Source organism: Prosopis cineraria, unplaced genomic scaffold (assembly GCF_029017545.1).
Source record: "Prosopis cineraria cultivar Desert tree isolate PC_DT_omini unplaced genomic scaffold, ASM2901754v1 PC2, whole genome shotgun sequence".
NCBI classification, from domain to species: domain Eukaryota; kingdom Viridiplantae; phylum Streptophyta; class Magnoliopsida; order Fabales; family Fabaceae; genus Prosopis; species Prosopis cineraria.
The window spans coordinates 29939267-30083445 of record NW_026555333.1 but is presented as its reverse complement, the minus strand read 5'-3'; the positions used below and the strand labels follow the sequence as shown (position 1 = coordinate 30083445).

Below are 144179 nucleotides of genomic sequence, written 5' to 3'. Positions count from 1 at the left end.
GTATAAAAAGGAGAGGGTGTGTGCATTAGGAAGCATGAGAGGCTAAGATGCAATTTAGAGGAAATTGCAACTTTTGGCCCAAAGGTTTGAATAATTAAATTCGAACCTATAGTTTTTTTTAATATAATTTTGGGACTCACAATCCCATTTTTATATTATTTTTCTCTCTTCCTCTCACGTTGCTCGGCTTTTTCTCGTAAGGGGAGATTATTTTTTTTTTCTTCAGGTATGTTCTAACTTTCCTATTTAGATTAGCATTTAAAAATTTATTTAATTACAAAATTAATTTTATAGTTATTTTCTAAATAATATTAGCTTTCTAGTGATATGATTATTTTGTAGGATAGAGTAAATATTTTGATTAGGATTTTTTTATAAGATAGTTAATCTGATGATATGATGGATTAAAAATATAGGTTAAAACTCTTAGGGATATAATAAATATTATAGAATATTTTCTTGAGGTTGAAACTCATGTTTAAGAATTTTTGAGTTAAAATCTAGATCTATATGGTTGAATTTATGTGGAATATGAGATGTAGGGATAAACCTATAATTATTAAATATTTATTTAAGTATGAATAGGTATTTTTGAGGTTATAGAAAGGTGATTTGAGGCTTCAGGATAATTTTAAAATTTAATTTATTTTTGGACGAATTTTTAGAATATAGAAAGATGAAATTGTGATACTAGAAGTGATTTGAGGATAAAAAAAATAGTTTATTAGGGTACGAGAATTTTAGAAAAGAATTTGGGAAGTTAAATGAGGCATAAATCTTAAATTAGTGTTAATATGAATTATAGATATAAGACTTTCTAACTATTTAAATTAGAGTTATTTATTTTAATGTAAAATTAATATATAGTATTGTGAAATAATTATGTAGATTATATTGACAAAGATAGTGGTGAAAAAGGAGTTGTGAAGGGGAACTTGTTATTCAAGACACAAGGTAACCATTATTAATGTGTTGTGATGGGTGTGTTTGTGAATGGTTATGTGTTGTTTTGTTGTTTGGAAAAATTATGAATTATTGAAAATAAATACTGTTATATACTTCTGTGAAATCATTGCCAAGTGGGTTAAAAATTTATTTTTGTTTATCATGATGAGATATTATTATTTGGATATATTTCTGTTTGGATATTTGAATGATGCATGACTTGTCAGGGTATTTTAATGTATGGTGTTAATGGGAATTTCTGTTCGGTTAATTATTACCACGTGGTAAGCCCTCATTGGACCCAATGAGTGGCGTGTCGCTTGGTCCAACTCACCTTTGGCCGGGTGATTTGGCGTCCGAGTATGGTGAAAGGAGGATATAAGGTGTAGTCATACGATTAAATACTTGTTCAGTTTGTTTAAAAATATTGTTCGGTTAAATGTTTTGTGTGCCCACTTAGCAATCGCATGATTAGTTACATCCGCATGCATCATTACATATTAATTTTTGGTTACTGGGACTTTTAAGTCTCATTCCCCGTGGTTAATATTTTTACAGGAGCGAGTCCGGCTGAGAAAGCACCAGAGGTGTAACTATGGTGTATGAGACACCATCTTTTACGTTGCCTCTTATTTTGGATTATACAATGTATCTTGTGCCAACTTAGGACATATCTTCTTTGTGAAGCATATAAACTCTAATCCTTTTTATTAAAAGTATTTATATGACCAAGAGGATTATATCTGTCCCTCTTGATTCATGACCTGATTTAAATATCATGCCATGAGGATCCTGTCTGTCCCTCATGGTTCTAATTTTTTTTTTGAGATATTTTAAGACCTGTGGTATATTGTCTTGGATGTATCATGGTAGAAATTTTTCTACCATGATAAGGGTTCAATGAAAAAAAAAAGTAAGAAAAAAAAAGATTTGCTGAATTAATAACTTGCGAAAAATCGGTCTGTAAATTTGAGGGTGTTACACATTCATTGTTGGCAAAGCAGGTGGAAACTTTATTGCATGGCCTAGGGTTTGCTTCTATATAGAAGACGAAGCACAAAATCAAGCACAAGTATGCTAATTACCTGTTTATGTATACATTACTTATATTGATCTCTAAAAATATAATTGGTGTGCAGTCTAAGGGGAAAGACATCACCAGACAATCAGGCTAATTATCCAAGCTTAAGACAGCCGTGTCAGATTAATTGCCAAAAACCTACCAGAGTGTGCTTGAGGCATATGCAAAATTATTTGCTGATTCTACGATGCTTATCAATTTTGACCAAAGAATGTATGATAGAAAACAACACAATATGATTAGGGTTGAAATTTTCAATGAAGTCTTTAAGTGCATTTCAATTAGCCAAAACCTGGTCCACTTTTATATGAGGTACATATTATATGCATGACCTTTTATTATATTTAAGTTTAAGATAATAATTTATTTTTTTTATTTAGGTGCCTATATGAAAATTTTATCTTCCCTGGTGATCTTGCATCAAAGTTTGTCATTATCTGTCCTCATGATATCTCTGCTCATCACAACATCACTACTAAGGTACGGCACGACCAAGCTCAAGCATTAGCAAATTACTTTGAGGCAAAGAACTCTACTACGGGGACATTATTTCTGGACCTTATGTGCAAGGATGAGTTTAGAGATATCCTAATTAATTTAATTTGTCTTTTCATTTTAAATTTCACGACATGTGCTTTCAAATTGTTTTATAAGCCACTGGATGTTGATTGGCATTATGTTGGCTGATGTTAAAATTGTAAAGTTTTACTATCTAGATTCTATTAGTGGGTAGCCAAATAATAGACCTGACATGATAGAATTATTTAATATGTAAGCCTATATTTTAATTAACTTTTGTATATTTTTTATCATTTTGAATTTCTAATTTTAACTTATTTTCTTTCTTTATCAAGGCTATGGTGCTTTATAGCACCCAAAAGGACCTTTCTATATTATTAAGATACAAGTCATACAATCTGGCCTACCCTAATTGAAAAATAATAAAGGTACTTGTTGCTACTAATTTTAACAATCAATACTAATTCTCTAATTAATTGAATAACATGCTTATTGGTTTTTCTATGCAGTGCCTGCGACAAATAGCATATAGCGAGGATTGTGGATATTGCATGATGAGGTTTCTCAAAGATGTCATCACTCATGGAACAACACTAATTCCCACTATTGTATGTATGTTATTCAAATTCAATTATAGAAGGTTATGAATTTTAATTTCCTTAAGTAATTGATTAACATTGTTGTCATATTGCATTATTGCAATATTATCCCGATTTGTATTGTAAAGAATTCAGGGACCATCACATCAATGAAGTCATTGAGGAATGGTGTGAGTACATTTTTCAACTACGGGCCAAAAATAAGTGAGCTGGATCTTGTTTATTTTAGTTAATTTGGAATAGCTTGTTTTTTCCTTAATATTATAATGAGCAATTGTATAGCAAACATATTTGTTTTTTTAATAAAATCATTAATTTTTTATAATTTCTTTTAATTTGGTATAAGTTTGGATTGGACTAGATTAGATTGGACATTTTATTTGCATTGTACTATTGCAGGGGGCTACAAGAAAAGCCGTCTCCCTACTATAAAAAAACAGTTGAATATATTGGATAGTTATTGACAAGAACTATCCAATATAAGCAATTTATTGGATAGTTATAATCATAATCGTCTAATATTATGCTATATATTGGAAGATTATGACCATAACCGTCTAGTATATTGCAGAATATTGGATGGTTCTAAAGTTAACCATCCAATATTTCCTTCCCAATTCCCACTCCTTTTAACAATATAGTAGACGTTTCTTTAGTAATATTGGATGGCTGTAATAACTGTTCAATATTTGTCTTACTAATATATGACAGTGTCATATTGAATGGTTCATAACTGTCTAGTATAGGCAAAAAAAACCGTTCAATATTACTTTTTTTGTAGTAGTGAGGTTTGTCTACAGCTAGATGAACTCAGGACATGTTGGAATCATTGTGGTGAGTTGTGTCTGCGGGCAAAGACATTCTTCATAAGCTTGTCCTTGGTTAGACGAATCTTTTTTGGCCTATTTCCTTGATCCTTGACCCCAAGTTTTGCATTTTAAGGCCTTTTTCATTTTATTTTATCTTTTCTTTCTTGAAAATACACAAAAATTTCCTAGTGAGGTATTTTATTTAATTTTATTTTTAATTCACATATTAACTAGTGAAAATTAAAGTATAAATTATGTATAAATCTACGTAAAATATCCCTTTATCAGGTATTAAATGATAATATTGGGAACGATTGATATTTTCAACAGACACAAGTAGACTCAGTTAAATTAGTTCGTAACTTAAACCATGGTTTGTTTCATTTAATTGCTTATTTCTCTTGTACATGCATTGGCTAGAGTCCAAGAGTAAATCTAAGTCTTTTTTTCTGTCAAATTACCCACCGTAAAAAATGGAACCCTTTGCAGGTTGAAAATAAATTGTGGAAAAGAAAGAAAGCCACCGTACTTGCTGGCATTCAAGAGACTAGACTTTGATTGTGTTCCCATATTTTGTTTTTAAAATAAAAAAAAAATTTTAAAAACAGAAATTAAGAATCTGTTTAGTTTCTGTTTTCATTTTCTATTTTTAAAAATTATTTTATAATACAGTTTTTAAAATTATTCTTAAAATAAAATAAAAAGAAACTCATTTAGTTATGTCAATTGAAAAACAGTTTTAAAATTAAAAAATAAACTGATAGTAATGATTATAAGCAGCTAATGGTGGTGATTAATAATAAAAATTGGTCAATGTAATTACAATTTTCAATAATCAAATATAGTGTATTTTAAAAAAAATAAAATAAAAATAACTTAAAATTATTATTTTCTTTATTTTTAAACTATAAAATAAAAATAGTTTTAGAAACAACTATATGAAAAGTACTTATCTAAATAAATTTTAAATTTTTTTATTTTAAAAAATAAAAAAATTTTAAAAATAGAAACCATACAGATCTTAAATGTCTTAGATGTCCACTTGAGTCTCAACTTGCTCTCGAAGCTTGCCTCCCTCCACTATAATTGTAAAAATCAAATGCAATCTCCCCCTGCCTTGCTAACTCATCACATTTGTTTATATTACGAGAAAATGACATTTAGGACCCAAAACTTTGAATTAATAATAGTTATATTTTTGGTAATTTTTTTTTAAATGAGTTCTAATGTCAATTCAAAAGATGCAAATTCAAAATTTTCAATTACAATTAAAATACTTAAGCTTCAAGCGTAGCTCCTAAATTATATATCCTCCATACAAATGTCTAAATTGGTATTTATAATTCATTTTTCTTTTTAAATTTTGTCAAGGACATTAATTTAGTATTCTAAAACCTATCATTCTCCCATATTATTTTCTTTCTTTTTTCCCTTACAAGTGTTCTATTAGAGATGATCTTATTTGAAATATCATTTGACACTAAATGTTGATACCTTTCTTAAAACATATTTAAATATTAATTTATCATGTTGTAAAGGATAACTTCTTTTATCATACTCAACACCCATTGATTTATATTTTTATTTTTATTACAAAATTGGGTTGGTTTTGTCATTGGAGGCCCAATATTACTCTCGTACCCATTACTTTTGCTTTCTTTGATTCTGACGTCGGCCAAGCATAGCTTCTATTTGTCGCCGTGTGGATCTTTTTCTTTTATCACATGAATATGAATATTGTGACTTGTGAGGGAGAGACTGAGAGGAGTGCATGGTCTCTGAAACAGCAGACCTGGTGATAGAGAAAGGTCACCCTTCATCCTCATTTTCTTTTGTTTTCTATGAGTTTTGATGTTAATTAGTGAGTTTTGTGCGTCAAAGTGGGTATCCCTTTCGTATTTCCAGTAGCCTGTTTCTTTTGTGTGCGTGATTTTTGTTGTCAAATCTCTCCGTACTGAATAGAAATCAGCCTCCATCTTCAGATAGCGGGAAGTGCACTTAGTTTGTGCACCAGTAATTATTTCTATCGATAATAGGGGAAGTTTTATATATATACATATTTTTATGTCCTCTTGATTTCAAATTAAGGGTAAATATGTATTTTTTTATTATTATTTGTAGGTAATCGTGGTGAGACATTAAATTTTTAATTAAAATATAAACATTAATTTATTAAGTTGTGATGTGCTACCTAGCCTTTTTTACTAGATCCCTAGCCAATGGCATGAAAGATCTTACATAAGTGAAAGGCTGCACGTTTGATCTTGACGGTATTGTAGTTATTCAATAAGCTATTTTACATCTAACTTTGTTTTTTAAAAAAAAATGCCTGGGCCCCTAATGTCAATTCAAGAATTTGTGGGACAATGACGATTGAATCCCTAAATCATAAGTTCTGTATATCTTGTGAGTATTATTATGTTTTTTTTAATTATCTTGCTTAGTGTCAGAAAATAGTTTTGCCAAATATATGTCAATTAGTTCTTATGGATTTTGAAGTAATTATTACATTTGGTGATAATATTTATCATTTGCTAAGGGATTTCCTCGTATTTTTCTAAAAAAAAATTATCTTCGTTTTTAAATTTATACTACATGAGGGCTTTACTGATATTTTTCTCTATTTTAGAAAGAATCCAAAGTGGATTCGGCCGACAGGCATGAAAAGTTTTGCAGATTCCTTATCTCATTGAGATTCTAAAATACATCACCAGGGCATCAACGAAACTAATGAGCACGTTTGTTTGATTTGCCAGCAAAATAAAGTAAAATAAAGTCCAGATTCATGCGCTCTGCCAAATGCATTGAATGGCGGCTTGTTTGTCGTCTTCCACGAAACAACCAAAATCCTAAATTCCTCATCTTTTTTGCCAAGTTATTTTGACCGACAATTTTCTTTTTCTTTTTCTTTTTCTATCTTTCTATCTTGTTTTTTATTTTTCTCCTGTTGATAATATGCATACGCAAAATCCATGCATGTGTATTGCTTCATTTATTTTTATATATACCAGGCATCAATTCACCTATTCCTTCATTTATTTTAAATTTTTAATAAGAAAAAATATATTTTTAATTTTATACTAAATTTTCAGACAAAGAAAAGCAGAATTTATACTTAATTTCAATCTGGACATTTAATTTGTATTGTTTTTTTTCCTGATCGATAATTTGTATGGCTTTAAACTGAAAAATATAATGGTTGGAAAAACATTATGCTCTTGTTAAATGATGTGATTAAAATTGGTTCATGTACAATTTCATTTTATATAAATAATTTTTTAATTAATTTAAAAAGAGAGGGAAATTTTAATATATTTTCAAAGTTAAGAAATTATAAAAAATTTAATAAAATCAAAAGAAAAAAATTAAAGAAAAGAAAAGGAAGAAAAATTACAATGTATCATATATAGTTATACCAAATATGAATAAGTCACACATTTTATCAACAATAAAGATTTTATAATTTTCAAAAATTAAATTCACATGCAGCTCTGTTTTGTATCTTCGTGTTCAGAAAATTGACAAATTGTCTTCTTCCATGACAACATATTGACCAATCTTTCTCTATAAGCCGCTCATTCACAAAAATGCCAGTATTTTGATTTCTGTACTAACATAATTTCAGTCACATACCTTTTTTTCGAATGAAATTGATATTTTTTATATATTAAAAGGGTTCAAATAAGTGAGAATAAAATATGAAATACATATTTTATTTTTATATTCTAAACTCTAAAGGATGTGATTTATTTATATTTTAATATTAAATCTTTTAAATTTCACTATATAGTGGTCTAAACAAAACAATTATAAAAAGCCATGGTTCCATCCACGATCACACATAACTGAAGTTTTTTTTTTTAATGTTTAATTAGTTTGATATCTGAAATTCATGTTAAAGTAGAAAAGTCTTAAAATTTTTTTTTTGGTCCAACCTTAAATGAATATTTAATTTACACATTGCTTATTAACACAATTTTAACATCAATCCTCAAACTCAAACATTTATTATTGTATAATATCAATTGTTTAGAATAACCAGCGTATCTACCATTGTTTCAAATACTGATATATGAGGAAATTATGCGGAAGGATCTACAACTATCATTATTTTTTATAAAGGACCATAAAATTTTTTATTATGTTGAAGGACCAAAATATAACTGAAAAACCAGTTATGTCCTTGTGTAGAAGATATGGCCAAGTGGCTGCATTACGTCCGTCTACATTTTGTGTCCGTCTTTCTTTTCATCCATTTTAAGTCGCGCATAACTCACCATGAGGCTCGGTAAAGTTAATATATATAAGAAAAAATAATCATTTAATTTCAATAATTTTGATTTAATTATAATTTAATTCCTAAATTTTAACTCGCTGTAATTTAATCTTCATAGTTTTAATTTGACTGTAACTCAATTTATAAAAAATTTGGTGCAACTTAGTTACTATAGTGTTAATCATTTAAAATATTGATCCTTATATTTTTAAAAATAAAATTATAAAGGTTAACATTGTTTTAAAGTTTATGGACTAATATGAGAAATTATTAAAACTTTTAACCTTTGTAAAATGATAAGGATTAAAATTTAAAAAAATTTAATATTTATAATTTTATTTTCTAAAATATAAAGATTAACATTTTAAATTAATAAGACTATAAAAATTGGATTGTATTGAGTCAAAGTTAGAAAATTAAGTTACAATGAAGTTAAAATTATAAAGACTTAATTATAATAAGTGAAAGTTTAAAAAGTGAGTTATAACTGAATTAAAATTATAAGAATTAAATAATAAATTTTTAATATATATATATATACATATATGAGACTATACAAAAGAAACAGCCATAAAAGGAACGTGAAAAACGGAAAAAAGACATGATTATTTAGTCATGGAACAGACATAAATAGGGTAAAAACCAGAAACTAAAACAGTGTGTTCATTAATCATTGCTTGCTGCTTTGCGCATTATCCTTCTCAAATTATAAAGCATTTTTAAAAAATATTAGATATATCAATAAAATTTATAAAATATATTTTATAATTTTATTTTTTTAAAACAAATTATAAATTTTAAAAAATATTCTTAATTAATACTTCATTTATAAAATGATATTAAAAAGAGAATAGATTAAGAATGATAATATTAAAAAAGTGATATTATTATATCCATAATTTTATCAAACTATTTTATATTTTGAGATATTAAATCTGTTGAAAAATATCTTATAGTTTGAAACATAATAAATACTAATAAACCATTAGCCTTTCAACATCTCTTATTCTGTTATTATTGTTTTTTTTTTTCAGCGCCTTTAAAAATCAAAAAGTGAAAAATTTACTGAATTACCGCCATTTTTACCTCCGACAGAATTGTTTTTCTTTTTTCATTTTTTTGGGCCGAACCTTCGACGGAATTGTTAAATACATCAGTCAGGGGATCTCTCCGATCAAAAAAGAGGTTTGTCTTATTCTTTGCTCTTTGGGACTTCGCTTCGGCCATTTACTTCCTTCTACAGCCTCTTACTCTGCATCGGCTTAGATTCGACCCTTTTTATTGAGTTCATAACCTTCGAGGATATATTGAGGTAAGCAAAATCTTTGAAAGCAGGAGAATTATGTAGGAAACTAAAATCTTGGTCGAACTGAAAATACTGGCATCTGAATTAAAGACATGTGACTCATCTCCCTCTGATTTCCCTTGATTTTTGCTTTGGAAGGTCCAGAAATAGAACCCGCGACTTTAGAATCTGCAGAAAAGTTGAACCTATTCGAGTATCAGAATCCTTAGTCAAGGTATATTCTTCAATTCCTATCACTAATGAACAACCCTTCCTGAGGCTCTAATTCTTCTTGTTCTTCTTCAAATTAACGAATTGAAGAAGTTGGAAAAAACCCCATAATTTTAAATGGTAGTATGAAATATTTTTTTAAAAAAAACAATTGTTGGTGTGATTTGGGCTATGCAGGGGATTCTAAATGGAGAATAAGTATGGCGGCAGTCATGGTATAGTTAAGCACCGCAGTGGGATATGGACATTCCTGAGAGATGGAGACTTTGAGGAAGAAGAAGTGTGGGATGTTATGAAAGACAGAAATGATCATCATGGGATTTCCAAGTCCAAGGTTGTAACATCATCATCGCCTTCTCCAATTGCTGTCCCCAGACCCCTCCCAACAGCAGCAAAAATGATTCCAATAATGGCTGCTGCTAGCAGCAATAACAATAACAGTAGTATCAGTACCAGTTCCTCTCATAAAACGCAGGTGGTTCTACACCAATCTGCACCTGTCAGCATTCCTGACTGGTCAAAAATTTACAGGACAAACAAAAAGACCAAGACTGCCAATGAGGATTATGTTTCCAGGTGTGATGATGATCATGGTTTAGACCATTATTGTCACAATGATGACGACGACGACGACGATGATGAAGAAGATGTTGAAAATGATGATGAATTTGATGCAAGGCTACCTCCACATGAATTTATTGCTAGAAGGCTTGCAAGGAGTCAGATATCATCATTTTCTGTACTTGAAGGAGTGGGAAGAACACTCAAAGGTAGGGATCTCAGCGAAGTGAGGAATGCTGTTCTCACAAAGACTGGTTTCCTTGAATCTCTTTGAAGAAGCAAAGTATTCTCACAACGTAAGAGAGGAATATTCAAGCTGTAGTAGTAATATTTGTACTGTAAATGCTGGTGGTGGTTGTTCTTTAGTGTCTAAAATCCACACAATTTAGTGTATTCTTAATTAAGCTGTGGAGGGGTTTGGTGTTGGTGTTGGCTTGAGTTCGTGCAATGCAAGAATGTCGCATTATTTCTTCAAATTTCTTGTAAATGTGTGATTTCCAGGTTGAGCTTTGGCTCTTGGTTCTCTACTTGGTCTGCGATGCTTCGTTCTGTTTTTTTTTTTTTTTTAACATGCTTTTCGTTCAGTATTTTTGTGTGTGCCCAACTTGCCTGTTGTATATAAAAATAAGTTCCAAAGTAAAATAAGGGAAAATATAATAATAGGTTCTCGTACTTGGATTGTACATTACTTTTAATCCTTATAGTTTTATTTTATTATTCTCAGTCCCTTAAGTTTGATTTGTATACAATATTAGTCCCTATAGATTTAAAAATGCATACAAGGACCACGAGCTGACATCAATGAAGTTAATTTTATTGAAATGTATTTAATTTTGTTAACCCCTTTGCTTATCTGTACTTAATCTTACCTTTATCTCTCACATTTTGTTTTAGCCAAATTTAAAAAAGTTTTTTTTCCCTAGTTACCTTTACTATTTAATCATATCTAGTCAATTATTTTCCATGTCATCGGTGTAACCTCCTCTTATATCCACATAATATAAGAGAAGATTACGAAGTTACCATTGCCTTACATCAATTACAATAATCAAATTTCATTTCAAAAGCTTCAGCCAAAGACTTATTTTATTAAATTAATCAATTTACAATATAATTAGAAAAATATATAGCAGAAGTAGATCTTACATTCCTCTAATACATAATGGATATAGCCTACCAATATTCCTATTTCAATGGCATGCATTACATCACAAAAAAAAATTGAGATTTGGTTCGTGTGCCGCAACATGTGGCATAAAGCCACACGCTCACCTTTTTTGTACTGTGTGCCATGGCATGTGTCACCATGCATTGCGATGCACCTATCTGGATTTTTGCTGTCATTTTGACAACAAAAATAACAAACTTTTGGTGTATTCCGTTTTCACATACAACATCCGATCAAAGTCATTCAAGAGCCCACACGAAGCTTAATTCGTATACTAACTAGTGAGATAGGTTTGGACATGATCTAAAGGTCTAATTAAAATTTGAACACCTGGGTGTAAAAAGTCACTTTTTCTAAAAAAATTTGCGCAACCATGCGCTCAAATCAATCTCTTACTCTCATTAGACCACACTAGGCCTTGAATTAAATCCAAAAGGATTTAATACACCTAATTGACCATAATTAATCACAATCATATTCATATATCAAAATTTGACCCCTCTACGGCCAATTTTCACAATTTACTAACTTTACACTCTTTACTATTTCTTGGCATAACTTAGCTCACTTGACTATTTTTCAACCCATATATACAATCATATTCACAATACAATCTTAGCCCTCAAATTACTCATTTCATCATAATTTGTCTCTTAACTTAAGATTCACTAACACAAAATCATTTCAATGCAATACACTCAAATTATAGCCTTTTTATTTCAAATAACACATATACACATATTCAAGCTTGATTTCATAAAATCTCAATTCAAAACATGCATGCAACCCTCTCGCAACTTAATTATACTACTATAAACAATCTCAGTTTAGTTCATTACACAAACTCAGAGTACACGGCTTTACAATTCAAGTCAATCTATACTCTCTTTCCCTGCCTTGATCACTTCTCGATCCTATAAACATGTAACCATGGGGGTAAAATAAAAATCTCAGTAACAGAATAACTCACTCCTTTTGACTATCACATACAACAATATAAAAATAAATATTGTATATCATTAAAACCTCATAAAGTAGCATTTATGTCACATATCTCATTTCCTTTCTCAACTTTTCATCAATCACAAAGGATTCCATGTTATTTCGACATATTTCATCATATTACATAACATACTAGCATGATTTCTACTAACCGAACCTCCAAACCACCCCAACATGAAACCATAGGCTCATCTTAGACTAATGTACACTCTCATTAGTCTTCAGCTCACTTGCAGTGGTAGAATCACCCAACCAAAGATGTTCTAATGCATAATACGGACTATGGTTTTCCCCAATACACACAATAGAGTGTCATTAACTCCAACACACTTTGCAAAGATACTAAACACTATACCTCAATAGGCACTAAGAAGATCTTCTTTAATACCACACCTTTCAAGACACTAAGGAGAATTGTTTCCAACACTACACCCTAACGGGTACTAAGAAAATCTTACCATATGGTCTTTATCATCTACTACACTCGGGTGAACTCCCACCCCTATGATCATGCCTTCCCGAACCATTTAAGGTTTCCATTTACCATTTCACACTTTCTCTCACACAATATATACATGTAATACTCTTCATTAGAAATCACAAATTTCAATGCTTTATTTCAACCAAAATCCATTTCACACAATAATCACTCAATGCTATAAAACATACTTAGTTTAAAACCGTTTCATGCACTACATAGCATACTAACATACAGTTACAATAAACAGTCAAACACAAGAAGTTATTCAGTTACCTTAACCCTTCTATCACTAGAAAGGTTACCTGTAACATCCAAAAACTTTAAATATGGAAAAATTGACTAACTAAGGAATAAATTAGTTAAAAAGATGTTTAATTAATTTAATTATATTTTTAGGTTGCTAATTAGCTTTTTGGGTCATATTTTGCTTTAAATTGAGTTAAGATGGAAGTCAGATCAAGTTGGGTGGCATCAAGGGGTGCAAAATTGACATTTTGCTTACTGAGTCATGAGTTGTGGCAGCGCACGCCACAGTATAGATAGCATAAAAAATGAAAATCATCAGAAAAAGTCAGTTTTGTGGTGAAAAGACCTAAGAATCAAAGGAAGAAGATTTGGGCATTACTAAGGTGTCATTTTGGGAGAATTTTGAAGATAAATTAGGATTTTAAACTCTTGAGTAAGTTTCCTATAACCTCCTTTTATATTCACTCAATATAAAAGAAGACTACAGTGTTACCACTGCCTTGCATCAATCACAATAATAAAATCTCATTTCAAAAGCTTCGGTTGAAGACTTATTTTGTAAAATTGATCAATTCACAACATAATTAGAGAAAAACACAGCAGAAGAAAATCATACATTCCTTAATTACATAGTAGACATAATCCACCAGCATTCTTATCCCAATTGCATACATTTCAATAGAAAAATAAAAATAAAATTTGGTACGTATTCCATGGCAGGAGGTCAGTGCATCGCAGTATGTGGCATAGAGCCACAAGCTTGCCCTTGCTGTGCAGTGCATCGCGGCATGTGTCACCATGTGCTTTGGTGTGCCTATTTGTATTTTTGCTATCATTTTGACAGCAAAAATGATAAACTTTCAGTGCATGCTGTTTTCACATATGACATCCAATTAGAGTGATTCAAGCACCTACATGAAGCTTAGCTTGTATACTAACTAATGAGATTGGTTTAGATATGATTTAACTGTTCGATTAAAATTGGAGGAAATGATGATAATTTTGGGTAATGAAAAAAGATAGTTGATTAATATTTGAAAGTGAGAATTTTAAAACTATCTTTCTTCTCCATACACACTTAATTTTAATGAGGGGGACTGAGTTTAGAATGCTGGTTGCTAACGACAGTTCCGTTAGTCCTTGGCACACCATAGTACACCTAGCTAGCAAGGTGTTTATGGGAGGTGCAAGCCCTGTGCGAAGGCCAACGCATGCGGATCAGAGGGATGGTAATTTGTGAGCATTGTACTCATGCTTGTTTTTGTGGGTATCATTCCTGTGCTTGATCCATGGCTCTTGCAGCACTGTTTTATGGCTTTTAGCCACGCTTGATTGGTTACTTACCCTCGTGGACTGTGTGTCCATGCTTGTTATTCATTCTAATAAAGCCCTCCCAAATTAAGTAAAATGTACCATTTTTATATCGTTTGTCTAAAAGCATTCTACCTAATTATACTATTGCTTGAAATGTTTATGTTTTATGAGCAGTACAAAGTTTGATAAGGTTACATTGTTTTGTTAGCATTATTTAATTTCATGATTGTATTATTGAAAAAAAAAACTTGTTCTTTATTATTGGTTTAAATATATGCTTCATTTTTCCATTTAATCATTGTAAACTAAAAGTATTAGTTACTATCTTCATAATATTTTTTTAAATTTAAATTTTGATTGGAATGCTACTCACTAAAAATTTTTGGTCTCAGCTATTATAACTAACCTTGCACCTTCTATAGATCTTTGAGAGGTCCTATTATTTCTTCTTGGAAGGAGGAAGCACACTGTAATTATCTCTTTTAGTGATAATATGTATTATTATATGATTGTAATTTAATGCTCCATGTACACCATAATTAGGTCCTAGTTTTTTTTTATTGGTATGCAATTTCCTAGATTGGTTGATAGATTTTTGTATTGTAGAAATTTCAGGGGGTTTAACTTACAGTGGGAATTATGCCAAAACTTCTACAAAATGTTTAAAAATTTACAAAATTCATTATTATATATAACTTAAATATGAATATTTTAGCTTAATCCCTAGCTGATCAAGGCTTATGAAATATGAGATCATTTCATATTTCATGCCAGTCATACCTTTAATATCGGGGTGTGATATGAAGATTAAGTCCATATGGCACTGCTGGCACCTCGAGATGTCAGGTGCAGCATTTACTCTCCTTAGTGCCCCATAAAGTGGGTGCAGTATTGGAGACTTACTCTCCCTAGTACCTAAAAGGGTGCAGAGTTGGAGAATATGCTCCTTAGCATCCGTAGTATGTAGTGTTAGAGTAATAACACCCCAATTACTTGTAATAAGGGGAACTAGTAGTCCAGAAGTGGTTTAGGACACCTTAGTTAGATAGTCCTATCATGAATGGTGAGTTTGGGGACCATACATGTGGTTTGGTTTTATAAAATAGCCTACCGGTTCAGTCAGGAGTATTAAAGGACTGGATGGTTAGGGATCATGTATATGACTTGTGGTGATTTTGTATGTTGTGCTCATTTTTACTTGATTTAAGCTTGTCTATAACTTGGCATGTTAATTAATAATATAGGTTATCTTAGTTACTGAAATTTTATCTCACCCCATGGTTATCATTTTACAGGTTCTAAAACTAAGACTAAGCGAGGGAAGGAATTAGACAAGGATTAGTAGATTTGCTACATTGAATAGTAATGCCCGATTTTAGTTTGAATGGTGTACATAAACTTATTATATGATATTATATGTTACCAACTAGGAATACATATCATTTTGATTGGTTGCACTTGATACTATGTTGTTTTGTGTTTTAGCCCAATATTGTATATGATGTGAATATGTGGCAGTTTTTATGGTGATAGGCTAAAATGCTATTACAAGTGTAAGGAATGTTTTATCTATGTGGTGACAATGTATATGTAGTATATTATGTGGCAATAGAGGCCAAATAGCGCTTGTGGTATTGATTTTGTATTTTGGCCATATTAGATGAAATGGTCATTGAGTGGTCAAATTTTGTGTTTGGTATGTTTTTGTGTGTTTGAATGCTCACTCAAGTGTATTTTGCTCTATTGGACTTGGTTCAAGCCTCACAATGGATTAATGGTATAAGTTATGAGTTTTGGGTACTTGGATGGTTGAAAATTTCTTTAAAAACTGACTTTTACATCTGAGTGTTTAAAATTCTCACACGGTGTCAGATCGTAACTAAACTTGTACCATTAGTTAGCTTATTGAATAATTTTTATGTGGGCGCTTGAATCACTCCAATCGAACATTGAATACGAAAATGGCATGCGTTTGAAGTTCGTCTAGAAAAGCTATCATGACAGCATTGCTATCATGGACACATACGCTATGGCGCATTTTGTGCAAGCTATGGCACACGATACAGCAAGAAAACTTAGCTTTCTATGCCACATGTCGTGGTACATGGACGACGAGCTGTGGCGCATGGACCAAAACACTTAAAAATGACATTTTTGGCCCTGTTTTGAAGTGTTTTGCTTCTTAAAACCTTTCCATGCTTCCAATACCTATATAAATCATTAAGTTTGAGCTTAAAATATCAATTTGAAGGGTTTTTATGGGATCCTAAATATTCCATAATTATTTTTAAAAGATTATTAGTTTTAACCTTTATATATATAATGTGAGCTTAAGAGCAATCCTTGCTCCTAATTATGATTGTTTGTTGTGATTGTGTGGTGAATTTTGGTAAAGTCAAGGTGGACATTACATTTCATGTTTTATGAAATGATAAAGAAGCATTTTTATGAAAAGTAGTAGATGTGTGTGTAAGTAAAGATGCTTGACATGTTTGTGATGGTACATGTGCATTTGCATCCATAAGTATACTCTAAACTGGGGTCAGGGTCGTGGCCCTACCATGTATAAGGTTAGGAAGTCTTGAAAGTCCAAGGCGTTGTTATTGATATGCTAGTGAGGACTCAAGAATGCATCCACAAGTATACCCTAAACTAGGGTTAGGGGTCATGGCTTTACTCTATGTAAGGCTAAGAAGTCCTAGTAGTCTGAGCTTTGATTTTAATTTGCTAGGGGGACATTAGAGGCATATAACCATGCATTCATGATACCTTAGTTTGAGGAATTAGTTAGTGATCCTTGCTTCATATAAGGCTAGGAAGTCTTAGGTCGAGCATTGAGTATTGTCTACTAATAAGACCTAAGAGTGCATATTCATAATAGTTTACTGGACATTGCATCACGTTTATATTATATATTGATTTTATTGAAAATAGTGTTGCTCTATCACTTGTTCTTAATTTTATTTGGTAATCAATATTTGGAATTTATCCATATTAGTGAAATATATATCTCACTCCATTACTTATGTATAGGTGAAGAGAGTTTCAAGGGGTTAGGAAAGGAAGCATAGAAGGAGTAGCTCCATTTCTGGTAGTGGTATAACTACTTTAAAGTGTAATGAATGTATATTTGTATTAAGTATTATAGTTGCCAACTAGGATGCACACATATATTTGTATTATTTTAGTGACTTGCTTGTGTAACTTTTATTGCATCTCATCGTGGGTATCATAATAGTGAATATATGGGCAGGCTTAGATGCTATTCAAATAAGTTTGTAAATATATTTTGTTTAACTTGTTCCACTATTGGTATATCACACTTTTGAGTGATAAATGTGTAAAATCCTACTCTACTAAACATCATTAACTAATAAAACTCATGGTAATTAAAAGATTATCCCATATAGGTGATTACTAAGTTTTAATTCAAAATTTGGGATCCTAAGTTTTCATAATCAAAATGAGTTTAAAATAATCATATATTTGTATATCATAGTAAAAATAAGTTATGGAAGCATGAGATACCTCAAAGGAGTGAAAAAGAATGAAAACAATTAACAACTCTTTTGTTGTGAAACAGGGCAATGCGCCGTAACTCGTGCATGCTACATCGTGGCATATTGATCTTTATGCCAGGAGTTGTGGCTTAGGCACTATGCACCGCGGCGTGTTGCACAAAAATATCAGTAGATTCTTCTGTCATTTGATAGTAGAATTGGGGAGCTTCTAATGTGTCCCGATTCTTCATCCAACATCCGAATGATGTGATCTAGGTGTTAATGGAAAGCTCCTTTCATAAACTAGCTAATAGCATGGGTTTTACTTCCAAAACATAACATACTAGGAAGTTAGATACCCAAACACATTTTTACCACTTTTTACAACTTTCCCATGAAAAGGGTATCCAAAACCCACAAAAGTGCTAAAAGCCTTTCCTAATACTTGAAACATATCAAATGGACCTAGGACTATCAGTATAACACATCATTCTCACTCAATTAACAATATAACACAAAATTACTCCTCAACCCCTTTTCACTAAAAACAGAAGGGGGAGGTAATTTGCTTTGTATTACATTAAACCAATCAAATCATGTTCAAAACATCAATTTTACACTTGCACTAGTATTTTAACCCTATCAATATATATGTATATATCATCATATACAAATACTCAGGGCCTAAAATACAACTCAGACATTAGCAATAATAAAATAGTGCAAGTGCAATAGTATGTAACCTAAAATTGGCAATCATATTCTATTACACAAAATAATTAGATATAAGAGGCATACTAAAGGAATACATAAATTTCTAGGCCTTAATAGCTTTGTCCCTCTCAACACCAGAGTTAGAGCTTGAAAAGTGTTAAAGAAGAAGGGTGAGTCTAGTCCCTCAATAACTAAGGAAAAACCTACCTTATGTAATTATATATCAATTGTAAATAAAACACATGCATATGAAGCAAGTATTTAAAACATGCTTTATCACATATCATAACATATTAATCCAGTGAACACATTTTCATCTCACACATGCTAGGTACATAATTACAAGATACTTAGACCTGTGATCATAACCTGCCATGACACACGACTGGCCATAATTCAAAACATGTGACATGTCATACACTTATATAGGTAATGATTAACTAACCTTATACCCTCCTTATTTTCTCAAACTAAAATTATAGGCTATAATATTGAATAGGGCTCCGTCCGTGTGACTAGATTACCCAAGCTCACCAAGTGTGAGGTTTGATCTGACCAAAGATCATATGACTCACTCTTGGACCATAGCTTTCCCTATTCTCGAATCTCTAGGGTGTCTTATACCCTAGGCTATTCTTCTCATTGAACTTATGGAAAAAGTTAGGTTCTAGTTCCTCATCAAATTATAGGACAATTCTTTGACAAACTTTGGGACAAGGCTATACCCTCGTGTACTGGTGGGCAAACTAAATGCTATATGAATTTTTCTCTACTCCCAATCCTTAGGCAAACTCCTGCCTACTGATGATGCAATAAACAATGCTAACTCATTTTCACAATTTCATTTACTATTCATCACAATCACATGTTGGGTTCACGATCATATGTTACCCAATTGAGCATTCAATAACATTTTACAATATCATCTCACTCATCACACTAATCCATTCTTTATTAACACACATTTACCTTAATATAATATCACATTCATCTTCCCAAAACATATACACATTCATAGTTTGAAAACCATCCTGATTTCACATCTTACATCTTCAAGCCAAATATGACATTATGCAAAATCATGTTTTCAAACATTGGAAATCAATTCATACATGTAGTGTTTGCAAATTTATAATAAACAATCAATTAACAAATAACTACCCAAAGCAGGATTCCCTTAGTTACCTCAAACCTTTGATTAGTCAAAGGTTTACCCCTCAATGTTATGGCTTTCAAGCTTGAATTCCTAAGACAAATAGGTGTTTAAGAGTTTAATCTACAATTTACCAAGTTAATTTTCATTAATATTACTAATCTCACACATTTCATCTCTAATCTTCCCTTTTTAGATTACCTAATGCCCACATTGCTTCCACTTGGACCTATCTATTAGGTTTATTAACTATTGTTAACATAATATAGCTTTATTGAATATCCACATTGCTATTAATACCTTAACAATTATAATAATGATAGATTTATTGTCCATTTTCAGACATTAATGGGACTCATCATCTAACAACCACCAAAATTATTAATACTAGGTTTATATACTCTAATCAACTCCCATTAGCTCCATTTGAGTCAATAGGTTCTGACTCATAACCTATATAGACCGAAATCATCATCCTTTTTTAAACCATAACTTAAATCCTTAATAAAATGGAAGAGAAAAGGAGAAAAAGGGTTCGAGAATCTTACCTTAGATGATTTATGTAACATCTCGAAATTTTAAGACTCGGATTTATAAAAATAAAATAAAATAAAATATCTATAATTAAATTAAAATTTAGAATAATTTGATAGAGGTCCAAAGTTTGAATTTTACTAAGCAAAAGTTTAGTTTTATTTGATTTTTAACTATGGGAAAAATTACCAAAGTTGACCCGAGCTTTTGTGTAATAATAAAAAATGTTGGGTCCTTTCTTGTAATTTGCCCCAAAATTTTTTAGCATTAGTTTTAAAGAGCAAAACAGACTAGAAACGCAGAGAAAATGAGCAAGGAAAGAAACGCACAAACGGGAGAGAGAGAGAGAGGAAGAAGAGAAGAGAAAGGGAGGGAGTTAGGCTTGGATCTAGGAGTCTTTGTGACCGTTGCGAGCTCGGCTACACGATAGGTAAACTCCCTACTTCAATCCTCTTCCCTTTCTCTTGATTTTCTTCAATTTTTGGAAGAGGAGATTTTTGGATTTTGATCCTAAAGGCTTTATTCTTGTAAGCTTTTGTTTCTTTGGATCCTAGAGAGCATGTTTTGAGTTTCTATATAGTGATCTAAAGTTTTGAGTGAATAATTGGATGAAAAGAGGTGTTTTAGGCACAAAATAAACCCTAAGAAATTGGGTTTTTGCTCCTCAATGGTTTAAGCCTATTGATTTAGTTATAATTTTGCTATTTGAGCCCAATAAGATTTAAATTAAGGTTTGGTTTTCATTGTAAGGGCTAATGGTGAAAGTTGGTGGCACTAAGTAAAGGTTTTTAATTAATTAAAAAATTATATAAATTGAAAATTAGCCTAATGATGGCTAATAAATGGTTTTGGTGGTTAAGTGATACTATGTAAATGGTTGATTTAATATATGGACCATTGGGATGGATTATGGCTCATAGACCCAAGTTGTGTGGTATGAGTTATAGTCTTCATTAATGCTATTTGTCATGATAAGTGATGTGGATCACTTATATGTTGTAGAAAATTGTTGGTGGAACTTATTGAGAAGTAAGGAACAAGCCGAGCCCTATTTTGTACAAGGAGAACCCTTTTGGAACCAAAGGGTTGAGGTAACAGGGGAATTTATATTTCTTATTACTTTATTTTAGCTATTTTTGAATAAATATTACTAGTTATCATGCATTACATGTTTTAAAAGATTAAATGTGCTTTATAAGGGGTTATGGGGTACTACTTTGATTATAGTGCAAATATGTTTTCTAATTATTTAATAACAATGTTTTTATGGAAATGAGATTTATAAATATTATACTACTTTAGAGTGTTGAATGGTCAATACTCAGGAAAGGTAGACAAGAGTAAAAGGCATGATCTCGGTAGGAGTTCACTAATGAGAAGGTGTGGATTTTTGATATTCTATGGCACACTGTCAGTACTCAGTGTTGTCTTACGTATTGTAAGCTTAGTGCACTAAAGTGGTTAGTGTATTGAGTGTTTGACACCTCTCAGTGGGGGAGGGAATCTGACATATGAAGTGTGAGGTTGAGTGCCTAGGCCAAGGTAGCCCTCACATGGAGAGTAAGTCGGGCTGGCTCTGGGAGGGAGTTAGCTTTGACTGCTCAGGATTCACGTTGAAGGGGCATAGGCGGTTCGGTGGATTAGATCATGCCTTAGATTATGTTTTGTGCCTGTGGAGGTACAAGTAGGTATAAAGTTTACCTGCGAGTTAAAGAGTGCCAGGGGGCATTCTGTTGGTCATGAAAGGCCATACCGGCCTAGATCATGCATTCATGCATTTTAAATGGCTAAATTATATACTATGTTGAATTTATTATTCGTTTATTTGATTATGGCTTACTTTGTAATAATCAATGTAGATTTCACTGTTACTGAGACTATGGTTGTCTCACCCCTTTCTCTTCAATATTCTAGGTCCAGGCGAAGGATCCAGTGGTGGACGGGGAAAGGAGTAAAGCTAGGGGTTTGCTTGTGATTTGTAAAGAACTGCAACTCCTTTCTTTTGAGCAAATATATTGTAATGTATTTAAGATTAGGGTGCCAGTAGGATATGATTATGTGTGTGTGTGTGAATATGTGTGGATTGTGTGCTTGTGTATGAATTTTTATCTGTTTGCAGACTTGTGGCTAGGAAACTTGGTTATAGTGTGTGGTTTTAATGGATTTGCTTAGTAGACCAAGTTTCTATTACAAACAGATATTTATTTTGATATATATGTGATTTTATAAGCAAATGCAAAGTGGTTGCATTGCAAATGATGTGCTATGGGCAAACATACACCTTGGATAGAGAGAGTGGGTGCGTAGGCCCCACAAGGAGCTCTAAGCCAAGTGAAAATATTTAGCATATGTATTTATATAAATACATGGTATTTAGATTGATTTGTGACCACTCTTGTATGATTTGTGCATTTTGGGGGTTTATGGTCCATTTTGAGAAATGGCACCCGGGTGGTCAAATTTTGATGTATGGGGGTTTTCCATCATTTGAATGTTCTATCAGGTGTTTTTAGTCTTATTTGACGTGTCCAAAGTGTTCCCACAGGTTTGTGACCATTAGGATGAGATTTGGATAATTTTGAAAATGGTTTTTACTAAAAAGCTGCACTTTTGCATCCGGGAGTCCAAATCTTAATCTGACCGTTGGATTTCTCTAAAATTTGGGTCAGAAGTAAAACCTTTTATAAGCTTCGTGTGGGACTTGGAATCATGTCGATTGGATATCGGATGGAGAAACGGCGCACTCCAGAATTTGGTCTGGAGGTGCTGTCATGATAGCAATAAAATGCTGTCATGACAGCTACAGTAGTTATATTGTAACCTGCACAAAATTCAATCCGACCGTTGGATCTTTTAAAAATTTAGTATGCTAATAGTATTCTTAAAAAGTAACATGTGGGCTTTAGAATCATTCCGATCGGCGGTCGGATGATGAAATGGTGCACTCTGAAAGTTATTCCGGAAGTGCTGTCATGACAGCTTTTTAGCTGTCATGACAGCTTTTAACAGCAAAATTGACCAAATTTATAACATGTTTAATTTTTAATCCGACCGTTGGATCTTTTTAAAATTTGGTACACTTATAGTACCCTTTGAATGTGATATGTGAGCTTTAAAATTTCTTCGATCGGAGGTCGGAAGATTGAACGGTGCCGCCCTGAAGTTGACTCAGGAGGGCTATCATAACAGCAATTTAATGCTGTCATGATAGCATCTTTTTATTTCACTTTCATCTAGCTTACTTCCGCGTGCTATAGGTAGAACCTATAAATTTTTTTTAAAGGCTTTAAATGTTTACTTTGCAATTGTGTATTTGTTTAGTAATTTAAATGGTTTGTTTCCTAAGTTGGTTTTAAGATTAATTCCTTAACCACACTTAGTTTATTTGAATTGTGTGATTTTTGGATAACACTCGGGGCAAGTGTTACAATTTAAAGCTGTAAACCTTCTCAAATCCTCCCCTAGATCATGCTTTACTAGAGAAAATGTGAGTTTTCTCCATTTTCCTTTTCTTCTGTTTTGTTTTTCATATCAGTTTGTGATTTATTTCTGTTCAATTCACACAATATAGCGCGGTGCCTATCCCCATGCATCGTGGCATATGGTACAAAGAAGATAGTGGCTCTGTGCGTCGCAGTGCAATGACGTATAGCACAAAGGCTTTTCAACTTGTCTTTCTTCACTTTTTGATTTTAAAGTGACCAATTTCACTTTGGACCTAAATTATACCTAAAATTCCAACTAAAAATACTTATTATTCTCCTCTAACCACACACCACGTCAACTTACTTAATTATCCTAATTAAGCTTAGTAAACCAAGGAATTAAAAACTGAGATGTTATAACTCTCCCCTCTTTTTAAGAATTTTGTCCCCAAAACTCACTTAGATATAGCAAAGCTAGTAAATCATACCTTATTAAAACAAGTGAGGAAACTGTTGCTTCATCTTCCCCTCAGTTTCCCACGTAATATCACCAGGAGTCATTCCTTTTCATGTGACCTTCACAAATTGAATTGTCTTGTTCCTCAATTGTTTCTCATTTACATATGCAATTTTCTTTAACTTAGCCCAATATGTTAGATTTTCACATAACTCTACATCTTTGGGCTCAATCACATATGAGGGCTCGGGGTGGTATTTCTTCAGTTGAGACACATGGAATATATCATGCATACCTAATAAGTAAGGAGGTAAGGCAATTCAATATACCAAAGGCCTAATTCTTTCAAGGATTTCAAGTGTTCTATTGAACCTAGGAGTCAACTTCTTTGCACAAATAGACCTTCCAATCCTAGTTATAGGTGTGACCTTCAAAAATATGTGGTCACCTACCAAAACTCTAACGATCTCCTCCTCTTATCTGTATAACTCTTTTGTTGCCTTTGAGGAGCCAACAACTGTTGTCATATAGTCTCAATCTTCTCAGTGGTCTGATCCACCAAATCAAGACCCATTATGATTTTCTTACTAGACTCGATCCAACAAAGAGGTGATCTATACTTCCTGTTATACAAGGCCTCATATGGAGCCATTTGAATGCTCACATGGAAACTATTGTTATAAGAAAATTCCACGAAAGGTAGGTTCTTATCCCAACTACCATTCTAGTTGATTGAACAAGAACGTAGCATATCCTTTAGAGTCTAGATGGTCCTTTCAGTTTGACTATCGGTCTGGGGGTGATAGGTTGTACTAAACTTTAATTTTATACCCATGACCTCGTGTAATGCTTTTTAAAAGTTCGATGTGAACCTCGAATAGCAATCTGACACAATCTCTTTTAGCACCCTATGTAATCTCACAATCTCTTGTATATAAACCTCTACAAGCTTCTCTAGAGTATAATCAGCTCTAACAACTAGGAAATGACTAGACTTGCTCTATTCGTCTACCATTACCTAAATAGCATCATGATTTACTTAGGTACATGGCAATCCTATAACAAAATCCATGGAAACACAGTCCCATTTTCATATAGGAACCTTTAATAATTATAGCAACCCTAGGGGTCTCTAATATTCAATCTTACCTTTTGACAAGTTAGACATTGAAAAATGTACTTTTTCACATCTCTTTTCATACTAGGCCACCACCACCTATTATTCATGTCTTGATACATTTTGGTTGCTCTCAAATAAATGGTGAACTTATTCCAATTAGTTGTGGATAGAATAGTCTAATGAACCCCTTTATCCTTGGGTACGCACACTTAGTCTTTGTATACTACTAACTCGTCATCATTAAACCAAAAGTCCTTGGTCTTGTTTGCCTCAATCTTATTTCTAATCCCCAACAAATACTTGTCTTCAAGTTAAGGTCTTTCTTAAATCTCTCTAGAACTCATTGGTGATCACTGTCATATTCAAGTTATACACGATAAAATCTGGACTATTCACTAAAGAAATCTTCCAATAGTTTATACTCATGGATCATCAGCTATGCCACATAGATGGTCTTGTGATTTAAGGCATTGGCCATTGCATTGGCCTTTCCCGGATGGTACTTCAACTCGAAGTTGTAATCTTTTAAAAATTCATCTATCTTCGCTATCACATTTTCAACTCTTTCTGGTCAATTAAGTACTTGAGCTCTTATAGTCACTAAACACCTTGAATTATGAACCATAGAGATAATGTCTCTATATTTTCAAGGCAAAAACCACTGCTATTAACTCAAGATCATGAGTTAAATAACTCTCCTCATATGGTCTCAACTATCTAGATGCATAAGCCATAACTTTATCATCTTGCATTAGCACACAATCTAGTCCCTCAAGTGATGCATCAGTGTAAACCACATATGGCCATTTAGGATCTAGAATAGTCAGTACTGGTACTATAGTTAACTTTTCCTTTAGAATTTAGAATCCCTCATCATACTTCTTTGTCCAAACAAATGGTTGATCCTTTTTTATTAACTTAGTCAAAGCATAAGCAATTTGAGAGAACCCTTGGGTGAATCTCCGGTATAGCCAACTAAACCCAAGAAACTTCTGATCTCAACTACCGAAGCTGGTATCTCCTACTGTAGTAATGCGTCAACCTTATGTGGATCCACTGCTATGCCATCAGCAAAAACGTGACCTAAAAATTTTACTTCCTATAGCTAAAACTCACACTTGCTCAGTTGCTTTTTCAACACTTACAGTACTATTTTCAGGTGTCTTGCATGTTTGTCCTTATCTCTAGAATATATCATGATACCATCAATCTAAACCACTACAAATTTTTCTAAGTAGGGTTTGAAGATCTCGTTCATATAGTCCATGAAGATTGCAGAAGCATTCATCAAACCAAAGAGTATTATTAAGAATTCATAATGCCCATATCTTGTCCTGAATGCAGTCTTAGGCACATCACTTGCCTTAACTTTCAACCAATGATATCCAGACCTTAGGTTGGTTTTAGAGAAAAAGAAAATCATCAATCCGTGGCAACGGATATTTGTTCTTAATTGTTAGTTTGTTAAGTTGCCTATAGTCGATACACAACCACATACTCTGATAGAAAACATTTGTTACCCACTTTTATTTATCAATTATGACTCTTTTATTGATGATTTATCACCTTTAAGTGCACACACTGTATTAGATTTAAAATTTTGCCTAAGCTTGTAGGTTTAATGCACACTAAGAGCATTTTGGTCCAAAAATTTTTTTTTGAAAAAATATACAAAAAAATTGACAAAGTGCATTTTATGTCCATTTGATGAGTGGTGAAATTAGATTTTCAAAATTCATCTTAGTTTAGGAATAATTAAATAAAAATTCAACACTTTCTTAAGTGTCTTAGTTTGACCTATATTCAATTTGCTTTTGTGAAAATTTTTATATAATTTTGTACAGCCTAGAAATTAGTTAATTTTATAAATTCTCCCTTCTAATTATGAATTTAATTTTAGAAATTAATTATATTTTATTATATCACATACTATTTAATTGAATTATGTGATTTATATGATATAGGTGGCATGTGACTTGTGCATCAATTGGACAATTGAGGTCAACACTCCTTGAGGTTAATGGCTAAGAATTTGTATGTGAATTCTTATTATTTTGAAGGATTAAATTAGCTGAAGTGATGTGGATGACACATGAGAAATTAGGCACACAATGGAATCATCTACCAACTAATAAGAGAGTGCCACCTTGCAAGTATGACAAGGCTCCCATTTCCATCTTAATTTCTTTTCCTATTTTTTAATTAAGATTCACTTAATCTAAAATAGAATAATCATATCATTCAGCTTAGGATTCAAATTCAATCATCATCTTATTCATCTTCCATAATTTCTCTCTTTTGTTCTTCATTTTCTTTATTTTTCTCTCTTGTGTTCTTCACTTTCCAGCACATATGCAGCACCATTTCTCCATCAAATTCATTCAACTCTTCCACCTTTCTTCTTCTCTCTCAAGGCTGACCCTACCCAAAACACTTGGAAGAAGATTGAAGCACAATTCATCAAGTTTACAAAGCAACTTATTTGGCCACTTGGTGTTCTTAATGGAAGCAAGATTTTATTGATGTTTTCTACCTAGAATCTTCATAGAATCCTAGGGAAAGTTGATGGAAGAGGAGACTTAAAGTCTTCACTTGGCTAAGTTTAACTATTTCTTCATCTTGTTTCAATTTCATTAGAATATTATGATTATTCTTGATTGTGGTTCAATTTGACTTTAGTTTCATAGTTATTTTAATTTGTAATGTTGAAACAAGATTATTTAGTTGAATTTCAAGTTCTTAATGCTACTAGAATTTCAACCTCTTAGTGTTTAGTTGAATTAGTAAAGCTAGGATACTTGATATAATTGTCTAAAGTAAATACAGTTTTAGCCAAAGGAGAGTTAAGTAAGCTACCATAATTAATTATAGGGCTGGAAATCTTCCATTAGCAACACCCTAGGGTTTCTACTTAAATTAGGAAGTCACTTCTTTCATAATTAGGTTTAGTTTGCTAGTTTAATTCACTAGATAATTAGGTTAGCAATTAGTTAATCAACTTCAAATTTTGAGAGATTTATTCCACTAGATAACTTTAAATGAGATGTAAAATCATTCCTTAGGAGATAACCTAAGATTGGCCTTATATTATATTTGGGTTAACTTTAGTTTAATTTTAAAGGAAAGCGACTAATTCTTATCAAACCCATCTTTCTTCCTTACAAACATTATAGGTGATCCCCATGGTGATACACTAGGCTAGATGAATCCCTTCTTAAGCAACTCTTCTAATTGCTTGTTTAGTTCTTCTAGTTCTGTAGGAGCTATGACATATAGAGCATTAGAGATTGGCTTAATACCTAGTAATAAATCGAACGAGAATTTAATCTCTCTTTCTAGTGGCAATCCTGACATTCTATCATCAAAAGCCTCAGGAAACTTATTGACTACACCAATTTTATCAATTCTACCATCATACACCTCGTTTGTGGAATAATAGATCATGAATGCCTAAAAACCCTCTTTCACTAACTTCTCTACTTGTAGGGTTGATAAGAACTTAGGAGTCTCATAGTCCACCATTGACACTGACTTGACAAGTTTAGGATTAATAGCAATGGCTTTATAAACTAGTAGGAAAATTGTCTTTGTATTACAGTCAAGTATCGTAATATTAGCAGACAACCAATCCATCCTTACTATCACATAAATGCCACTCAAAGGTAAGCAGATTAAGTCAATAACATTGACTCTATCACTAAACTTCAACTCTAGTTTCAAACAAATTTGACTGGTCCTCACAGATGTATTAGCCAATGCAGACACATTTATGGAAAGTGGCATTTCAAGAACATGCAATTTCAATCTCTTTGCACAATCATCAATTATAAAAGAATGTGTGGTACCAAAATCAAACAAAGCTTCTATCTGGTGATCATAGAGTGAGATTATACCTCTAATCAACTTTGGTGAAGCCTCAGCCTCTTCTCTAGTCATAGTAAAGACTCACTTTGGGATAGCGAATCTCTGATCAGGAGTAGGTATGTTCTTTGAGTAATACTTGGCTATGTGCCCTACCTTCTTATGTCAAAAGCAAACCTAATCCTACCCTTGATTATGCTTTTTGCATTTGTGGCACTATAGAGCTATAGCTAGCATTGTAATAGATGGAGTTGTAGATCCCCATTGAAATATCTAATTTCTGAGCCAGCCCACCCTTCTTAGGACATTGCTCCTCTAGTTGAATCCTTAGATTTGGACCCCTTTTGAAAGCTCTTCTTCTTGCTTGCTCTAGTATTATACCTCCCAGACATACTCAGGTTAAAACTTAACTTCTTACTCACTCCACCTATAAGGCTTATGTAGAAAGAGAGTCTCCCTGGACCATCTCTCTTCTTCTTTTCTACTCCTCTACTTCCTCTAGCTATAGCTCTAAACGTGTTGTACATAACCTTAAAGGAAGTAATGTCAAAGGTAGTGAACTGTTGGCCAAACTCAGGCCTCATTTTATCTAAAAACTATTTGGCCTTCCAGTACTCATCATCATGGTGACTCATATAGGTGGAGTACTTAGACAGCTTATTAAACTTCATTATGACCTCCTCCTCATTTATATTCCCTTATTAAGTCTATAGAATTCTGCCTCTTTCTCCACTCTGAATGAGGTTGGGAAATAATGGGTGAAGAACTACCTTTTGAATTCTCTCCAAGTCAACTGTAAGCCTTCTACTAGCCTTACACTCTCCCACCATTGCTTCGCTGCATCCTCAAGCATGAAAGTGGCTAAGAAAACCCTCTACTTAGTGGTACAGGTCATGACTGAGAAGATGGTCTCAAGCATGTCAATCCACTTCTCAGCTATTTAATCCTTTATAGAACCCTTAAAAGAAGGAGGATTCAATCTTACGAATTACTTTAAAGCCATATTGATGGAGCCTTCTGACTCACTCATCCTAAGCCGCACCAGATGTACCAGCCTCTTAGGAATACTTTCCTCATGGTATTCTCCCCTTTCATGTCCATGCACCTCAGCGTGCACATCATTCCAGGCTTCCTCATAGTCAACCCTAACTCTATCAACTATCTTGCTGCTCTCCCCAGGTCAATTCCTAAGTATTGCATTATAACCATCTATTCTTCTTTGGATGTCTCTCATCATATGCTTTAGTTCATCCAGGACATTTTGTTTGTTACCCCATTGAGGTTTTGGTTGTTGCTCTTAGTTTACCAATCCTTGTTCTGGTCTTTGCAGATTCTCTAGTGCATTTATGATGTTTATAACTCTTGTTTACACCATTTTCTCCCCTCTTAAGGATGGAAGCAATTGAATAAGGAAAAATGGAGTTAGCACTAGCTTGGTAAGGGAAATCAATAAGTGTAATCGGATATTACCAATTTTCTATATGTAATACACAATAAATCTCAATCACAATTTATAAAAACCATAAAATAGTTTTTAGAACTAAAGAAACTAATACCAAGTTATAAAATCCCACTCTACTAAACATCATTAACCAATAAAACTTATGGTAATCAAAAGATTAACCCATTCAGGCGATTACCAAGTTTTACTTCAAAATGAAGGGATATTAAATTTTCATAGTCAAAATGAGTTTAAAATAATAATATACTTATATATCAGAGTAAAAACAAGTTACAAAAGTATAGGATACCTCAGAGGAGTGAAAAAGAATGAAAACAATTGAAAAACAACTCTTTTATTGTGAAACAGGGCAATGCACTGTAGCTCTTGCATGCTGCATCATGGCATATTGATCTTTGTGCCAAGTTCTATGGCTCAGGCACCATGCGCCGCAGCATGTTGCACAAAAATATCAACAAATTCAGTTGTCATTTGACAACAAAATCAAGGAACTTCCAACGTGTCCCAATTCTTCATCCGACGTCCGAATGACATGATCTAAGTGTCTACAAAAACCTCTTTTCATAAACTAGATAATAGCATGATTTTTACTTAAAAATATGACATATTAGGAAGTTGGACATCCAAACACATTTTTACCACTTTTTACAACTTTCACACAAAAAGGGTGTCCAAAACCCACAACAAGTGCCAAAAGCCTTTCTTAATACCTGGACTATGTCCACTAGACCTAGAACTATCAGTACAACACGTCATTCTCACTCAATTAATAATATAACATAAAATCACTCCTTAACCCCTTTTCACCAAAAATTGAAAGGGGAGGTAATTTTCTTTACATTATATCAAACCAATCAAATCATGTTCAAAATATCAATTTTATACTTATACTATTATTTTTTTCCCTATCAACATATATATATATATATATATATCATCACACACAAATACTCGAGCCTAAAATATAGCTTAGATGTTTGCAATAATAAAATAGTGCAAGTGTGATAGTATGCAACCTAGAATTGGCAATCATATTCTATTACACAAAATAATTAGATACATAAGGCATACTAAAGGAATACATAAATTCCTAGGCCTCAATAGCTTTGTCTCTTTTAGTACCAGAGCTAGAGTCTAAAAAGTATTAAAAGAAGAGAAGTGAGTCTATCTGCTCAGTAACTACAAAAAAACCTATTCTATGCAATTGTATATCAATTGTAAATCAAATACATGCATATGAACTAAGTACTTAAAACATGCTTTATCACATATCATAACTTATTAATCCAGTGAACACATTTTCATCTCACACATGTTAGGTACATAATCACAAGACACTTAGACTTGTGATCATAATCTGCTACAACACATGACTTTTCGCAATTCAAAACATGTGACACATCATACACTTACATAGGCAATGATCAACCAACCTTATACCCTCCTTATTTCCTCAAATCGAAACTGTGGGCTATAATACTAAATAGAGCCCCGTCTATGTGACTGGACTACCCAAGCTTAGTAATCGTGAGGTGTGATCTGGCCAAAGATCACAAGAGTCGCTCTCAGACTACAGCTTCTCCTAATCTTGAATATCTAAGGTGTCTTACACCCTAAGCTATTCTCCTTGTTGAACTGGTGGAGAAAGTTAGGTTCCAGTCCCTTAATAAATTATAGGATAGTCCTTTAACAAACTGTGAAATAAGACTATACCCCCGTGTATTGAAGGGTAGCTTAAATACCATAAGCATTTTTTTCTACTCCCAATCCCTCGGAAAACTCTTGCCCACTAATCATGCCATAAATGATGCTTACTCATTTTCACATTTTCATTTATTGTCCATCACAATCACACATTAAGTTCACGATCATACGCTACCCAAGTAAGTATCCAATAACATTTCACAACATTATCCTCACTTATCACACTAATCCATTTCTTTATTAACATGCATTTATCTCAACACAATATCACATTCATCTTCTCAAAATATATACACATTCATAGTTCAATAACCATCTTGATTTCACATCTTCCTTTTTCAACCCAAATATAACATTATGCACAATCATGTTTTCAAACATTGGAAATCAATTCATGCATATACTGTTCACAACTTTACAATAAATAATCAATTAACAGATAACTATCCAAAGTAGTGTTCCTTTGATTATCTCAAACCTTTAACATGTCAAAGGTTTACCCCTTAATGTTATGGCTTTCAAGCTTGAATTCCCAAGCCAAATAAGTGACCAAGAGCTTAATCTACAACTTACCAAGTTAACTTTCATTAACATTGCCAATCTCACACATTTCAACTCTAATTCTAGATTACCTAATGCTCACATTACTTACACTTGGGCCTTCCTATTAGGTTTATTGACTATCTTTAGCATAATATAGCTTCATTGAATATCCACATTGCCATTAATATCTCAACAACTATAATAATGAGAAATTTAATGTCCATTTTTGGACATTAATGGGACTCACCATCCAACAACCACCAAAATTATTAATACTTAGTTTAAATACTCTAACAAATTCCTATGAACTCCATTTGAATCAATGGGTTCAAACCCATAACCTACATAAACTGAAATCATCATCCTCTTTCAAATCAACTCAAATCCTTAATAAAATGGAAGAGAAAAAGAGAAAAATAGTTTAGGACTCTTACCTTGGATAATTTCAAGCTTTAAACTTTCTTAAATCCTCACTTAGATTGTGCCCTAGTAGAGCAAATGTGAGTTTCCTCTGTTTCCCTTTTCTTCTCTTCTATTTTTCATATTAGTTCACAATTTATTTTTGTACAATTCACACCATGTACCGCAACACTTGTCCCCACACACCACAACATGTGGTACAGAGAAGATAGCTCTCACTTTGTGGCCCTGTGTGTCATAGCGCACTGTGCACGCGTTGCAGAATGGGGTACAGAGGCTTTTTAACTTGTTTTTCTCCACTTTTTGATCCCAAGTGACTCAATTTTACTTTGGACTTAAATTATACCTGAAATTTTAACTAAAAACACTTATTATTCTCTTCTAATCACATACCACATCAACTTACTTAATTATCCTAGTTAAGCTTAGTAAATTATGGAATTAAAAATTGAAATGTTACAAAATGTATTTGTATATGGAACTTGACTAAATGGTGAGGCTTAGCCCTATTTGTGTAAGTCAATTATGCTTACGAATCCTGACTATGTAATGAGGTGTAGACCCATATGTGGAAATAAAATGTGTGAAAGTGGAATAAGTGTGATAATATCTATATGATTGTGCACAATGCCTCATATAAGACCACAAGTACGTAAAGTAGCATTAAGAGGTCAAATTATGTATGAGATGCATTATATGTGATTTTTATATGCCAATCAAATGTACTTGGTCCTTTTAGACTTAGTTCAAAGCTCAAAATAATCTAATGAGGCAAGATGTTGGATTTGTACACTTAGGGTGCCTATTTTTGAAAGAAAAATGACTTTTTGCAGCAAGGTATCTAAATTAAAATCAAGCTATCAGATTGTTCCCAAACCTATCTTATTAGATAGCTTATCTTATAAACTTCCTGTAGATGCTTGAATCACTCCAATCCGATATTGTATGAGGAAATGGAGTGCGATGAAAGTTTATATCTTAAAAGCTGTTTTAATAATAAATTTTGATACATGCGTTGTGGCACATAATGGCAAGCCACGACACATGGCATTAAGCTAAGCTGCATAGCTTTGTACCATATGCCATTGCTCATTTGGTACATGCTACGATACATGGTACTTTTTTGAGAAAAATAATTAGTTGTTCTTCTTATGCATGGTTGTGGTGTTTATGCTTTTATAAGCCCTTTTTATTGAACTTCAAATGCATGTTTGATATGTTTTCAAATAAAGTCAAGATCTTGCATTTTAAAAGACAAATTAAGGGCCTGTATATGTATTCGTATTGTATTTAGTTTGTGGTATGTGGTTAGTATAAGTAAAGTACAAGATGAATTTGTGAAACTTTACAGTGACCATGATCCAAAAGTAGGTTTAGGGCTATAGTTATTTGTTTAAGTTGAGTTGTCACCCATGATTTTTAACTCATCATCAGGGGGATCCACAACTATAATTTTAGATTAAAGTTGAACCATGTTGATCTTCTTTAGAGTCTGTGCCTTATATTGAGACTCCAATTGAAACAACTGAGTTTGTATCTTCTTGGTCAGAATAGACATGATCAAAGACATCTTTTTATATATAAGCAATGGCTCTTAAGGGATTTGGATTTGTAATCCCTTAGAGTTTATTAGTAGAAGAAGGTGGTCTTTTTTTTAGTGGTTAACAAAGGTTGTCACTGCCTTTGCAAAATAATACTAAATTACACTAGTATAGTGATAGTATGAACTTAGGTCATTCTTCTATGAGTAGGTTCGAGGTGTGCTACAAGTTAAAATTGATTTGGGTAGATTTAACCTCAAAATTAAATGAGCTAATTAACCCAATTATAAAGGGAATGAAGCAAGTATGTGTAAATCTATTTGAAGTAAGAACTCCTATATAGATTTGGTCACCAATCCTTGTTTGATTATAATCTAGCTAGTATGGTCTCCTCTCTCTTCTCTTTGGTTCAAGTCACTTACTTATATTCATTAAGACTTAGCTAATCTCTTGATTGGTCCTAATCTAAGATTATGATCTTAGAGTGTGCCAAAACCTAACTAGCATTAACCATAACCAAAATGTTATAAATATGAGTCAATTAGGTCAAGCACATAGAAGGAATCAACATGCTCAAGATTGCAATTCATGAAGATATTCACATGCATTCAAGTTGGCAAGATTATGACAAGTAAGAAAACATATTAAACTCAACAAGTTAAATGAAGATTATGGTTCAACTTAAAGAGGCTGAATTATAGTGCTCAAAGTAACAAAAGTCAAGTTGCAACAAGCTTCTTTCAATCAAATGAATCATCACTTGAGATTACAACATCAAAGAGCCATACAAATTTGCAATTCTAGAGAGAGAACGTAGAGAGAAAATTTAAAAATAGCTAGAAAATAATACAAACTCAAGATTTTCTTCTCATCAGCTCCTTCAAGAATCTAGCCTTGCGTCTTTGAGTGATGAATAAGATGAAGCTTCAATTCTATAATTGAAAGCCTAAAACTTCTCCCCGAAATCACCTAAGGAAGCTTAACTTAGATGCTTGAAAAAGCTATTAGGTTATGTAAAGGAAGAAGAAAAGAAGAGAATGATATGAATTTTATGGAATTTGGATGATTAGGTTGAGAGGTATAGAGGAAAGATAGTGGAATTGTAAAGAGAAAACTAAGAAAATTTGAAGAATTTGAGGATGAAAATATGAATGAGTGATCTAAAAATTCAATCCTAAGCCCTCTCTAAATGTGTTTTGGATGAAATTGGAGTGGTCACCAACTAAACAAGTTGTGACAAAGTTTAAAACAAGATTAGGCCAAGTAAGATTAAGGGTAGACTAGGTTGCAAGTCAACTTAGATGATAATTTCAATGTTATTCTTTTAATCTCATATGTGCATGGACATGTTAAGCTCTTGTGTTTCCCTTAAACACATTAGAATTCAAGCCCAAACCATGCTCAAATTAGATCTAGTATTGTCTTTTAAGCTTCTCAAATACATTGCAATTATCTTACACTTTGACAAGTCAACTTGATCCCTTGTGCACACATTAACCTTGATAATCCTGCCATTTTAAAGCCTATTCAGGTCTGAAATTTCGTGCTCTTTACTTCCCTATATGCCAAGCCAAGTCTTGAACTGAGTCTCTTCCATGCAAAGTGTCACCTAAGACAACAACATGAAATTTGACTAAGTTATTTTGCAAATGTGATGAATATGAAAATATTCAAACCCTAATATCTTTTTCCATGTATTTTCAAAATTCATTCAAAACTTCACAAACAAATATGAGAAATATAAGGTGGCTATACATGCATCCAAATTAAGCCAAATTGTTAAATTGAGAAGTCAACAAAAAATGTTGACTTTTGTACACTAGGTCCAAATGTGACTTTTAAGACCCAATATTTCAAATCTAATAGACCTTATATAAATGTACACATCAAATTCCAAATTTGCCCTTGAATTCCCAACAAAGTGCATCATGATGAAAATATCCTTAATATGCACACTTTCTCTTTAGGGCTTAAAACCCTAATTTAATACCAAGAATTGACATTATAGTTTTTCTTACCATGAAATGTGGTTATAAATTCCTAAGAAAAGTGTATAACGATTATGACCTATCAGTAGTGAAGGAGGGAGTGTTTTAATTGTCAAAGGCTTTTCAGTTGGCTTGGTAAAGGATAGTGAGGCTTGGTAATATTGTGGCTTAATATGGGGAGGTTTCAAGTTCAAGGGTGGATTTTCTAGGAGATAGGGAGGTGTTTTAGGTTTTAGGGCTAGCTTTTTTTAAGCTTTCCTAAGAATAGGGTAAGACATCTTGAAACCCTTATTATAGTTGCTCTCAATAGGATTAGTTAGGTGTGTGAACATATAAGAGGGAAATTGTTTAGACATGGTGAGGTAGGTAGAATAGATCTAGATTGGTATTGAGCTAAATCTACCTCTATGTGCTGTAGTTGCCTTCTTACTCCATAATTTTCTTTTTCTTTTCTGAAGAAATTAGGTCTAGCATACCTTTCATCAATATATTTGCAAAGTTTTGCACCCTGATGTTGTTCTTGTCTATAGAGTCTATCATAAAGATTCTTAACTCAGTCAAGCTTAAAGTCAATCCTATTTAGAACTCTTTTTTTGGTTAATAGCATTCTGAGATTGCTAATTCAAAACTTCTTCTATTGGTGTGATAGGCTTAACAGTTCCCTAAGAAGTTACTTTTGTTTGTGGAAAAAAGGTCTACTAGTTACCTTTTCTCTATCATCAATTTTGCATTCAAGGGGAGGAAATTCTTCCTTATATAGTGTAATGTCCACAATAACATTACTAGAATATAGTACATGAGCAAAAAACACCATTATGATAATCAAAATTAATTAATTCCTTATATAAGGTTATCATAAAAAAAGGGTTTAAAATTACTTTTAAAAGATTGGGATCTCAAGAAAAACCCTTTCAATAAGACATTTGAGCTCAAATAATAGTTTAAAATAAACTAAACAAGGCAAAAATAAAAGAACAAGAATCATATCATACGATAAATTAGGATAGGGCAATTTGGACACCTTCCAAATTGCTCCATCTACTATAGTGGATGGCATAGAGAGGAAAGCCCCTTGCTATGCATTACATCGTGACGTATCCCTGCTATCATGAAAGCAACCTGAGACCAACTTTCAAAGAGTGCCATTTTGCCATCCGACAATTGTTTTGAAAAATTCAAGTGTCCACACATTGCTTATTGAGCTCTCTAGCTATTGGTGTCAGTTTCACAACCAAACACTTAACCATTCAAAAGTTAGACACCCAGACACCATTTGGTCCATTTTCCTTTCAAAGCACACATAAGGATGTCCAAACCTACCAACCTAGTTCAAACAACCTTAGAACCACTTGAACTAACTCAAATAAACCACACATAACCTAATAGACTAATCATATGTCAAAAATTACATTCCACACATATACTAGCCATCAAAACTCCATTTTTCACAATAGTTCAAAGGAAAGATAATATAATTTCACATAACAATCTCTGGCTAGCCACACTTATAAGACATCACAAAAACATCACTTACACTAGTATCTCAACCTCTAACAATAATTTCATTATAATCTACTATATCGTTAGTTGAGATACCCACAATTCATATATATTAATGTAAGTGACCCCAAAACATACATATGATCTTATGTTGGCATAAGTTTCATAAAATATTCATTACAAAACTAAAAGGAAGGTGAAGAGCTATATAAACACAAGCTCTTCAAATCCTAGATGAGTCTTCCTTCCCTTTGCCCCTATTGGGGCCTTCTTTTGTAAAATATAACCATTAGTACAAAAGGGAATATCTGCACAAGTTAAAATTAGGTATCTATACTGGTTGTACAATTGTTGTAGATATTGATCATGTCTACACTAATTAGTTAAACTGGCGTTGATATGCACATATCTACACTAGTTGCAACCTTAACCGGTATTGATATAGAGATATCTACACTAGTTGTGATCCATAACTAGTGTAGATATGTGACATTTAAAAAAAAATAAGGGCATTTTTTCTAGATAGGGGTGACACAGCTTATATAAAAAATGCCTATATTTAAACAACAATACATTTAAATTACTTACCATTCAAAAAATTCATTTTACATAAATACCAAATCAAAATATCTAAAGGACAGAGAGTTCAAATTATATTTTTTTAAAGAAGAGAGGCATGAGTTCAAATTATGAACATTAGCAACATTTATGGAGATGATACTTGTAGGAGTATAGCATAACCCTATATATGCAAATGAGGAATTATAATTTATCTCAAAAATAAAACTTAGTTAAAAGGATATCAGAAAAAAAAAATTAAAAGTATGAATAAAAAAGGGGAAGAAAATCAACACAACTTTGAACAAGTTAATAACAAAGTGCACAGTCACTATCACTGGAGGAAACATTAATTAGACAAGATTATGAAATTAGTAGGGTTGATATGGAAATCATGCAAATAACATAAAGCCCTTCTATTAAAAAAGTAAACCAATAGATTAGAGATAAGGTCTTGCTAGGCACCACATTCTAATTATTCGCAACTGCTTCGTCCTCATCTCACATGTCTGACTTTTATTTCTTATCAATTATCTCTTTAAGCTATTTGAACTTGTTTGAACAAAAGAAAAAAAAATTATAACATCACAGTTTTAAGAAAATTAAATAAAGAGAACAAAAGTGTTCACTAACAATAATCCCCCTCTTTATCGCTCTCATTCCCTTGACTACTAAACAAGAAAAATATTAAAATAGGTAAAATATTGTTAGGTGTTCCTAAAGATGGCAGTACTATTATTGAGGCAACCAAGCAATTATAGGAAAGTAGGAAACAAAAGAGTCTAAGAATAACGATCCTCCAATTACAATATTAAACTAATAAACTAGAAAGCCTAGTTTATACAATGTGCACCAAATAATCTTGAAATTATATTCAAAATAATCTTAACAAACAATTTTATCTCACAAATACCAAATGGATCTCTTGATATCAGTTTTGTCTTTTGACTAAAACCTTTAAAATGTGTGAAACAGGTCTAGGAGAAGTAGGGAGGATAACAATCACATGAATAGGAAGTAAAGAACTCAATGCACATCACAATATGGCAACATTATCCATATAAAGTGAATTTGTCTGCTAATTTGCACAAGCGTTGTATCATATCAACTATAACCATAGGCTCATAATGGTGTTTTAGAAGCAGACTTCACAAGACTATTAATGTTCCTCTGATTTTTGAGACCCTCGACTTCTCTTTTCCTCAATAATAGATTGAGAAAATCTATTTCGAAGAACCTCCAAAACATCTTCCACTTTCTCTTTTCCTTAATACCAAATATTTGACATAACTGATCTGCCTCCTCTCTGTCAATATAAGTAATAGTTATAATTTAAAGATATAAGTTCTTTGTGTTTGATCAGCATGTTGTTTTCAAGAAATTACAATTTACAAGAAAAATAAGTTGAGTTTAAAGAAAATCATTGTACAAAAGTAATTCCACAATGTGGCTAGAAGGATTTTTGCATTAACAAAATAACATGCTTTCAATTATGTTATTGAATTTTAAAGCACAGTAAACTATGGTCAAGCATTAATCGCTTTATCCACAAAGGCTTTCCAATTCATGTATAATTAATTAAAAAATAATCCACAAGATGACAAATTCAGAACCTCAAGAGACTATTGTTGACCGTGACTAATCCAATAGTGAAGAATACATAGCACTGAACCAAACAGCTTGTGAGTTCAAAAACACAGCTAAAGCCATCACTTGAAGCTTCCCATTTTGGCGTTAGTATTGCTCTGGGGCACTTACCCCTAACTAAATCCAACCTTAAATTCAATTTATACTTTCAATGGCTGATTAGCTATACTTTCATTTGGTTACTATCAATTATGTTCATGCAAAAGCTCCTTGAGAACACTGGAGGTGGTAGTAGAGGAGCCAAGACATTATGAGGATCCTAGACCTTGATAGAGGGGCATGTCAGTGTTCCTAAGGAAGAAAGCTATGAGGATAAGTTAATATAGATTCACAGCACGATAGCATCTCTAGTTCTTGCTCTAACACTTACTACAACAAATGATTATCCAATTCCAATCTATCTCTCTCGCCATTAATGTTCCTCTCACCATCGTCTTCTTCCTCTTCCTCATCAAGGAGAATCAGACCAAGATTACTAAAGCCAGCAATTAGTAACAAGAAGAGAGTTTTGAGAGGAAAGGCTGAATGGCTAAGTATGGAAATTAGAACAAAAGGTTATAGTTTTCCCCTTATCTACACCAATTATAGGTGTAGATATATTAAAAACAATTTTTTAAAAAATTTAAATATATAACTACACCAATTATACATAATAACCGGTGTAGATATATTAAAAATTAATTTTTAAAAAATTAAAATATATTATCTACATTGATCATATATTATAATTAGTGTAGATATTGATATCTACACGGGTTCAAGAACTGGTGTATATATTATTACAGTTATCTATATATTTATAAAAGTTCCACTGCCTCTTATTCTTTACACCGTTTGTACGTGAACCAATGTAGATATAGGGGTGTAAAAAAGCTATTTTATATTAGTAAACCACAAGATCAGATAAACATCTCAATAACAGAATAACTCACAACTATCAATTGATATGCACAACTATAAATAAGTAAAACTTACATATAAAAAGATGCATTACACATTCAAACAAAAGCATTTCAATATCCATAAATCATTTTCATACTTTTACATGATCATTCTATCATTTGAGTCTCCATATCACCCCTAACTAAAACCAAAGGCTCTATTAGACTAGACGCTCACACATGTTAGCCCTGAGTGTACCTTTTGTAGTTGAATCACCCCACTAAAGGCATTTTATCCTACTCTTGGACTATGGTTTTCCCCTACCACCCATGATCAGGGTATCATTACTCCAACACTGTATCACACTAATGCTAAGGGGCATAAATATACCACACCATATCCCACAAGGGCACTAAGGAGAGGGATCTCTAACACTATACTTTTACAAGCACTAAGGAGAGCAATTCTCCAACACCGTACTGCATCAGATACTAAGAAGAATATGCACCATATGGACTTCCACAACTTCTTTTAATAAATAAACTCCTATCCTCTAACATGATCATGTTCATACTTTCTCATACAAACCGCATGCTTGTATCCAAACTACATTTTACTCATATACAAATGCTTTCATAATTTATTGTTTTGAAAACCATTTTCCATGCATAATAAAATCATTTCACAATATGCCATATTTATAAAGCAAAGTTACATATTTACTCACAAATAGTTAGGAAATTAATCAAATAGGATAAACTATTTAGTTACCTCAACCCTTTTATCACACAAAAAGCATTACCATGGTTAAATAATAGTTCTACAACTGTCCACCCACTTAGCAACACTCTATCAATACTTAATCTACATGGTTAAGCACTAATCATCAATTATCATTCTACTTAAAACCCCTATATCACTCAATTTTAGGTACCCCCTATACCTAAAATCCTACTTTAACAACATCAACACTCCGAACACACTATAATTTCCCAGACACTTAAATAATGTCATTGCTTCATCCACATAGTTCCCAATTGCTTCAGATTTCACATAAGGTTTATCCCAAGCCTAACCAAAAGCCTTAAATCACTACAAGAACCTTAAACCTAGGTTTAGAGGCTTGATTTAACTCCCCAAACCTTAACTCAACTAATAGGTTAGGTCAACACCTAAAGAAAATGAAATCAAGCCTGACATTACTTAAAACCATAAATTTTTCACATAAAAGAGAAGGGAGAAGGAGATAAAACTTACCAATCAAGATTCTCAATTCAAATGCCTCTAAAGTACTCCCAAGATAAAGCCCTAGCACCCATGAGCTATATCTCTCTCATTTCTCTTCTCTTCTTCTTTTGAAGTCAAATGCAACTAACATCTGATTTATTTTAAAAATGGGCCGTGCACCATGGTGCAAGATGCACATGTCACAGCACATGGCACAATAAAAGAAATATGCCATTTTGTCCACCCTCTTGAGCTCGATTGAGCCAAACTATCCTAGCTCATTTCTAAAGCTGTCTAAAGTTCTAAAAACCTTATTGCTCATCTAAAAACACCATAAATTCATAAATCACTTATTTTGATCAATTTACCCTTTTTAAATGCTTGAAATTTCAAAGTTGAAAACTTAAGTTGTTACATAAGGTCTTATCATAGCAATACAAGGCAAAGCCTATACTTGTGCAAGTAGAAGTGTAAGAATTACAGGTTTCAACTTCTCTAGTGGAAGAAGTTCTTCATGACCAAGTTCTTTAAGGAGCTCAAAGAGAGTGCTCCTTTTAATGGGAGGATTTGAGAGTCCTACCTATATTCTTTTAGTTGTTTGGTTCAAGGCATGATCATTACTATCATCATCTTTAGGAGGATGTTTATGCTTACAAGGATATCTAGGTCACTTAGGCTTCCTAAAAATATTTCAAGAACCAAACCATCCTTCATCTTCATCAGACCTATTCCAAAGATGATAATCACAATGGGGTCACACATTTCTAAGGCATAGTCCTAGATAAAGTGATTGTTGAAGTAGGAAACAAATATTAGCTTAGCTTTTAATGTAAACCACTCAATTAGAGGATCTTTTTTATGTTTAATGAAGGCCGGTGCTATAGACAATATCCTTCTAAAAATATGGTTTAGATTTTGAGTTCTAGATCTCCTGATTATTAATTTGATAGTACCATCTTGAAACCTGTAAAGTTTAGGAGATTCTATAGTATGAACATCCTTTTGAACACTATGAAATTATCTTTCATGGTTGTTGATCTATATTAGTTGCATCATTTGTGTAAGTACTTTTGTAGGAAGATGTCTCAAGATTTGAACGATTGATAAGTTAACGATATATCTACTACCATGTATATAGCGCCCTTCGTAGAGTTAGGGAAGTTAAAATCAAATGAATGATCTTAAAGCATGAAGATCATTAGGTGGTGAAGGGCAGCCATATAATGACTTATGACTATTTTTTAGCTCTATAGATCTAGATCTAAACCTTTAGTCTTGTAGGAAGAGAAGGATTTATAAAGTTGATGTTGAAATTAAGGGCTATAGTGAGAACCATACATCTTTAGCTAAGGGTAGTCAGCATGGCACCAATCAAAGAATTTTCAAATGATTTGTAGGTGGAATTGAGTAGGGCTACCTAGCTATTACCACCATACCATTTCTTCCATAGAGAGTTAGAACCAAATGAATAGCTCCAATATACAGATGTGTGTATCCTTCATTGATCTAGGTATTTATTAATGACTCAGCAATCTCATGGGTAATATACTATTAGCTATAGTTGCTAGAATACCATACTAATAAGGAATAGAGGTTTAGATAACCTCTTTTAGTTGAGGACAGTTAACGTGAATTAGATATTTGATTCTTAAAGTGAAATATTTTCCTCTATGGTAGAGCTTGTAAGGGTTAAGGAAAGGAAGCTCTGTATATAAGACACAAGCATTTTCAAGATGGTAGAGTATTTTACAAGGTTTCATATCTTATTAAAAAGGGTTCTTTTTGTAAAGGAGGGAAGGCAATCACAGGAAAAAGCTAAAGATAAATAGGTTTAAGACTTATAGTAGAGCTTTTTTGGAAATTCACTCACATTTTATGGGTTCTCCATATTCACTTTTCATCTATTATATACTACTTTGGTCAATAAGATCTCTAGCTCTAATACCATAATTTATTATTAAATTTGGAAGGATGCCTTGTAACGTTAACATAGTAGGGTCTAACAGGTTGTTTTACCATACTTAAGACATACCTTATTCAAGATTAGTATTTTCTCTCTATTTCTTTTTTTCTTTTGCTTTCTTTTTTTTTTGGTGTTTCAAACTTCAATGAAACCATAGTGTCTTATTCTCTATGTTCAGTAGCCTTTGAGTTTCTGGTTATGATGTCCCTTCTTAATTATTTTTACTTGTAGGCGTCATGAGATAGGTTTGTTATTGTGATTTTCCAAGTACAATTTCCCTATTAATCATATCAAAAGTGATATATATGAATATTAATGAAAAATGTATGTGTGCTTATGTCATTGATATACTAATCTACAAGGACCAATCTTAAAAAAAGGTATGTCTTTATCTCAAACATGTTGCTGTTACAAGGCATCCTTCCAAATTTGATTAAGCTATATAATTTCCCTATCATATAGTCCTAATCTATGTAAAACTATATGAAAAAGTACAATATTAAAGATGGTGCTTTTGTGTTCTTATTCTTGCGTATCATATTTTATGGGCCCTATGTGAACATTTGATTATAAAATAGATGGGATGAGAAGATCACTGGAATACAAATGATAACAATTGGTAGACACATATTGATATAAGCTAGCAGTGTACTTGGTGGAAGCAAAAGTATAACACCTATTTTTGCATAAGTATTTTGAACCTAATAAAGGTAAAGATAAAGAAGGCTTTCATATGTACAAAGGCAAATGGAGGTAAATAATCAAGATATGAGGGAAAATTTATAGCCCTTATATCTAAGAGCAAGGCGATAGAGACTTTACTGACGTCCCTAGGTCTTTGTCTATTTCTTTATATCTACCTCTATCAACTCAATCAAAAGAAAAGTTATAACTTGTATTCACTATATTTAGTTCCATATTTTATTACTACCATTGATTTTCATATCTCTCAATCATTTGAAATGACATAGGAGAAATACTGCTAATTCAATTCTTTGCTCTTACACAAATATGGCCATAGGTCTAAAGATTGAACATCAATTGAGAGTATCTACTGAAGTTGTTATAATTTGAAGGAGAGAAAATCATACACTTAGTAAAAGAATTGGTCAAAGCAAGAAATGAACAACATTGACTCAGATGGGTATTATCCTTATAGTTATGTGATTCTTGCTACAGTAACAACTGTTAGCATGTAGGCATCTATCAAATGAAAGCAAGTTAGGGGTTGAAGAAGCTAGAGGCACTTGGTGTGTATTGGATACTTGGTGTTCAATACTTGACATGATATCTTAAAGAGAGCTTAACTAAGATGACATCATCTTAGACATTAGATCTGTAATGGAAATTGTATTCAACAAGCACATAATAGTTTTGTTATTGAAGTTCTTCATTATTAGAATTTATATTAGATAAATTCTTTCATTGATGGCTAGCAATATTATAAGTTCTAATAAAAAAATAAAAGAAGAAAGGAAGACTTTTACCATATATTGATTTTTTGGCGGGGTATGATTAAGAACAATAGAGTGGATTTTATGTGAGAGACTCAAAAGTAAAAATAAGGAAAAATAGATTTAAAAAATGGGGAGGGATAAATAGAGTATACAATAGGTTGATAGAGAGCGCATAAATACATGGTTGGTATGACAACTGTTATAATCCCAAGAAAAATATATAATTACAAACATCAATACTAAATCATTCTATTATGATATAATGAAAACATAAGTTGTTCTAATTTTATTATTGATTATAGGATTAATAAGCAAATAAGATCTTGAACTCTTGCTCGAAAATTGCCTTAGACCCTAAACTTTTAAAATATGCAAAATAAACCTTAAATTTTTAAATTCATAGTAAAATAAACCTTGACAACTAACTTTTTAACAATGTTACTATCCACATAAGTACTGTTCAGGATTTATTTTCTTATGAATTTGACCTTGACTGTTACAGTACCTCCATGGACAGTAATGGTGTTAAAAAGGTTAGTAATCAGGGTTTATTTTGCTATAAATTTAAAAGTTTAGGATTTATTTTACATATCTTAAAAGTTTAGGGTCCAAGGCAATTTTCAAGCAAGAGTTGAGGGTCCTATTCACTCATTAACCCTTAATTATAATATCCTTGTAATTGCATTGGATAATAAAAATATGATTTTAAACAATTGTTATCTTGTAAGTTTATACAAGTATTAACATCATTTTTTCAAATCTCATAGGATGCAAAAAAAAAAATCTTACTAGCAATATTACAGGTTAGTATGTACATGGTTATTGTTATGCTCATTTTCTATGCTAATGCCTTTTACAACTTATTTGTTCTTTTTATGCAGACAATTTTGATTTCATTGTCTTTTAAAATCTTTCTTTCATATAACTTTTATTAAGAATGATTTTTTTATAATTTAATAATTCTCTTTGGAAATACATAGGCCAATCATAGTTTTTTATATAATTTATGTGGAAGATGACAAAACAAGCAAATCCTACAATCAATAGATTATTATAAGAATTATTACTACACTTGATCAACATTTATGTATAATCTTTCCGTGCATGCACAGGAAATAAAAGTATGGTAAGTGGCATTCTCAAAGGTAAGAAGGATGGATGAATTTCAGAATTTGTTACATGATCATGAAAATACAGGTATAAGAACAACTAAAATGTTATATAAAGGGAGCTCTTTAGAAACTCGGACTCATAAAATGTTATGTATCTATTTTGATTGTCGTTCATTTTATGCTTGATTTTATGATGTTGTAGCAATGGATTAATATTTTCTCTGTTGGTAATGGAGATTTGCAAATAGATGAAATGGAATTTATTTGTGTTTAGAATACGTTATGTTACGTGATGAAGTAATGATATCCGAACTAATATAATATCAATAAAAATAAATATAAAATGTAGTGTTCAATTTGATATAGTTTTTATTTCTTCTAAAAGGAAATGCCACCAAAGGGTTTTTAGTATTTTAATTGACAAACAATTAGGTGGCATTTCCCAAAGAAGAAATGCCACCTAAGGACTTTCCAGTATTGAATTATTACATTATATTAATAGTGATTATTTATTAATTGATTTAGTTATATTAAAAATATTTATAAGATGATAAAAAATAATACTAATAATAATTATTATATTCCTTCACTTTTAATCAGAAAAATAAATTAATTTAATATAATTCAAATTTTTTTCATTAACAATCATCACTTTAATTAATTAAAAAAATAATCAAAATCAATATAATAATAATAAATAATAATAATGATCAACACCATAAAAAAATATCTTTATTATTATATCTATAATTAAAATATTTATCATTATATATTAAAGGATAATAATTAAAAATTTTAATATTTAATTTTTAAGAATAAGATTTTTAAAATTTAAAAATTAAAAAACTTTCTAGTAATGTTTAATATCTTAAAAAAAAATAAACTAATTTAATAACAAAGCAGAGAAGTAGCATTCCCTCTTAATTATCAAATAATAAAATATATTAATTATTAATACTATTTAAACAATTATAACAAAATATTAATTTAATTTGACACAATAAAATACTAATTTAGTACAAAAGCATAGAAATTTTAATTTTTGCCATTGAATTATACATAAAAGTTCACAAATGATTTTGAACTCAATTATAGCTCATTTATATCCCCAAACTTTAAAGATTTTTTGTTTTATCATCCTGCCATTTCTATTGTCAATTTTTCTGTCGGAGGCGCCCACTTTTTAATTTTTTTTTAAAATTTTTTATTATAAAATATTACATAATAGGCCCTATATTACTTTTTTTTATATTTTCTATCCTCTCCTCTCTCTGTCTTCTCCCCTCTCCTCTTCCTTCTCCCTCTCCCACATCTAACTAAAGCATTATATTCCACCAATATTGCCTTTCTCCTTCTTTTGTTTATTCTTCATGTCTGCGTGCCCTTCTTTCACCCACTTTTTCATTCTTCATTAAAACAAAATAGAGCAAGCTAGTGGATCATGAAGTGATGAAGCCAGTAGATCATGCTCTATTCTATAGTCACAAAATAGAGCAAGCTCACCTAACTCAATCTCCATCTATCCATCTTGCTTCATCGATGGGTATTTTCAATATTCTTCCATCACTATCAATAAACCCCTCATCATTTCTCTTTAGTTCTCATCAAATGGAGCCTCTATCTTCTACTTCCTCTCATCTTTCTCGCACAGATATGCCTTCTTGAGAACTTATTTTGAGATGAGCCACCATCGAGAACTTGTTAGACCATTCATTTCATTTTTCACTCTTTCAAACATGCTAGTTCAATGTAGCAACTGGTGTCTAAGTCCATGCCATAAGGTCATCTTTGCCATGGAATATCAAGAATAAACAACTCTTTAAAAATTAACGGTATAGCACTAAACATGAGAATGAATATCCATATATAATTGAATTCTATAAATGTAGATAAAGTTGGATTCATTTGATCTGAAGGTCTCAAAAAATAAGCTTTGGAAATTATAGAGACAATGATGCAATGATACCACTAGTAAGAATCCTAAACCTTTGCATGGCGATAATGATGACAATGAAAGCACCACATGTTGTCTTATGGGAATACACTGACATGATGGTGGCGGAGAGAGGATAGTTACTAACAGTGTTGCAGTTGAGCCAAAACTAGAAGAAGCAAAGAGTGGCCATGACAACTTTAGCTACTTCTCATAGCAAAATAGAGGAGAAAGAGTGGAGGCCAAGATGGTCACTGAAAATGCCTTCACCTTCAACCTCTCTCAAGAGCTTCCTCTACATGGTAGCCATGAGAATGAAAATGCACAAATAGCCATCATGTAAGGACTTCAGAGAGAGAGAGAATAAAGGAAAGAGAAGAGAGGGGAAAGAAGAGAGAGAAGGAGAGGATAAAAATAAAAAAGTAATGTGGGCCCCATTATGTAATATTTTATAATAAAAATATTTAAAAATTAAAAAGTAGGTCCCACAAACAAAAAAATTGACTGTAGAAATGGCAGGATGATAAAACAAAATAATTTTTAGATTGGAGATATCAATGATCCATAGTTGAGTTTAAGGTAATTCAGGGGCAAAAATTACCCTTAATCCATTATTAAATAATAAAATATATCAATTATTAATACTAATTCACCAATTATAATAAAATATTAATTTAATTTGATAAAATAAAAATACTAATTTAATAAAAAAGCATAGAAGTAGAATTTCCAACCTTAGGAAACACCACCTCTTTGGTTTTGATTATTAACAAAATACTAACTTAATAAAAAAGAAGAGATGTGGTGTTTCTCTACTCTTAAAATACTATCTCTCTTATTTTAATTATTAACTAAGAGAGATGGCATTTCTCTTACATATTAATTGCCATCTCTCTTATATTTATTATTAATACTAATTAAGTAAACATGATAAAATAATTATATAATATAATAAAACAAAATACTTAATTAATGATAAATTATATAGGTGGCATTTTATTATTGAAATTCCACTTAATTGTTGATTAACAAGAAGCTGTGGCATTTCATTTAAAAAATGTCACCTCTTTGTTTTGGCTTTAATATTAGGTTAATGAGCAAATAGGACCCTGAACTCTTGCTCGAAAATTGCCCTAGACCCTAAGCTCTTAAAATATACAAAATAAACCTTAAACTTTTAAATTTATAGCAAAATAAACCCTAATCATTAATTTTTTAACACCATTACTATCCACACAGATACTATTCAAGGTTTATTTTCCTATAAATTTAACCCTGACAGTTACAATACTTATGTGGATAGTAACGGTGTTAGAAAAGTTAACAACTAGTGTTTATTTTGCTATGAATTTAAAATTTTAGTATTTATTTTGCATATTTTAATATTTGTGGCTTTTTATTTTTATTATTACAAAATGCATGCTACTAAATCCCATTTATGTAATAGTGTAATTAGTAATACATTAATATGAATGTTTAATTGAGATTTAGGAATCTGTGAAGTAAGATGTATTTTAAAGAATGCTTTCATGACAAAAACCTACATGTGTGTGTGGGTATGTGTGGGTGTGAGAGTGCGAGAGAGAGAGAGAGAGAGAGAGAGAGAGAGAGAGATTGATTAGAAATTGGAAATGCTAGTGATTGATCTTGAACTAGTTATGATGTGATGTAACTATACCTGTTGTGACACATTATATGAGCACAATTATTGTGAAAAGGTAGGAGTTCATCATAAGGAGTACTGTTGTATGAAATCCATATGATACTTACTAGCATTCTGGTGGCCCTAATGTCCAGTCATTCTTGTTTGGAAGTACTAGCATTACCCTTATAGTAGATTGGGCATATGACACCTCGAGTATTCATGAAGGCAGAATCTATGGTCTAAAAATGGGTGAAGGCACCCTATATATAATTGATGAATCTTAAGCCAGTCTAGTTGCATATATTTAGGCCTATTGGGTTGTAAGTCCATAAATTTAGTCAAAGGTAATAAAGAGGATATAAGGGGAATTGCCCATTTTTCTTGTGTGGTCTTCTTGCTTGTTTCTCGATTATCATGCTTCCATGACTTCTTAAATGATACTTTGAACTTATGTTTGAACTCACTCTTTTAAAAAGGGTTTACTAGGATCCCAAATTTCTAAGCTAATTTCTTGTTCAATTTAAATCTTATATATTATAATAACTTAATACAAGAGTTTTTTTAAATCCTAGTTATCATGACATTGTTGTATGCGGTATTTTGATAATGTCAAGGCAGACACTACAAACTCCACTCATTGAGTCATCTCAAGTGGTATGATTCACATGTCTATTGGGCCCCACTCACCACTCAGTATATTTTTCCTTCTTTTTATTAATGTTTTATTATATTATCATTTTAATTAATTTCACAGTTAACCCAGTTAGTTGACTAGATCTCGCGCGCGCGCGCGCACACACATTCATTTCACACATTCTTGATGTCATTTTCTTTGTTTTTGTTTTTTGTGCTGGCCTTCATTTTCCTGAAAAATCTTATTTTCTACATACCCAAGTTTTGGTTTTGTTATATTTTTTTAGAGTTTTTGCATGCATAAGATATTGGCCAACATACAGACACACAAAAATAACACATATACTACACACTAGAGATATATATACAACATATATAAACCCAAGAAATAACATAATAAGTTTCATCACACAAAAATTATTTTGGAAAATGGTACAGAGGCAAAAAAAGAAAAAAGGGCATGCACAATAATGAAAAGAATAACAATATAGATTTGCATGGAATATGATTAAGCAAATAATATATATTCAACCACAAACAAAGCCCAAAATAAACATATGCTCTGATACCAATGTAAGAATATGGAGTTTGAAAATATACTTGTTAGTGTGTTGGACCATACCTCTACTACTATAAAAAAAAGTATTTTTAAATGTTTATTTTTTGCCTATAGGAGTGCTTCTGAAGTACTAGCATAGGACTTTCAAAAGCATTCCTATATGGGTAGTCTATAGGAGTGCTTCTCCAAAAGCACTCCCATAGGCATATCTTGTGAGAACATTTTAGACAGGCCTATAGGAGTACTTTTAAAAGAAGCACTTCTATTTAGAAGCATTTCGGTAGGTCCACATATTAAGTGCTCTTACATAAAAACACTTGAGTAGCCTCAAATGTTTTTTTTAAAAAAATATGCTTTACTACATGCTACATAAACTTAAATTTATCTACAATATTTTAAAATTGACATCATAAAATGGTAAAAAATATAATTTCATTTAAAATTTAAAAAACGATGCTTTTATGAGTTTGGTAGCTATAATCTCAATCAACTACTCTAGCCACAAAATTAGTGCAAAGATTTTTAATCTAATCTTCTAAATATTACACTACAAGAACAAAAATACTATCTAAAATGAAAAAAAAATTGTCTTCTATAATAATGCCAGTCTATCAAAAATATACAAAATAAAATTTTAAGTAACATAAACCCAAAAAAAGCAGGGAATAACAAAAATAATATAATGCTATAAAGAACATAAATCTATAAATGAATAAATGAGAACACTTCCCAGTTGGCAGAAACAACCTTGATTCACCATATAATGTTATAAAAGCAAAAGATTGATTTGTCCCCTAACACTAGAGAAAAAAAAAAACCATTTTTCAACATGTAGAACAATAATATTTGATGCGCATGCATATATATACTGTTAGAAATTATGCCCTAGAGCCAATCATTATACTATAAACATTATTATTTATAGAATTTTTTTTTATTATTATATTAATTGCATGTTTACTATAATAACTATATCCTTAGATAAACTATGTTGATTATCCTAAACATCCCTAGTCAGTCATGTATGAGGGATCATAGATGAAACAAGACTAGTATGACTTTAATTAATTATAGAGATATAAATCAAAGTTGTAGGCAATTGAAAGGGCAGGAGGTGCTGGGCCAACTCACTATGAGAGAGCTACATGATATAAGTTATAAGCTTATCTTATATGTAACCATATCACTAAGCCCTTTGACCTAAGATTTTCATGAATTCATACATGATGACTATTAAACTTTAACCTAGTCAAAAGTCACCTTTGATCGGGTAATTATAAAGACTTTGATTGAGTTTAGAGATATTCATATAGAGAAATATGAGTAGTCAAGATAAAATTTATCCCTCATGTTAATTAAGATATATTACTAGGCCCCTTGTTAAGTAAGACTAAGAAAATGTATGGCCATACTACAATAAAAAAGGTTTTTCCATTATTATAATCAGTCTACTCAGAGATTGAGAAAATAATAGTTAGGTAAAGGAGAATGACAATTACATATTTCACACTTGACTGAGATATCGCATTACAAAAGGGATATGATACGGTTACATGATAGGTTATATCGGATCATCGATCCCCATATAAATTAGATAGTTGTAATGTCTTGCTAAAGATCACTTGTAATTTGTGGGCTAGTAATTAGCCTGCTGCCAACTACATATGGGCCTACAGGGTCATACACAAAAATAGCCCAACTCAAGCTATAATGTTCAAGTTTATTAAATATAGAATGTATCTAGATTCAATGAATGTAATGCTTTTTTAGGGTGAATAGACTTTATGTATATAAATTTGAATATTTATTTGATAAATAAATAAATATATGTATATATATTTTCATGTTTATATATATATATATATTTGATATGTATATATATATGTATTTGATATATGAAATTAAATATATATATTATATAATATGCATATATTTTGGAAATTTGTGTGTATATATATACATGTATATATATAATATAATATATATATATATATGCTACGTTATGTTATGTTATGTTAGTTTCAAATTTAATTTTATGTGATAGATTAAATTTAAATAACTAACATGAAATGAGATAATATCATGTCAATTATATAATTTGAATTTATGAGATAAATTTAAATTAGATATGATATCATAAATTAAATTTATAAGATAAATTTAATTAAATTTTCATGAGCTCTTCAAGTGAAAAGTGAAAAACCCTAATATATATATTATATATAGATAGGGATGTGCTTCTTGTGTAATTGAGAGTCAAAAAGCTTGATGGCAAAATGCAGTGAGAGCCATGATAACACCCTAGTGAAAAGTGTCATTCGAGCACTAGCACGGCGTTTGAGTTGAAAACTATTCATGTGGATATCGGTAAATGGAGTATATCTATATTGTTAGTTCCTAAGATCCAATTTCTTGAAGATAACATGTGAAAAGTTCACACTTAAAAAGGTGCTTACTCTATCTACCTTGACTTAAATAAGTTCTTTTGATCCATATCAGGATAGGAATTTTAAAATTTTAATCTTTCATTGTGTCTCCTTATCCAACATACACACACACATACTAAGAATGGATACAAAACTAATGTATCATAGCAGATACAATAATGGCATAAATTTAAACCATTTAAAGTCATAATGAATGAGCATCAACAAGTTACAAACTAAAATCTTGGTGCAACATAAGATAGTAATGAGAAAAAATGATAATCCAAACAAACCAAGGTTATATATGATTAAGCTACATAATAAAAGAAAAATAAACACTCCATATAGTGTTCTTTGAAAATGCAACATTCACATAAAGCAAGAGATCATCCAATAACTACTTCTAAACTACTTAATATCAAATAATTATAAAGCATGAACTTTAATCCAATAACTAGTTCATGCAGTAGTGCGTTGCTTTCTCTAAGAGCTTCATTGAGCATTTTGTATCAATTTCATTTCATGTGAGACTTATCCAATATCATTGCATCGTAAAATCAACAATAGAAAACATTCCATTGCTTTACTTTCCTGTTTTCAAGATCAATTCTATAGATTAGCTTTCTTTCTTTTCATCAAACAGATAGAGCACTCAAGAAAATGAATTAGTCTATATATACATAATAATTAGCAGAGAATTGCCTCCTCTTCCAGCTTGTTGTAGCCAAAATCACCCAATCCCTTTTGCCCTTCCTAATTTGTGAGGCCCTCTTTTGTACAATTCAATTCATGAAACACTTCTTCCATTACTGTGCATTCCTGCAAGTATCACAAACGAAGGCATTCACACAAACATTGAATAAATATATTTGCTGACACTTTATTTTTGTCAATACAAACACAAACATAAGCTTTACCCTGCATGAATAATGGCATATAAAGAAGAAAAGATCTAGGCTTTATTAGATATTAACTCATCAAGTAAAAAAACATGCAAACAATTAAAAGGAATAGGAATAATGAGATAATTAGGGTCTGAGAATGGTCTAAAATTAAGGCAAGAAAAAGACTTTGGGCTTTAAAAGAGTTAAACATGGTACAAATTTACGGCCATTGATATAGGCTGCTAAAAATTAGTTCACAATAGACCATCTCTAATATCTAGTTATCCCATATACAGTTGTGCAACTACACAATGGGATGGCCCTTATCATTCCAAACACAAGAGCTGATACCACAAATGGGAAACTAAGGAATGGATTAAGAAGCAGCCTTCTACAACAAAAGAGGATATATAACAACCTCTTCCTATCTTACAGTTCTCTTAAACGAAGAATTATGTGCCATTACCACCCTATATTGAAGTATTAGTTCACATAGAACATGCGTCAAAACATTTTGGGCTCTTATAGGAAACAAACATAGTACAAATTTTTTTGCCACTTCAATCAGTAAAATTAAATGAATACTGCTTATACTAATACAATAAATGCATATATATATATATATATATGTGGAACAGGAAATAACAAGAAGAGGGAAGGAGTATGTTGAGGGACAAAAGCAAACTATGCAAAGCACGTTTACATGGTTTACACTTTCACATATCAGCTTTAATTTGATATTTCTAAACAAATATGCAAAATAATCACCTCATGTTTTTGTATTTCTTCTACCCATTCTGCAGCATCCCAAAAATCAATCAACTCCTATATATCCCTAATACATTCCAACCATTTGATGATTCATTACAAGATAGTTTGAGGATAGCACTAAGAAGCTTTCATGGATTTAGAACTTTAAATGATAGATCTAGAATAGTGACGAGCTCTACCAGACCTTTGAACTATAAAAATTAATGGAACAAGAAGAAAGAGGCAGTACCTGGATCTGGTTTTACAAATCTACAACCACACTTCTTGTTCAAGATGCAATAGTTGAGATCGATGGTGGAATAACTTCAACCTCGATGGCAGGCTCTATATGATGGCTCTCGATAATGGCTTTCTTGGTGGCACTAGAGAAGAATGGTTCATGGGTTGGAGATTAGTTGGAGATGAAGGATAGAAAGGAAGAGAGCTATCGCGAGTGTTAAGGGAAAGATCAATCAAGCAAATCTATTTTAGTTTTTTAGAGGTTTTAAAGCACTTCCATGTTTTCTGATAAATGATCAAATATTATAGTCAAAACATAAAAGAAAATCACAAATAAAAAGTTTGGAACTTCAAAATGAAAAATATGCAAATTAACTACAAGAAAGGTTCTGAAAAAAGATAAAATATCCTTGGAAATAATAAAGGATACATCAAATTCAAGCTTGAAGATCATTTTCCTTTTGCATGCGATGGTGAGAGGATATGTTGAGAGAACATTACCTTGTCTAAAATTCTTGATCCAAAACATAATCTAATGAAGGCTTTCAAGTCAAAGATTGTGTTTAGTTGTCGATGTTGTGGAAGAGAGAATCTAGGTAAAAGATCTGATAATTTGGCCTTGTAGGATGATCTTATCTAGAGAATATCACTTTGTTTTCTTTTAGATAAAGAGCATAGGATAAGCCATCCATTCGAATCTCTAAGATCTGATGGGTTTATGCACTGTGTAACTAAAGATAGGTCTAATGATGCTTTCTTTTCATCTTGATTATGGCAAAGCTGAGATGTCAAGATAATCTGGTGGTCTAATTTCCTAATTATCATTTAGGTATATAGGGTTTTTCTTAAATGTAAAGAGTTTTTCCTATTTTCCTAGATTGAGTGAAGAATGTAGATAAGCTTGATAAGGATGTCTTCTTGTTTCTCTTTGAGGAGTGACTCCGTCAATTTTTCAAATCATAGAGGGATGGAGATGGGATGGAGATGAGTTAGGTGAAAGATTTGAAGTATGATAAGAAAGGAAGCCAAACCATATAGCTCTAGCAAAATGGCATGAAAGGAAAATATGGTCAATTGATTCTTCCTTGTCATATCCAAAAACATAGAGTTGCTTGGTTGGTAAGTGATGGGCATTAAGGAAATCTTAGGAGGGAATGGATTTATTGAGAATTTCCCATGTAAAGAGAGTGTATTTAGGAGGAATTTTGAGCTTCCAAAGGGATTTCAAAAAGAAATTGATAGGCTGAGAATGATGCAAGTTACAAAAACCTTCTTTGACTTTATAGCAACTTGAGGAGTGATTTATCCAAGCTAGCTTATCCTCTAGACCCATGTAGGAAATAGGGATAGAATTTAGGACATGAGTAAGATTGGTCCTAAAAAAGGATTTAAAAAGAATATTGATTCAAACAAGTGGAAAATAAGGGTTACTAGTAGGAGTGAAAAGATCAAAAACTTTGAGGTTATTGAAATTTAGCTTTTATGAAACAGGGGGAATGATTCAAAAAGGACCATTTAGGGGAATTTTATTATCTATGCCTATTATCCATTTGATTGTATCTTGAATGATTCTAGAGCAACTTAAAATCTCTTCCACATTCAGGATAAGTTGTAAGGCAGCTTGATTAATTGAGAGGAATTCAAGTCAAGATATTTGACTTTTAAAGCATTAGCAAGCAAAGAGTTATCTTTGGCATCTATGAGTCTCTAAATGTGTTTGGCTATAAGAGATTAATTGATAAGGTGATAGTATCTTCAGCCAAGAGCATTTTCTGTTGTTGGTTAAAAAATTGTGGATTAGTTAGTTAAATGGATTTTTTCCTAGCTACCATTAGAAAAACCTAAAAAGAAATCTATAAATTCGGCATCCAATTTGTTGCAAAGAGATTTAGGAAGCTTGACACATGATAGTTGGTAAATATTGGATGCTGAGAGGATAGATTTGACTAATTTAAGTCTAGAAGCTTGGGAAAGTATAGGAATCTTCCAACTCTCTAGTCTCTTATCACTGGCTTTCAAAAGACTTTGGTGGATTTTGGATTTATCTTTAGGAGACTCAACAAAGGTTCCTGGATATTTTCCTAGGTAGTTTGCTATTGGAATGCCAAGATAGTTATTCCAATGATCTTTAAGGTGATTAGGTGTGTTTAGGCTAAAAATTAATGAGGCTTTATCTAGATTAATCTCTTGACCTGATAGTGATTGTTGTAAATGGAATGGATATTTTTTGATAGATTCAATATTCATGTTGGTGCATTCAAAGAAAAACACATAGTTATCTACATAAAGCAAGTGAGAGATAGGAGTTGCATTTTGACAGATGCAGATGCCCTTCTAATTCCCATTCTCTTCTTGAACTTTGATTAAGCAAGATAAGACATTTATAGGTAAGATATATATGAGGCAATAAAGGCTCACTTTGGCTGATGCCTCTATTTGGATAGATTGGGCTTGACAACATTCCATTCAAAGCACTTCCATAGAAGCCCTTGCCTTATGGGCATGAATTGTTTTACAAAATTAATTATCAATATTTAATATTATAATGTTAATTTATATTGAATAATTAATATATTAATAATAAATTAATTAAAAATGAAATAAAAATAACAATAGTATTTTAAATAATAATTTATTTAAACATTAAATTAGATTTATAAAACTAATATTAATTAATTAGGTAAAAAAGAAAAGTATAGTGCTAACTAAAATTATAATCTAAAATTTTTGTAAATTTATTTTATTAATATCTAATAATTGTAATACTTCAAGTAATAATATTAAAAATAAAAATTAATTAATTAATAATTAAATGACTAACAAATTAAATTATTAAGAAATTATTATCACAAAATTTAGAGGATATAGAGGAGAAGATCATATCCTTTAGAAGCATTTTTAACAAGAAGCACTTAGAAATAGTCTAGAAATTTAAAAATTATTTTTTGCATTTCTTTCAAAGCACTCTTTAGTAAAAAGCACTTCAAAAGACCTAACATTTAGAAGAGCTTTTTTTTTTATAAGCACTTCAGTATGTCCTGCCTTACTTTTTCGACATTTTCTTTATAAGCGTTCCGATGTAGGCGTTCCAATAGACCTTTTTTGTAGTATCTTTGATTCACAACAAATATACCACCAAGAGCAAGAGAGGAGGGGGGACAGGGGGAGAGGGAGCTTTCTAGATTTTTCAAAGTGTGTTTTCAAATAACTTATTAACAGTGGCTTTAACCCTTTCAAGTCAAATTGAGCTTCCTATTTTATGCATTTATTTATATTTGAGGTGTAAGTTGGAAAAAGAGAAATTATTTATGTGGCCAACATTCTATTTAATTTTTTTTTCTTTAATTATTTCGATTCCATCTATCTATATCCAAATAGTTTATAAAATATGCATTTATATTAATGGGAAAAATCAAGTTGACATCTTAGATTTTCTCTTTATTTTCTTCGTACTCTTTTTTGTTTGTAGCTGTTATTTGATCCTTTGAATGAATCTTTCAGTGCTTAATCAAAAAAAAATTGGAAAATATAATGACAAATAATTTAAGATTAGGAAACTTACTCAAAGTATGTAGTTCGGTGGAGCATGACAATAAAAGTCCTTTAAAAAAAGGTTAACAAAAAATTAAACATTTTCAATACTAAAACACATCATGATGAATATTGAATTTGAGAACCTCTACGTTATTATGAGTTCCTAATTTGACAATGATTATAAAATTTTGTCAAAGAATTTTGCCGCTCAGTTGGTATTTTGTTTAAGAGTTAAATAGAAATTTGTCTAGAAAGATAGGTCCAAGAACATTTGGGATCCTAAAGTCATTTTATATGCAATATTTACCTTCAACTTTGAGAAACGGTGCAATAATGTCACACTTACTATCAACAAAAAGTTAACTTAATTGCAAATTAACTAAAAAATAATAAAAAAGACCTCAAAAATTGTAGAAAAGAACTCAGAAAATTTTCATGAATATTTTATGTAATTTTTTTTTTGTTCTGGTTTGTAATTTTTGCTTCCTTTTTGTGCAATTTTCTTGGTGAATTTCTGCAATTTTCTTTTCCCTTTTTCTGTTATTTTCAAATTTCGTAGTGACAATGTTAAAGTTAACAATAACAGCTACATTGCACCGATTTCAAAAGTTGAGGAGGTAACATTGTAAAAAAATGAATTTGAGGTCTCAGATGCTCTTGCATCTATAATTTAGAGGTCATATTAGCTTTTTAACCCTTCGTTTAATTTTCAAAAATAATTTGTGAGGTTTGACGACACTCAATAAATAAATGTGTGTGTGTATATATATATATATGCATTCTAAAGTGAGAACTAATTAATGCATGTTCTAACTAATTAAAACCCAAGCACTAAGCTGTTCTACTTGTTTGGTCAATGTGATCACTAAATTATTTTTTGACCTAAACACGTGAAGCCAAAAATAATGTAGTGATATTGACCAAAAAAATAGAATTACGTAGTGTTTAGGTTTTAGTTAAAACATGCATTAAATTGAAATTAGTTAAAGCATGCATTAATCAGCAAACAATAATGTAGTGACATTGACCAAACAAATAGAATGGCGTAGTGTTTAGGTTTTAGTTAAAACATGCATCAAATTGAAATTAGTTAAAGGATGCATTAATTAGCAAAACATAATGTAATGATACTGACCAAATAAAAAATAATGCCAAAAATATATAGAGAGAGAGAGACACAACCTCATAAATTCATAAACGGGAATCGTACTGCTAACTTTAAAAGAGGCAAAAATTACATTGCAGGCCCATAAATTCTATTATTGCACTGCAGGTATAAAGACTCTTGTTGCAATTTTTCTTAGGAGTGAAAATATAATTTTTCCCTTATATGATTTGAAACTCAGATCATGCACAACATAATGTTCATCGATGCATAACACAATATTCATGCTTGTCTAATTGATCAATAGGTTTAATAAAATTGTACAAATAATGCACACAATATACAACACAATGTTCATGGATATACAACACGATGTTCATGAATTCTCAAGACAATATCCATATGTATCCTACATGGACATTTAGTTGAAAATGCATGAATATTGTATCGTACATCCATAAATATCATGTTATGCATTCATGAATATTGTGTTTCACATACAAATAAATATAGTCAATATTGCATTGGACATTTATAAACATCGTGTTGTGTATGATATGGGTTTTCACAAAATTATACTTTCACTCCCAAGAAAATTTAAAACCGGGGCCTTTGGGCTTGTAGTGCAATATCAGAATGTATTGGGCCTAAAGTGACATTTTTTTGTTGTTTTAAGGCCTGTAGTGTGATTCTCCCATTTATAAAGGCCAAATTATATAATAAATAGTAACTATTTTATGCAATATGCACTAATCATATTTCGGCTACTACTTTTTTATGATTATTTTTCTTTGGGAAAATAGCAATCAAACATCTTTATATGAAATTTATATCAATCAAAGATATGTTATTGTCAAAATCCAAATAGATATTTATTGATTCAGGTTAATCTTTTATTAATAAGTATTGACTCAAATTTTAATGATACCTAATTTTAAATTAACAATACTCCATTTGTGCTTATTTCTATTTAGGTTTTGACAATAACTTGTCCTTAACTGATATAAATTTCATTTAAAGGTCCTTGATTGGTAGTTTCTCTTTTTCTTTTCAAATGTTATTTTATTTTTAGTTGAAAATGACTGTTTGGACTTGAGAATATTTAACACAGAATGTATATAGATGTGGATGTATATATGACTGAACTACCCATTGGACACATTAATTAGATTCCCATATTCTTACTTCCTAGGCTGGTATTTCCATAAATTAATAACATGCATGCCTAACTTTAATCTGAACTTTTGCAATATCTTCACAATGTTACATATTGTTAATAGAAATAATAACTAATAGATCAAATAACAAACACAATATATGAGGTCAAAAAAATAACAAACATAAATAATATGGATCTTCCCCTTTAGCTTACACACACACACACACATATATAGATGCTAAGACACTGAGACCCATACACTTCTTTCTCCAGTTTCCCTTGTGAAAAAACATAACTAGCTAGCTTCCTTAGCATCTGCTAGCTTCCACACTTTCTTTAGCATTTATGTGTGTGTGTGTGGAGAGTGCAAGTCATCCCTTTTACAAATACAGCCCCCAACCTTTGGAACCTTAATCACCATTCTTAGCATCGACAGAGGCGGCATTAAGGGATCATCCCTAGTATTATTCTTGAATTTCTAGAATCTCAACTCCAGGTATCGTACATACATAAATTTTATGAAAAATGTAAATTATTTAATCTTTTTACTTTTAATTTGATTATAACTTAGTTTTTAAAGTTCAGCTCAATGCAACTTGGTCCCTTAAATTTTAGCGGTTTAATTTGTTGGCGTCTACACTATATAACTTGTTTATAAACCCCAAAGGATTAGACATCTCTTGAAAGTTGGGACCAAATTATTAGATGACTAAAACTTAAGAGACTGAGTTAATCAATTTAAACTTCAAAACCTAAATTGTAGTGTAGCCAAAAGTACATTGATTAAATGATTAATTTTTGTTATACTTTAAAGAGTTAAATGGCAAATTAGCCCCTAAACTATAAGTTCAGAAATGTCTAAGGAATGAAACTTGTTTTTGGCTCAATTGTTACCTTTCAACTTTTAAAATGATGCAATATGGCTTCTTCTAGTAACAAATGTTAAATTTGTTCGTTAGTTGATAAAACAATTACAAAAATTGACCAAAAATTTTTTTGGGCCATTTTCTGTAATTTTAGATGTCCTTGTCTATCATTTTCTTCAAATTAAGAAGTCTTTCTCTATAATTTTTCAATCAACTAATAATCAAAATTAACTTTATATATTTTGTTAACAATAGGAGTGACATTGTATTGTTTTTAAAAAGCTGAAGGGGAACTGCATTAAAATTTAGTTTAGAATTTCATATTCTCTTTTGAATCTATAGTTTAAAAGTAAAATGCTCTTTAACCCTATTTTAAATTGAAACCCCTTGCATGTTCATATGTGAAAGCGAATGCATATACATAGACACTACATCTGAAGAGAAATAGAGAGAAAGCAATATGAGCGTAATATTATGATGTAGGATCTTCATGGTGAAGAAGCAAGGCTTGTAGACTACTTCGACGTGATTGCAGGAACCAGCATTGGTGGCTTTGTAACCACCTTGATCACTGCTCCAAATGAAAAGAGGCGACCACTTTATGCTGCAAAAGACATCAAGCCCTTTTACCTTGAGCACTGTCCCAAGATATTCCCACAAAAGTATATTAATTATATTATATATACAAGAGTGAAGATTGCACGTTCTGTTCTTCTTGAAATGCTGTGAAATTTAAATTCTTGTCTTTAAAGTAAATGAGTCTACCCCAAAATATGAGTCTACTATGTATGAAAACTTTTTATACTTATAAACTACTCTCTATGAATAGGAGAGAGATAGATCATAGGATGCCTTAATGATTATTGTGCTCATCTTTACCCTTTTTCCCAATTAAATGATGAAAAAGTTATTAAATGGTGGAGTATTTTACTTTTAAATATATATATATATATATATTTAATAAAGGTAAAATTGAAAATTTGTTAAATTTTTAGATAGAATTATGATGTTTAAGGTTTTTATTTATTTATGATAGATATGCTAAAAATGATTTATAAAAAGGACAAGAAGAGTATATTTTTTGTGAGGATTCCTAATGTGACACTCAGAACAAAATCTATATGATTTGACTGTGTAGTAATATTGTAGAAAGAATAGGAGTTGCTTTGCTTGTGATCCATATTGTTAGGAGCAACAATACCCACAACATTTGCTCCTAATCTCTTCTATACATTTTTCACTTCAGCAGATATGATCCCCTGATTCTTTCCAAATTACAAATGAATATGCAGATTCCGATTTGGGGCAATAGAGAAATTGTTAAGATCATTGTGTGGTCCCATTTATGATGGCAAGTACCTTCATTCGATGGTGCGAAAGGAGTTTGGGGAAACAAGGTTGCATGAGACACTCACCAACGTTGTCATTCCCACGTTTGACATAAAAGAAATGAGGCCAACCATATTCTCATCTTATCAGCTCAAGAAGAATCCATGCCTGAATGCTCTACTCTCTGATATATGCATTGCCACCTCAGCTTCTCCTACCTTTTTACCAGCTTATTACTTCATGAACCAAGACACTGAATTCAATCTCATTGATGGCGGTGTTGTTGCAAATAACCCCGTAAGTTCGATTCAGTATAATTTTCATCCATTAAAAAAAAAAAAAGTTAAACTCACTACTACAAAAAAGTAGTCCACCAGAGCCTTTTTTTTTTCCTCAATAACATGGGAGGGCTTTGAAAATACTCCATTTGCATGCGGGAGCCTACATACAGAGGTGCTCCTATAGGTCTTTTTTATAGTAGTGACTGCCACTATTTTACTATTAAAATTAGGTGGTCTTCCAATATCTATTTTAATGAATTCAAAATGTTTGCTGCATTTTTTTTTAAAATAAATTGCTCGTCATACCATCAATTAATCCAAATTTGAGAGATATCATCAGGTTGAAAAAGGATTAATTCTACCAGTGTGGTTTTTTTTTTAATACATAATGTTAATTCAAACCCTTTATTTTGCTTAAGAGTACCATTGATTCATTTTTTCCCCTTAATCCAACTATCTAGATGTACGCCGTTTTATTCATTGTCCATGAATAGTATGCTTTGCTATATATTTTGCCATGAATTTCATGTTTCATAGATGGACCCATCATGTATTTGCATGATTTCTGAGGATGCGTTACTTATAAATTGTAAAATTGTCTATCTTAATATATATTTGATAGTGATAAATATTAATAATTGACAACTAGTGTTAGTTATGTAAATGTTGGATGGAAGATATTTAATTCCCTCTGAGAAACGTTGATTTTTAGATCTCATATAGTATGTCCCAATTAACATTACTGTTATCATCCTAAGAAAAATTTAACCAGCTTTTTTTCATAAATGTAAATTAGTTAATGATAACTTATATTATGATAAAAAGGAAGTACACATGCTCATATATACGTGTATTTTTTATAGGTGTGTTAGATATAGGGAATTAACCCTTTTTCCTTCAATTATTCAGATATCAGTTGCCTTGAACCAAGTAACAAAGCAAGTCACGAATGATGATAATCCTGAATTATTTCCCATTAAGCCAATGGATTATGGTAGTTCCCTCATAATCTCCATAGGAACGGGCATGCCCAAGGATGATAACAATTTTGATGCAAAAATGGCATCCAAATGGGGAATATTGAGATGGTTAAGCCACAATGGGTCTCCTCCTTTGATTGACATCCTTACTAAATCTGCTGCTCAACTTGTGGATATCAATTTGGCTACTGTCACTCAAGCACTTCATGCGCAAGAAAACTACCTCCAAATACAGGTAACTCATATATAATTTGACCAAACTTGTATTATGCATATAAAGTGTGCAAAATGAGTTATATTATTTATGACTTATGAATAACATGACTTTTAAAAAAAATATAATTTTTAACAATATTTATTATTTTGATATTTATTAGCTAGTTGGCTGCCGGCTAGCACCTCAAGTTTTTGTTCAGAAGAAAACTATATTCAAGTATAATTGATACTCTCTCCATTCCATTTCAAAAGATATTTTTAGAAGTGATTTAGTATTCTAAAATAGATTATATTTTGGGGGGGGGAAATAACTCTTTAGTTTGTTAATGATAGTTATTTCAATATTATTCATCATCATTTTAATTACCACTTAAATATATTTCTTTCTCTTTCTTCCTTATTAAATGAAAGGTATTTTTATATGTTCATAGAAAAATTAAGATTTCAAACAGTATTTAATTAGCATTATTCATAATATTAGCATTATTCATAATTTTACCAAAACGTATGTCATATAAAATGATACGCATGAAGGGAGGAGTAAATATTAGGCAGAAAAATTACGTATAAGTCATGTTGAGACTACTTATTTGCAAATAAGCTCCAAAAAATTTAAAAACCATAGTCGAGTCTGTTGAAACTTGAGTATAATTTAAAATTAAAATATAAAAACAATAGTGCCCTTACTTATTAGGTTATGGACAATGACAAAGATGCTTCTCTCCCTCAATTAAACCTTATGCATGCTATGTTCACATTTATGAACACTCTTCTGCGTTGATCTTCTTCTTTTTCACCGCGACATAGTGATCAACGCTCTCTCTTCCTTGTTCTTCCTTACCAATTGAAACCTATGAAATTGTTTGTGATTGATGCTCTCTCTACATTGTTCATACAAGAAACTCCTTCATCATCACAATTGATTGTGACCAATGCTTCTTGTCGTTGCCCTTATACTTGCTTTGTACACTAAAGGCCATATTTAAATCAACAGTTAAGATTTCATTATTTAGTTTAAGTTTTCATTAATTTAAGTTTTATTTTTCATTATTCAATTTTTAGACTGCTCTATGATAAATGTCACTAGGTACAAGGTAGTGGAAAGAAGATTTGACAGTTTGCAAAATGGTTTGAATATTTGCCCTACTAGATACAATCTTTTCTATTAAAAAAATAGAGACTGAGTTAAATTATGGGGAAAAAGTAGAAAGGAACCAAATTGGTTTGAGTGATCCTATTATTACTAAAAATGCATAATTAGTTTAAATATTGGGATGTGAAGTTACAACTGTAAAATTTTTTGATGAGGTTGTTGTAAACATTTCTTGTTAAACTTGTTAGTAATGAATAATCGATTTAACTATTAGACATCTAGTTGTAAAGTAGTTAAGTGATAGTTATGCAATTAGTGTCATAGTTGTAGCGCATTATCAATTTAAAATGGACATGAAGCTATAGTTATAAAAAGTTGAAATGAAAGTTATAAATTACTAATAAAGTAGTTTTAAACAAATAATATTAAACTATATTAATAATACATGATTGGTTTAACTAACAAATATGTTAAGTTAGAGAAAGTTGTAATACTAGGTAGCTGTAAAAAATTAGTGATAAACTTTGACAATAATGCATAGTTGGTTTGACTATAAGATATGTGAAGTTATAATTATAAAATATTAACATGATAGTTATAAATTATTGATGAGGTAGTTATATACAATTAATATTAATTTGTAATGCATGATTAATATAATTATTAAATATGAAAAGTTACAGATGTAAAAAGTTAAAATAATAATTGTAAATTTTTGATAAAATAGTTGTAAATTACTTAATTGATGTAATATATTTTTAATAAAGTATTATTGTCTTTGCATCCGAAACTCAAGATGTAACATCCCGAAATTTTAAGATTTCAGATTTATAAAAATAAAATAAAATAAAATATTTATAATTAAATTAAAATTTAGAATAATTTGATAGAGGTCCAGAGTTTGAATTTTACTAAGTAAAATTTTAGTTTTATTTGATTTTTAACTATGGGAAAAATTACCAAAGTTGACCCGGGCTTTTGTGCAATAATAAAAAATGTTGGGTCCTTTCTTGTAATTTGCCCCAAAATGTTTTAGCATCAGTTTTAAAGAGCAAAACAGACCAGAAACACAGAGAAAATGAGCAAGGAAAGAAAGGCACAAACGGGAGAGAGAGAGAGAGGAAGAAGAGAAGAGAAAGGGAGGGAGTTAAGCTTGGATCTAGGAGTTTTTGCGACCGTTGCGAGCTCAGCTACACGATAGGTAAACTCCCTACTTCAATCCTCTTCTCTTTCTCTTGATTTTCTTCAATTTTTGGAAGAGAAAATTTTTGAATTTTGATCCCAAAGGCTTTATTCTTGTAAGCTTTTGTTTCTTTGGATCCTAGGGAGCATGTTTTGAGTTTCTATATAGTGATCTAATGTTTTGAGTGAATAATTGGATGAAAAGAGGTGTTTTGGGCACAAAATAAACCTTGAGAAATTGGGTTTTTGCTCCTCAATGGTTTAAGCCTATTGATTTAGTTATAATTTTGCGATTTGAGCCCAATAAGATTTAAATTAAGGTTTGGTTTTCATTATAAAGGCTAATGGTGAAAGTTGGTGGCACTAAGTAAAGATTTTTAATTGATTAAAAACTTATATAAATTGAAAATTAGCCTAGTGATGGCTAATAAATGATTTTGGTGGTTAAGTGATACTATGTGAATGGTTGGTTTAATATATGGACCATTAGGGTGGATTATGACTCATTGACCTAAGTTGTGTGGTATGAGTTATAGTCTTCATTAATGCTATTTGTCATGATAAGTGATTTGTGAATCACTTATATATTGTAGAAAATTGTTGGTAGAACTTATTAAGAAGTAAGAAACAAGCTAAGCCCTATTTTGTACAAGAGGAACCCTTTTGGTACTAAAGGGTTGAGGTAACAGGAGAATTTATATTTTTTATTACTTTATTTTAGCTATTTTTGAATAAATATTACTAGTTATCATGCATTACATGTTTTAAAAGATTAAATGTGCTTTATAAGGGGTTATGGGGTACTACTTTGATTATAGTGCAAATATGTTTTCTAATTGTTTAATAACAATGTTTTTATGGAAATGAGATTTATAAATATTATACTACTTTAGAGTGTTGAATGGTCAATACTCAGGAAAGGTAGACAAGAGTAAAAGGCATGATCTCGGTGGGAGTTCACCAATGAGAAGGTGTGGATTTTTGATATTCTATGGCACACTGTCAGTACTCAGTGTTGTCTTACGTATTGTGGGCTCAGTGCACTAAAGTGGTTAGTGTATTGAGTGTTTGACACCTCTCAGTGGGGGAGGGAATCTAATATATGAAGTCTGAGGTTGAGTGCCTAGGCCAAGGTAGCCCTCACATGGAAAGTAAGTTGGGCTGGCTCTGGGAGGGAGTTAGCTTTAACTGCTTAGAATTCACGTTGAAGGGGCATAGGAGGTTCGGTGGATTAGATCATGCCTTAGATTATGTTTTGTGCCTGTGGAGGTACAAGTAGGTATAAGGTTTACCTGCGAGTTAAAGAGTACCAGGGGGCATTCTGTTGGTCATGAAAGGTCATACCGGCCTAGGTCATGCATTCATGCATTTTAAATGGCTAAATTATATACTATGTTGAATTTATTATTTGTTTATTTGATTATGGCTTACTTTGTAATAATCAATGTAGATTTCACTGTTACTGAGACTGTGGTTGTCTCACCCCTTTCTTTTCAATATTCTAGGTCCAGGCGAAGGATCCAGTGGTGGACGAGGAAAGGAGCAAAGCTAGGGGTTTGCTTGTGATTTGTAAAGAACTTCAACCCCTTTCTTTTGAGCAAATATATTGTAATGTATTTAAGATTAGGTTGCCAGTAGGATATGATTATGTATGTATGTGTGAATATGTGTGGATTATGTGCTTGTGTATGAATTTTTGTCTGTTTGCAGACTTGTGGCTAGGAAACTTGGTTATGGTGTGTGGTTTTGATGGATTTACTTAGTAGACTAAGTTTCTATTACAAGCAGATATTTATTTTGATATATATGTGATTTTATAAACAAATGCAAAGTGGTTGCATTGCAAATGATGTGCTATGGGCAAACATACACCTTGGATAGAGAGAGTGGGTGCGTGGGCCCCACAAGGAGCTCTGAGCCAAGTGAAAATGTTTAGCATATGTATTTATATAAATACATGGTATTTAGATTGATTTGTGACTACTCTTGTATGATTTGTGCATTTTGGGGGTTTATGGTCCATTTTGGGAAATGGCACCCGGGTGGTCAAATTTTGATGTATGGGGGTTTTCCATCATTTGAATGTTCTATCAGGTGTTTTTAGTCTTATTTGATGTGTCCAAAGTGTTCCCACAGGTTTGTGATCATTAGGATGAGATTTGGACAATTTTGAAAATGGTTTTTACCAAAAAGCTGCACTTTTGCATCCGGGTGTCCAAATCTTAATCCGACCGTTGGATTTCTCTAAAATTTGGGTCACAAGTAAAACCTTTTATAAGCTTCGTATGGGCTTTGGAATCACGTCAATCGGATATCGGACGGAGAAACGACGCACTCCAGAATTTGGTCTGGAGGTGCTATCATGACAGCTACAGTGTTGATTTTGTAACCTGCACAAAATTCAATCCGTCCGTTGGATCTTTTCAAAATTTTGTATGCTAATAGTATTCTTAAAAAGTAACATGTGGGCTTTGGAATCACTCCGATCGGAGGTTGGATGATGAAATGGTGCACTCCGAAAGTTGGTCCGAAAGTGCTGTCATGACAGCTTTTTAGCTGTCATGACAGCAAAATTGAACAAATTTATAACATATTCAATTTTTAATCTAACCGTTAGATCTTTTTAAAATTTGGTACACTTATAGTATCCTTTGAATGTGACGTGTGAGCTTTAAAATTTCTTCGATCGGAGATCGGAAGATAGAACGGTGCCGCCCTAAAGTTGACTCAGGAGGGCTGTCATGACAGCAATTTAATGCTGTCATGACAGCATATTTTTACCCTTCTTTCATCTAACTTGCATCCGTGCACTATAGGTAGAACCTATAAAATTTTTTAAAGGCTTTAAATGTTTAATTTGCAATTGTGTATTTGCTTAGTAATTTAAATGGTTTGTTTTCCAAGTTAGTTTTAGGATTAATTCCTTAACCACACTTATTTTATTTGAATTGTGTGATTTTTGGATAACACTCGGGGCAAGTGTTACACAAGACCTAAAGGACCTAGTTGTAGTTTTTGAATTCACGAGATTTATTTATAAATAAGTCTATTTCACACAGGATCTATACGTAATTTTTCTATGCATTATATATCTTTACATGTATATATGTAAGTATATTCATATCAAATTTAAATTTTACGTTTGACAAAAAAAAAATTCTATACATTACATTTCTTGCTGATGATGGAAAAATGCAGGATGATACGTTGCCAAGTGAGGCTTATGCGGTGGATATTGCCACAAAAGAGAATTTGGAAAAACTTTGCCAAATCGGCGAGGAGTTATTGGAGAAGCCTATGTCTATGCTTAATTTACAGACTAGCCTGTTTGAAACAGTGGAAAATGGAGGGACCAACAAGGATGCTCTCAAAAAGTAAGTTAAATATGGTCTTATACTCTTAATACACAGATTCTATTATAAGTGAGAAAATCACATCCACTTAAATAAATGAAGGGAAAATATAACAATAGTTCCTGTACTTTAACATTTGTGTTTTTTATTTTTAGTCATTGTAGCTCTATTTCATTGTTTTCATCTATTTAGTTTGATCCATTTTTTAAAATGTACACAAGGATTCACCCAAAAAAAAAAAAAAACACACAAAGACCATGAGTTGATACAGGCGAGGTTAGTTTTCCAAAGATACACTTAACCCTATTAACCAATTTACTGATGTATACTTAATCTCATACGTGTCTCTCACATTCAATTTAAATCAACTATAAAAGAAAGCTTTTTACCATTTATCTTTTTAGTTTTTAATTAGACCTGGTCATTTTTTCCAGGTTATCAACATATTTAAAATCATAGGGACTAACGTTGTTGTATTTTCTTTTCACATAAATAACATATATAGTACTATCTAATATAAAATTAGTGGTAGGTTGCACAAAGATAGTAAGTCTATAACTCATTTCTCATTGCACTGGCGTCATTCTATTTCACATAATTTATTAATTGTTTGGACATGTTGTAGGTTTGCCAAAATACTTTCAGAAGAAAGGAGACTGCGTGAAAAGAAATCTTCACACATAAAAAAGTCGGATATATAATTTGTCTTTATAATATAATTTCTGCATGTACTTTAATTTAGTAATCATCTCGGATTGATTTCCGTTACTATTTGTCAAATTCATCGGCTCATTTTCTTTTCCCCATCAGCAAGTGTATCCCGCACTGCATTGTGTGCAGAATTTGAAGAATAACCCACACCTTTTATAATGTATAAATAATATAATTTTTGATAGATTTAATTATAATGGGATAATTAAATTTTTAGTTCTTCAAATTTACCTCAATTAATAATTTCATGCCTTAAGTTTAATTTTAAAAAATAAATTTACTTTTAAATTAATCTAATGTGTAAAATATTTTAATAACTTAGCGTATATGTATAATTGAAAAAAATAAATTAGCTCTCATATCAAGTTAAGTTTTAAAATAAATATACATTTTTATGTTTAAAATATTTTATGAAAAGCACTCAATATCCTTAATTATTTAATATAGCATATTTTTGCAATTGTTAACTATCACCATAGTTATCAGATCTGGATCGGACAGAATACATTTATTACACATTTATCTATGTCAATTAAAATTATTTTATTAATATTTTATCACCTCAAAGTGCATACATTGCATTAAATTTTGAAAAAATATCCTAAGTGTCTAAGTTTAGTGCACTAGGGACATTTTAGTCTAAAAAAATAAACTTTTAAGAAAATGTACAAGAAAAATTAATAAAATATATTTTACATCTAGTTGATGAATGGTTAAATTATATTTTTAAAATTTATTTTAGTTTGGGAGTAATTAAATATACATATAATTTTGTGCGGCTTGGAACTTGATTATTTTAATAAATTCTTTCTTCTAATTATGAATTTAATTCTAGACATTAATTATATTTTATTATGCCACATGTTATTTAATTGAATTATATAATTTATGTGACATATATAGCATGTGACTGGTGCATTAATTGGACAAGTGAAATCAACACTCCTTAAGGTCAAAGGGTTGATGCTTGGACATTTTTCTACCTTATTTAGTGGATTAAATCAGCTTAAATAATGTGGATATAACACATGAGAAATTACACATGCATTGAAATGATCTATAAGCCAATAAAAGAATATCACCTTGCAAGTGTACAAGGTTCTCATTTCCATTTTAATTTCTTTTCTTATTTTTAATTAAGCATTCAGCTGATGCCAAACCACATTATTCATGCCACACACTCTAAATTCAAATCAACAAACCATTCATTTCATTTTCTACATTTTCTCTCTCTAGTTCTTAATGTTCTTCATTTTCTCTTCCTTCTCTCTACACCAGAATTTCATCCAATACCATTACCTCTCACTTTTTGCCATCAATTTCACTCAAATCTTCCACCATTATCTTCTCTTCTCATGGCCAAACCTATCCCAATCATTTAGAAGGAGATTTGAAGCTCAAATCATCAAAAAGCATGGATCATCTTCCACGGCCAGCATGTGTTCATGGAAGAAGCAAGACGTTCTTAATGTTTTCTAGCTAGATTCTCCATAAAATCCTAGGGAAGAGTTGATGGAAGAGGAGTTTTGAAATCTTTACTTGGCTAAGCTCAACTATTTATTCATCTTGTTTTAATTTCATTAAAATATTATGACTATGGTTGATTGTAATTCAATTTAACTTTAGTTTCATAGTTTGTGATAATTGGTTGTATTGGAACATGATTGTTAAATTAATTTTTGTTCCCTTTATCTACTGGAATTTTGGCCACTTAGAATAATATCATGTCAATGTGATTTTTCAAGTGATTTTTAGTCTTACATTAACCTTGTATATGTTATGTTTGACAAATGTTTAATTAAATGCTTAAGTTGCATAGTTCTATGCTTGAGTTATCTATGAACCATGGCTGTTGGGGAGTGAAATTTAATTAGATACTTGATTAATTTCAAAGCTAAGCTAATAAAACAACTTATGGGCTTGTTATGTGTAACATCTTAAAAATTTTAAGACTCGAATTTATTTTTTAAAAAAATATTTTTAATTAAATCAAAATTTAAAATAATTTGATAGAGGTCTAGAGTTTAAATTTTATTCAGCAAAAGTTTAGTTTTATTTTATTTTTAACTATGAAAAAATTACTAAAGTTGACCTGGGCCTTTGTGTTATAATAAAAAATATTGGGCCCTTTCTTATAATTTTCTCCAGAGTTTTGGATCAGTTTTCTAAGAGTAGACTCACGCAAAGATAAAACAAGAAACCAAAGGAAAGAAACGTGAGATGGAAGAGAGGAAGTAGAGAGGAGGAAGAGAGGGAGTTAGACTTGGATCTAGGAAGTTTTGTGACTGTTGTGAGCTCGGCTACATGACAGGTAAACTCCATACTTCAATCCTCTTCCTTTCCTCTTAGTTTTCTTCAATTTTTGGAAGAAAAAATTTTTAAAATTTGATCCCAAAGGCTTTATTCTTGTAAGCTTTGGTTTCTTTGGGTCCTTGGGAGGTTATTTCAAATTTTTATATGGTGCTCTAATGTTTTGAGCGGGCAATTAGATAAAAAATAGAGTTTTAGGATAAAAGTCAAATCCCAAGAGGTTGGATTTTGCTCCTTAAAGGTTTAAGTCTATTGGCTTAGTTATAATTGTGCTATTTTAATCCAATAAGATTTAAATTAAACTTAAATTTTCATTATAAGTACTAATGGTGAAAGTTAGTAATGCTGGATAAAGGTTTTTGGTTGATTAAAAATTATATGGTTAAATGGTACTATGAGAATAGTTGGTTTAATATATGGACCATTGAGATGGGTTATGGCGCATTGACCCAAGTTGTGTGGTATGAGTTATAGTCTTTTTTTATGCTATTTGCCATGAAAAGTGATGTGGATTACTTATGTGTTGTAGAAAATTATTGGTAGAACTTATTAAGAAGTTAAGGAACAAGTCGAGTTTTATTCTGTACAAGGGGAACCCTTTTGGTACCAAAAAGTTAAGATAACAGAGAAATTTATATTTTTTATTACTTTATTTAGCTATTTTTGAATAAATATTACTAGTTATCATGCATTACATGTTTTAAATAATTAAATGCAATTAATTGTATTTTATAAAAACTTATAGGTTATTACTTGGATGATAGTACATTTATGTTTTTTATTCATTTAAAAATAATATTTTTATAGAAATGAGGTTGTTTGCATGCATTGTAATTATAGAGAATGAAAGTTACACTTAAGAAAGTGCAACTGGGTTAGGTAACTTAGAGAGGATAAGGAACTGTTTAAGGGAGTAGTGATATTTGTTATACTACCTTAGAGTGTTGAAACGGTCAATACTCGAAAAAGGTAGACAAGAGTGAAAGGCATGATCTTGGTAGGAGTTCACTAACAAGGAGATGTGAACTTGTGATATTCTATGGCACACTGCTAGTACTCAATGTTGCCTTTTGTATTATGGGCTCAATGCACTAAAGTGGTTAGTAGATTGAGTGTTTGACACCTCTCAATAGGGGAGGGAATCTGACATATAAAGTGTGAGGTTGAGTGCTTAGGCTAAGGTATCCTCACATGGAGAGTAAGTCGGGCTAGCTCTGGAAAGGATTTAGCTTTAGCTGCTCAAGATTCACGCTAAAGAAGCACAGGCGATTAGGTAGATTTGATTATGCCTTAGATTATGTTTTATGTCTATGGAGGTATAAGATTTACCTGCGAGCTAAAGAGTGTTAGGGGGCATTCTGTTAGTCAAGAAAGGCCATACTAACCTATGTCATGCATTCATGCATTTGAAATAGTTAAATTATACACTATGTTGAATCTATTACTTATTTATTCGACTATGGCTTACTTGATAATAATTAATGTAGATTTCTCTGTTATTGAGATGATTGTCTCACCCCTTTCTTTTCAATATTTTCAAGTCCAGGAGAAGAAATTAATGGTGGACGGAAAAAGAAGCAGAGCTAGGGGTTATTTGTGAATTATAAAGAACTGTAACCCCTTTTCTTTTGAGCAAATTTATTATAATATATTTAGAATTAAGGTGCCAGTAGGATGTGATTATGTATATATGTGTGTGAATATGTGTGGATTGTATGGCTTATGTATAAATTTTCATCTGTTTGTAGACTTGTGGCTAGAAAACTTAGTTATATTATGTGGTTTTGATGAATTTATTTAATAGACCAAGTTTTCACTACAAGCAAATATTTATTTTGGTATGTATGTGATTCTACAAGCGAATATAAAGTGGTTGCATTGCAAATAGTATGCTATAGGCAAACATATACCTTGGATAGAGAGAGTGGGTGTGTGGGATCCACAGAGATATCTGAGTCAAGTGAAAATGTTTAGCGTGTGCATTCATATGTGTATATGATATTTGGAATGGTTTTTAGCCACTCTAGTGTGATTTGTAAATTTTGGGGGCATAGGGTCTATTTTAAGAAATGGCACCCGAGTGGTCAAATTTTGATATAAAGGGTTTTTTTCATCATTTAAATATTCTGTCATGTACGCCTAGTTCTATTTGACATGTCCAAAGTGTTCCCATAGGTTTGTGACCATTAGGATGAGATTTGGATAATTTGAAAAATGGTTTTTACTAAAAAGCCACACTTTTGCATCTAGGTGTTCAAATTTCAATCGGATCATTGGATTTTTCTAAAATTTGGGTCATAAGTAAAAATTTTTATAGTCTTCATGTGGGCTTTAGAATCACTTCGATTGGACATTGTATGAAGAAATGATACACTCTAAAAGTTGGTCTAGAGGTGCTGTCATGATATCTATTTAATGCTGTCATGACAGCAAAGTAGTTGAATTTGCAACATGCACAAATTTCAATCCATTCGTTGGATCTTTTCAAAATTTGATACGCTAATAGTACACTTTAAAAGTGATATGTAAGCTTTAGAATCACTCTAATCAGAGGTGAGATAATGAAATTGTGCACTCTGAAATTTGGTTTAGAAATGCTATCATGACAACAACTTTATCCAATCTTGTAGAGTGTCCAAATTATAATTCAACCGTTAGATCATTTTGTAATTTGGTACACTACTAGTAATTATTAAAAATAATGTATGAGCTTTAAAATCACTTCGATCGGAGGTTAAATGGTGGAATGAAATCTCCAGAAAGTTGGCCCGAGAGAGCTGTCATGGTAGCAATTTAATGCTATCATGACAGCATCTTTTTATTTCACTTTTGTCTAGCTTGCTTCTGTGCACTATAGGTAAAATCTATAAATTTTTTTAAAGGCTTTAAATGTTTATTTTGCAATGGTGTATTTGTTTATTGATTTAAATGATTTGTTTCTTAAATTGGTTTTAGGATCAACTCTTTAACCACATTTAGTTTGTTTGAATTCTATGATTTTTAGATAATATTCGAGGCAAGTGTTACATTATGAGCACTCAGGGAATTGAATTAGTGAAGTTAAGTTGTTTGAAATAGTTGTCTTAAGTAAACACTTTTTCAATCAAGGAAGAAAAGTTGAGTGAGCTGCTATAATTAATTAGAGATTAGGATTCTTTAATTAGTAACATCCTAAGGTTCATACTTTAATAGGAAAGCCAATCACCACACTTTTATGTTTAGTATGCACTTAATTTCATTAAGTAATTAGTTAACAAACTTCAATCAATGGTTAATCTATTCACCTAGTTTACTTGACTTAGAGTTAAAACTTCTTCCTTGAGAAAAGACCTAGAGTTGGCCCTATATTATATTAATGTTAGCTTTAGTTAATTTTGAGGATTGAGTGACATAACTGCATTAATCGGCCTTTCCAATCAGTTGAACCTGAAACTAGTTATAGGTTTGGTCCAGTTACACCTAAAAATCACTTTTCCTATGAACCGGTTATAAACTAGTTTAGTCGACTGCAAACCAGTAAAAAAATGATAAAACCGGCTGAACCAGCCATTTCACTTTTTTATTTTTATTTTTTAATTCATATTTCTAAAATATAATTTATATATATATTTATACCCAATAAACATGACAAAATAAAAAAATGCAAGAAATATGTATGAATTATGCATATATGTATATATTTTAAAGTTATAAATTATAAATTATGAAGTAATTATATACGTTTTGGATAAAAATGATGTTATAAATTATAAATTATCTTGTTTGAAATTTACATATTCATTTTTCTTATAATATATGGTTTTTTTTTATATTAAATATATAATATTTAAAATATATCAATTTATTTATGATCGATTGAACTTCAATTTAAGCAACTGTTCGACCATTGAACTGTAAATCGACAACTTAAAGTTCCATGATCGATTTAGTTTTTATAACATTGACTACTACAAACCTTCGTTAGAGATTGTTTGGTGGGCCCGTTTTCTGTCCACCATAGTCCACTTCCCTACTCCGTCTTGCGGCCACAACCCACAAAGTCACGCACATTCCCGGACGGGTGGAAATGGGACTAGACAAGCAGGCCAGCCCAATACTAAGAGTTCGACATGCACGCCTCAAGGAAGTTACTTCTCTCTCCAGTACCCACGTCCATTTCACCAATGGGCCGTGTCAAATCCTCACCATCACTTACTTTCCCAAAGCCGAGGTCATTGACGTGGTCACCCAAAATCATGGCAATATCATTATCCTTGCCTTCTCTTTAACTGGGCTTCAATTTATTGGAAGGTTGAAATGCCATCGATAAACCTTTTGAGCTTCCACAAACATGCATCCGTCTTCCTATTTCAGAAGATTAGGCCATTGGATTTGAAGGAATTGAACCTTGTAAAGCAAAACCGAAATGGAAATCCTTCTTCTTCTTCTTCGTCATCGTCTTTGTCTTCTTGTTACAGAGTTTAGCAATGATGAAGGAGAAGGAATATTCTGAGTTAGACAAAGACAAGGCCAGAGAAGCCCTTGAAAAGCTTGACCAACAGATTCAGTCTCGTCTCCTAAACTTTGAGGTACTCTCTGTTTTCTCTTTCTCTCGGAGATTAACTTCTGAACCAGCTTCACCTCTGCTTCCAACTTTGATTCGTAATTAACGATTGCGGGAATTGGAAATTGAAGTTGTAATTAGTGGTTGATTTTATTATATTCTGCAGCCTTGGAGGTGAAATTTGAAGAAGCAGAGAGAGTGAAGAGTAGCTTGAAGACGAGACAGTCAGAGAGCTAAGAGGATGAAGCGAGAGCTGGAGCGGGGCCGTAAGTAGCAGTGCCGGCAGTGAATGAGTGAATGCGAGCCGGTGAGGGAGGGAATGCGAGACCGAAGAAGTGGCGTTCGGTTTCAGATCCGATGAGCACGATGGACGGTAGAGATTTTATAAATTTTATTTTTTAATTTTATTTTATATTTATTATAAAAAATATAAAATTTTAATAAATATATTTTAAAGAATACAAATGTAATATTAATTTAAATGATTTAATTTAATATTAATTTTTTAAATTTTTTTATAAATTAATTATAAAATAAATTTATTAAAATTTTATATTTTATATTTTATCTTTTAATAAATATATAATAAAGTATGAAAGTAAAATTAATAAATTTAAACTGTTCATATTAAAATTTAAATAATTTAAATTGATCATCACTTAATAAACACCGAAACCAAATGCGGCACCTTATTTGAATATTTAATAAAGTAAAGTAAACAAGCAAATAAAATAAAAAAAATCAGGAAAAACCAATTAATTAATCAAATGTAGAATCCTTCATATTTCAAACCCCTTCTATATATTCTTATCTTTTTTTGGGGATAAAACTCTTATTGTTTTTTTTTTTTTTTGTGGTTGGCAAAAAGACATCTTATTATTTTCTAATCATATAATATTTAGTTGTAAGTGACGAATGCGCAGGGGCAAGGGGGAGCTCCCCCCCTAATACTCCTTCATATTTTTTTTTTATTAATTTTTTTTATAGAAATATGAAAATTAGTTTTTGTTCTCTCTATATTTTTTATGGTTTAAAATTTTGCCCCAATGGTGGCAAGTCTGGATTGTCACTGATTGTAATGAATCAATAATAATAAAAAAATTCATTATTTAAATTATTTTGTAAAACATTAAGATGAATTTTTTAATAATTTTCTCTCTTTTAATTATTTTATATTTCATTTAATTTTTTTAAACAAAGAAATAAAATATGTTTTTGGTAAAATAAGAAATAAAATGTTATAATATTACTTGTTTATATTTTATATAATATTTTAATATGTATTATTAAAAATAAATAATTTTAACTAAAACAGTTGAACCATAATCTAACTACGCGGTTTAACAATCGAACAGTAAACAAATATTTTATCTTATTCAAAAACCGGCCTAATTTTTAAAACCTTAGTGAAAAGATTTTAATTATTTTTTCTTAATCTTTAATTTTACATTATCTTTCTTAAAAATTTTATAATTCCACTTATCTTTTTTCTTTTAAATCAAATTCATTAAATCCCCCACCTCCGTTTCATATTCTGCGTTAAATTCTCTCAATCAAACACTTGACCTCCCTTTAGTACTTCCCCTTTTACAGTTTTGCTTTTATACTTAGCAATCCAAGTTATGTTATATATTTTATTAATATTATTTTTCGGATGATATCATTTGCAAAAAAAATATTAATGTCAAACTTCCTACTTCAAATCAAGCACATGAAGCCATTCTGGTACAGTATTATGTATTTCTTTCATAAGAGAATGACAAAAAGATTTTAAGAAAATAAATTTATTTAAAATAGATCTCAAGTGTAAAATTTTAAAAATTTATAAGTTCGTCTTTTAATTTTTTAATTTTATTATGATGAATTTATAACTTATGTTTTAAATTTTAACAGCAAAAATAATTTTGTTTATTTTTCAATCATATTAAAACTTAAAAAATAAGTTGCAAATTCATCACAATATAGTTATAAAATTGAAAGACAAATTTATAAATTTTTAAAGTTTGATACTTAAGACTTAATTTTAATTAATTGATACTTTTGAATTTATTTGTCCTTCTTCCTTTCTTTGACTCTTGAATAATTAATAAATTATTCAAATTTTGTAGTGGCCTATTTTCTACTTGTGAATGATGAATCTTCAAAACATGGACAAAAGCTTCCCCTTTATAAAAGCAGGGACAAATTAAACCACCCATCTCTGCAACACTACCACCATCTTCTTCCTTAGATTCAAGACCAGATCAGCCCCTCATTAATAACCATGGACATTAATATCTTCCTAGCTATTCTCTTTTTTCTCATCCCAATCTTCCTCCTTCTCACAAGAACCAAAACAACATCAACAACAAGAACAAGAGTGCCTCCAGGTTCTTTGGGAATCCCTATAATAGGCCAAAGCTTAGGTCTCCTTCGAGCCATGCGGGCCAACACTGCAGAACAATGGATCCAACAAAGAGTGGACAAGTACGGTCCCGTATCGAAGATAAACCTGTTCGGCAAGCCCACGGTGTTCATCTACGGCCCGGCGGCGAACAAGTTCATCTTCACGAGCGACGGAAGTACGGCGGCGAGCGACCAGGCTAAGCCAACGAGGATGATACTCGGAGATCGGACCTTGCTGGAGCTGAACGGAGAAGATCATAAGAGAGTAAGAGGAGCAATTGTACCGTTCTTGAAGCCAGAATCGTTGAAACGTTATGTGGCGAGGATAGATGATGAAGTTAGGATGCACCTTGAGATGTATTGGCATGGCAAGCAAGAAGTCAAGGTACGTCGTTGACTTCTTGTTCTGTGTTATACACAGCAAAATGAAATCTTGTGGATTTAATAAGTGGTGAAACAATGAACTTGATCCAGAAAGTTACTTAAAGGTGTAAAGTCAAGGGAAAGAGAAAGAGAGTGATCCCAAATATGTTCGTGTGATCTATTTTAATGTGCACGGTACAAATTTAAAGTTTTAACTTAAAATTTGGAGAAAACGCTATTTTTGGTTCACTCACTTTGCTTAAGTGTTGGTAGAAGTTTTTATACATTTTTTAAGTGTTTCAAATCTTTATACTTTTTTTTCATCTATAATGTTAGCCTTTACATTTTAGAAAGATATTAATGCGACACAAAGTGTTAATAATCTTGATATGTCAATTAACATTCTTAATTTTGTACTTATGTGTCAAACTAGTATTGCCATGAATTTTTTAATGAGCAAATATTTTTTAAAAAAGCCTACATCACATAAAATAAAAAGGTTAATCTGGACTCTTTAAATGTTTTTTTATTAAAAAATCCATGTCAGAATCTTTATTTCATGTGATATATATATTTTTTTTTACTTTTTTCATATTAAAAAATTCATGTTAGTATATTTATTTCATTTGATGTAGGCTTTTTTTTTTAAAAAAAATTCTCATTAAAAATTTCATGTCAATATCAATTTGATACGTAAGCACAAAATTAATAATGTTAATTGACATGTTAGTATTATTAATACTATTTATGCCACATCAAAATCTCTATGAAAATATAGGGATCAATATTGCAGATATAGAAAAAAGTAGGCACCTGGAATACAAAAAAAAAGTGTAAGGACCTATACTGAAATTCAAGTAAAGTATAGAGATCAAAAGTAATATTTTTCCTAAAATTTTTTAGAAAAAATTATTATTTTAGGAAGGTTAGTTAAAATATTTTTTTATTTTTAATTACTCTCTCTGTTAAAAAATGTAAGGTATTTTTAACCGAATATCACCCTCTAATAAAGTAGTTACCTACTTTCAAATTAAATCTATTTTTTATATTTATTTCTATTAAACATCCTATAATAAATATAAAGTCATTCATTAATAGGGACATTTTTAAAAAAAAGTAATGATTATATCTCGAAAGATTAACAATGTCTTATTTCAAACATCTAATTCTTCAAAAAAATATTTTATATTTTTGAATAGAGGGAGTATGTATTTACCAAAATAAAAACTTATAAAAGTTATAAAAGTTTCTAATGAATTAGCTCATCACCAATTAGATTAAATTTAAATAGTCCAACATTTAATATTAACATTTTTATAATTTGTATAAGTTGACTACCTAGATTTATTTTAGATGATTTATATTTAAAATTAATTTTTTATAGTTTTTATAAATTTTAATTTTGATAAATACAATTTCAAAGGTAATGATATCTTTCTAATGACCATTCTTTTTTTAAAAAAATAAATTTTTTAAAATATAAGTTAAAAATTTTAAGTCTTGATCATTCAATTTAAATATGAAGCATCTAGATCTTATGGTAGAGTATAAAAAAAAATTCAAATTAAAAATCATATCACTCATCAAGTGATGTTTGACCAATTGAAAAAAGAAAATCAAGGTGATGGGCGTAGTATATCTAATTTGCATCAGGCGTTGACTGTGTCTTATATTAGGTCAGTTTCTGTGTAATTTCAGAAAACGTGGCAAATTTGCGAAGGGAAATTATATCCAAGCATTTAAATTCATACAAATTTTGTTAAAAGAATTAATTATATTTTTGTGTGGTCAAAGTGTTAATTATATTTGAAAGCCTAAATGTTGTCATTGAAAACTAGGAATGAAGATTTCATTGGAAAAGAAGAAAAAAGCCTTCCTGAACAAAAAGTAGAAGAAAATAAATTTTATGATAATTCTATCATAATCAAATATATTATATTCTGTCCCTTCAGGACATCTGATAAAATTGAAAAGATATTAAGTTATAATATATTAATTTAAAAATTTTAAATATCTATTACTTTAACATTGTTTCTTTCAGAATTTCACAAGTCTCACTACAAGGTAATATCTTTACATTTTTTTAAATTATAATTTCTAAAAATTAAAATTCAATGTAGTTTTCAATAAACTTGTGAAATACATATATAAATTTTATAAATAATCAACACATATAAATAAGAGTTATGTTTAGTAGAAATAAATAATCCCTTGCAACAATTAAGGTTTGAATCTCCATGAGATGAGATATGTATTTAAAGTTTGACTTTAAAGTTTGACTTTGTTTTGAAAATGATTACTTTTAATAAAAAAATTTATATTTATATACAATAAAAAAAAATCAATGTATTATGTAAAATTGAATCCAGTTTTGCTCTTCAATTATTGTTTAATTACTATTAATTTGTCTTTTATTCTCTTGAGTTGCGTGCGTGTGCTTTTTATAAATATTCCTATGCCGTGCATTTGGACCAGTTCAGTTTAGGTTCTTGAGCACGTATCAAAGTCAAAATTGTAATGAAAATACTGGTATTTAAAACTTATAATTTTAAAATAACATTTTTCAATAGTAAAAATATTCTGTTAAGTAAAAAATATCTATATTTAAAACACCTACCGATAATATAAAAAATTTTAGAGCCATGTTATTATTAATTTATTGATAATATAGTTTGTTTGTTTGTTTTTTTTTAGATTTCATGCAATATACATAAGAATTATATACATGGCTAGCTAGTTGGAATGATAAATTTAAGAATTAAATTTCTAGATCAAATCCTTATTAAAACCTATCAAGTAATTACATTCCCTACTTCAGTGTTCTTGAACCTTGAAATTTCCTTTGCATCCGGGAAACGAAGGAAGTGATAGCTAGGGATAAAATGGGAAAATATAATGTTAAGTTCCTATACTTTACTCACGTTTTGCTATTAGTCTCTGTATTCTTTTTTGATATTTTTGATCTCTGTATTTTTATTTTTTATTGTTTAAGATCTCTTCATAAACAAAGTATAGGGAGCTTGAAGGGATCTAAAATAATGAAACATGTGCCAAAAATACAAAAAAAAAAAAGGTACATGGACAAAAAACACAAAAGAAAAAAGTACAAGGACTAATAACAAAATATAAGTAAAGTATCAGGACTTAAAGTTATATTTTTTTCAAACAAAGTCCACACATCATTAAGTTTTTTATGGCCAAAGAAAAGCATACCATTCATAAAAAAAAATACCAACCACCACAACCCAGAGCCAAAAAAGAGCCTCTAGCAAAATAGAACAAGCAAAAAGGGGGAAAAAGAAGCAAAAAAAAAAAAGTAAAAGTCCCCTGAAATAAAAAGGGGAAGACAGACAGGAATTCTGGGGGTTGTAACAAATCTTTCAAGCATTTCTCTCTAAATGCAGCTTGAGCACAGCGACTGAAGTATAAAGTCTTGGAATAAACTCAAATTAAAGCAAAGAGAGAAAAGAGCTTTGCCAATAGATTGACAAATTCCTACATTGGAAGTAAACAGCCCAAATCTAGAAAAGAAATTTTGTCTTTAACGGTTTTAGCTAGTAGAAGATAAACAAACAGAACCAAAAACTCTCACTTAAAGATTCCAACAATCTACCATCTGAAAACTCTGCATCAATTCCTGCTCTTGCCTTGCAATTGACCATCCAAAAAGAAACCCTATTGAAACAGGAACAAAATGAGTAAAACACAATAGATCACACACTTCTTTACAAACACAAAGGTCATGTCCAACTGGAACCACCTCCAGACTAAAAACAGAGAGCACACCAAGCAAAATAAAGCCCTCCTATAATAATACAACTTAACCTTCTTAGATCCAACTGGAACACAGCTCCCCTTCACAGATGCCATGCTCAAAAAATTGGTTCCGACCAGATCTTAATACTGCTAGCTAACACCAAAAATAGTGAATTTCTGAAAATATCTTGGCCAATAACCTTACAGATAAAAGAGAGGCAGATCACTACGTCGAGAAACAAAACTTTTTCCCTTTATGTCAACAATGGCTTTAAACAAAAAGGACAACACTAACTACAAATCATCAAGCGAATCTATAAAACTCTTCCAAATTAGATAATTAGAGATTGCAATGTACAAAGAGAAAGAAGTATACCGCAAAGAGTAGGATTCAAATCTACCCAAGAATTGAAAAAAAAAGACCTCTACAATTACTTCAAAAACCTCCATCTCAACAAAGATTACCCTCCATTATCGTGCAATCAAGGTACCAACATACTTTACCCATATGCAAATCAACCCTAGCAAACATTCCATACCAACTCTGATAGTTGACCGCCACCTTTGATACATAGATACTAATGCTCCTAAGTTTCTGCGATCACAACTCGATCTCCACCACGCATGCACCCAGACCCACACACACATCAATCTGTAGGACCAAGCTTGCGACTTGCTCAAACCTGACAAAAGCTGAGAGGAGAAACTCGTCGATCACTCTGCCATCATAGAAGAACCCTCTAGAGAAGAGGGAAAAGGAAGTCCTAGCAGAGCATACCCTGCAGGGCCACTTGCGATGACTCACTCTCACAAGGGAAATTAAACCCTAAAAGGGAAGAACCCAATCTGAAAATAGAAACTCACTCCCCTCCTTTCTTTTATTCTAAATCCATATATCATTATATATATATATATATATATATATTATATGCATAAAATATATAACTGACTATGTTAAGAACCAAACCATACATCAAGCAGTAATCATTTCAAATCCTAATCTTCATCCATCCTATTTCCCCTCTCATAAAAATGTACTAATTCTTAGGATGATGAAAGCTAAAAACAGAAAGAAAATTTTAAGGAAACAAAAAGTTAACTTGTGAACATGCTATTTTCTTGTGCTCGAAGATGTTGCCTCTGATGAAGATCTTAACATTCAACTTAATATGCTCTCTTCTACTTGGTTTGGAGCGAGGAAAACTAGGAGATAAATTTCTGGAATGCTTTCAATCAATGATGGAGGGAATGTGGTCAGTCCCTATTAACTTACCCTTCACACGCTATAATCGCAGCCTCAAAGAAAGCTCAAAGATTCAAAAACTCTTGAAGGAGATTGTGCAGAAGAAGAAGAACGAACTCAAGAGGCAAAACGGCCCTACTTCTCCTCAATAAGACCTCATCACTAGTTGATTGATCTGGAAGATGAAGAAGGAAAAGAAGTGCTCACTGAGAAGGAAATCATCCAAAATATAATGCTTGTTATAGTTGCTAGACATGACACTTCATTTGTTCTTCTGACTTTCCTTGTTCGTCTCCTAGCTAATGAACCTGATATTTATGCGGCAGTTCTTCAAGGTATGCATATATAAAATACAATATATAGGTTAAATATAATAGATATGTTTTTCTCCTTTTTTAAGTAAACGCTTTAGAGTACTTGAAATGATCTTTGGTATGATGACATTAATGTTCTTATACCCCAAGTGATTGCATTTATAACTCCTCATTACCCAGTTTATGGTTTTATTCACATTTAAAGACAAGAGCTTTCTATGAGGGAAAATAGTGAATTTGTATAAATACAATTTTTGGTTTATGTCAGGGATAAAAAATAAAAAAAAAACCATACACAAGGTCCTTTCTCCATAGGACTCATGTAATAGAGGTTGGACGTGACCATACATTTTTTGTTTTGTCATCAATAGATCTTGTGAACTTTTTGATATTTTAGATCTTTTTAGGGGGGAAACTAAGATTAAGATAGATTGTTCATCTACAAGATATAGGAAGCTCCTAGTCAATGCAAAATTTGATCTTAAGTTGAGCAACCCCATATTTTGAAGTTTTTTGAAGTTTATCTATTTCGATGCATGCAAGGCCTTCCAGGTAGAAGGGCATTGATTGAATGATTAAATTCATTGACATAAACAAATTAAAAAAAAGGAAAAATAAATAGGCCACAATTTTGGCCATTTTATCTTCAAAATCAACAATACACTAAATAAGCATATTAGGGATTTTAATATGTGGTTGCAGAGTAAGAAGAGATAGCAGAAAGCAAGTTGCCTAAAGAGGCTCTAATATGGGAAGACCTGGCCAAGATGAAGTAGTGAGTAGCAAATGAAACACTTAGGTTGTTTCCTCTTATCTTTAGTAGTTTCAGAAAGGCTGCAAGAGATATTGAGTATGAAGGATACCTCATACCTAAAGGATGGCAAGTAAGTGAATACATAAATTCTCCGTTAGTAACAAATATACAATTAGGACCTCAAAAGAGAATATATATATATTTAATTTGATCATCCACTAATTAAATCATTAAGATAATCAATATAGTGTCCTTTTAATTAATTCCATTTTCATCAATGATTTAGTTGAACCTAATTATCTGCTCATAGATAATAATTTGCCCCCAAATTAGCTAACATCTAAATTAGAAACTATACAATTTGATGTCGTGTTAGATGAAAGGGGAATAAAAGTGCAATGTTGCAAGAAATTTAATTTAAAGATATAGAAAGATCAAATTAAACATTTACTTTAATGTAATTTTTTTAGGGTTAAGGTGTAAAAATAACCATAAACATTTTTTTCTAGAAGTTCTAGCATCCTTAAATCAACAATGATGTGTGACTACTCATTAACCATACAAAAGAAGTCAATGTTCTTCAATTTGTTAAGTTTTTTATGTTTGACTATTTTAACATAGGAAAATGTTAGCTTCTTTTATAAAGTTAATCGGTACACATGTATCCTTGTTAACTTAAATATGCTAGAAGTTCTTTAGGAAAAAGTTCATGGGCATTTACACCTTAACACTTGTATTTTATCATAAAGCTAAGAGGCTTTTACTATTTTGGTTTATAGATCTTTTGGGTAACTACAATGACCCATATGGACAATAACATATTCCCTGAAGAATCAAAGTTTGATCCAAGTAGGTTTGAGAACCAGTCATCCATACCATCCTACAGCTTCATTGCATTTGGAGGGGGACATAGATTATGTCCTGGGAATGACTTTGCTAGGATTGAAACACTAGTTGCAATCCATTATCTAGTGACTCGCTTTAAATGGAAGTTACTACTTGCAGATAATTTTTTTAAGAGAGATCCAATGCTAATGCCAACTCAAGGCCTACCTATTCAACTCTGGCCAAGGAAATTGCATTAACAATCACTTCAAAAAAATGCAATTTTTTAAATAAAATTACTGATATGGGAATAAAGTAAAAATTATAACTTTTTAGAAAATACTCACCCTAGCAACCTTGTGAACTAGCATCAATTTGCATAATCACTAGTCAGTATGTATGTGCGTGTATGTAAAGTCAAAATTGTCTTAGCTTGTATTTATTACTGTAAACTTTGAGAGTTAATTACACACACAAACCCCAAAAAAAAACAAATATAATGCTTTCCAAATGTAAACCATGCCCTTTATGGTATTTACAACATCAAATTCTAGTAGTTCTGAACACTAACTCAGATCCTTTCAACCATGTAATTTGTATATGCAACAGTGAAAAAATTAAATACACTGGTAAGTTCTACCTATTAATTGGGACCTATCATTGTACCAATGTCTCTTTAATTTCATAGGCCACATCTTAAGTATCTTAACCAATTAGCTCACCCAAAAAAAAAATATGAACGCTTCAAATTTTCAAATGTACTTGTAAAATGCACTAGTTACATATACACCCAATAAAAATAAGTGATTACCTTAATGTATATAGGGAGATACCTAGGTATTAAGAATGATTATCAATTGTGTTGTAAACAACAAGAGAAATTAATCTAATTAGTTGTCTAAAAATGCAATTGAAACCTTACCTATTGTTTATGCAATTTTAGTTTTAGTAAAACAAAACAAGTGAACAATTGGAAATTTGTTTTGCAATCAATGGATGAAAGTGATCTTTAGAAGTATGATGGTGAAGAAATCATCATTTAACAATTAAAGGGTCAAATGTCACTTTTGAGCTTGAACTTTCATGTAGAGTCTGTGGATGTCCTAAACTTGATTTTAGGTCATTATTATACTTGAATGTTTGAAATCACCTATGTCATTACCCCCCCACTCTACACAGTTAATGGTTTTATTAGTGGGTCTCACACTTTGCTAAGGTGGCACACCATGACTTACTAAAAATGTGCACAAGAAGGGGATGGATTAGGCTAATTAAACTTTTAAACTTTAAATGAAAATGATGGATAGATTAGATAGAAATGATATCATCAATATTTTGTTGAGAAGAGAGTGGAAGATAATCAACACAGCAAGTTTATCCTAGTTTTGCCAAACCTCTTGCCTATGTTCAGTCCTTAAGTCTTACTAGTTGAGATTTTTCCACTATATCCTTTAAGATTGATCGAGGTTCTTAGATGCCTCAGTACGTGACATTTGCCTTGACATCACCAAACTGTTCCACATGCATACACAAGTAATTAAGAGTCCTTAAACCCCTATTACCATAATTCATAAATACTAAAAATGTAGAAAATACTTCTTTAAAAATAATTGAGATCTCAAAAATTATTTAAAAACATGTTAATTCTATACAACACAAGTATTTATGCATAATGGAAGCATTTAGGAATACATAAACACTATATAATAGAAAACAGGGGCAAAATAGTCATTTCTACCCAACTGGATCTATATGCCTCGACATGTGACACATGCATTATGACATGTGGCACAAAGAGGGTGATCTCACATTTTTGTATCATGTGCCGCATCACACGTACTTATGACAGCATAAAGCTATCATGAATAGCTTTTTTGCACGAACTTTAAATGTGTGCCATTTCTACATACTATGTCCAATTGGAGTAATTTAGGCCCCCAAATATAGCTTTTTTCATTGTCTAACTAAACATAAGTTTCACCTCAATCTAACATTTCTTTTGATAATTGGATAAATAAATGCAAAATGATCACTTTATGTCATTTTCCCTCAATTGAGCATCTCAAATCACCACCTTGTGCCATTAGCTATCACTAGAGCCTTGACCACATCCAATGAGACATTATTCACATGATTGAGAAATTATATCAACTAAAACACAATCATAATATAATTTGGCCAACCAAATGCCATTTTCCATAACAAAGAGGGTCATTTTGCACATACTTACACATATTCACTTTTTGGCCAAATTTCACACATCATCAAGTCACAAGACATACAACCATGTACTTGCACTAGTATCTCAGCCCTCCTTTTCAAATTTCAAACGATTACACATTACAAAGCTATACACATACAAATCATACAAGTACAGCCAAAATCATGCATGCATTCTTATGGCACCTTATACACATTTTATTTACAACATTACAAATTCATTACACAATCTCAAAGGGGCAACACAGTAGACCAGCTATTCCTAGCTCAAATCTTTCCCTACACTCTTACCAATATTTGAACTTGTAAAGTAATAACCACAGGGTAAGACAAATGTCCTAATAACTAAAATAATCCAAAAATATCTATTAACAAGTAAAATTGTAAACATGTAAATATAACAATATCTATTTACACATTAATACATATGCATATAGTTATATAGTAAATAACACATATATGATCATACTATCTAACCAAACCTCCACATATACCTTTGATTGAATTCATAGGCTATACTCTGGACCAATTCTATATAAATTAATCTGAGCTCACCTTTCATGGTAAAACTACCTAGCTAAAGGTATTTTGTCCTACTTTTAGACTATGTATTCCCTCTGTCGCATACATGCAATTGGGGTGTTGTTACTCCAACATCACATTACATAGATGCTAAAGAGCATAGTCTCCAATACTGCACCCATATAGGCATTAAGGAGAAAAATTTTCTAACATCATACCCTTTTAGGCATTAAGGAGAGTATATGCCTCTCCTAGAGTGCCAAGATGTTAATATTGCCATATAAACTTTTATGCTACTTCACCTAAGTTGAACTCCCACCCTTTATCATGATAATGTCTTTTACATATAACATATCGTTTCTATATTATATCATTAATACTCTTCACAATTTGCCTTTTAAACAATTTTCTTTTAGCATGCAGTTATAAATCAACACTTATTTCAATTTCCAAAATCATGCAAGTTGAAATCATGCCATTGTATAATTTCAATTTCCAAAATCATGCAAGTTGAAATCATGCCATTGTATAATAACATATATTATATCACAAAATTTTACTTATAAATAGTTAAACTAGCTAATAGACAGTATAAATTATCCGGTTACCTTAACTCTTCTATTTCTAAAAGGTTATCGGTGGTACTCTTTTCCTTTTCTACTATCGGTTGATCAAAATATTCATGAGACACTTTAATCTACATAATTAAGCACTATATGTTAATCTTAAATTGACCATAAGTACTTATTAATACAATTAAAATAACATAAATCTAATCATTTTCATTAAGCAACTTAAGTCCTAACCACCCTCTATAAACCTTCTACAACTTTCATTAGCCTTCGTATAATTCATATAGGATTCTCACACTTTTAAAGCTCCCAATTTAGGCTAAATTGAGCCTATAGTTTTAAAGCTTAACCATTAACCATAAACCCTTTACAAATCCTTAATTTAAGTCCCAATAGCCCTTTCATGACTATTGAGTCAAAAAAAGACTCTTTCAAACTGCCTAATTCAGTTTTTCTATATCTCAAACTAAGACAATAGGGCAGAATAGGAAAGTAGGGAAGTATAAAACTTACATGATAGGCAATAGGTTAGAACAAACTCCCAGGTGTTTGTGATCACTTGTCCTAGCATAGAGATGCTTCTTCCTCTTCTCACTATCATTCTTTTCCCTTTTTCCTTCTCTCTTTACTAGCTGAGCCATGTTACATATATTCAAAATTTTGCTCCAAGTATTGTGACGCATTATGCATATGTCGTAGCATGTGGCACAGTGAGAGAATTCTCACTATAGCTTACACACTTTACTATGGTTCGCAATTCTTTGACTCGATCTTAATCATACAATTGTCCAACAACTCAAAATATCAATTCACCATCTAAAACTATGATTAGCATAACTAATTTATCCTTAATTAGCAATTAGTTTCCAAATTAAAATTTAGGATGTTACAGAGTACATAACAGACTCTTTAAGTTTGAAACATTCCCCTTTATAATGGTAATTAAACACCCATTTAAGTTCTCTAAACTTAAATCTCTATTCTCAAGCAAGAAAATAGGGTAAAATAGAGTATAATCACACAAGTGATCAATTGATATAGCAAGACTCTCTTAAAATAGTAGATTTGTAATCAATGAAGTACAAGAAAATTAATGAAATTGATCAAAGTAGTTAAGAGTATTGAACAAATAGTATATCTCTTTAGTCTTGTCTTTATAAATGAGTTGTATTTATAGTAATTGAGCATGAAATGTCTGTTAGACTCATTAATCTTTTAGTTGCATCTTGAACTTAGTCATGTAGAAATAATAATTGCTTTTTCCTATGATTATTAATGCCAACAATATTAAGTTACCTGGAAAAGATGGAGGAAAGAAGTTTTTTCAACCAGGTTACATGTTTTAGGCTAAAATGGTTGAAAAGAAATTACGCATTAAATGTTCTAGCATTACTACCATTTAGCACAATTTCAAAAGTAATAATAGTTTCAAGATTCAGATGAAGAAAATAGTTGGGTCATTTTCAAGCAAAGAAATACTTTTGAAATTGACAAATTCACGTGATTTTAGAGTTTAGATTATATAAACAATATCACATAAATTCATGAGTTCAAGAGAAAAGAGTGAAATATTGAATTAAAAGAATAAAATCAAAATTTATGGCTCTTGGTCTTTGTTTTTCCTTTTTGCACCATTTATTGGTGTGGTAAGCAGTGGAGTAGGTTAGACTTAGGCTCTAATTTGATAGGTATGCAGTGCTAGGTGATGATGTTCCCATCACCATCCATTAGTTACTGAGTAGTACAGGTTAGCTCTTCGATAACTTAAAGACCATATTTACTTAGATAATTGCTCCTCCCTTTCCCTTTCTCATTTTAAGGCTTCCCTTTTTTATCACTCTATAGATGGGGATTTAGAATGAAAGTACTAAGGAAGGATTGTAATAGCACCAAAGAGTTATTTTGTAACTAACACCTTAACCTTTACTATCTTTTAGATTATTAGTAGCTTAACTCCTAATAGGGAATTGAGACAGAGATCAGATCAAGTAGCTCTTATTATTGTTATAATGTGTGAAGGTTTTTTATTACATTACTCAGTGGTATCAAATGATTAAATCTTAAATAAGTATAAGTACTTGTAAAGATTAGAGAAAGTCATCTTCAAAAATCAATTACAAAATCTCATGCTGAATAAGAAAGGAAACTTCTTCCAATTGATCAAGCATATGATCTAGTAATCCCTATTTGTTGAAACTACTCTAGCTGTTGTGAAAAGTACACTATTTTGTAAAAGGGAAACTACTCTATCTACCCAAAAACCCTTAATTTGAGCTTTAAAATACACTCTTTTGTAAGTATCCATTTCTATGTCCCTTTTAGAGCTAAAATCTCAAGTAAACCTAAAATATGGGGTTTCATAAACTTTAGAGATGGAAATAGATAAGAACATTATGACTAAAGGCGTTAGGTGGAGCTAAGGTTTTGAAAGGAATGATATGCCAATAGTTTTGGTCTCGGGTATTGCTGGTTATCCTCTCATAACAAAGCAACTCCTGAAGAAAACTAAAACTATAGAATCACTCCCCAATCACCCTAATGATGATAAAAGGGATGAAAGAGGAAGGCAAGGCTATTAAGGTAGAAGAAAATCACATATATAAGGAGTAGCCATTGAATGTAGTTATTGTATATGCTTGGCTAGATTTCTTTGAGTTTTGTCTACAATAAGATCAAAGACTAAGAGCCACCCACTTAGAAGGAATAGTCGAAAGTTTCTTGTAAACAAAGACCCGATTCTATAGATCGACACTAGATTCAATGATCACTATCTTCCTAAAATTGACTTTTAAGGAAAGCCTTGCTTCTAAAGGTTATGGTTTCACGTTTGCTTACTTGAAAAAGTAAGGACTAATTCATACCTAATTCCAACTATGATCCTAAAGGCTAAAGCTTCACATTTGACTTGATAACTCCTTTCACTTCTCCTAAGGGCAGGGATTATGGATTGAACTTCAATGAAGAACTTGGTAGGACCCTCCCTTTCCTTCTAGGGCATCTAGATAGTGAAAGGTTATCCCTTTACAATGTTGGAAGCTAAGAAAAGTCATGGAGTTGGCTAATTATGCTCACGTAGAGCTCAGGCCTAGAGGTGGTGGTTGAACTCATAATAGAGTTTAAGAGCGAGCAAGACTAGCTTGGTTAATGCAATAAGAATTGAATTCTTGCAATAGCAAAGTGCTTTGCCCATGCTACTTTCTACTGCCTAAGCAAAGAAGGGATTTGTGCTTGTATGTTAAGATCGAGGGACTTTATCTAATCCATACAGTGAAAGATATTTGTAGTGGAACAAACTCAATCAATATATATATTTATTTATTTGCTTTGATACAAGGCCTCCTAAGGTACCATCCTAATACTTGAGTGGTAGTTGTTATTATAAGAAAAATTGACTAATGGTAAATGATTATCTCAACTACCTGGTAGTTCAATGGCATAAGACCTTAACATATCCTCTAAGGTTTAGATTGCCCTCTTAGATTGCCCAACAATTTAAGGGTGATATGCCGTGCTAAATCTCAACCTCATGCCCATAGCCTTTTGTAGTGCACCCTAAAAGTTTGAAGTGAATCTTTATGGTCTAACATAATATTTGAGGGTATACTGTGCAGCTGATTATCTCTTTAACATATATCTTGACAAACTTCTTAAGTAGGTAGGTGAATTTAATAGCAAAAAAATTAGTCGGTTTTATGAGTCGATCTATGATCACCTAAATGGTGTCATTTCCTAAAGCTATCCTTGATAGTCTGGTGATGAAATCTATATAAATAATATCCCATTGCTACTATGGGATATATAAAGGTTGCAGTATTCCTACTACCTTTTAATGTTTAATCTTGATTTTTTGACATGTCAAGCATCGAGAGACAACTTTTGTCCCTTCCTTCTTCATTCCTGGCCACCACCATCCTCTTTTCAAGTCATTGTACATCTTAGTCATACACATATAAAGGGTATATTTGCTCTTGTGAGCCTGTTATAAAAGGATATTCATCAATCTTGAATCAATAAGTACTGATAAGGATAGTCGCTTACCTACCAAAATAGTCCCAGACTTAACCCTAATATAGTAGAATGTCAACTCTAGATTGTTTCCTAGTGAGTGTCTCAACTCAATTATGAGGTTAATTACTGAACAAGTTACCCAATTATTTCAGAGTTGATTTCTAAAAGCCTAAATTTTGACTAAGGTTATCACTACCTTAGCAAAATAATACTAAGTTACACTAATGTAGTAATAGTGTGAACTTAGGTTATTCTTCTATGAGGAGGTTTAGTTAGAAAATTTAGGTTAAAGTGTGCTACAAGTTAAATAGAGTTTGGGATAGATTTAACCTTAAAACTAATAATGCTATTTAACCTAATTTTAAAGGGAATGGAATGGGTGTGAGTAAACCTATTAGAAGAAGGAACTCTTATATGGATTTAGTTACCTATCCTTGTTTGATTTCAACCTAGCTAGTTTGGTCTCCTCTCTCTTCTCTTTAGTTTTAGTCACTTAATTAAATTTACCAAGACTTAGCTAATCTCTTGACCAACCCTAGTCCAAGATTATGATCTTAGAGTATGCCAAAACCTAGCTAGCAAGAATCCTAACCAAAGTGTTACAAACATGAGTTAATTAGGTCAAGTACATATGATGAAATCAACATGCTCAAGATTATGATTCATGAAGATATTCACATGAATTCAAGTTGGCAAAATTATGACAAGTAAGAAAACATGTTAATTTCATCAAGCTATATGAAGATTATGATAGAACTTAATGAGGCCAAAATTCTAGTGCTCAAAGAAACAAACATGAAGTTGTAATAACCATCTCTAAATCATATGAACCATTACTTGAGATTACAAGATCAAAGAGCTATAGAAATTTGTAATTCTAAAGAGAGAAATGTAGAGATACAAGTTTAAAACTAGCTAAAAAATAATACAAAATCAAGGCTTCCTCCTCCTCATAGTGTAACACTTGCCCTGAGTATTATCCAAAAATCACACAATTCAAATAAACTAAATGTGGTTAAGGAGTTGATCCTAAAACCAACTTAGAAAACAAATCATTTAAATCAATAAACAAATACATCATAGCAAAATAATTATTTAAAGCCTTTTAAAAAAAATTTATAGGTTCTACCTATAGCGCACGGAAGTAAGCTAGGTGAAAGCAGGGAAAAAAGATGCTGTCATGACAGCATTAAATTACTGTCATGACAGCCCTCTCGGGCCAACTTTCGAGAGATGCCGTTATGGCATTTGACCTCCGATGAAAGTGATTTTAAAGTTCACACGTCATTTTTAATGATTACTAGTAGTACACCAAATTTCAAGAAGATCTAATGGTCGGATTAAAAATTGAACATGCTATAAGTTTGGTCATTTTTGCTATCATGACAAGCTGTCATGACGGCACCTCCGAACTAACTTTCGGAGTGCACCATTTCATCATCCAACCTTTGATTAGAGTGATTCTAGAGGCCACATGTCACATTCAAAGGGTACTATAATTGTACCAAATTTCAAAAGAATCCAATACTTGGATCAAAATTCGTGCATGTCTCAACATCAATCCTGTTGTCGTCATGACAGCAACATGACAGTACCTCCGGACCAAATTCTAGAGTGTGTCATTTCTCCGTTTGGTGTCCGATCAACATGATTCCAAATCCCACACGAAGCTTATAAAAATTTTTATTTGTGACCTAAATTTTAGATAAATCCAATGGTCGGATTGAGATTTAGAAACTCAGATGTAAAAGTGCAGTTTTTTAGTAAAAACCATTTTCAAAATTGTCCAAATCTCATCCTAAAGGTCACAAACTTGTGGGAACACTTTGGACAAGTCAAATAGGACTAAAAATACCTAATAGAATATTCAAATGATAGAAAACACCCATACATTAAAATTTGACCACCCAGGTGCTATTTCCCAAAATAGATCCTAAACCCCCAAAATGCATAAATTATACAAGAGTGGTCAAAAATCGATCCAAATACCATGTATTTATGTAATTACACATACTAAACATTTTCACTTAGATCAGAGCTCCTCGTGGGGCCCACGCTCCTACTCTCTCTATCTAAGGTACATATTTGCCTTTAGCATACAATTTACAATGCAACCACTTTGCAATTGTGGGTAGAATCACACATATTCATATATGTACACCAAAATAAATATTTGCTTGTAGTGAAAACTTGGTTTATTAAATAAATCCATCAAAACCACATACCATAACCAAGTTTCTTAAACAGAAGTTTATAAGCGGCAAAAATTCATACACAAGCACACAATCAACACATATTCACATATTTGTATAGTCACATCCTACTGGCACTCTAATCCTAAATACATTACAATGTACTTGCTCAAAAGAAAGGATTATTCCAAGCAAACCCCTAGCTTAGCTCTTTTCCCCATCCACCACTAGATCCTTCCCTTGGGCTTGTAAATATTGTAAAGAAATCGGTGAGACAACCACAGTCTCAGTAACAGAGAAATCGATATTCCTTTTTACAAGGAAAGCCATAGTTAAGTAAATAAATAATAGATTCAAAATAATATATGATTAACTAATTAAAATGCTTGAATGCATGAGATAGGCCGATATAACCTTTTCTAACTAATAGAATGCCCCCCGGTACTTTTTAGTTTGTAGGTATACCTTGTACCCACTGTACCTCCATAGGCACAACATATAAACCAAGGCATGATCTGATCTATCAAATCCTCTATGCCCTTTTAACGTGAATTCTAAGCAGTCAAAGCTAACTCCCTCCTAAATCCAGCCCGACTTACTCTCTATGTGAGGGCTACCTTGGCTTAGGCACTCAACCTCACACTTTATATGCTGGATTTCCTCTCCCACTGAGAGGTGTCGAACACTCAATCTATTAACCACTTTAGTGTACTAAGCCCACAATATGAAAGGCAACATTGAGTACTGATAATGAACCATAGAATATCACAAGACCACATCTTTCCATTAGTAAACTCCCATAGAGATCATGCCTCCTACCCCTTTTTCTACCTTTCCCAAGTATTGACCACTTCAACCTTAAGGTAGTATAACACTCATAATTCATCCCTTAAGCGATTCTTTAGCCTATCTAAGGTACCAAACCTAGTTGCACTTCCCTAAGTGCAACTCCTCTTTTTTTTTTTAAGATCACAATACATGTTAATAATCTTATTTTCATAAGCAACATCATTATTAAATAGATAGTAAACATAGATGCATTATTATTAAAGCAATACCCCCATAAACCTTTCTAAAACACATTTTATTTGCATTCAATTATTTAAAACATGTAATGCATGCTAGATAATATTATCTACTCAAAAATAGCTAAACAAAGCAATAAGAAATATAAATTCTCTTGTTACCTTAACCCTTTGGTACTAAAAGGGTTCCTCTTGTACAAAATAAGACTTGGCTTGTTTCTTAACTTCTCAATAAGTTTTACTAACAATTCCTACAACATATAAGTGATCCATATCACTTATCATGACAAATAGCATTAATGAAGACTATAACTCATACCACACAACTTGGGTTAATGAGTCATAATCCATTTTAATGGTCCATATATTAAACTGACCATTCACATAATATCACTTAACCACCAAAACCATTTATTAACCATCACTAGGCTAATTTTCAATTTATATAATTTTTAATCAATTAAAAAATTTCACTTAGTGTCACTAACTTTCACCATTAGCCCTTATAATAACAACCAAACCTTAATTTAAATCTTATTGGGCTCAAATAGTAAAATTATAACTAAATCAATAGACTTAAACCATTGAGGAGCAAAACCCAACCTCTTGAGGTTTAGCTTTTGTCTTAAAACTCTATTGTTCATCTAATTACCCCCTCAAATCATTAAGGCATCATGTAGAAACTCAAAACAACCTTCCAAGGACCCAAGAAAACTAAAGCTTACAAAAATAAATCATTTTGGATTAAATTTCAGAAATTTCCTTTTCCAAAATTGAGGAAAACAAAGATAGAGGGAAGAAGATTGAAGTAGGGAGTTTACCTATCGTGTAACCGAGCTTGCGACGGCAGCAAAGCCTCCTAGATCCGAGCCTAACTTTCTCTCTTTCTCCTCTCTTCTTCCTCTCTCTCTCTCTCTCTCTCTCTCGTGTGTTTGTTTCTTTCTTTGTTTAATTTTGTTTCTGTTCATTTTCCTCTTTAAAATGCTGATCTAACACTTTAAGGAAAATTACAAAAAAGGGCCCAACATTTTTTATTATAGCACAAAAGCCTAGGTCAACTTTTGATAATTTTTTCCATAGTTAAAAATCAAATAAAACCAAACTTCTGTTGAGAAAAATTTAAACTCTAGACCTCTATCAAATTATCCTTAATTTTAATTTCATTATAGATATTTTATTTTATTTTTAAAATAAATTCGAGTCTTAAAATTTTTGGGATGTTACTCAAAGTACCTCCTTAAAGAATATAGCCTTGCATTTCCAAGTGATGAACAAGATGAAGCTTCAATTCCATGGTTGAATCTTCTCTTGAAAATCACCCCTGGCAAGTAAACTTTGATCCTTAGGAAAGCTCTTAGGTTATGTAGAGGAAGATGAGAGAAGAGAATGATGTGATTGTTGTGGAATTTGTATGGTTATATTGATAGATATGGAGGAGAGAGATTAAAAGTGTAGAGAGAGAGAAGCGAGAGAACTTTATGAACTTCAAGATGAAAATCTAAAAAAAATGTGAGTGATCTAAAAAATCAATCCTAAGCTCACTAAAACCTGTTTGGCTAAAATTCCTAGGGTTATGACTTGCTAAACAAGTTGCCAAAAACTAAACACAAGTGATTAGGTCAAGTGATGTTAAAGATAGTCTAGGTTACAAGTTAACTTAGGTGATAATTTCAATATTACTCTTCTAATCTCATATGTATATGGACTTGTTAAGCATTTGTGTTCCCCTTAATTGCCTTAGAATTCATGCCTAATGCAATGCAAATTCAGATATGAAATTAGTCTTCAAGCTTCTCAAGCACATTGCAATTAGCTTGAGCTTTGACAAGTCAACTTGATCCATTGTGTGTAAGTGCATGGTGAACTCTTATACGCCTCTTTAGCCTTTTGAAAATCACATGCAAAGCCTCTCATTCAGGTCTGAAATTTCATACATTAAGCCTCTCCATGTGCCATGCCAAGTCTTGGAACAAGTCTCTTCCATGCAAAGTGTCACCTAAGATAACAACATGAAATTTAACTAAGTTATTTTGCACATGTGCTATATATGAAAATACATAAACCCTAATGATTTGTAAAGGAATTGCTTCTTTACAAATATCAAATCCATATAGTATTGATTGTTCTTGCATTAATGGAGTTTCATGTGAGATTTGTAAAGAAATTGCTTCTAGATTGCTTGATGAGGATTCTCCTTTAGACATGTTGATAGGAAATTAGTCGCTTATCCTCAAAATTACACTAAAGCTAACCCTAATGCAATATAGGGCCAACCCTAGGTCATCTCCCAAGGAATGGTTTTAAGTCTAATTGAAAGTTATCTAGTGAAATAAATCAACCAAAGTTTGTAGGAATTTAGTTATCTAGCTAATTATCTAAACTAATTACCTAATGTGCAAGTAATTAAAATGCTAGTGAAAGTGAGTGAAATGAACTTCTCTTTTTACAATAATGGAACCCTAGAGATTAGTTGATTTTGGACTCATTATCTTCTCATGATTAGGCTAAGTTTAGCTTCCCTTTCCTCTTGACTAAAGCTATCATGACTTAAGAAAATTATCCTAAGCCAATTAACCTAATTAGCTAACCTCCCTAGGTCTTAGATTAAAGTCCCTAGTTCAATTAACCAATTGGTGAAGACATTAGCCAAGTGATTCACTCAAAATCCTCTCTCAACAGCCATGGTCAAACACATAAATTGAGCAACCACAAGATTATGTCAAGCTACTCAACAACACAAGTATTAACACCACAAGATTATGTCAAGCTACTCAACAACACAAGCATTAACACCACAAGATTATGCAATATTAACACAAGAAATTCACTAATTGAAAAACACAAGATTATGTGCCAAACAAAGAGTGGCAAAATTCAGTCATGGCTGTCCAAGGAAGAAATTAAATGAAACAATCCTCTCTCTTTACATCAACATCAAATTCAAATTAGAATTTATAAGCTAAGATGATTAAACCCTAGATCAAGGAATCTAACCATCTAGTAAAAAGAGAAGAGGATAGGAAACAAAAGAACTTAGCCAATTTGAAGCTCAAGACTCATCCTCCATCTTCATCTCTTTAGGATTCCACAAAGAAACTTAGCCAATCTTCATCTTCAAGAACCCTAGTGATTACTTGTGAAGGCCAAACTCCATAGCTCTTGAATGATGGAAATGAGCTTCAATCCTTGTGAAAATGGAAGGGATGGAACGAAAATGAAGAGAGGAGAAGAATGGTATGAGTTTTGTGGAGGTTTGGTGGCTGAAAATGGAGGTTAGGGTGCTGGAAAATGAAGAACAAAAGAGAGAAAATGAAGAACACTATGAACAAGAGAGAGAGAATGTGGAAGATGAATGAGATATGTGTTGGATCCCATTTGGGACTTAAAATGGCGTGCTCCTTGGTGTCTCCCATCAGCTGAAGCTTAATTAAAATAAGGAAAAAGAAATTAAAATGTAAATGGGAGCCTTGTCACACTTGCAAGGTGGCAACTTCCTATTGGTTTGTAGATGATTCCAATGTGTGCCTAATTTCCCATGTGTCATCCACATCATTTTAGCTGATCTAATCCCTCAAAATAATCATAATTCACGTGCAAACCATCAGCCATTGTCCTCAAGGAGTGTTGACCTCAATTGCCCAATTGATGCACAAGTCACATGCCACCTATGTCACATAAATCACATAATTCAATTAAATAGCATATGATATAATAAAATCTAATCCATGTCCAGAATTAAATTCATAATTAGAAGGGAGAATTTATTAAATTAACTAAGTTTCAGGCTGCACAAAATTATATAAAAATTTTCACACAAAGGCAAACCAAAAACTAGGACAAACTAAGACACTTAAGAAAGTATTGACTTTTTTATTTAATTACTCCCAAACTAAAATGAATTTTAAAAATATAATTTCACCATTCATCAACTGGACATAAAATGCACTTTGTCAATTTTTCTTGTACATTTTCTCAAAAGTTTTTTTTTGAACCAAAATGCCCCTAGTGCACTGATCTTAGAAACTTAGGCAAAGTTCCAAATCTAATGCAATGTGTGCACTTGAAGGTGATAAATTATTAATAAAATGGTCCTAATTGACAAATAAAAGTGGGTAACAAATGTGTTCTATCACATGTCTCTTGTAGATGATTTGGATTTATCTTCTTTAATGTCTATGCTTTATCATAAGTAAGGTATTTCTTCTTGTCTTATAGGTACCAAGGGCATAGGCAACCATCCTTTTCTTGATATTCTTTAGATTCCCAAGTATGAGGATGGAAGCTTATTCAAAAGAATAATTGAGGCCTTGAAAACTATCAAGACAAGTGAGGATAATGTCCAAGAAAAAAGGGAGGCTAAGAAGATGCATGAATGGGTAGATGAAGCAAGTTGCTCAAATCTGAAAAAATTTCCAGCATTACCGTTTTGTGTAGATCTCATCCAAGACAAGGGATTTGAGGAGGAAAAAGGCAAAGCAAGGATATGCAAGGACTTAAAGATAACATAAGATGACAAAGAGATGGAAATTCAAGGAAATGATTGTACAAAGCCTAATGGTAATATAGAAGGTAATGATTTTAGTCTTGATGAATTTAATAATGAATTGGCTTTGTTTTAAAGTACTTATTCCAGCTCTTTAATCACTTGTTGTTTAAATGATGCTCCTTGCTCTATTTACTTAAAAATTAATTCCTTTGTCATTGAAAGGAATAGAACTTCCTTAAACTCAAATGTGCTTGAAGAAAGGTATTTTATTGATTTTATAGGTACACATATGGACGTGGTTGAAATTGATGGTGAAGTTGGAGGATTTGCACTTGAATTGGAAGAGGCCATGCCACTTAATAGAAGCCCTTCATAAGCTCATGTTCTAGATTTTCAAGATTTTCCTCAAACTTATGAAGAGCTTGTTTGTGATTCTTTCAAAATGATCATTTCATGTGATCTTGTACCCGATATCATTAGGATGAGCTTCATTAATATCTTTACAAATTTCTTCTTTACAAATACTCAATTAAAGTTGTTTGATAGGTAAGCGTCATTAATATCATTAGGGTTTGAGATATTAATGAAACTTACCCACCAAAAACTTGTAAAACGCTCAATCACTTGTTTAGATACCTTAAACAACTTCTATTGAGTTAATGGATTTGGGCCCATAACCTATATGGATTAACAATCTTCTCCCACTTGCAAACTCTAACTATAAACTTAAGAAAATGGATTAGAAAGGGAGAAGAAGAGGTTAGGAGACTTCTTCTTAGGGTTAGATGGCTTAGAAACACCTTCATTCTTCTTGGAATGGAAGCCCTAGCAAAGCTCTCCCAATGTTTCTCATTTTCTCCTTCTTTCTCTTCTAATTATTGAGTCTATTCTATGAAGGCTTTTTGTAGAAAACATATCTTGTGCCATGGCATCTGCCCCATGTGTCATAGCATGTGATACAGAAGAGGCTACTTCTCATCTTCTTGCCCTGTGCGATGCGACATGTGGCATAAAGCCTTCTTCCTTTGTTTTTCACCTTTTTTTGATGCCCAAGTGAGCCAATTTCCCTTTGGCCTAAATTTATAGCTAAAATAACACCAAAAATACTCATTAGTCCCCTCTGATTACATACTATATAAATCCTACTTATTTTTGCTTAATTAGGTTGATTATTAGGGGGTTAATTATTAGGATGTTACATTGCTCGTGCTAAGGCCCTAAATTGCTGTGAGTGACTGGCATCCTTTCTCCCCTCTTAAAGGATGTAGGATATACAAAGATAAAGTTAGCCTAACAATATAATAGCCTTATAAGAAGAAGCACCATAACAATGTATATTGCTAACCAACTATATGTAATGCATCACACCAATCACGTATGGAATCCAAACAACGTGAACTAGCTCTAACAAAAAGTTTAAATTGGTAACATAAAACAGATCCTCAAAACATAAGGCTTTGATACCAAAATGTAAAATCTAAATTTTCAAACTTATTTTTTACAAACTAATATGTTATTAAACCAATTTAATAATATTGAATACTTATCGTGCTAGAAAAAAAAAGACTGCATGGCAATGAAAGAATAAAATCTCCTTTTAGAAACCTTACCATGGTAGAAAAGAGTTTATCATATAAATAAATCATTTCAAAATAACCTACCTTGGTAAGAAAGATATACCATGGTAGATATAGTTTAACATAATAAATAAACTTCACCATGGTAATTAAAATAACAATTATAGTAAGTTATATATTAAAAAAACAATATGAAACCATTTACATCAAGAGATCTTATAGAAACAGTCAACATTCAAAATCAAGTAATGGTTTTGAAATTAGAATTAAGCGTAGAAGTATGACTCCAAGGGTGGCAAAATCCTAGACAATTTCTAAGCACAAATTTTTGACATAACAATGTGACCAAAGCATACATCCCAATCGATATAAAATAAATCATGGTTAAGTCATAACACTTTCTAAATAATAAGTTGTTTAATAATACCCAAGACGAGTCTGAACAATATTCACATCCATTTAACATTTACCTATAACTAGGAATAGTCTTAGGATGTACATTTTTTCACAACGTGATCACATCTATACAACCTTACTAATTACTCAATTATCCCAAGCAAATTTGACTATATCACTAATATCTCAAAAAGCAGTTAGGATCATAAGGGGTAGACAACATCCTTATGGTCAAGCATACAAGTTAAATCTAAGCCTATATGGGACAAATATAATCCTCTTGGCATAATATTCAATTCAAGTCAAGGGTCAAGAGGGATAAACAAAATCCTCTTGATCATATAGATGCAATAAATAAAAAAAATTAGAGTCTAAATGCTCTACAAAATAATGTGTGTCTTAAGTTGGCACAATATAGATTACATAAACCAAATAAAGAGGTAATACAAAGGGTGTTGTCTCATACATAAAACTATATCTCTGGTGCTTCCTCAGTCGAACGGACTCCTATAAAAATTATTAATCATGGAGAATGAGATTTAAAATTCCCACTAACTAGAATTAATGTGTAATGATGCATGTAGATGCAACTAATCATGCGATTTCTAAGTGAGAAAACAAACATTTATCAAAACAAATATTTCCAAACAAACTAAATAAATATTTATTTACATGACTACATATTATATCCCTCCTTATGCCATGCTCGAAAGCTATATCACTATGCTAAAGATGAGTTGGACCAAGCTATATGGCACTTATTGGGTCTACTAAGGGCTTACCACTGGCAATACATTATCTAGACAAAACTTCTCCAACAACAATAATATTTCAAAATATCTCGACAAGTCATGCATATTTAAAAAACCAAACAAAAAACATAATTTAACAATTTTCATGCTTCTGAACAATAATATCTTAACATATTACACATATAAAATTGTAGCCCTTTTAGCAATAACTCTGAATAAACAAACACACACACACACACACACACACACACACATACACTCATCTAAACAATTATGATTTTCCAAATAACAAATAGCACTTAATCAATCACACACATCCTACACCATACATCAATAATGGTCACCTTGTGTTTTAGATAACAAATTTCTCTTTACAACACCACTTCCTCTAATCTCTTGATCAAGATGATCTACACAATCATCATACTATATATTAGTTTCATATTGTAACAAATAAATAATTTAAAATTGGGAGTGATAAAGTCCAAGCCTAACTAATATGATGCAATGTGTAAACTAATCAAAACCAAAGAAGACTAATACCAAACTGTAAATTAGTAATATCCTGAATTTCAATCCCAGAAACTAGTTGCTAATCAAGGGTAAATTAGTAATTAGTGAATTGATTGTGGTTTGAATGTTGAGTTGGTGTTTTGTATTGATTGGGTTTTATAATGATAGGATTGAAGGGTAGGAAGGCAATTTAGGATAGAATGCGAGAGCACAAGTAAGAATTTTCTTCCTGTGCCACACACTATGGTGGAAGCTACGTGCACCCCAATGCATTGTCCAAGAATCAGTTAAAGCTGACGTGAACAGCTCATAAAAATAGAAGGGAAATTGTTAGAGACGCGTTTAGAGGGTAATGTGAATTGTGTTCTGAAATGAGAACTTGACACAAATAGTACGAACTTGACACAAATGGTGAGGCAGAGCCTAATTTAGAAGAGTCGACTATATTGTGATACTCGACCATATAGTGAGGCAGAGCCCCACATGTAAGAGTTAGAGGGTTGAAAGTGGAATAAGTCTAATTGTCTATGTAATTATGTATTTTATATGTATTTTTCCTCATAAAAGACCACAAGTGTATAATGTGGCTTTGAGAGGCTAAAATGGGCTATTAATGTGATATGTGTGTATTGTGGTGTTAATTAGATGTATGTGATCCTTTTGGACTTAGTTCAAGGCCTAAAGTGGTCTAATGGGACAATGAATGAGAATTGAGCACTTAAAGTGTAAGTTTTTGGAAGAAAAAGTGACTTTTTTCACTTGAATGTTAAAATGTAGATCAGACTGTCAGATTAAGTCTGAACCTATTCTGTTAGCTAGTACACATTGTAAGCTTTGTAGGGGCGCTTGAATTACTCCAATCGAATGTCGGATGTAAAAATGTTGCACGTTGGAAGTTCATCATTTTTGCTGTCAAATTGACAGTAGAAATTTAGACAGGCGCACCGTGGTGCATGACACAGTCAAAAATAGAGTATTGTGGTTCTGTGTCACATGCCGTGACGCATGTGTTGCATGCCTTGGCATATGGCTTTTTTTTAGGGTTAAGAGGTTGTGGCTTTTTGAGTCATTTGATAACATTTATGCTTCCATTAGCCCTCTTATTTGAAATCCCTCATAATAACCTTTAGCTACTAATGAACATCTTCCAATCAAAAAACAATGCATATTTGTACCACTAAAACATGCAAAAATGCAGAAGAAACATAACATTTGTAGTTGAAATCAAGCTATGTGAATTATAGTTTTCACTAGTAAAGATGGGGATATCTACATTGGTTAAAATTAGATATCTACATTGATTTATAGTCAGTGAAGAAACTTTATCCATATACAACCAAAGTAGATATTGATCATATACACATTGGTTGGTTAATAGGTATAGATAATAGTCAAGGAATGAGAATTATTTTTTTAAAAAAATTATTATGTATATCTATTGTGGATATATGACCTTTTTTTTAAAAAATAGGGGCATCTTTTTGGATACCTCCCATAAAAAAAGCCTTTATTAAGCAATAATGTATTTAAATATCTACCATCTAAAAAATTCATTCAGCGTAAGTACCAATTTAGAAAATCTAAAAACTAAGAGTTTAAATTATATTTTTAGAAAAAAGGTAGGAGATCAAATTATGAACAGATTCAGAATACAGCTTGTTAAATAGTTTCAAATTGTAAACCAAATTCAACTTTAGTAGTCTAAATGACTTTCTGATGATGTATAAATAAGTCACACCAAATTTAAAGATTCCTCATGATGATTGGAAAAGGTGTAACATCCTAAATTTCAATATCAGAATTAGTTGCTAATTAGGGGTAAATTAGTAATTAGGGGATTGATTATGATTTGGATGTTGAGTTGATGTTTTGTATGTTTGGATATTGCATTAATAGGATTGAAGGGAAGAAAGGCATCCGGGATAGAACGCACGAGTATGAGTATAACGAGATTGTTGAGAATGAATTCCTATATATGCATATGTTATTGCTTTTATCATTACTCATGCTACTTTATTGCTTATTTATGATTTTGCTTTCTAATCAATAATTAGGGTTACTTTCGAGTTACTAGGATGTATGTCTCACTTCGCTGCTTTGAACATAGGTGAAGAGAGTGTGAAAAGGCTAGGAAAGGAAGCCAGGAAGAGTAGCCTCGATTGGTAATGGTAGGACTACCTATGAGTGGACATGGATGTATAAAGTTATTTACTGAGTTAAGTTACTAACTAGGATGTATATATGTATGTGAATATGAGAAAGTGAGTTGTGATGTGAATCTTGTTTACATATATATGATATTGTATTATGCCGAGGATACCCTAGTGGAGGGTACTTTAGTAGGCCTAAATGCTAGACAAGCAAGTGTATGATGTTGTAACTTTTCCACGTGTATATATGTGTTGATTGTGATTGATGATGTGAATTGAATATATTGTGTTGTGAAATGAGAACTTGACACAATGATGAGACAGAGCCCTATTTAGAAGAGTCAAGTACATTTATGATTCTTGACTATATGGTGAGATAGAGCCCCATATGTAAGACTCGGATGATTGAAAGTGAAACAAGTTTAGTTGTATTTGTGATTATGTGTTATATATGTTTTTTCTTTATATAAGATCATAAGTGTGTAATGTGGCTTTAAGAGGCCAAAATGGGTTATGATGTGATATATGTGTATTGTGATGTTAATCAGGTGGTATGTGATTCTTTTGGACTTAATTAAATGCCTGAAGTAGTCTAATGGGAACAAGGAATAAGAATTGAGCACTTGGGGTGTAAGTTTTTGAAAGAAAAAGTGACTTTTTGCACTTCAGTGTTCGATTTTAGATCGAACTGTTAGATCGGTCTAAAATTATCCATTAGCTGGTATACGTTGTAAGTTTTGTATAGACACTTGAATCACTCAATCAGATGTTAGATGTGAAAATAGCGCACACCAAAAGTTCATCATTTTTGCTGTCAAAATGACAAAAAATTTCAAATAGGTGCATCGTGGCGCATGATGTGCCTGTCGCGATGCATGATGTAGTATGAAATAAAGCATGTGGTTCTGTGCCACATGCTACGCGCACGTGTTGCTTGCTGTGGTGCATGGCCCTTTTTTAGCGTTATAAAGTTGTGGCTTTTTTGAGTCGGTTGATTGTATTATACTTCTGCTAGCCCTCTTATTTGAAATATCTAACTTAAGAAGTCAGGATCCCATGATTTTGAAAATAAATAAAGGCTATTACTCTAATTTTGAATTATTGATTGTGAGGTGTGGAATGGTAAAGCATGGGTCGAGACAGGACTTTATAGTTCAAACCCAAGGACTTTACATATCTTCTCTACTTAGTGAAACTTATAATAGGTTTGAATATTGGGTCTTTCTTTACATAAGAAGGGAATATAATTTCCTTAAATTAAATTCCTAAATAAAAACTTAATCTTATAATTTTTTTAAATTAAATTCCTAAATATAAACTTAATATTATAATTTTATTAAATTAAATTCCTAAATAAAAATAGGATGTTACAATCCCCACTACAACATGCATCCTTGTGCCCTATATAGTCAAATAACAAATCATGATCAAATACTTCATTACGAACAAACAATCAAAAAGAAGATAAACATCAAGGGGAAAACAAGAACCATCTCATCCACAATACCTGTCGCACTAGAGCATTAAGTTATTTACACTCTAAAATAGCTAAGTTAATATTAATATAGTACTAGTGGCAATCTAGGTTATTCTTCACTAAGGAGGCTAACTAAAGTCAATTAAGGATAAACTAATGAGTTAAACTAACTAAGGTTTGATTGATTTTGAGTAATTAAACTAAATTGATAGATTTAATTAAAAACCTAATTAACTAATGAAATGGAAATATAAGTGTTTAAACCTTTCTAAAGTGGAGTCCTAAGAGTTATGGGATGCTAGATTCCTTATCTATTCTTTTTAATTAAGAGTAGGTGAATTTCGACTCTATTAACCAAATTATACCCCTTACACAATTTTGCATAAGTGTGCTTTTCTAACCAATTCAATTAACCAAGTCCTTGCACAATTTTGTACAAGTCTCTAATCAATTCCTTAGCTAGATGCAAAGTGATCAAAATTCCCCTTACGTTCCTCTTATATGTAGCTTAGTCTATAGTAAGTCTAATGCATAATTTTATGAACAAGACACTTTATCAAACAACAACCAAACTTATTTATGCATAGCCAATGTAAGACACATTTAGCACACATAAAATATATTTATGTGAATTACAATGTATTAGAGAAAATTTTCAGCAACTACACAAAGGAGAATCAAGTGAAAAAATAATAAATCATCAAGTTAAATATCATTTTTGGTCAATAAAAACAAGATATAACAATATTTCTAATTTTAAGAACAAGATTACATCAACCTAGGTTTAATAGAGAGTGGTGTGACCCTTCAACCTTTCTTGAGATACTTTAATACTCCCATAGTATCCTTCCCTTCTAGCACTCCTTGAAGATTTAGCCTCTAGTCATCTTGAAATCTACTTATGCATAACCCTTCCACCATGGCTGAACTATACGCATGAATGCCTTGAAGATTTTAAAACCAAACCAAGAAACAAAGCACTAAGGTTTAAAGTTTGAGGTGAGAGAAAAAGAATGGTAAAGTTGGATTAGGGTTTTAATGGTTGGATCATTAGTTATGAATAAGAGAAGGTGAGATGGAGATGAAGAACATGAAGAACAATGGAGAGAGAATAGAGAAGGGTAGAGGCTAGAAAATGAGGGAATGGAAGAATGAATGTTGAAAATAAAATTAATGTAGTTTGATTCAAGTCTAGGGTGAATGAGCCAAACTCAAATGTTAAGTGAATGGGTGAAAAATGAGTTAGGATAATTTTAATCTTTACCATGGACAAAAATTGGATTAAAGCGGTTAGAAATTAAATTAAATAAAGTTAAAGATAATGATAAATTAAGAGAGAGAGTGAGTGGAATCAGTGTATTACAATATCTATAAAACCATGCAAGGCTTGTATTTTCATGTGCCAAATCTAGTATTCCAATCCAATGGTCCTCATATGCCAAATTCAAGGTGTATAAACCTACAAATAAATATGACACACAAGATTAAAGTTCAAAGCATATAGATAATAATTGTATTTTTCAATTAAAATTAATTCCCAAATATGTAGCACAATGCAATTAAATAATAAAAAACCATTTATGACAACATAAAAGAAGGATTTGGGTGTGACCTATGACCTAAAATTCATAAGGCTATACATGTGCAATAATGACCTAGCCTAAGTGCAAGACAATAAGTCAACCCAAAACTTTGACTTTTTAAAATAGTCAACTTGTGAAATTAATTACTCTCAAGCTAAAATGAATTTGAGAAATCTAATTAGACCATTATTCTTTAGGATTGAAAATGTGCCTTGACTAATTTTTTCCAACATTTTCTCAAAAGTCAAATTTTATTACCAAAATGCCTCAAATGCATAGAATCCTACACTTAGGTAATTTTTCACAATCAATGCAATAAGTTTGCAATTTTAGTAAATATAACATGACTTTTAGTTAATAATAATAAGGAATAGTGTGTAATAAAAGTGAATTATCAATCACCTAATCTAGAATTTTCCAAGGAGGAGAATTGAATAAAAATATTTGGAAGTCACCACTAAAATTTTAAAGGGCAATTTTGGAAAACTCTTTTACATATGATTTACGTATAGAAAAAAAGGTATAAGAGTCAATTGAATGTGGGAAAATTATTAGGCACCCCACAACATCCGTTCATTTGAATTTTTACCTTATGTTAACTATATAAATTTACATGACCTTAAAAAAAAATCTTAATTAGCCTTAAGAAGAAAAATCAAAAGGAAAATTTTATTTATTTATAAGTTAGACTTAACCTTGGATGAAAATATAGGGCTTATGTACCTATTTGAGGGATCAAAACTCATGTAGGTCAAGGTAAAAATATGTATCTCTTTGTTGAAATTTTTTATTAAAGAAAATATTAATTAATACAATTTTTATTATAATAATTTTAATGTTGGTTTTTATTTTTATTCATAAAAATAATTTACTTCATTATTTGTAACAAGTTTTTCAGAAATAATTTGGGGAAAACATTTTGATAAGATTTATGATGATTTTATCCTAAAATCCATCTTTCAAAAATGATTTTTTATTTTATTTATTTTTAGGAAAACTTTTATTTTTATTTATGAATAAAATATTTTGAAATATGTGCTCGTGATAATTTATCACCATGTAGAATAAGCTATTTGACTTATAAACCTGTAAGGACTCTAAAAGTCTCATGTAGCAAATGATTTTAAAACTATGCACATGTGATAATTTATCACTATGTACGATAATAAATTAATTAATTTATACGAGAAAACTTTGAAAGTCTCATGCAATCAAAAGGATATAAGCTTGCAAGGACTTCAAAAGTTTCACGCATCAAATGAATATAAATTTCTCGAGGACTCTGAAAGTCTCACACATTAAATGAATATAAATTTATGAAGACTCTAAAAGTCTTGCACATTAGACAATTTCAATGATATCAAGGACCCTTATAATAAAGGATCAACAAATATTGACATGAGGTCAAGATGTTGAAATTTCTTTCCTTGAAAATTTTCATGAATATTCTCACATGATATATATCTCTGAATTCAATTATGATACCAAGATTCTCAGCCATCATATGCCTTATTAACAAGTGAATATTGTGAGCTATTAAGCTATTAACCAATAATTATTGACATGTGATAGAACACCTTTGTTACCCACTTTTATTTGTTAATTAGGACCTTTTTATTAATAATTTATCACCTCAAAGTGCACACATTACATTAGATTTAGAATTTTGCCTAAGTTTTTAAGTTTAGTGTACTAGGTACATTTTGGTCCAAAAAATAAAATTTTGAGAAAATGTACAAGAAAAATTAACAAAGTGAATTTTATGTTTAATTAATGAGTGATGAAATTAAATTTTTAAAATTTATTTTATTTTGAGAGTAATTAAATAAAAAGTCAACACTTTCTAAAGTGTCTTAGTTCGACTAGTTTTCAGTTTTCTTTTGTGTGAAAATTTTTATATAATTTTGTGCAACATAAAAATTGGTTAATTTAATAAATTATTCCTTCTAATTATTAATTTAATTCTAGACATTAATTAAATTTGATTATATCACATGCTATTTAATTGAATTATGTGATTTATGTGACATAGGTGGCATGTGACTTGTACATCAATTGGGCAATTGAGGTCAACACTCCTTGAAGTCAATAGCTGATAATTTGCCTATGAATTATGATTATTTGAGGGATTAAATCAACTTAAATGATGTAGATGACACATAAAAAATTAGGCACACATTGGAATCATTTACCAATCAATAAGAGGGTGCCACCTTGCAAGTATGACAAGGCTCCCATTTTCTTTTTATTTTCTTTTCCCATTTTTTAGTTGAGTATTCAACTGAAGAAAAACACTATGAGCATGCCATTTTGAGTCCCAAATGAGATTTATTCATCCATTCACTCATCTTCCACATTTTCTCTCTCTTGTTCATCTTGTTCTTCATTTTTATCTTCCTTCTCTCTACACATACAGCCATGTCCATCCACCTTTTCTTTCACTTTTCACCATCAAATCCACTCAATTCTTCTACCATTCTCTTCCCCTCTCATGGCCAACCCTACCCCTTGCAACTAGAAGGAGATTTGAAGCTCAACTCATCAAGATTCATGGAGCATGTCTCGGCCTCTTAGTGTTCTTAGAGGAGCATGAAGTTCTTGATGTTTTCTAGCTAGATTCTCCATGGAATCTTAGGGGAGAGTTGATGGAAGAAGAGTTTTGAAGTCTTCACTTGGCTAAGCTCAACTATTTCTTCATCTTGTTTTAATTTCATTAGAATACTATGACTATTGTTGATTGTAGTTCAATTTGACTTTAGTTTCATGATTGTTTATAATTTGTAATGTTGAAACAAGATTGTTGAGTTTGAATTTCATGACCTAAATGCTGCTAGAATTTTCATGCACTCTATGAATTTGCATGGTGATACGTGATTTCAATGAGTGAATGTCTTGTATTAGCTTAGCATGTAATTGTGTGGTGAATACTCAATGAGTTGCTTGAGTTTTCATAGTTTTGAGCTTAGGTACAGCTTTGAGCAGTGGCAATTAGAAATGAATTTTAAATAAACAATTGGTTAATTCTAGAGCTAAGTCAGTGAGGTTATCTAAGGGGCTTATAATAGCAACTAGGGAATTGAATTAGTGAAGTTAGGATATTTGAGATAGTTGTCTTAAGTAAACACATTTTTAAGCCAAGGAAAAAGAGTTGAGTGAGCTGCCATAATTAATTAAAGGCTAGGAATCTTCCATTAACAACACCCTAGGGTTTCCTACTTGAATAGGGAAACCACTTTATTCACAATTAGGATTATTTTTCTAGTTTAATTCACTGGATAATTAGATTAGCAATTAGTTAATCAACTTCAAACTTTAGGTGATTTATTTCACTAGATAACATTTAATTAGACTAAAATTATTCCTTGAAAGATGACCTAGAGTTGGCCCTATATTGCATTAAAGTTAGCTTTAGTCTAATTTTGAAGGCAAGCGACTAATCCCTATCAAAATGATAAAACTCAATGTATGTAAATGCCCAATTATTGCCCATGCCTTATTTTCCAAGAGAGTGAATACTACCTCTAGTTATGGGATCATGCGCATAAAGACAAAGGAATTAATAGTAGGAAGGATTCAAGATGAAATCACATGGAGATTTAAAAAAAAGATGCTATTGGAGATTATAACAAGTTGCACATCATATGCTATCTTCAGTAGATAAAAGAATTGCAATATATATCCTCCAAATTAGGCTCACAAGTAAAAGCTTATACTCCTAAAGTGCTAAGGTCCCTTATTTGGTAATGAGCTAATCAAAGTGTCAAGGCTCAAGCTTTAATTAGGACCCAACTTTATGAAACCTTTTACTGATATACAAGCATGTCTAAGGCTTAAGGGAAGATTAACTTATCTTTATGAATCTCAGTCAACTTGAATCTCTTTTGTCTCCTCTTTCCTTGCACCTCTCCTGTGCTCTACTTTTGCTTTTCCTTATATAGACCTCTATATACCTAAGGTTTATCATGATCTTTTTAATCTATATTGGTATCTTTATATATTCTTTTGTTGTATTCATATCATGATATTTAGATATTAAATGTTAATTGTTATCCTATCTATTATTATTTTTTGATTATAATATTATTTTGAGATATTCAAGTCTTCATAGTTCCTATATTATTACATTAATATTAGATATTAATTGATATCTTATCTATTATTATATTCTGATTGTATTTTGCAATTATTAGCTTCAAATCTTCATATTGATATATTGCAGTTGTGATATGATTTGATTATATTTGTGTCCTTATTATTATCTTCATATAAAAGATATTTTGAATTTTTAATTGTTTATTTTCTTGTTGTAAAATATTTTTTTATTTTCATTCTTATTACTTTGTTATTTATATTTATTTTATTATTTTCTTGTCATGAAATACTTTCCTATGTTCCATTTTCCATTATCTTTTTTTTAAAATTTTTATATTTTTATCATACTTATTTATTATTGTTTATTTTTATTATTTATGCTTATTATTTTATTTGCTTATTAGGGTTTGAATAATTTTTGTAAAGTCCACCCAAGAGAAGGTAAATTTAACTAAATAAAATTTAAAGCAAATAATGCAAAAATTAAATATAAATTAGGAACGATATCACCAAACAAGGCTGAATGAAGAGAAGAGAAGCTTTGCATAGAGAGTTTATCCTAATTTAGCTAAAACCACTTAAGCCTATGTCTAATCTTTAAGATATACTTGATATTTTTCATTATATCCACCAAGATTAAGCAGAGCTCTTGGTTCTCATAGTACAATTCAGACTCCTTCTTGAGTTTGAAACTCTCCCTCTTACAAATGTAATCTCAAGTCCCCTTAAGCTCCTCGAGCTTAAGTTCCTCTATTTCAAAGGAATATAATAGGGGTTGAATAGTATAGGTTCGATAATAAACTACTATTGTTGAAATCTCTCTCTAAAAGTGGATATATAATAGATGAAGCTCAAATGTAATTCATATTGCAGAAAAAAGTAGGTGAACAAGTAAATGAGTAGGATCTCATATTAACTTAGTAGTTTATATCTCTTCATTTTCATAAATGCTTGTATTTATAGTTGATGATTGGAAAAGACCTATTAGACCCTTTAATCTATCAGTTAGATACTTCATGTTTAATCCACTACTACATAAATTAGGATATATGATGCCAAAAAAGTGACAGTTAAAAAAATACGTCATATATAAGGGAGGTTTTATAAATACTCATCATTTATTATTTTCAAATAAATGATAGGTCTTTTAAAAAACTGTCATCTAAAGTTTAAGATTTAGTTTATTGAAATATTAAAAAAATTTAAACACTAAATCATGAGTGTTTCAAATACCCGTCATTTATTGTGAATGCTTTAAATGATGGGTGTTTCAAAACACTTGTCATATAACCTTTTAGATTTCTATTAATAAAAAATTAAAAAAACATTAAACTTTAAATGGCAGGTGTTTTAAACACTTGTCATTTAATGTGTTATAAATATATTATGGGTGTTTGAAATGCCCGTCATATATTAGTGAATAAATGATGGTGATTGGAAAAATCATCCTTTATTCCCTTTTTTATACCTTGTTCCAATTCATTTTCATCTTTGCACCTGTTCATCTTCCTCTTCTCCTTTCTTCTCTACTTACACAAAAAATCAATCTCTCATGAACTTCCTTCATTACTATCGTTGACCATTGTGAATTACTTTAATGTGAAGGCCCTACCTCTTACACTATCATTCACCGTCTTGGGTTCTTCCTCTTTGGATTTCAATCCTCTTTGCTTGAATGTGTGATTTCTTCATTTTTTGTCTTGATTTTCTTTCAATATCCATTAATTTCTAGATTGTTTATTAGTTGATTTTTCTTGTGTAAGTTTCTGCTCATTTGTTGCCTATTTTGAATTGTGGGGTGTCAAAAATTGATAATGTTTGATGTGTTGTTCACTTGAGAATGCTAATAGATGATAGCCTTAGGATGAAAATAAGTGATCAAAATGAGATATTCATGATGATTGTATTTTTCTACAAAGTTTGGACGATTTTTTGAATAATTTTTAATTTAAATTCTATGCCTTGTTTATCAAAAAAAAGGCAACTATACAATACCACATGGTTTTATCTACTCTTCTCAAATGATCATGCAAGTGTCATGCTCACACACCCATTTACATATGCTTGTATCTCATATTAACAAGCTTATTATTTTCAATCAATTTATCAGTAAAAGCATGTGAGCATTACAATCACTTTCACTAATCATATAAGATTTCAACTCTAAATCTCAATTTACCATCATATATTCTCCACTTATCAACCACAATCACAAAATCATCATATCGACTTATCAACTTTTCATCTCAACACATAATTATAGTTTGCAATCATTTCAAGTTCAACTCTTCTTTTAAATTCAAACATCAGATGTTTGGCAAGTATACAACACTATATAGAGTACTCATCCATGTAACATCTAAAACTTCAAATCTAGAAAAATGGATTAATTAAGGGATAAATTAGTTAAAAATATGATTAATTTATTTAATTATGTTTTTGGGTGGCTAATTAGATTTTTGGGTCATATTTAGCTCTAAATTAAGATAGGATAAAATTCAGATCAAGTTGGGAGGCATTGAGGGGAGTAAAATAAAGTTGTTGCTCACTGCGCCATGAGCCGTGGCTTGCATGGCATGCGCTACAGCGCAGGGTACAGTAGGCAACTTAAATTTTCGAGAATCATCAAAAATAGACAGTTTTTAGGGTGGAAAACCTAGAACACAAAGGGAGCAACTTTGGACACTGCTAGGGCATCAATTTGGGAGGATTTTGAAGATGATTTGAGCCTTCAAACTCTTGGGTAAGTTTCCTACCCTTCTCCTCTACCTTTTCATCTCATTTTCTATGGGATTTGAAAGAGTAAGAATTTGGTCTGATGGGGTTAAGCCATGAGTCAATGTTTTAAAGGTTTCTATAGACTCTAAAGGTTTAATTTTGGTTTATTGATCTTGGATATATGGTAATATGAAGCTACTTTGTTGTTTAGTAGGAGTTGGATCAAGCCCTCACTTGATCATAGGGTGTTAAAGTGTGATAAGTTGAAATATTGAGTTTTATGTTGTGATAGAGTTATAAAGAGACTTAAAGGGATGAAGTGAACAAATTCTAATCTTAACAAGCCTCTTTGTTGAGAATTTGAGTGAGAAGTGGGAGAATTAGGAGGTTATTAGTAGCTAATAGTGCTTGTGTTGATTGAAAATTAACATATATTACTTCTTGTTGTAGATTGTGGTGTGGGAAGACTTACCTTGATACAAGAAGAAGAAATTTAGTACCACGGGTAACCCTTTTAGTAACAAAAGGGTTAAGATAACCAGATAATTTGCATTGTTTATTATCTTGTATAAGTTATTCTCAAGTTGCTTTTCTATGACTTGTTGAGTATATATGCATAAATTCTTTAAAAGGATAATTATTTTAGAAAAAGTAGAGTACTGGTTTGTAAAATTATATATTTTTGAAGTAAATGGTAAGATTTTGTTATATTTGTTTAGAAAGTTGATTATGCATAGTCAAGTAGAGATATGTAGTGAAATGTGACATATTAGAGGGTGGGAGGTCACCCTAGTGGAGATGGTGAAGATTTAAGTCCATATGGCATTGCTAGCACCTCGAGATGCTAGGTACAGCATTTACTCTCCTTAGTGCTCGAAAACGAGTGCGGTGTTGGAGGCTTACTCTCTTTAGTACCCAAAAGGGTGCGGAGTTGGAGACTATGCTCCTTAGCATCTGTAGGATGCAGTGTTGGAGTAACAACACCCCAATTACTTGTAATAGGGGGAAACAGTAGTCCGGAAGTGGTTTAGGATACCTTGGCCGGGTAGTCCTACCATGGATGGTGAGCTTGGGGACCATACATATGATTTGGTTCTGTGAAATAGCCTACTAGTTTGGTTAGAAGTATTGGAGGACCGGATGGTTAGGGATCATGCATGCAAATTTGTGGTGATATTATATGATGTGATTATGTCACTTATTTTAATGATTGTTCATAACTTGGCTTGTTAATCAATAATGAAGATTATCTTAGTTACTGAGATTTTTATCTCACCCCGTGGATTATCATTTTACAGGTGCTACCAGTGAGACTGAGCCAGTGAGGGAATTGGGCAGGGGCTAGCATATCTGCTATACTCTTTGTAAAGCTCGATTTTGGTTTGAGTGGTGTACATAAACTTGTTATATGATATTATATGTTGCCAATTAGGAATGGATATCATTTTGATTGGTTGCACTTGTTTCATACTATGTTGTTGTGTATTTTAGCCCAATATTGTATATGAGGTGAATATGTGGTAATTTTTATGGTGATGGGCTAAAATACTAATACAAGTGCAAGGAATGTTTTATCTAAGTAGTGATAATGTATTGGTAGGGTATTATGTGGCAATAGAGACCAAATAGTGCTTGTAGTGCTAATTGTGCATTTTGGCCATATTGGGCAAAATGGCCATTGAGTGGCCAAATTTTGTGTTTGGTATGTTTTTGTGTGTTTGATTGGTCACTCAAGTGTATTTTGGTCTATTGGACTTGGTTCAAGCCTCACAATGGGTTAATGGTATAAGTTATGAGTTTTGGGTACTTGGATGGTTGAAAATTTCTTTGAAAAACTGACTTTTGCATTCGAGTGTCTAAAATTCTCATATGGTGTTAGATCGTAACACTTATACCATTAGTTAGCTTATTGAATAAGCTTTGTGTGGGCACTTGAATTACTCAAATCGGACATCGTATGTGAAAATGGCACGTGTTTGAAGTTCATCCAGAAAAGCTGTCATGATAACATTACTGTCATGGACATGTGCACCGCGGCACATTTCGCGCAAGCCGCGACGCATGGTATAGTGAGAAAACATGGCATTCTGTGCCACAAGCCACAGCGTATGGACCAAAACACTCAAAAATGACATTTTTGCCCCTGTTTTGAAGTGGTTTGCTTCCCAAAACTTTTTCATGCTTCTAATACCTTTATAAATCATTAAGTTTGAGCTCAAACTATCAATTTAAAGGGTTTTTATGGGATCCCAAATATTCCACAATTATTTTCAAAAGATTATTAGTTTTAACCTTTATATGGATAATGTAAGCTTAGGAGCAATCCTTGCTCCTAATTATGATTGTTTGTTGTAATTATGTGGTGAATTTTGGTAATGTCAACATGGACATTACAATCCACATCAAGTAATTTATTTTTTAAATAAAAATCAATTAACAGGAAATTACATAGAATAGATTTTCACTTATTACCTTAAACCTTTGAGAGGTCAAATGTTTACCCCTTAAAAATTTGCTTCCAAACTTTCACTTCAAGCTCAAACCGATAGACAAAAGATTAATCTACAATTAATTAAGTCAAAACTCATCATTACTGCAATTCACACCATTTACACTTTTATTTCAATACTTGAAATATTCCTAAAATTCTTATTTCTAACATTTAAGTTTAACTATTAGGTCTAATAGTTGCCTTTAGCCCCCATAAGCTCATTAAACTCTCTAATTAATATTAATTACTTCCCAACCAACTCCATTAACCCTATTAATGTCCATTTTTAGTCATTAATGCACCCATAACTACCAAAACGTGTAAACTCATAAATTTTAAGATTAACACTTCAAACAACTCCCATTAACTGCATTTAAGTCAATCGGTTTGGACTTATAGCCTCTATGGACCGAACATAATCTCCTATTAACAAACCTTAATAAAAAAAAACTTAAGAAAATGAGTTAGAAGTAAGAAGAACAGGTTAGGAAACTTACTCATAGGGTTTGATAACTTCAAAATGCCTTAAATCTTCTCAAAATAGAAGCCCTAGTAGAGCAAAGCCGTGCTTCTTTTGTTTCTCTCACACTCCCTCTTCTAATTTTTTAAACTGATGTTGCCTTATTTCTATAAAAAAAAATGAGCCATGCACCAGGTATACGCCACATGCATAATGAAAGATGGCATAAAAAGGGACTCCTTCCTACTATGTAATATGCCATAGCTTGTGTCACATATGTCATAGCATATGGTATAGTAAAAGGACCCTTGTGTTCTCTTATCCCTTTGAAGCTTGAGTGGCCTAATTTTACTTTCAGATCTAATCTTCAAGTTGCAACCACATGCCAAAAGGGCTCATTAATCCTCTCTAACCATCGTCAAACTCTATTATACTTGATTAAACTTGATTATCTCATTAATTAACTAAGAATTAAAAATTTAGGATGTTACAACCTCATTTGCAAAAGCAAGCTTAACTTTTTATTCACCAGCTTCACTACTAAAGATCGAATCCCAATTGTCATTGTAGCTATATCTTCCATAGATGACTTTAATTTAGCCAATCTAGAGTTGGTCTCATCTCTCATCCTTTGAAGTCATTACTCAAGAACTTTAGATTGAGTTTCAAATAACTTTTAAAGCACATCACTTTGAACCTTAAGCTAAATTCCAGCCATCTCATAATAGAAGTATCAAAGGTAACTTTCTTCACTAGATTTGTCTTACTTTTTAGCTTAAATAGACTAGGTTCCTTTCTTTTCCTCTCAAATCCCAAGGAAGGAGCTATTATTGAAGCTTTACCTTAATCCTCAATCAACATAAGAAGTTGCATCTTCTTAAGGATCTTAAAACCTGTCACATGACACACTACATCTGCTTTACCCTCTAAATAAAGAACCTTAGAAGTATTTATAATTTTAAAGATTAGATATCCATATAACAAGAATTAATAAGCTCTCTGATGCTTTAACTTCACAATATCCCTCATCCCATTCATGATAATAGAGGGAACATTGATCTTGAATCTCTTAGGAATAACAATCATATAGATCATCTCCTCTTGTGTCAGTTGATTCAATCCTTGTTACTTTCACATGATTGTTTTGGTCAATATGTTATGAATGACCTTATGCTGAAAAGGCATAGATGCCTGCTTAGTAACTAGACCAACCTTAGGATCCAGCTCATAGAGTAAGGCTTAGTAGATGTTGTAACATCTTAGTTTTATTTGAACATTTAATTTAAGGAAATTATAAGGTAATTTTTTTATTTAGGAATTTAATTTAAATAAATTATAAGGTTTAATTAAGAATTAAATTGCATTTTGAGGAAAATCAAGGTTAATGAGTTTAGGCATCGTTCTTATATAGAGAAAGACCTAATATTGAAGCCCATTATGAGATTCAATCTCAAATACCATGTTAATGACAATAGTTACTAAAGGAAGTTTAAGGACTTTTAAGGAGATATAGTAAATAGGAGTTACAGAGCTATAAGATAATAGAAGACTAGAAAGTGAAATAATGAGAGGTGATAATAAGAATACATAAAGGAGAATAATTCATAGTATTTGAGATTGAATCTTATAATGATTTTTTCATTGTTTCCTAAGGAAAATAAATATAATCCCACCAGGATACTAGTGAACCTTAAGCGTTGGAAATTTTGAAAAATAACAAGAGTAAGAAATTTTTTGAATACAATGAAAACTAGTAAAATCTGTGTGAAACCAAACCACTATATTGTTCTTGTAGTTGCATAAAGAGAAAATATTGTTGTCCAAAAGGTCTACTTATCAAAGTTGATTCTTCTTACTTTTGCCTTTCATGCACTATTTGTTAATCCTTTATCAACTTGAGTAAATGATATTGGGATTGTACTCATAAATGAGAATATTCTTAAAAAAGGAGAATTTCTTAGATATATCTAACCACTACATTTATGAAACATTGTGAATCTATTGACATATATGTATGACTACTTAAAACTCTACTCATTGAACGTGTAAACAAGTGTATGACTAGTAGTGTTATTGTAAATTTTGATTGTCTCTAATATTTCTAAATTAGAGTTAGAGGTCATTAATGAAATATCTTAAGGTTAATTGAAAATAAGGATTGCTAATGTGAATTTAGTCGATTACTTATAAAACACTAGATCTATTAATTAATGGAGGTGGAAAACATATTACTCATAAGTTTCATGATAAGATTTAAGTATGCATGTGCTGCCAAAGTTGTGAGTAGCTTAATTGGAGAATTCATGGGTTAAAATCACAATGGTTTAAGTGAGGAATGAAATTGTAATTCACAAGACTTTAACATGACTTATGGTATTAGTACCACAGTAGGTGGGTATGGAGAGAATGTTGTGTATGAAACACCTTAAATACTTATAATGTAATATAGAGTTGAAAAGGTAGAAGATGTAAATTGAGGAGAAATGTAATCTACCGAATAGAATAGAAGGGAAGTAGCGATGTGAATTATAAATAGTTGAGAACTAGAACCATCCTCCTAGTGAAAATATTTTAGGAGGAGATGACTTTCAGTATTGAGGCTTGGATGGGCAAGGAAAGGTGGAGTAGTAGCACTCACATCTATTCCAAACATGTACGTTACTTGGGTATTCAAATTTTGAAGACAAAATTCCTATTAAGAGGGAAGAGTTGTAACATCCTATTTTTATTTAGGAATTTAATTTAAGGAAATTATGAAAGTAATTTTTTATAAAGGAATTTTATTTTCATAAGGTTTAATTAAGAATTAAATTGTGTTTTAAGAAAAATTAAGGTTAATGAGTGCGGACACCCTTCTTGTGTAAAGAAAGGCTTAATATTGAAGTCCATTGTGAGTTTTACTAAGCAGAGAAGAGAGGGGTCATATTAGGTCATGAGAAAAAGATTATATTTGGGATTAAGCTGCAACCATTTAAGAGAGAAGAAAAAAGAAAACTATTTTTGTATCTACACAGAGCAGTTAATAAATCAACATTTACAAGTTCATTCATCATTGGGTTGGGCTTAAATTTAGTTATAAAGTTGTAACATCCAACTCGTCCTATTCAATATTTGGATCATTGATTGTTTCCTAATTATAGAGTCATTAGCTTTATCTTTCACAATAGCTATTTTCACAACTTTATAGAGTAGTCTTAGTAAATTAATGTTTTTAAATTTGTTCACTATTAGATTGAGCTTAAATTTGGTTAAAAGGTTCTTCATGTAACATCCAGAAAATTTTAACCCTGATTTACTAACTTAATTAGGGTAGTTAGTGAGTTAATAAGGTGTGTGGCTAAAGGGGCTTAACTTGGCATAGTTGATGTGATTTCAGCCCTAGAAATAGGATCAGATCGATGGCAGGCCACCCAGGTAAGGAAAAAGGATGAAAAAGTGAAGACTTGTGTTCTGTACCATACACCACAGTGTATGGTTGGTCTATCGTGACACATAGACATAATTTGAACATAATAGGCTCCTCTGTGCCATGTGCCGTGGTGAAGAGCAGCGTGTGCCTTGACATACGGCCAAAAATTTGATAAATCAGCTCATGAGTTATGTGAAAACATAAGAGAGAAAGAGGAGGAAAATGAAGAGCTTAGTTTTAGCTCTGTTAAAGCACGATATTTAGCCCCGTTGTTGATAGATTAGAGCTTCCAAACACTTAAGGTAAGATCATGGTGCTTTCTTCTTCCTTTCTCTCCCTCATTTATGATTATTTATGGTAGGGTTTGAGTTGGGAGATGAATTTTCAGTCGATAGGAGTATGGGTCCAATTCCATTAGTTAAAATGAGATTAATAAGAGTGATTTAATGTATTGGAACACCATATTGATGATATTGGAAGTGGTTGGTATATAGGAGCATTTAATATCCAAAAATTGGTATTTATGAGATAGTTGGGAGAGGTTAATGTGCATTAATAATGGTTTGTGGTATTATTAATGATAATGTGCATTAATGGAATCTAATGAGCCTCATGGGTATGAATGAGTAGTGGTTATGAGTTGGTAAAATAGTGTATGAGGAGTTTTATGTTGATAAAGCTTAAAGAGCTAGATGATGATGATATCCTTGTGAATTGGTTGTAGAGAGGTTCGTCTTGGCACCATCTAAGCTCGTTGAAGCTTGGAGAAGTTGATATAGTGAGGGGAAAACCTTTAACCTCTCAAAGGTTTGAGGTAACTGGGAGAAACTTAATAGTTAAATGTTAATTGTGTTGTAAAATATGATTTGTGAGTTAATTTGATGATGTATATTTGCAAATGCTTGAGTATGAAATGTTTTTGAGAAAGAAAAACCTTGATTCTACTACCCTTGATGTTTTATGAAATTAATTATGATTTATTACTGTGGGTGGAGAATTGTGATGAATAATGTGTTAAAATGTGGAGTATACGTGTTATGAGTTTATGTGTTGAGTAATGAATGTTGAAATACATATTATGTGTGAAATGTACATAGCATGACCATTGGCAAGAGTTCACTTAGGGAAAGGAGTAGATTGGTTGAAATCCACGTGGTATTGATAGTGACCATTGAAATCGAGAACTAGCCTTAGTACTGATCGTTGGAATCGAGAGGTAGCCCTTATCCCATGGTTGATTTGAGACTGTCCCATTTATTCTACGAAAGACTCGAACCTAATTAGTCTTCACCGATTCATGAGGAGGCTAGATTAGGGGTACGACACCCTATGGTTGTTAGTATTGGGAGAAACTGGATTACATAAGTGAGTGAGTTAATCTTAGCTCGGTGACTCCTACAAGTGGAAAGCTAGGTTAGTCCGTGAAGGACATAGCCTTGTGATAGCCAGCGGTTTCGTGTCAGAGGTAATAGGAGGATATAAGGTTGGCATATGATCATGCTTGGAAGTCTAGCCACATAATTGTTAGTTTTATGGTGCGGCACGTGTTAAGGGCGCATGGTTATTTTTGTGACCTTGAGTTATGATTTTGGAAACAACATGATATAGTATTTTGTGGCAAGCCCAGTACATGATTGTTAATTTTGTGAACCGTGGCCCAATACTATGTGATATACGTGTTATGTGCCTATTTACATCTATTTACAATTAATATGTAACTGTAAGGGTTAAGTGAAACTTGGTTACTGAGTGGTTGTACTAACCCCTCAATTCTCAATATTTACAGGGACTAGTTTATTGAATCTGAGTTGGGAAAAACCCACAGAGACTTAGGATTGATGGAGTAAATCCTTTTTATGTCTCTTTTTAGTTGTTTGCATGTGTAATTGTTAATGTATTTACCAACTAAGAGTAATTGTCATGATTAGTGTACTACTTGCATGATTTTGTGTTTAACTAGTATATTTTGTACCCTGGGTTAATGAGTTTTTTGTTGTGAACTCGAGGATAGGGCCAAAATACTTGTGCAAGTATGAACATATGTATTTTTGAGAAATATGAATGAAATGGTTAGTTTTGTGCAACTTTTCCTCCCCTTTTATGTTTCGTGAAAATTGAAGTTGAGTGGTGATTTTGTGAAATAAGTGTATTTGTTTGCGTGTGATGTGTTGTACGAATTTGCAAGAGTCCATTGAGTGTGGTCAAAGGGTTGGTGTAGGCTATTGGCATGTGTGGTTGAGTTGGGACACTCCATTTGAGAAATTTTGTGAAAATATATCAAAATGGGTTTTAGTGTCCAACTTTTTATAGAAAATGAGTTTGAATGTGAAACCTATGCCATTAGCTAGAGCTAGTAGAAAGCTCCGTGTAGACACCAAAACCACCTCAATCGAATGTCGAACGGAGATTTGAGACGTGTCAAAAGTTCGCTCCCTGTACTGTCAAATTTCGTGCAATGCACTACACGCCATGGTGCATGGCACAAAGGAGACACGCCGCAACACACGAACTATAAGCTGCGGCGTACGTGTTAAATTATGTGTAAAATTTTTTTTAAAGTTTTAAAACTCGTTATTTGGGTCCCAATTATTTTCTAAGCTTCCACTTTGTTTTCAAAACTTTGACTTAGGGTAATAAAACATGTTTGGGATTTGAACGATTGAAAATGGGGATTTCTTGAAATGGATTTTGAGAAATTCATTTATAAACCCTACAGTTTGGTAATTCTTATGAGTTAAGCCCTGGATTACCATAAATTAGAGTTAAGTGTGATTTAACCTTAGGGAGGTTACAGTTTGGTATCATTTTCTCAAGTTCTGAGAACTGGACCGTGGATTTATGAATTAAGTGAGAATTTGTTTAGTGAATGGTGCATTTACATATAGAAAGTTGGCAATTGAAATTATACACATGTCTTCCCCTTTGAGTTAGTGTTAACTATTTTCCTTTTGTAGGATAACTTCCATCCTTAGGAGGGGAGAATAGTGCAAACAAGAAAAATTGTCAGTAATATTCTAGCGAATGTATTAAGACAAGTGCGAGAAGTCTTGATACAAGAGGAGAACATTGTCCCTAGTGAGCATGTTGAGATGGGACAAGACTCAGGTCAAGCTAGAGAGCAACCGAGACCTATAACGGGTAATGAGAATATATTGTTCGAGTTGAGAAGCATGATGGAAAGAATTGAACAGAGAATATATGAGCAATGATGAGATTTTAAAGAAAAGATTGGAAGAGTCAAGCAAGACTGTAGAAAGAGTTGGCGGTCATGGTGGAGAAAGACTTGAAAGGGGAGAAGAAGAGGATTATGAAGAGAGTGGATCGAGGAGGCCTGAACTAGTGAGGCCTAGAGGAAGAGAGCAAGAGAGCTCTATTGGTTTAGCCTTAAAGAAGTTCATAAGGTTGAATCCTCCATCATTTGAGGGTTTCATGAAGAATAGAACAGTTGAGAGGTGGATAGATCGGTTGGAGATGATCTTTTCCATTATGACTTGTATGTTTGAGTAGCGGGTATTACTTGCTACATTCTTGCTTAAGGATGCTGCCAAGCCGTGGTGGGAGAGTGTGAGACCGGTAGATGGGTCTTTGTTAACATGGAGTGAGTTCAAGAGGAGATTTTTTTCCTACTATTTTCCTACCTCTTTCAAAGCTGAGAAAGAGGATGAGTTCCACCGATTACAGTAAGGGAACATGAATGATGAAGAATTCATAGCTAAGTTCAACGAGTTGTCTAAATACTCGATTTATTTAAGGAATCATAATGATGAGTACTGGAACGCTAAACAGTTACTTGAGAAGATGTGGCCTGATTATAGACAGCAGTTAGCACCTTTTGATATCATCTCATATAGCAATATATGCAATAAGTTGAGAGTAGTAGCCAGATGAGGTCGTGAGGCTAAAGATAGCTAGAGGAGAGATGGTAAGGGCCATTTCTCTATATATACAGGTCATACTGGAGGTGTTGGCAGGAAAGTTGGATATAGCTTTGGACCATCTAGATTGGGCAGCAATGATAGTAAGAAGAGAAGTTTCCAGTGGGGTTCACATTCTAGAGGTTCTTAAATGTGGAGTAATACCCTCACGACTATGGGTGGGCAGAGTCAAGCTTTAAGACAAGATTCTGCTCTTACAATAGCTGAACTGATTAGAGACCCACAGTGTAGCAGGTGTGAAGGACACCATATTAGGGAGTGCTGGACTTGTTTCAAGTGCCACAAGGTTAGGCACATCACGTGATATTGCCCTAAGAACACTCCTCACACTGATCAGAGGTCTGCTATTCTTGGTCGTGTGTTTGCTATGACAAAGGAAGAGGTTGAAGCTTCCCCAAAGCTTACCCAAGGTATGATTTCTTTAAGCAATCAATAAATTTCTGTTTTGTTTGATTCTGGTGCCACTCACTCATTTATCTCTAATGAGTATGCACAAAGACTAAAATTGCATGTGATTGAAATGCCTTTCATGATGAATGTGTCTACGTCAGCTGGTGCTTTAGTGAGAACCAGTCGAGCTTGTTTGAAAGTAGAATTGACATTTAGTGAAATAGTTACAATTATTGATTTGATTTGTTTGCCCATATTGGGAATTGATGTGATAATTGGCATGGATTGGTTGTCTGCTAATGGAGCAACATTAGATTGTAATAGAAAGACAGTTTCGTTAATAGTATACATGACAATTACAATGAATGATGAGACTACATAGTCTGTACCTGTTACTACCTCGGAGACTCCTAAGTTTCTATCGGCAGTGCAAGTAGAGAAGTCAGTAAAGGAAGGATGTCAAGTTTTCATGGTATTTTGCTCAGTACACGGAGTATATGATGGAGCAATAGACAAGATTGGAGTTTTCAATGAGTTTCCTGAGGTGTTTGTAGACAGAGTGTTTGGATTGCCACCAGAGAGAGATTCAGTTCTCAATCGACTTGGTACCTGATACCAAGCTAATCTTTAAGGCTCCGTATTGGATGGCTCTAATAGAATTGAATGAGCTTAAGAAGCAACTAGATGAGTTATTGGAGATGGGATTGATTAGACCTAGTGTTTCACCTTGGGGTTTGCCTGTTCTGTTTGTCCAAAAGAAAGATGGTAGCTTGAGATTGTGCATAAACTACCAACAGCTAAATAAGGTGATAATTAAGAATAAGTATCCATTACCTCGAATTGATGACTTATTAGATCAGTTAGCTGGGATTCTCCAAGATTAATTTGAGATTCGAATATCACAAATTGAGAATGAAAATAGATGATGTGCCGAAGACTGCTTTTAGAACGAGATACGGGCATTATGATTTTTTTGTTATGCCCTTCAGGTTGATAAATGCACCCGCAATCTTCATGTATTATATGAATTGAATCTTTAGGCCATACTTAGACAAGTTTGTAATGGTCTTCATTGATGATATTTTAATATACTTGGTTGATAAGGAAGAACATGCTAAGCATTTGCAGATCGTGTTGCAAATTCTAGAAGAGAAGAAGCTTTATGCAAAATTGAGCAAATATGAGTTCTGGTTGCATGCAGTGAAGTTTTTAGGCCATGTAGTGTTGGCTAGTGGTATTGCAGTTGATCTTCATAAGGTGGATGTGGTGCTATAATGGGAAAGACTGACTTCTGTGATCAAGATCCGAAGTTTCTTGGGTTTAGGAGGATATTATAAGAGGATTATTTAAGGATTTTCCCAGATTACATCTACTTTGACCAAGTTGACTAAGAAAGATCATCCTTTCACATAGATTGATAAATATGAAGAGGCTTTTTAAGAGCTGAAGTAGAGGTTGATGACAACACCTATGTTAACTATTCTAGATCCAAAATTGCCATTTGTGGTTTATACGAATGCATCACTTAAGGGTCTTGGATGCATTTTAATGCAAGATGAAAGAATTGTGGCATATGCTTCGAGACAGTTAAGACTGCATGAGGAGAATTATCCTACCTATGATCTTGAGCTTGCAATAGTTGTGTTTGCGCTTAAGATATAGAGACATTATCTTTATGGTGCGTAGTTTGAGGTATACAGTGACCACAAAAGCCTCAAATATCTCATTAATCAGAAAGAGTTGAATATGCGGCAGTAGAGATGGATGAAGTTTTTGAAGGACTACAAGTTTGAGTTAAAGTATCATCCTGGTAAGGCTAATGTAGTAGCTGATGCGTTGCCGAAAGATGCTACATGTAGCACTCTTTATGATGTAAGAGCACAAAATGCTAGAGGATTTTTCTAATGAGCACAAGAATGTTCCCAATTTTGCATCATATAACTTGAATGTCACGATGATTACAAGTGAATTTTGGAAAGAATTGAGAAAAGCACAGTTAGAAGATGAGTATTTAACATGTCAGAAAGTCAAAATAGAACACCAAAGGCCACCTGGGCTATTACAACCCTTAGAAATCCTAATGTAGAAATGGGATAGTATGTCTATGGATTTTATAATAGGATTGCCTTATACACAGGTGAGTCATGATGCTATATGGGTGATTGTAGACAGACTGACTAAGTCAGCTCACTTCCTAGCCATTAGAACAGATTATACCTTAAAGAGATTTATTGAGATTTATGTCCAAGAGATAATACGATTGCATGGGGCACCAAAGGAGACTGTGTCAGATTATGATCTGAGGTTCACGTTGAACTTCTGGAGAGCTTTACACCAGGCTATAGGTACTAAATTAAAGTTTAGTACGGCCTATCACCCACAGACCGATAGAAGACCAAGAGAATGATTCAAACTCTTGAAGATATGTTGCGAGCGTGTGCTATTGAGTTTAGTGGAGGTTGGGATAAACACTTACCACTTACGAAGTTTGCTTATAACAACAACTTTCACGCAAGTATTCAGATGGCTCCACATGAAGCTTTATATGGGTAAAAGTGTCGATTGCCTCTTTGCTAGATTAAGTGAGACAAGTATTTTGGATCCGAATTTAGTGGATCAAACCATAGAGAAGATCAAGGTAATTTGACAGAAGTTGTTGACTGCCTAGAGTCAGCAAAAGAGTTATGCGAATAAGAGAAAGAGAATGCTAGAATTTATAGTTAAAGACTATATATTCTTGAAGGTATAGCCAATGACTGGTATTGGGAGGTCTATTCAAGCCAAGAAGTTGACTCCCAGATACATTGGTCCGTTTGAGATTCTATAAAGGATTGGGCCTTCAGCATATCGAATTGCATTACCCCTACATTTATTGGGTGTACATGACGTGTTTCATGTCTCACAACTCAAGAAGTACTAACTTGATCTGTCTCACATTATTGAACCAGAAGAGGTAGAGCTATGAGAGAATTTGACTTACTAGACTTAGCTAGAAAGGATAGCTGATGTGAAAGATAAACAGCTTAGAATTAAGACTATCCGTTTAGTGTAAGTGATATGGAAGGGAATGACTCCCGGTAATGCCACTTTGGAAACAGAGGAGAAAATGAGCAAAAGTATCCCCATCTTTTTCAGTGAGGTAAGATTTATATGATTTACCAAATTTTGGGGACAAAATTCTTAAAAGGAGGAGACAGTTGTAACATCTGAAAAATTTTAACCCTGATTTACTAACTTAATTAGGGTAGTTAGTGAGTTAATGAGGTGTGTGGCTAGAGGGGCTTAACTTGGCATAGCTGACGTGATTTTAGCCTTAAAAGTGGGTTTGAATCAATGGCGAGCCACCCAGGTAAGGAAAGAGGATGAAAAAGTGAAGAGTTATGTTCTATGCCATACACTGCAGTACGTGGTTGGTCTATCACAGTGCACGGACACAATTTGAACATAACAAGCTCCCCTGTGCCATGCGCTGTGGTGGAAGGTAGTGTACACCATGGCACACAGCCAAAAATTTGATAAATTAGCTCGTGACCTGTGTGAAAACAAAAGAGAGAAAGAGGAGGAAATGAAGAGCTTGGTGTTAGCTCTACTAAGGCACAATATTTGGCCCGATTGTTGATAGATTAGAACTTCCAAACACCCAAGGTAAGATCATGGTGCTTTCTTGTTCCTTTCTCTCCCTCATTTATGATTATTTATGGTAGGGTTAGAGTTGGGAGATGGATTTTTAGTCTATAGAAATATGGGTCCAATTCCATTGGTTAAAATGAGATTAGTGGGAGTGTATTGAAACACCATATTGATGATTTTGAAAGTGGTTGGTCCATAGGACCGTTTAATATCCAAAAATTGGTATTTATGAGGTAGTTGGGAGAGGTTAATGTGCATTAATGATAGTTTGAGATATTATTAATGATAATGTGCATTAATGAAATCTAATGAGCCCAATGGGTATGAATGAGTAGTGGTTATGAGTTGGTAAATTAGTGTATGAGGAGTTTTATGTTGATAAAGCTTAAAGAGCTAGATGATGATGATATCCTTATGATTTGGTTATAGAGAGGTTCGTCTTGGCACTATCCAAGCTTGTTGAAGCTTAGGGAAGTTGATATAGTGAGGGGTAAACTTTTGATCTCTCAAAGGTTTAAGGTAACCAAGGGAAACTTAATTTTTATAGTTAAATGTTAATTATGTTATAAAATGTAATTTGTGAGTTAATTTGATGATGCATATTTGTAAATGCTTGAGTATGAAATGTTTTTGAGAAAGAAAAACCTTGATTCTACCACCCTTGATGTTTTATGAAATTAATTGTGATTTATTACTATGGGTGGAGAATTGTGATGAATAATGTGTTAAAATGTGGAGTATACGTGTTATGAGTTCATGTGTTGAGTAATGAATGTTGAAATGCATATTATGTGTGAAATGTGTATAGCAAGATCATTGGCGTAAATTTGCCTAGAGAAAGGAGTAGATTAGTTGAAATCCATATGGTATTGGCAGTGATCGTAGGAATCAGGAACTAGCCTTAGTGTCGACCATTAGAATCGAGAGGTAGCCCTTGTCCCATGGTTGATTCGGGACTGTCCCACTTGTTCTATGAGGGACTCGAATCTAACTAGTCTCCACCGATTCATGAGGAGGCTAGATCTGAGGTACGGCACCCCATGGTTATTAGTATTAGGAAAAACCAGATTACATAAGTGAGTGAGTTAACCCTAGCCTGGTAGCTCCTCACAAGTGGAAGGCTGGGTTTATCTGTGAAGGATGTAGCCTCGTAATAGCCACCGGTTTCGTGTCAGAGGTAACAGGAGGATATAAGATTGGCATATGTTCATGCTTGTAGGTCCGGCCACATGATTGTTAGTTTTGTGATCCGGCACATGTTAAGGGCACATGGTTGTTACTTTTACGACCTTAAGTTATGATTTTGAAAACAACATGATATAGTGTTATGTGGCAAGCTGATAGGAAATTAGTCGCTTATCCTCAAAATTACACTAAAGCTAACCCTAATGCAATATAGGGCCAACCCTAGGTCATCTCCCAAGGAATGGTTTTAAGTCTAATTGAAAGTTATCTAGTGAAATAAATCAACCAAAGTTTGTAGGAATTTAGTTATCTATCTAATTATCTAAACTAATTACCTAATATGCAAGTAATTAAAATGCTAGTGAAAGTGAGTGAAATGAACTTCCCTTTTTACAATAATGGAACCCTAGAGATTAGTTGATTTTGGACTCATTATCTTCTCATGATTAGGCTAAGTTTAGCTTCCCTTTCCTCTTGACTAAAGCTGTCATGACTTAAGAAAATTATCCTAAGCCAATTAACCTAATTAGCTAACCTCCCTAGGTCTTAGATTAAAGTCCCTAGTTCAATTAACCAATTGGTGAAGACATTAGCCAAGTGATTCATTCAAAATCCTCTCTCAACAGCCATGGTCAAACACATAAATTGAGCAACCACAAGATTATGTCAAGCTACTCAATAACACAAGCATTAACACCACAAGATTATGCAATATTAACACAAGAAATTCACTAATTGAAAAACACAAGATTATGTGCCAAACAAAGAGTGGCAAAATTCAGTCATGGCTGTCCAAGGAAGAAATTAAATGAAACAATCCTCTCTCTTTACATCAACATCAAATTCAAATTAGAATTTATAAGCTAAGATGATTAGACCCTAGATTAAGGAATCTAACCATCTAGTAAAAAGAGAAGAGGATAGGAAACAAAAGAACTTAGCCAATTTGAAGCTCAAGACTCATCCTCCATCTTCATCTCTCTAGGATTCCACAAAGAAACTTAGCCAATCTTCATCTTCAAGAACCCTAGTGATTGCTTGTGAAGGCCAAACTCCATAGCTCTTGAATGATGGAAATGAGCTTCAATCCTTGTGAAAATGGAAGGGATGGAACGAAAATGAAGAGAGGAGAAGAATGGTATGAGTTTTGTGGAGGTTTGGTGGCTGAAAATGGAGGTTAGGGTGCTGGAAAATGAAGAACAAAAGAGAGAAAATGAAGAACACTATGAACAAGAGAGAGAGAATGTGGAAGATGAATGAGATATGTGTTGGATCCCATTTGAGACTTAAAATGGCGTGCTCCTTGGTGTCTCCCATCAGCTGAAGCTTAATTAAAATAAGGAAAAAGAAATTAAAATGTAAATGGGAGCCTTGTCACACTTGCAAGGTGGCAACTTCCTATTGGTTTGTAGATGATTCCAATGTGTGCCTAATTTCCCATGTGTCATCCACATCATTTTAGCTGATCTAATCCCTCAAAATAATCATAATTCACGTGCAAACCATCAGCCATTGTCCTCAAGGAGTGTTGACCTCAATTGCCCAATTGATGCACAAGTCACATGCCACCTATGTCACATAAATCACATAATTCAATTAAATAGCATATGATATAATAAAATCTAATTCATGTCCAGAATTAAATTCATAATTAGAAGGGAGAATTTATTAAATTAACCAAGTTTCAGGCTGCACAAAATTATATAAAAATTTTCACACAAAGGCAAACCAAAAACTAGGACAAACTAAGACACTTAAGAAAGTGTTGACTTTTTTATTTAATTACTCCCAAACTAAAATGAATTTTAAAAATATAATTTCACCATTCATCAACTGGACATAAAATGCACTTTGTCAATTTTTCTTGTACATTTTCTCAAAAGTTCATTTTTTGGACCAAAATGCCCCTAGTGCACTGATATTAGAAACTTAGGCAAAGTTCCAAATCTAATGCAATGTGTGCACTTGAAGGTGATAAATCATTAATAAAATGGTCCTAATTGACAAATAAAAGTGGGTAACAAATGTGTTCTATCAATTCCCCCACACTTAGCTTTTGCACTCCGGGCAAAATCAAGTGAAAAAGGTCCCAAAAGAAACTATAAGACAAAGAAATAAGAGAAAAACATTATTTCAAGTCACTAAAATACTAGCTCATGAACTTCTACAAATTATCAATCAATGTGGCAATAATTACGAAAGAATTATGCACATCACAAACAAACCCTTACCAAGAATCAATGTCAAAGAGTAAGCCTCTCTAGGTTAAGTGTTTGCTCTCATCACTCAAAGTGTATAAGGTATTAAATTTCACTCAAAATTTCTTAGGATAAACCCTACTATGAATTTGTAACCCTTCTACTTCTCCATCACTAAATAGCACTTGCAATCAAGAATCAAATGGACTTTATTAGGTTGTGATATAGGTAATGAAAGGATGTCTAAGAAATGCATGTATATAAAAAAAAATAGGGTTAGCATCAAAATAATGCTAAATCAAGATATATCCCCTTAATATGCAAAGCATAACCTAACTCAATTGAGTGAACACCTTAACACAATGAGGATGGAAAGAAATGATAAGAAATAATAAAACAAATGGAATGGATGAGCTAGGCAACTTTTTATTTTTATTTTTATTTTTTTCTTTCTTTTCTTTTTTTTCTTCTCTTTTTTTTTTCTTTTTCTAGCAACTTTATTTCTTTTCTTTTTGACTAATTTTTTTTTTTCAAATCTATCTTTGTTGTTTTTTTTTTGGTTGCCCTAACTCTTTGAAAACAATGGAAGTAATGGATAGAGAAATGATAATAGGCATCCACTCATTTGATCTAGGACATGCAATGAATATTAAAAAGACATATAAAAGTGTAACATGCATTCCTTGGGGAAAAATAGGGTGAATATTTTTTTTTAAGAATCAAACCAAAGGCTCAAAGTGGCTAACAAAGGATAATAAATAATAATAGGTTGGCTATTTGGCTCTTGGCTATTTTTTATGAATGCCATCTCTCATCTCCTATCAAACAAGTGCAAGATATATGGTCTTAATTAAGAAGTGAAACAAATTCTAGAGGGTAACATCACTAAGGAATTAATCACACATGAGTGTTTAGCCTCTTCCATGAATGGGTAATATGCCACTCTAATCCATTAATTCAAGGTAAAAGAATGTTCATTTCACACCTATTCAATCCTAAAAATTACCACATCTCAAGAATCAAAATATCCATTCAAGAGCTAGGTAATTAAGTAACCTCAAACAAAACAAAACAAAGAAATTTTTTTTTGAATTTTTTTTTTGCAAAACCAAACAAAACCAAACAAACAAAACAAAATGTTTATTTCTCTCCCCCACACTTAAATCATGCATTGTCCTCAATGTATGTATAGACTAGTGATAAAATAAGGTGAGATCAATAATGAATGCATAACAAAAGTGTGGTGCAGATATTTTTTTTTTCAAACTAAAACACAAAACAAAGAAGTCAAATAAAGCAAATAAACTCTAATTTTCCTACTAGGTTCATCTCCCCCACACTTGAACTATACCTATCATTAAATATATCAATTAAAGGAAGGTAAAAGCTCAAGGTTAGAGAGATACAACCTTATCATGGTGGTTCAAAAACATGTTGAGAGAAGTCCTCCTCCTTTTGAAGTGATTTGGCATCTTTGTAGAGCTTGCATAGGTGACCATTGATTTGCATAGTGGAACCCGTGGCTTTATTCAAGAGTTGCAAAACCCCATAGGGAAACACCTTGGTCACTAAATATGGTCCCTCCCACTTAGACTTCAACTTGGCATGCTTATGAATAAACCTTGTTTGGAACAAGAGGACTTGATCTCCTTCTTGGAACTTTTTCCTCAAGATTAGCTTGTCATGAAGGATCCTTGTTTTCTCCTTATAGATTCTAGAAGACTCATAGGCATCCAACCTAAGCTCCTCAAGTTCTTGCATTTGAAGAAATCTCTCCTTAGCCGAAAGATGGAAATCCAAGTTTAGTTTCTTGATGGCCCAATAGGCCCTATGCTCTATCTCCACAGGGAGGTGGCAAGCCTTTCCATACACCAATCGAAAAGGAGACATGCCAATGGGAGTCTTATAAGCGGTCCGATAAGCCCACAAAGCATCCTCCAAGTGTAAAGACCAATCCTTCCTATTTGTGTTCACCACCTTGGTTAGGATTTTCTTGACTTCTCTATTTGATACTTCGGCTTGGCCATTAGTTTGGGGATGATATGGTGTAGAGATTTTGTGATGCACTCCATATTTAGCCAAGAGAGCCTTCATCATCTTATTGCAAAAGTGGGATCCTTGGTCACTTACCAAGGCCTTAGGAACTCCATACCTACAAAAAATATTAGATTTGAGAAACTTCAAAACAATCTTAGCATCACAAGTTCTAGTAGGAATGGCTTCAATCCACTTTGAAACATAATCAACACCAAGTAATATGTACTCAAAACTAAAGGATGGTGGAAAGGGACCCATGAAGTCAATGCCCCAAACATCAAAAATCTCACAAAATAAAATGGGTTGTTGAGGCATTTCATGTCTCTTACCCCAACTACTAACCTTTTGACATTTCAAGCATGCTTTACAAAATTCATAAGAGTCTTTAAACAAGCTAGGCCAATACAATCCACAATCTAAAACCTTCCTAGCTGTCTTATTTGAGCTAAAATGACCACCACATGCATGAGAGTGACAAAATTCAAGAACAGAAGGCACATCAACATCATCAACACACCTCCTAATCACTTTATCACTACAAATCTTCCACATCAAAGGTGGTTCCCAAATGTAAAATCTAGACTCTCTTTTCAATTTTTCAATGGCAAAACGTGAAGCACAAGGAGGCAAGACTCTACACTCAATATAGTTAGCAAAAGAGGCATACCATGGAGGCTTAGATGAAATGGCACACAATGCCTCATCAGGAAATGAATCACAAGGAATAGTAGGGTTAGAGTTTACCATAGTAGCTTTTAAATGAGGTAGTCTAGACAAATGATCCGCTACTTGATTGGTAGAACCACTCCTATCCCTTATCTCCACATCAAATTCTTGCATTAAGATCACCCATCGAATCAAGCGAGGCTTAGAATCTGTCTTCTTAAACAAGTACCTCACAGCAGCATGGTCAGTGTACACAACAACTTTAGAGTTAAGAAGATATGATCTAAATTTATCAAGTGCAAAAACAATAGCAAACAACTCTTTCTCAGTTGTGGTGTAATTAACCTGAGCTGAATCTAGGGTCCTAGATGCATAAGCAATCACATATGATAACTTGCCCTCTCTTTGACCAAGCATAGCTCCCACAGCAAAATTAGAAGCATCACATGACAACTCAAAAGGTAAAGACCAATTTGGGGCTTTAAGAATGGGAGGGGAAATGAGCATGCTTTTCAAAGTGTCAAAACTCCTTTTGCAAGCATCATCAAAAACAAAATCAACATCTTTTTGTAAGAGTTTAGACATAGGCAAAGCAATTTCACTAAACCCCTTTATAAATCTCCTATAAAAGCCTGCATGTCCCAAAAATGATCTCAAATCTTTCAAACAAACAGGATATGGCAAAGAAGCAATCACATCTACTTTGGCCTTATCCACCTCTATGCCATTGGAAGAAATCAAATGGCCTAAAACAATTCCTTTATCTACCATGAAATGGCATTTTTCAAAGTTAAGCACAAGCTTCTTTTCAATGCACCTACCAAGCACTTTATCTAAAGAATGCAAGCATGAATCAAAGGACTCACCATACACAGTAAAATCATCCATAAAGACTTCCATGCAATGTTCAATAAAATCACAAAATATGGACATCATGCATCTTTGAAAAGTACCAGGTGCATTGCAAAGACCAAAAGGCATCCTCCTATAGGCAAATGTACCAAAGGGGCATGTAAAGGTAGTCTTATCTTGGTCACTAGGAGCTATAGGAATCTGAAAATACCCACTAAACCCATCTAGGAAGCAATAATGGGACTTGGAAGCCAATCTCTCAAGCATTTGATCAATAAAAGGCAAAGGAAAATGGTCCTTCCTAGTCACATTATTGAGCTTCCTATAGTCTATGCACACTCTCCAAGCATTTTGAACTCTAGTTGGAACAAGCTCTCCTTTCTCATTTTTTACCACAGTAATCCCCCCTTTCTTAGGTACAACTTGGGTTGGAGACACCCACTCACTGTCAGCTATAGGATAGATGATCCCAGCACTAAGTAGCTTAACAACCTCTTTCTTTACCACATCTAAAATCAATGGGTTAAGTCTCCTTTGTGGTTGCCTAATGGGCTTAGCATTGTCCTCAAGAAAAATTTTATGTGTGCACACAATAGGGTCAATACCAGGAATGTCAGCCAAAGTCCAACCAATAGCATGTATGTTCTTTCTCAACACATCAAGTAATGCATTTTCTTCCTCAAGAGATAAAGAGTTAGAAATTATTACCGGAAGCTTCTCATTCTCAATGAGATATGCATACTTGAGATTGGATGGTAAAGGCTTCAACTCCAAGGTAGGTGGCTCTACACAAGAGGGAATGAGCTTCTTCAAGTCTAATTTGGTGGAATATTCCATGGTACTATCTTGTCTTTTAGGCTTCTCACTTGTTTTTGATTTCTCCTCTTCTTTCTTTACAGCCTCCCCCTTTTCTTGCAACTTGTCCTCAAGTGCTTGGACTTGAGCCACGGCCTCGACATGTGAAAGTGTAGAATTTTCCTCCAATAGCTTGGGAATCCTAAGAACATCAAGCTCGAGTGGAGAAAAACTCATAGATTCGGCCTTAATGGCTTTAGTACCTACAACACAAGAAGATATACCCTTCTCAAGCATTTCAAGATCAAGCATAGGAGATATTTTAAACAAATCATGAGAAGAAGTAGTTGCATCATTCAAGCATGCATCAATCTCTAAACAAATAGGACAACTACATCCATCAATACATGTAGTAGTAACAAGAGACAAATCATCATCAACATGTGAGAAAGAATCAAGCATGTGAGACTCACAAGCATCATGAAGCAATAACTCAATGGAACTTACACCTAACAAAGAATAATCCTCAAAAGGATGTTTCATTGCTTCATATATATTAAAAATAACATGATCCTCTCCACATTTCAAAATCAAACTACCTTTTTCCATGTCAATCAATGTACGGGCAGTCCTCATAAATGGCCTTCCTAAAATCAAAATATCATCCCCACTCCCTTCTTTTGACATATCAAGCACATAGAAATCCACAGGAAATAATAGACCTTTAACACAAACCAACAAGTCTTCTACTACTCCATGTGGTCTTCTAACACTTCTATCCGCTAATTGGCATATCATAGGTGTCTTATGCATGCAATCAAGACTCAAGGCATGATAAATTGAAAGAGGCATAACATTAATGGCTGCACCTAAGTCTATCAATGCATGAGAAAAATGTGTGTTGCCAATCTTGCATGGAATTGTGAAGGAACCGGGGTCTTCACATTTTATAGGGAGTTGAGGCTTCATGATAGCACTCACAGATGAGGGTAATTGTACCCTTGCATTAGGCCTAAATTTTCTTTTATTTGTACAACAATCTTTCAAAAATTTGGCATACTTAGGAAAGTTCTTAACTACATCCATCAAGGGTACATTAACATGAATCTTGTGGAAGAAATCATATACCTCTTGATCAAATTGTCCCTTTACTTGCTTAGGGACCACTTGTGCTTGTGGAAAAGGAAGCTTCTTCATAATCTCTTGACTTTGCTTTCCTTCTTCCTTCCTTGAACTCTCCTTTCTTGTTTCACTTTGCTCGGCCTCTCCCTCTTTTTCCTTACTAAACAACTCGGCCATAGTCCCCTTTTCCACCTTAGATGGTGGTTGCTCACATATGATCTCCTCAATGTTTTCATCCTCATCATCTCTACAAAAAGATGCATCATTAGGAGCAAAAGAAGAACTAGAAACATTAACATCAATTGAAGAATTTAAAGAGGGCTTCTCGGCCTTCCCTTGTCTTTTGTCTTCTTGTACTCTTTCTCCCAACTCCTTGCCACTCCTCAATGTGATAGCATTAAGATTAGCTTTAGGATTAGCAACGGTGTTGGATGGTAATGTAGAGGCTTGAGCATTGGCTGCACTTAATTGGTTAGCAAGCATATTCATTTGAGAAGTAAGGGCATCAATTTTAGAGTTCATGTTCTCACACTTGTTACCCATACTCTCTACCTTGTTCCCTAAGCCATCATACATGTTTTTATACAAAGAGTTCATTTCAATCAACTGCTTACGTAACACATTCACATCATTAGAAGAGTTCGAATTAGAAGAACTCTCAATTGGAACAAGCCTCCTATCACTATAAGAATTAGAAGAAGGTGTAAGAGAATTACCACTTGGATTGTAGCTTTGAGAAGAGCTACCTTGAGACAAATGAGGTGGAGGGTCACGGCCAAAGGTGTTTTGATAGGATCCTCTTTGTTGATTGTCTTGTAAAGCCACATTTGGATTTGAATAGGAGAAATTAGGATGGTCTCTCCATGAAGGGTTGTAAGTATTAGAATAAGCTCCTTGCCCTTGCCTCCCACCATAGGATTGTTTTCCATTGTAGATAGCATTTACTTGTTCAAACTTAATAGGACAATTGCTTTCTACATGCATAGGTGAGTCACAAAAAGTACAAGAATAAGGGACAAGTGCTTGAGAAGTACTTACATTGCTCACTTGAGATATTTGTGGAGCCAACATTCTCCCAATCTTGGCAGCTAGCAAGTCCACATATGAATCATTAAGAACTGAGGAACCTACCATATTCACATTTCTCTTTTCCCTTGTAGAGTATTGAGCACCACTTGAAGCCATCTTGTCAATTAGTTCCCAAGCCTTTAAGGAAGTGAGGTCAATCAAGCATCCACCACTAGCGGCATCAATGTTAACTTTGTCTCTTGGAATCAAGCCCTCATAGAAATATTGGACTAAATTCTCACTAGAAATTTGATGGTGTGGGCATTTAGCCAAAAGGCCTTGGAATCTAGTCCAATACTCATAGAGACTCTCATCCTCTCCTTGTTGGACCCCATAGATTTGCTTTCTCAAATTGGTGACCTTGGAATTTGGAAAGAATTTATCTAAGAAGAGTCTTCTTAGCTCGGCCCATGTGCTCACTTTCACATAAGAAGGGTAGTTGAAATACCACTCCTTTGCTAAACCTTCAAGAGAAAATACAAAAGCCTTAGCTTGAACATCATCAACATTTACATGCATAGGCTTCATAGTATCACAAACCAATAGGAAAGTATGCAAAAACCTATGGCAATCCTCTCCCGGTAACCCATGAAATTTAGGCAATGCATTAATCAAAGAGGATTTAATTTCAAATTGAACATTAGTAGGAGGAACATATAAGCCATAAGGATTATCATGCCAATTAGGTTGAGTTAATTGCCTAATGCTCCTCTCCTCTCTAGGGTTATGCAAGCCTTCAAATTCATTATTAACATGGCCATCATCATGCAAATTCTCATTCCCATTCCCATGGCCCTCATTATGCACATGCTCATGTCCTAAGATACCTTCCATTGTTGAATTACAAACCAAATGAGAATCAAGAATAGGTTGTGATCTTCTCAATCTAGAAATAGTTCTTTCAATTTCTGGATCTAATTCAACAAAAGAGGTATGTTTTCTTCGGGTCATGCACTAATCAAGCTCAAGAAAATTAAGAACAAAGAACAAACTAAACTAAA

General features: G+C 32.2%; 1 protein-coding gene, 1 non-coding gene and 2 pseudogenes across 2 annotated transcripts; all 4 read left to right on the top strand.

Moving 5' to 3' along the window:
* The first annotated feature begins 9402 nt into the window (after positions 1–9402).
* LOC129304226 (protein S40-7-like) lies at positions 9403–10868 on the top strand. Its single transcript, XM_054943916.1, has 3 exons — positions 9403–9541; positions 9674–9749; positions 9923–10868. Exon 3 carries the CDS (start codon positions 9933–9935, stop codon positions 10578–10580), a length of 648 nt encoding a protein of 215 aa, XP_054799891.1. The 5' UTR covers positions 9403–9541; positions 9674–9749; positions 9923–9932; the 3' UTR covers positions 10581–10868.
* A 45612-nt stretch (positions 10869–56480) lies between these two features.
* Positions 56481–72154, top strand: LOC129302701 (patatin-like protein 2; annotated as a pseudogene).
* A 6603-nt stretch (positions 72155–78757) lies between these two features.
* LOC129302180 (taxadiene 5-alpha hydroxylase-like) lies at positions 78758–104330 on the top strand (annotated as a pseudogene).
* Positions 104331–143425: 39095 nt separating this feature from the next.
* Positions 143426–143532, top strand: LOC129304299 (small nucleolar RNA R71). The gene has a single exon (XR_008591665.1). It is a non-coding gene; the product is annotated as a small nucleolar RNA R71 (small nucleolar RNA).
* The last annotated feature ends 647 nt before the right edge of the window (positions 143533–144179 follow it).

Excerpts from the sequence above, each read along its gene's own strand:
- LOC129304226 (XM_054943916.1), top strand. The coding sequence starts at position 9,933 with ATGGAGAATAAGTATGGCGGCAGTCATGGTATAGTTAAGCACCGCAGT.